The sequence below is a fragment of the Rhinolophus sinicus genome, chromosome 14, assembly GCF_057876585.1.
Source record: "Rhinolophus sinicus isolate RSI-liver-muscle chromosome 14, RSI-T2T, whole genome shotgun sequence".
Taxonomy (NCBI): Eukaryota; Metazoa; Chordata; class Mammalia; order Chiroptera; family Rhinolophidae; genus Rhinolophus; species Rhinolophus sinicus.
Genome location: NC_142514.1, coordinates 82,029,736 through 82,161,305, shown reverse-complemented (window position 1 = coordinate 82,161,305; position 131,570 = coordinate 82,029,736). Strand labels below are relative to the sequence as shown.

At 39.7% G+C, this 131,570-nt stretch overlaps 1 protein-coding gene across 3 annotated transcripts; it reads left to right on the top strand.

The window, feature by feature from the left end:
* The first annotated feature begins 11,209 nt into the window (after nucleotides 1-11,209).
* Nucleotides 11,210-75,429, top strand: RNF182 (ring finger protein 182). 3 transcript variants are annotated; one of them, XM_074335203.2, is made up of 3 exons: nucleotides 11,210-11,749; nucleotides 64,464-64,622; nucleotides 72,265-75,429. In XM_074335203.2, the coding sequence occupies exon 3, from the start codon at nucleotides 72,472-72,474 to the stop codon at nucleotides 73,210-73,212; it is 741 nt and encodes a 246-aa protein (XP_074191304.1). In that variant the 5' UTR covers nucleotides 11,210-11,749; nucleotides 64,464-64,622; nucleotides 72,265-72,471; the 3' UTR covers nucleotides 73,213-75,429. The 3 variants fall into 3 exon arrangements, with proteins under 3 accessions (XP_074191304.1, XP_074191305.1, XP_019598516.1); XM_019742957.3 differs by lacking the exon at nucleotides 11,210-11,749 and adding an exon at nucleotides 11,809-12,108; XM_074335204.2 differs by lacking the exon at nucleotides 64,464-64,622.
* The last annotated feature ends 56,141 nt before the right edge of the window (nucleotides 75,430-131,570 follow it).

Genomic DNA, 131,570 nt, shown 5'->3' with positions numbered 1-131,570 from the left:
ACGACCTGTACTGCCTTCACTGTCACCCTTATCTACCCTCTGAAGACTTCCTTCCTTCAGGGGTGGGGCCGCCCCTTCATCTCTAGATCTGTGGCCTAGCCCACAGATTGCACATGAAAGAGAGGCAATGCAAAGGAATAAAATCTTTGCATTGGCTAATGTTCTTTAACAGGTAGTAGGCTAGTATCTTACTTAGTGCATTTTCCTTCTCTTGATATATCTGTTCTAATTTTTAAAAATCTGTGGCTCTTCCCCTGATGAAGGGTTGACATATCCTCTAGACTTCATCAAGCCCCTCTGTTTATTTAGATTCCTAAGTATGTTCTGGGATAGCCCTGTTGCTGGTAAGGAAGAGAAGCCATTTAAATGAGATCAAGGAAAAGAAAGGGTTATTATAAGGACATGACTATTTTACAGTACGCAAGGGCGGAAAACAAGCTATGGTCAGAACCTGGAACTGGGAAACCATCTGCCAGAACCCCATTCACCAGGTGTTTACTGAGGGATCACCGCACCCTGTTCTGAGGGCGCTGTTCTAGGGGCTGGGGAGTCAGCATGGAAAGGACAGACAAGTCCCTGCAGCCTGCGAGCTTGCATTCTAGAGGGTGGGGTGCTGGACAGGACACTTGTAAACCTATGTCAATTTCAGAAGATGGTGTTTTGAAAACAATAGAAGAGAGTAATGTGATAATAAAAAACTGGGTGCTATTTCAGATTGGGTGGTGGGGGAAAGTTCTTTTTGAGTGGGTGGCATTTGAGTGGGTAGATGAAACACACAAAGGAGATAAATGGGGGGGGGGGGAGCATTCCAAGTTAGGAAACAGAAGGGCAGGGGACTCAGATAGAAATGCACTTGATGTGTTCAAAGTACAGAAAGAAAGCCTGCAAGGCCAGCCTTTACGCCTCTGAGGGGCCATGGAATTCTTGTCTCTGTTTTCTTCTTTGCTGTTGCTTATCTCCCTCCTGCTCTGAGATCAGTACGGCAGTTACCTCCAGCCGTGTATTATGACATCTCAACTATATCCACTTCCACCATCTGGTCTCAGTTTCTTCTTTCAGGAGAGATAATCTAATTGGCCCAGCTCCTCTCCCCTAACACAGAATCCTTCATGGCTGGCCAGAAACCTAGGAGGCATTCTTGGCACTTTCACTTATGTCCTGGAGGAAACCCCTTACTGACACTTCTCCATTCTTCCTCCAAAAGGCCTCTTTAATCTTTTCACATCTCTCAGTCTCTACTGCCACCACCCACCCTGTCCAACTCAAATCATCTCTCACCTGATCTACTGAATTAGTGTATTCATGGGTCTCCTTGCTTTCATCTTACTCACCTCAAATCCGTTCTTGGTAAAAAAGAATGATCTTCAGAAAATTGCTAATTGGAGGGATAAACTCATTTGTGGTGGTGATGTATGGTAGAAGCTTTGGGGTGGATTTTTCAGACCTTACCTCTTTGTTGAGAGAAATGCCTCTGGGGAGACATAAAGTAAGGCATTACTGATTCAAGTGTTTGGTTTTGGGGATGGTGTGGATACAGAAACATTGAGAACCACCACTCCAGCGAAGTGTTTTAGAACTCAGCATCGGCTCGGTCAAGCTAGTGTGGCTTTCATCTTGTGCCCAGTTCTAATAAATAATTGTGCTCTTCTCCCCGAGCTTCCCCACATCTGCCCTCACTGCCTTTATTCACCACTCACCTGCACTACCATTACTAGCCATTGATTCGGGTCGTGTTGACTACAGATATTGTTCTGCCCACTAGAATGCGTTCCTCCTAGGAGTCTCTCATCTGCACTGTTGAAATCCTCCCTTGCTCTCGGCCTAGGGTTGCCTGACAGCAAATAAAAATAGAGGATGCTGAGTTAAATTTGAATTTCAAATAGACACAAAGGATAGTAAGTTTTGTATCTGTCTGTCCCAAATAGTGCACCTCCTGTACTGTATCTGGCAACTCTACCCTGCCCTTTGCCTAGTGTCCTCCCCACCCCATTGAACAGAACTCGTTCCAGATCTCCACTCCTGCCTAAATCTGCCATATCTGGTGACAGTGAATAAGCCCATCTCTGGGTATTTCCTGTGGCCTGTGTCTATCTATCAAGCAAGGTGTGCTCTCAAAGTGATGGGGAGGCCTCAGTGGACATGCTGCCATGCATCTTTCCTTTGACACATTGTGTACCTCATCTGTGAGGAAGAGCCTGCTGGTCACGGCACCCTTGGCTTGCTTTGATGGTGTAGAAGTCTTCATTTGTAACGTTCAAAAGATCTAGTCACAAAGAGAACCTTTAAAATAGTTTTACTATTATAATGAAGTGTAGAGCACCATACTTTCCCTTTGATACCTCTTCTGGTCTCTCGCTCCCGTAATATTATGGCATTAGAGTCACACAGAACCTTTGATCAATGAGCTTTACTGAACAATCTAATTCAAACTTATGAAATACTTTCCTAGGGATATGAGAAGTCTTCAATAACTTCATTTTATAGATGAAGAAACTAGAAACAAATTATTTCTAGTCGGCAAAGAGCTCATTTGCAGCTGTGTCAGGAATCAATCAGTCAATAATCTATGAATTTAAAACCAATAATATTGGAACTAATTCATATTCTGCATATTTTTGCCACTGAAATGAGATAAGCTATGAGTGTGGAGACGTTCTGATGCCAGAAACCCTAGAAAGAGGTGTGAGCCTCTACTTAATGGCCCAAGAATAGGAAGCAACATATTTACACTCACTCTCTGAATACAACTCTTCTGAACACAGCCAAAAGTTAATTTATTTAAAACAAAGCTTACTTAAATCAGATTAAAGCACATCAAAAGTTTAAGCTGCGATCTGATCAATATCAAATTATACTTTTGGCTGAGATATCATGTTGGATCTCTCCATAAGGAGCTTTTGGCAAACAGCTGTGATGTATTTGTTTCTTTAACTCTCTGTTTCTCTTACGTTTTCCCCATTGGTAAATAATATGTATATATTTTTAAATGGGCTGTACAATAAACGCAAGAGAATAAGAAATGATGCATAAGACAGACCTTCTGAATCACATCGACTTATGCTGTGTTCTCCAGGATTCCTAGAAGATACATTCCTCTAATTAGCACATGTTTTCTCACACAGAAACCGACTGATAGATAGCTAGGTGGTGAAATATATCACCGCTACCAATTATTAACAACATTTTTCATAATACTTGGTTAAGTAGCAAGGTCATTTCAAAATTCATCTTATCTTTCTGGACTGGATTGCAGTGAGAAGTTAGTTTCCTTCAGTTCTACAAGCAATTATGAAACTGTTTGGCATTGATAAGAAAGCTGGATGTCTTTTTATTTCTTTACTGCTAAGGCCATTAGAGCAGTCCACAGCCTAACACATTATACACAGAGCTCATTTCAGGTTAGGTAACATTCTTGTCATTTGGCTGCATCTTTTACTTCTGTAAGAGATTAACCATGATGAAGGAATTGAGCTTGTGAATTGGGCATCTCCTGGAGTTTTGAAACAAATATGACTTAAACTCTCCTGCATGGCCAGTTTTTTAGTCCAAAGGACAAATATACCTTCTTTGAGCCAGGATGTCCACACCACTATGAAGAGTGTCTAAAGGAGGGCATTTTCTCTACTTTCAGGGATGTGGTTGGTAGTCAATATTTACCTACTGCCCTAGGGGAGCTATTGGGAGAAGAAGAATTTGTGAGTTCTCAATTTTCAGCTTCTATAGACTCAGCAGGGTGTTTATTTTTCTTTTTCCAAGCCTTCTGAATGTCTGGAGCTGGGTTTTCCAATCAAATTTTAAAACTATCCACAAGGAGAACTAACTTTAAGACAAAGACAACAGAAGTATTTCTTTTCACGGGTTTTGAGTGTGTTGAAACTATCTCATTCAACAATGTCAGAACATGACTAGAAGGAGTTGTTGCTTAATGAGGTTGTAATGAGAGAACATGGAAGTTTGCTTTTTTTCTCTGCCTGTTTCAAAACTCATAGCTTACTGGGATAAAACATATTTGAACTCAAGCTCTCAAATAATTTAAAGGTATTTCTTAGTGCGTAGTGGTTAAGAGCCCAGTAATTCTGCTACTAAGTAACTGTGTGAATTTTGTCACAGTGGGCAATAAATATTAGCTATTATTATGACTTATAATCGAGCAAAAAATGAGGATTTGGGTAAGAAAATTCCAATTATAGAATGAGAAAATTTTTATACAAATAATTCGGTAAGGATAACTTATTTATTTTACACATTAGGGATTTGACAATAATAAACAGAATAGAAACCATTTTAGATATTTGTTACACTTTATTAAACCTGGAAATTTTAGTATTTATCAAAATGAAATTATTATGAATGCTGATCTGGTGATTGGAATTTTTCATTTATTTTGCTAACTTAAAATGTATCAAATGTCTCTTTGATTTAGATAATAATTTTATAATCAGTTCAGGGGTGAGGAGAATTAAATTTTGATGGCTCACTCACAGTTCCAATTAGCTTATTTAAAGGCAGATGAAAGATTTATTATATAGACTAACCTGACTTGAAGGTTAATAGAATAAGTGACAGATCTGACAAAATGAAATAATAATAGTAATACCTACAATTTATTCAGCATTGTGTAAAATCAGGCATTGTGGTTAGAGTTTTTCATTCACTCATTGCTCTCATTCTCACAACTCAATGAGGTAAGCACCATTACGATCCTCATTTTACAGATGTGGAAACAGAGGACCAGATGTTATTAAACTGCTTGCCCAGGTCATGTTGCTGATAAATAGCAGAGCTGGGACTTAGGAACAGATAATCTAACTTTAACATCTTTAGTAAAATCTTTCTAAAACATAACCAAATGAGCTGTATATAAAATTTTTCTAATAGGTTGAAATTATTTAACATAAATTGCTATATTATGGCATATCTATGAATTAGGAAGCTATATTTTGTTTTATATATGAGGTAACTATATTTTGTTTTAATGAAAAGCTAATAAGAATAGCTAACTTTGGATTTCTTAATGATAGTTTAACATAAACACCAATTAAAACAGTGCTGTCCAATACGCCACATATGTAATTTAAAATTTTCTAGTAATCATGTTAAAGTGAAAAGAAACAAGTATCATAATTTTAATAACATATTTTATTTAACCCAATACCATATATATATATTTTTTTTCATTTTTTTAATATATTTTTTTATTTTTCAATTACAGTTGGCATACAATATTATGTTTGCTTCAGGTGTACAATATAATGATTAGATATTTACATTACTTATGAAGTGATCACTCTGATAAATCTAATACCCATCGGACACCATACATAATTATTACAATATTATTATGCTGTACTTGACATCCCTATGACTATTTTGAAAATACCAATTTGTACTTCTTAATCTCTTCCCCTTTATAATCCACCCCCAACCCTCTCCCATCTGGCAACAGTCAAAATGTTCTGTGTATCTATGAGTTTGTTTCTGTTTTGTTTGTTCATTTATTTTGTATTTTAGATTCCACGTACAAGGTTGGACAATTTAGTTCACGAACTCATCCTAGAAAAAGTGCTACATACCTCATTGCTGAATATCACTACAGTCACCTTCGAAGTACTCCCCTTGGGAAGCTATGCACCGATGCCAGCGTCTAGTCCACCCTTCAAAGCAATTTTGGAACTTTTTCTGGAATGGCCATCAGAGCTGTCGTCTTATTACCCTTGATGTCCTGAATGTCATCAAAATGTTTTCCTTTCAATATTTCCTTTGTCTTTGGGTAAACAAATAAGTCATTGGGGGCCAGAACAGGTGAGTAGGGAGGGTGTTCCAACACAGTGATTTGTTTACTGGCTAAAAACTCCCTCACAGACAGTGCTGTGTGAGCTGGTGCAATTGTCGTGATGCAAGAGCCATGAATTGTTGGCGAAAAGTTCAGGTGATTTAACTTTTTCATGTAGACTTTTCAGCACTTTCAAATAGTAAACTTGGTTAACTGTTTGTCCAGTTAGTACAAATTCATAATGAATAGTCCTTTTGATGTCAAAAAAGGTTAGAAACATCGTTGCAACAAGTTCGTGAACTTAATCATCAGTCCTTTGTATAAGTGAAATCGTATGGTGTTTGTCTTTCTCTGACTTATTTCGCTTGGCATAATACACTCTAGGTCAATCCATGTTGTTGCAGATGGCAATAATAGTAAGATTTCATTCTTTTATATGTCTGAATAATATTCCATTGTGTATATGTACCATTTCTTCTTTATCCATTTATCCATTGATGGATATTCAAATTGCCTCCATATCTTGGCTATTGTAAATAATGCCACAATAAACATGTTCGCACATGTCTCTTTGAAGTAGTGTCTTGGGTTTCTTTAGATAAATACCCAGAAGTCGGATTACTGTGTCCTTCTTTGTCTCCTGTTATAGGCTTTGTTTTAAAGTCTAATTTTCTGGCATACCTATTGCTACCCCAGTTTTTTTTTTGTTTGTTTCCATTTTCATGAAATATCTTTTCCATCCCTTAACTTTAAGTCTGTGTGTGTTTTTTGATCTAAAGTGAGTCTCTTGTCAGCAGCATGTTAGGGTCCTGTTTTCTTATCCATTCAGCCATCCTATATCTTTTAATTGGAGCATTTAATCCATTTACATTTAAAGTGATTGTTGATAGATATGTAGTTATTGCCATTTTATTACTCATTTTTTTATTTTTATTTTTATTCTTTTGTCTTAAAGAAGACCCTTTAACATTCCTTGTAATATGGGTTTGGTGATGATGAACTCCTTTAGCTTTTTCTTGTCTGGGAAGCTCGATATTTGTCCTTCAATTCTAAATGATAGCTTTGCTGGGTAGAGTAATCTTGGTTGTAGATCCTTGCTTTTCATCACTTTGAATATTTCCTGCCAATCCCTTCTGGCCTGCAAAGTTTCTGTTGAGAAATCAGCTGACAGTCTTATGGGGACTCTTGTAGGTAACTAACTGCTTTTCTCTTGCTGCTTTTAAGATTCTTTTTTTTGTGTGTCTTTAACATTTGGCATTTTAATTATGATGTGTGTTGGTATGGGCCTCTTTGGGTTCATCTTATTCGAGACACTATGTACTTTCTGGGTTTGTATGTCTGTTTCCTTCACCATATTAGAGTCATTATTTCTTAAAATAGGTTTTCAGTTCCTTGCTCTCTCTCTTCTCCTTTTGGTATCCCTATCATGTGAATATTGTTATGCTTGATGTTGTCCCAGAGGCCCCTTAAACTCTCCTCATTATTATTATTATTATTTTTTGGATTCTTTTTTCTTTTTGCTGCTCTGATTGAGTGTTTTCTGCCACTATATCTTCCAAATCGCTGACTCGATCCTCTGTTTCATCTAATCTACTGTTGATTCCCTGGAATGTATTCTTCATTTCAGTTATTGTATTCTTCATTTCTGGCTGGTTCTTTTTCATGTTTTCTTTCTCCCTTTTTATGTTTTCTATCTCGTGGTTGAAGTTCTCCCTGAGATGATTGAGCATCCTTATATCTAGTGTTCTGAACGCTGCATCTGGCCGATTGCTTGTCTCTGTTTTGTTTAGTTCTTTTTCTAGAGCTTTGTTCTTCCTTTCATTTGGGACATGTTTCTTTGTATCCCCATTTTGGCTGCCTCCCTGTGTTTATTTGTATGTATTAGGTAGAGCTGCTATGTTTTCCAGTCTTAGAATGGCATTGTGTAGTAGGTGTGCTGTGGGTCCCAGTGGCACAGTCTCCCTGGCCACCTGAGCCGGTTGGTCCAGTATATCCCTTGTGTGGGTTGTGTGTGCCCTCCTATTGTAGTTGAGCCTTGGTTGCTGTTTACATGTCAGTGGGAAGGATTGACCCTCAGGCTGGTAGTGAGGACTGGCCATGACAGCAATGAAGGAGCTGTTATACAGGGGCTGACCCTATGGAGTAGGATTTATTTCAGCAGGGCTCTGGTGCCCGCCAAGTTTGCCCTTTGTGTGTGTTGTCCTTGGAGGTGGTCAGGTAATGCTCTGTCTCAGTCTAAAGCTAGTCACTGGGAATGTCAGTCCCAGGGACTCCTGGAAAAGGCCCTGTCACAGGTCAAGTTCAGCCATAGCCAGTGCCCAGCCTGGGGCCATCTGGCATGACCCACAAAGCAATCCACAGATGGCCACCGCTTGTGCTGAGATTGGAGGTGCCTCGAGAGGCCAAGCCACAAACTGAGGCCAGCTGCCACTAGTGCCAGGCTTGGAGCTGCTTAGCTAGAGGTATGGGACATGCCAAAGCCAGATGTTGCTTGTTTGGGTTTTGTGAACCTTTGAGAGATTGTAAGAAAGTCTACAGCATGAGCCAAGACAGGACATTTGTATGGAAAAGCCACTGGAAGCAGCTTGGATGGGCCGGCAAGTCAGGTGGGAATCACCAAGGTGGGTGAATGGTGTTGGCCAGGTAGATGGAGACTCAGATATGGCAGTCACCTACATCTGCATGCTGGTTGGGGGGAGAGCTCAACAAAATAACAATGGCCTCTGCCTGCACTTCTGTCTGAGGGAAAGCTGCCCCTCCAAGCCTCCCCTGTAGCCAGATAATTCAGTTTCTCCTCCACATGTCCCTGGAGGCTTTTGAGCTGTTGTCCTAATGCTAGAGCTCAGAGACAGTAAGTCCATCAGTGAGTAAGTCCATGCATGGGCTCTTTAAGAGGAACATCTGGGACTTTAGCCACAGTCTGTCTCACTGAGCCACAATCTCCACTGGTTTTCACAGCCAGAAGTTATGGGAACTTCTCTTTCTAGCATTGGAACCCTGTGCTGGGAATTCTGGTGTGGGGTTAAGACCCCTTGCTCCTCAGCGGTACATCTGCAGCTGAGATATCCCTCCCAGTTTTTAACCACCACACATGGGTGTGGGACTAGCCTGATCCACATCTCTGCCCCTCCTACCAATCTCCACGTGGCTTCTTCTGTATATCCTTAGTTATTGGACTTCTGTTCAGCTAGACCTCAGGTGGTTCTCAATGATGGTTGTTTTGTAGTTTAGTTGTAATTTTGATGTGGTCATGGGAAGAGGTGAGCACAGCATTTAACCCAATATATTAAAATATTATTTCAACATGTAATCAATATAAACATTATTGATGAGATATACTTTTGGGGGGCTATTGTTCCAAATCTTCAAAATCTGATGTGTATTTTTCACTTACTGAACATGTCACTTTGGAGTGACCCTATTCTAAGTACTCAATAGATACATGTGGCTAGTGGTTACTGAATTGGACAGTGCAACTATAGAAGATCTTTTTAGGAAGTAAAATTCACTATTTTACATATTTAAAAATGGTAAGACTAGGAAAGGATAGTTATGCATCCATATAATAATTTCTCAGCTTTAGTTCCTTCATTTCCAACTCAACTAATTGGATTAACAGCTGCCACTTAACCTGTTTAAATAATATCCCCACCAGGTAAGGTTACAAATTTTAGAAGGATGGTTTCCTTATAATCTTGTAATTTTGTCTAAGAGCGAGAATGGAGCAGACCCTAAGGTAAAACTAAATATCCTTGGGCAAAATGAATGTCTGCAAGAATACCCACCTCACAGAATAATGTAGAACCAGGTCACTAGGAAAATCACTGAGTGTGGACCCAGTGTGGATTCTGCAATCATTCAGCATCTGAGGGCAGAGATGGACAACTCAATAGCTCCTTATTGTTCTGTATTCAGTTCCCAACCAGGCACTAATATATAAATCAACAAACATTTATTAAGGATCTTTGTTTTGGGTTCTTCATTGAAAAATTACTAAAATATGCTAATTGAAAAGAAAAACCATACAAACCAAACAATACTGAACTGTTTATAGTAACAAGTAATAATAATCCTTTCAATTCCTACTCTAGTTTCAGACATAATCACTGTTAACAATTAGGTATGCATTCTCGGAGAATACATACCTGATTTATCAATGTGTCTATATCTATGTTTCTATCTATCTAGAACTTTATTTGTACAGAAATGAAATCACTCCATGTATATTGTTGTGCATCCCCTCTTTTTAGTTAATAACAAATCAATATCTTTATATGTGTTTTATATACTTTATTCTTTTTAATGGCTGCATAGTATATGGTCTGAATATACTAAATTTATTTAACTACATCACTGTTGATGAACATACAAGATGTTTCACAATATTGTTGTTATAAAAACTGCAGCAACACACATCCTTGTACATCTATCATTGCACGCTTGTATATTCCTGCTTGAAAGATTTCTAAGAATCGAGTTAGCTGAGTGAAAGGTATATACATTTTAAATTTTGAAACACTGCCAAACTGCTTATCAGCCTGTGGGAAAGACCTTGTCTCTTGACTTCAACTGGAAATACCAATGTTCCTGTTACAGGAAAATGGCCACTCTTTCTGAGGAACAAACTTTCTGTTCTCCACCATAAAATGGATCTTATATTTCCATTAATTAATATGTGTGGTTTCAATCGGTAATAACATTGTTCTGCTTTACGGCTTCTCAGGTAGGCAGCAAACACAGAAAACACCAGCTACCCTGGGGTTTTATTATGTTTTTGACATTCTTTTGGTGATTCACAAATGCCAGAAAATAAATGCCATGCTCCCTGGGGTCTAAATGAAGACACTGTGGGTTTTGGACTCAGTAACCCATCTTTCAAGAAGACATAGTATAGGTTGATGACTCATTCACCCTTGGTAGCTATCTTCTAGCTCTGTCCTTTAGAGGAAGCCTCGCTGTAGGTTTGCTAGTACTTTTCCTTCCCTCTCCAAGAATTTCCATAGCAGAGGATGCCTAGCGTGTGCCAAGGTTAGCGTCTGCCTCTCTTCTGCGGAGCGCCATGGCCTGCAGTACATAGAGGGTCCTTGGCAGAGAGTAAGTCAGTGCTCATGGTAAATGCTAGCAGTCACAGCCAGCAGCTGAGCAGTGGCAGCAGCTGAGATTCACAATGCACCAGGAAAGTTGTGTTTTAGCCTATTGAGGTTGTAAGTGTATCCTGTGTTTACAATAAAAAATTAAAGCCCCCTCTCCCCCTCTCCTCCTGGAGCTTTCCACAAGACAGATACAGGATTTGGGTGAAGAGAGACCAGATCCACTTGAGGAGAACCCTGGTGAAAGGAGGAGGAGGTACGTTGTCCCTTGGCAGCTCCGTGCACGCTGCGGCAGTGGCAACAGGAGCGCCAAATACCAGTTGCTCAACACTTTATCAGTTTGCACTGCTCTTTCTTCTCTCTTCTGTGTATTTCCATTTTGAGGGTTCAGCTCCATAGAAGAAAGGTGTGCTGGGGGCTTTTGGAATGTCCCATGTGGGAAGCCAAAGGGGGTGCCTACTAGGAAGGAAATAAGATTGACCCTGGGCCTCCTCTTTCTCCCTCTCCCCTCTTGCTGGGGCAAGACATACGATTTGGTGAGGAAGACTGAGAGAGGGGTGTATTTGTAGTGGTGGCGGCGCCTTGGGGGTCCTTGTCCCCTCGGAGCTCTCAGACTGCTGAGGAGAAGGGCGGGAGTCCCGGCGGCGATGGCTCGGTGGGTCCCGGACCTTGGGTGCCCAAGGGTCCCCATTAGGCCACGGGCCCCGCGCGGTTGCCATGGTGACGCAGGGTCGGCGGTTCCGCACAGTGGAAACAAAGCCGCCCGCCAGCCCGCTCGCTTCTCGCCCGAGCTCCTCCTCCGTGGGCACCTCCCTCCCTCCCAGGCGCCGCCGCCGGAGCGGCTCTCGGCCCGGTGCCCGCCGCTACCGCCGCCGCGGTGGGCCAGGTAAGGCTAGCGTGCCCGCGGCCGGGGAGGGGTCGGGAGCGCGCCCGGGGTGGGGGTCCGCCCGCCGCAGGGAGCGGGCGCCGGGCCCGGCTGCATCAGAGTCCCGGAGGGGCGCGTCCCAGCTGGGAGACGGCCTCCCCCGCGTCGGGGAGCCTCCCGCCGGGCCGCCGGGGCGCTGAGGCCGGGGGACCGCGGCAGCGACCGGGCGGCAAACTTCGCGCCAGGGGCCGCGGGCGGGCTGAGCCTCCTCCCGGGCACGACGGCCGGGGCCACGGTCCTGGCGCCACTCGACGGTCCTCGCCCCGCTGGGCTCGGAGCTTCGGCCGTGTGCTCCTTGGATGTGATTTTACAGAGAGGCGGTGGGTGGTACCTACCTACATTCATATTCATTTTCTCTCTCTCTCTCATTCTCTCTCTCTCTCTCTCTCTCTCTCTCTCTCTCTCTCTCGTTATCGAGGCTTTTAGAAAAAAAATGAAAGTCTTATCTTTGGAGTTTCATGTTTTATAGTTTCTTCTCTTTGAGGATGGGATGGGAGGGTTGTAAGGGGTACACTTAAGACCTTTTTTACAGTCTCTGAAAGCAGAGCTCGTTTTTCTATGCCTGCGACTGAAACATTTTGAGGTGCTTCTGAAGTTCGTTTGGATTTTAAACATAACGACCTTTATCTCTGGAGGGTGTAGTTGCACCTGGAACTAAATGGGAAAGGTAGCCCAGGTTTCCAATCCAGCAGTACCAGAGTTAATAGCAGGACCAGTACTTTGTAGATTAGGTCCTTGGCACCTGTGTCATTGCTATTGTTTCTGGCAGGTATTGTGTTCATGCTTTAAGAACTGGAAAATGCTGTGCGTTTTTATATGTAAGGAAGCAATCTAAAGCACCTCTGAAGGCAAGTGGCTAGGTGGTGTTTGCATGTGTTTATGAGTGTGATAAGGGTTATGATGCCGTTGCCAAGGGCATAGGGGTACCGGCTGGGGAATTGCTCAAGTTATGTACCCTCGCTTTTCTGAGAGCCCCAAGCCTTGCCATCATTTCGTGATATTTAGTTTGTTGCAGATGCAAAGAATGCATTAAAATATAATTGTGAAGACTGTTTTGTGGCTACTTAAATATCATCTTACGTGTAGTAATGTGAAAGACAGAACACTACTCATTTTCAGAAATATGGCTGATCAATTCAGAAGGAAATAATATATTTGTGAATATTATTTGTTTTAATTGGTGAGAGATGTCACACTGATAACTGGAAAATGAGTCAACTGAATTGTATACCCAATTTAGTAAAATAATTTGTAAATTGGAATCAGTCAGTTAGCGAACATTACATGGAATACAAGAAATTACATCTTTGCTAAAAGGTAGTTAATGAAAAGAAACCAATGATCCAAATGGCACGGATCATTTTGAATTGCAGTTAAGTTAATTAGAATTATGGATATTAAAGCTACTTGAGGTGTCAGGCATAAAGTGATTATCTAATATTCCTCTTCTCTCCTTTGGGATTTCAACATCTGTTACCTGCTGATTACTAGGTTTCTAAGCCTGTTCCTATTTGCTAGCAATTTTAAGTAATGTCACTTCATTAGACGACTGTATTGGAAATTAAAAGGATGAAGTTGCAACAACAGTTTGGAGATTATTTCACAATTGGGTTTGTTTTTAACTGAATTTTACTTGTAGAGTGAGTCACAGACGCTCTGCTAAATACTCTTTGGTGATGGTAATGAAATGATACATTGACTAAAATGAGGTAGATCTGTTTTGAGAAGATAACCGGGTGAGAAAATAAGGATTTTCTCATTTAAGCATAAAAGACAATCAGAATATTGAAGCCTAGGCTTATTATTTAGGCACAGAATGCTATTTCATGTTTTGTGTTGTTTCTGAGATACTAAGAGTATATAGCTTTATTCAGATCTTTGTTAGCAGATCCAACATTCAAGTGCAATGACTCCGGACCTACTTTTCTAGCCAGATGGAACTCTCACTGTGAGTTCTAGCCTGAACATTTATGCTGTGGCCCCAAGTTTGTATTCTGAAGAATGGAAATATCTAATGTTAATTCAGCACAATAAAGACTTACGTTTTGCCTTTGCTGCTAGCTCACACAAGACCCAGGATTCAATATAGTTTGGCATCTTTAAAACTGTGTCGTTTTCTGCCAAAAAATAAAGTCAGTAAACATCAGAAACAATCTTGTATTGCAAGCACTGCTTTGTTGTAGTGGTTTTATTTACACAAGCTCTGAAGCATGAAATGAAGCTTTGTCAGTGCAGTGAAAAACAATAATTTGGTGTGTTTATATATGTTACTAGTGTTCAGAGATGTATGCATAACTTGGTAATGAAAGGAAAAAATACTGTGATATCCACAATATCTAGCTCCTTAGGAAATACAAATGGAAAGTGTGCTTTATGTCCGTGGTTTAGATTAGCCACCTGGTGGAAGTAGGGAACAGCACAGCACATCCTCAGGTGTATAATACCATTCGTCACTCTCACTGATTCACAGTGCTATGACATGTTTGCATTTCTAGACTTAAAAGAGTCTTAATTTTATGAAGTAAAACCGGTCCCCATTTTTGGTATAAGTTGTAAAATATGGTCTATAATTGTAACCACAGCCATTGTTTTACCTGAAGAATTCTATTAACTTAGCTTTATCAAGCGTGCCCAAAGATATAAAACGAGCCAAGAAATGTTCACGTTTAAGTTAGGATTAACATTATACTTCTGCCATTGAAAGTCTGTTGTTTGTAACCATATGAGCCCGCATGGGGAGCATAAGGCCACTGAAGCCTTTATTGCCTGTTTCTGGGTCAACATTCTCTTGTAATTTCTCTTTGCACTGTGTTAACATGATGACTGGGTGGTAATTTAGCATCTAGAACAATGTGCTGTAGCATTTATAAAAGCGCATTTGGGAAAGATGATAGTTTTTTTAATGATTTATTCATTATCAAAACACTTAGGTTTGGATTTGTGGCTGGGGAGGATAACGTAGCCAGCCCTGAGACCTCGCAGAAAAAGGGCAATAAATGTAAGGTATTGTTAACCTGACCTGCTGTGCATGGTGGGTATTGATCACAATTACTGTGCTGAAGAAAAGCAGGGAAGACACTGGAAGTGGTGGCTTGTGACATGGATTATTAATAGTGATTGATGGTGGTTGAAAAACTTTTGTGGTATGTGTTTCATTTTTTTTATGCTCTCAGTTAAAACGAAGATAAACTGTCTTAAGCCATTGCAGAAACCACAGTGCAGGGGAAAATGCATGCGTTTATACTGTCTGGCACATAATTGGAGTGTTGTAAATATAGTTTGAAGTCAATGATTGATTTTCTTACATGTCACTTATTTGTAGCAATTATATACTATAGTTTTGGACATCAGCAAACAAATATTTATCAAGTGTTTCCTTCTATGTACTCCATATTGCTTGATATAAGTCATCTGAGCTCTTATGGATGAGAAATTACTTGTTTTCCAACTATTATGAGTATTTGTTTTATCTTATGTATAACTCATTATGTACAATACCCAAATAGTCTCTTCTGGCCTAGTTTTCAGCTTTCCTTTTCTTAGGGGAAAACTTACCAGTTCAATCCATAATGCTTTTAAAATGATTTTATATTCCCAGGGCTTTTAAAAAATATGGTTTGGTTAATTTGTTATTCAACCAGAAGAATATTGGAACCTTAGTTTATAATGGTGTGCATTTAGAAAAACACATATTATAATCCTTAATTTCACATTTTCGACATTTATAGAGGTTGTATGATGGGTAGGAAAATTTGGGATCCTGTTAGGTGTTTGATTGCTCATTGCCCGGAGTGTCTTGAACTAGATCCCTACTTCTTTACCTTATAATCAGTGGAAGTGAAAGCCAAAGGATCTTGACGTAGAGGCTTCAGTGCGTTAAAAAATGTTAGTTAAAAAGAAAGATTAATATACACTGAGAGCCTGCAGGGCTTGGTGGTAAAGGGGAGGGGAGGAAAAAAGACTGATGGCACTAATAATCTCTTCAACACCTTAAGGTCCAGAATCCTGAAGCAATTACCCAAGGGCTATTTACATGGTTTCCAGAGGCTGGCCACTCCTACAACAGAGATGCTGGTTCTGGATGCTTACTCCCACCTTTACTGACTAAAAAGTGATTCCTTGGAATTGTGGTGTAGTGCACTTTGAATATTATAAACCACAAATTAGGGCAAAAAAAGAAAGGTTTTCCACATGGGTGTATTGTATAATCTAATCAGTCAAGTAGGCCAGTTAGATAATCAGGACAGTAAGGGAACTATGAAATAAAACTATGTGTTTACCGAACATACTTGATATATTTAAATGAGAAATTGTGTTTCTGAGTAACAGTACATTATAAATCGTCTTCCCTCTCTTATAACCATAGTCATTCAAGGGAGCCATGACATTTTACACAGTTGTATCACTATGTCATGTGTCAGGCATAGTTGTATTGAAGAACAGATGTTAACCAAACTCTTGAATTGTAAATCTGCGATCAAATGTTTCTATATGGTCTTATCTGGCATTTCCTCTTGTTATATATGGTTTCTTCAGACCCTGTTTAATATGGTTGCAGTTCCATCTTTTCTTCTATCCATCAATCAGACCTTTCCAGTGCTTCCTCTGGGCCAGGCACTGTTCTGAGCACTTCACAAATATTAATTTATTTCATCTTATGAATTAGGTACTATAATACTCCCCAGACTTAAGAATGAGGAAACTGATGTGCTTTCTCTGTCATATTAACCCAAAGGTACACAAAATGTGCCAGAATCCTGACTCCTTTATGTCAAGGAATACAGCAAGCTTTACTTTTCAATTCACTGACATGTTTTAAGTATAGAAATTAAAGGCACTAATTGTTATGGCACTTGGGCTTTTTTTCTTATTTTAATAAAAAGAAACAAAACCTAAAGTCATAAAACAAGAAGCCTTTCTTTATGGCATATTGTGACATGTACCAGTATTTTCTGTACAAAGACACTAGAATAGACTAAGAGAAGATACTTTCTGAAGATAGTTCTTTCACTTATTATTTGTATTGATACATTAAAAATACATGTTTTCTATGGTGTTAGCCTTGCTATATACATGGAAATATATCTTTTAAACGTTTCTCTATTTTTCATTACCTTATGTGGGCTACCATCATTCTAGGTCTCCTATTCTTAGCTAACTCTAACCTGTCCTAAGGACTAAGTGATATTCCTCTGTCACTCTCTCTCGTCCAAGAGAACTCTGTGTATACCTTTTTTTTTTTTTTGAAGCAATTTAGCATGTTGTTTGAAAATACATCTGTGTTTTTTTATGCTGGACTTTCAAGCTTCTTAAGAAAAAGTACTATGTCCTACTCATTTCCAAAGACAAAGTAGGTACACGTATGCTTTGCTTAATTGAATACTTTTTTATGAGATATAAAATTATTATGTTTTAAATCTAGTTCCAAAGTCAGTATTGAGGGCCTTAAGAAAGTCAATTTTAGGGGCATAGGAAACTGACTCAATTTTCTTGTAGTAGTGGTACTTCAGTTATCTAAGTTTCAAAATGTATAATTAGGGCACTATAAATTTAATTTGAGCATTTAGGTATTTGAAATACAGCATTAGAAATCAAATATCACAATTCCATTTTCAATTATTTGGATTCCTGATGTTCATGTCATAAAAGGATATATATAAAAAGCATAAAGAACACTATCTAGCTTAATTTTTATACTAGCAATTATGGATGATAAACTTCTGATTATTCTAGTTAAAGACAGCAAAAAATGGATCTTCGGAAATCATTTACATTTGTCTTTATAATACTTTTAGTTTTTTACCTCCCCTCCCCACTTTTCATCCCCCCTGTAAACACATATTTACACTGTCTCCATAGAAGGGTCATTTAACATTTTCATTTCAGGGAGTCTTTCTCATTTATATGAAAAGTAAGATTAAATAAATAAGAGACAGGTGTCCATAAAAACAAGTAATGAAGCATAGTTCTGTAAGTTCTTTAAATCATAAATATTGTAATTTGTTGAGCACTTATTTGGTGCCAGGTACTCTATTAAGTATGCTACACAAACTATCTTTTGATCTTCACAATAACTCTTGTTTCCTTATCTATAAAATGCTAATAAATACCTTATCCAAGATCACACAGAGTCGGTAAATTTAAAAACATGATTTGTGTGGATAAATCACAATCTGAAGTTGACTGTGATTGCTTTGTTAATTACCAGCAGACAACTACTTCCTGCTTCAGTGAAGATGCTGTCTGGTTTGTATGCTTTGGAAAAAGTGGCAGTTGCAGACTGCCTGGTGGGGCAGATTCAGAATGGTAGGTGTGGTCAGTTTAAAGAGGGGAGATGGTTCTTAGGAGGTAACCAAGAAAAGTAAGTTTTTGTTTATGCTTATTGCTGCAGACTCCAGGTGGGTTTTGGGGGTAGAAGGAGGGGGAGAACGCTTCCCGTCAAATCTATTTTTAGAATTAAATACAAAATTAAATGAAATTGTCTTCTCTTTCCTGAATTTCATTTAATTTTATACTGTGACCTGGATTGGGAATTAACACAGAAAAGGGCCATAGAGGTGAATAGGATGAAAAGAAATGAAATGAGAAGTAATGCAATAAATGTCGTGTACCTTAGGCTGGACTTCTCTGAGGCTCTATGTTACTGCAGGGGATCCTTCCCTTCGGGTGCTAGAGGTCTGGAGTATAGGGTCAGGATGAAGTTAGAAGGCTTGAAAACTCTTCTCATTTGGGTCATTCTCCTGTACATCTTAGTTTTCCCTGGAATTCCTAGTACAAACCTTTTTTGATAACTACTGAGAAAAAAGAGGAACAAGGGACTTTTAGTTATAGTCTCAACAGCATGCAAAAGCTCTCTTTTATGAACAACTAGTTACTCTTTTTGTCAATGTGAGCTTTTTTTCACATTCAAGGACAGGATGAAAGTAAAGGTCCACCCATATTGTTGCAAATACTAAGATTTCCTTCTTTATGTCTGCGTAATACTCCGTTGTATAACTGTACCACAGTTTCTTAATCCAGTCGTCTATCGATGGGCATTTTGGTTGTTTCCATGCCTTGGCTATTGTGTATAGTGCTGCAGTAAACATAGGGGTGCATACATTTTTTCGAATTAGAGTTTTGGATTTCTCCGGATAGATACCTAGGAGTGGAATTGCTGGGTCATAAGGTAGTTCCATTTTCAGATTTTTGAGATACCTCCATACTGTTTTCCATAGTGGCTGCACCAATCTGCAATCCCATCAACAGTGCATGAGGGTTCCCTTGTCTCTGGTAAGTGAAATAAGTCAGACAGAGAAAGATGCATACCATATGATCTCACTTATATGTGGAATCTAAAGAAAAGAATAAATGAATGAACTAATCAGAAACAGTCTCAGAGACATAGAGGAAAAACTGAGGGTTGCTAGATGGGGGCGGGATAAAGGGGAAGGTGAGGGGATTAGAAAGCACAGTCGGTAACCAGAAAATCGCCATGGGGAACGAAAGTCAATTTGTGGAATGTAATCAGTAATGTTGTAAAGATTTTGTAGGGTATCTGATGGACACTTGTCTCATTAGGGAGACAACCTCAGGGAAGATGTAGATACCTGATTACTGCACTGTACACCTGAAGCTGAAGCTGAAGAATAATGAATGTCAACTACAATTTTATATGTATATATAAAGTATGTATATATATATATATATATAAAGTATGTTTATATATATGTATATATATATACATATATATATAGTTAAAAGAAGTAGAGTACAGCATTAGGAATAGAGACAGTGGAAATGTAATGGCTATATGCGATGTCAGAGGGGTAGTAGATGGGGAGAGGGGGGTTATCACTGTGTGGGATATAAATGATAAATGTCTAACTATTATACATTGTTTTGTACACCTGAAACTAATTAAAAAAAGAAAGAAAAGAAAGAAAGTCAGTAAAGCTTTGTGGTTTATAGCATGAATTTTGAAGCCAGACAACCTGGAGTTGAATCCTGGCTCGGCTACCTTCTAACTGTATGACCTTGGGGCAGCTACTTAATCGTGCTGTGCCTTCATTTCATTACCTGTAAAATGGGGAGAAAAACATTACTTACTTTTCTGGGTTGTGAAGATTAAACAAATTAATATTTGTAAGCTACTTAATTATTAGCTATCACAAGTAAGCTTTTTGTACAGAAAGACAACTAATATTTTATTTTTTCACAGGTACAAATAAAAATCTAGATTTCTTTAGGCCTTCATGTTCAATATATTTGTCTTATTCTGTTTATAAATCTGGTAAATGTGAGCAATCACCTTTACGTTTTCTTTGATGAAACGTTAGTTCAGATGGAACAGATTCAGTTCCTTTAACTATCAGCCCCATTTATAAACTTAGCTAGATTTAACCCTTAAATATTTTCAATTGCATATATAAATTTAATGAATTTGGTTTTCTGTTTACACAAATCAGGTGCTTATTGGGCAAATTTATGACCCATATGAATAAAACCTTTCCAAATACTTACCCTAAGTTTCTTTGACTGTTCCATCACTTACAAATTAATATTTTATAGACATAGCCAAATCCTCTTAAACATTTCAATCTAAATAAATCATGTGTCTAAATTTATCACACATTTTAGTTTAGAATTATAAGGCTAATCTGTGTGTTTATATCAGATTGTTTTAAACATTAAAAACAAAACAATTGTTCACAAACTGTTCCAATTAATGTAAAACATATTTCTAAGCTTTTCTGAAAAGTATTAATATGAGTCTGGTTTTCGTCATCATGTCTGAATTTAATTCTAGACCTTCTCTAGATTGGAAAGTTACTTACCTACTAGGAGGAAGTTCATTATCTCAGATAAGCTGGAGGTACCATTTCAGATGAGCTTTAGTTATCATACCATTCCATTCTGATTTCAAGTTACGGCTTGACCATTTTTCATGAAAACATCCTTATTGATTACAGATTAAAGGCTTAGATACTTGCACCCGGGCTGCATAGATCCTGGATAATTCTTCTTGTGACATCAGTGGATAGGCTTGGCCTTCATTTATAGTCACCATGACAACAGGTGACTCCAAACCATGCTTTTCAGATAGAATTGGTATTTTAATTCTTAGACCAGGGCTGTCCAATAAAATATGTAATGTTAAGTTTCAGGTAGCCATAGTATAAAAAAGCAAAAAGTAATTAATTTTAATTTTAATTTAACTTTATTAAACCCAACATATCCAAAATATCATCATGATTTCAACAGGTAATCAATATAAGCATTGCTAATGAGATATTTGACATTCTTTTTATTGTTTTGCATGAAGTCTTTGAAATGTAGTCTGTATTTTACACTTACAGAGTAATCTCAATTCGGATGCTAAATTTCCAGCAGTTACAATGAATGATAGTCCTTGCAAAATGGTAAAGTTGTATCAGATAGAAAAATATTTTACATTGCTTCAGTTTCTAAATTAAAATGAATAAAAATTAAATTAAATTAAAATTTTAGTTTCTTAGTTGCACTCGCTGCGTTTCAAGCGCTCAGTAGCCAAAGGTGGCTAGTGGCTCCCAGAGTGGATAGTGCAACCCTGATTCAGACCTGTTCTTCAGCTAATTCTTTGATCTGCTTTGGGTTGTGTCCCACTACTGTTTCAGATGGCTTCCTTCACTCAGCTGGATTCCTCATTTCTCTAGCTCACAGTCATTTTAATGATGTCTGATTGGCTCGACAGGCATTTTAATGTCATTTCATTAAGTTCAACTGTTCCAACTTTTGTCTATCTTCTGAGTGGCTTCTAACACAATTAAAAACATTCGCTTACGACAGCAGTAGTAGTTTTGAAGGAGGTACCGTGGGGTGAGCTTATGACATCTCTGTTTCATCCAAGGTAGTTTGCCGTTTAGATGGAAATGCTAAGACTTTAATGTAATCCAGGTGTGAACTCAAATGCTGCCTGGCAACCCTCCTCCTTTTTCCTGGTCTGCTCATTATCCTGCTTTTCTAGACAATCATTTATTCTCTTCTTTTCTCCCTTCAAACCTGTACCCCCTCCTCCTTCCTGACCCCTCTAGAAGCAGATGACCTTGCTTCTAGAGAACTTCCACAGACTTTCCACCATTGCATCTGTGGCCTCACCTCCTTCTGAACCCATACACACTGCCACCTCCAACGGGACCCTAAGTGACTGGGCGCCTCTCAGCAGCCACCTCCTCTGTTGTGCATTGTGTATCATCCCTTCTTGCCCACTCACGGATAATGGTCTTTCTCTATCATCTGTTTCCCCCACTATTGGATCGTTTTAATCAGTTCACATACTGTAATATTATAAACTGAAGTCATTTAAGCTCGTCTAAAAACAAAAAAAAACCCACAAAACAAACACAATACAATACTTACTGAACCCCTACATTTTTCTTCAGCTTCTACAGCATTTCTCTGTTCTTCGTCTTAGCAAAACTTTCTGAAAGTTGTTTACACTGTTCTTCCCTATTTCTGTCCTCTCATTCTTTTTTTTTTTTTTTTTTAAGTTTCAGGTATACAAAGCAATGTAATAGACATTTAAACCCCTCATAAAGTGATAACCCACCCCCCCAAGCTACTACCCATCTGACACCATATATAGCTATTACAATACCATCGACTATCTTCCCTATGTTGTACTCACATCCTGTGACCATATATATATATATATATATATATATATATATATATATATATATATATATAGTTATAGTTGACATTCAATATTATTCTACTTCAGCTTTTCAGGTGTGTAGCTCATTGGTCAGGCATCTACACAGTCTATGACGTGATCCCCCTGATAAGTCCAGTGCCCATCTGTGACCTTACATGATCTTTACAACATTATTGATCATAGTCCCCATTCTGTATTAACTATCAATTTGTATTTCTTAATGCCTTCACCTTTTTTTACCCTGACCCCAACCCCATTCCCTTCTATCACCCTGACAGATCTAGTACCTATCTGGTACCATACCTCGTTATTACAATATTGTTGACTATATTCCTTATGCTATAACCTACATCCCCATGACTACTGTGTAACAACCAATTTGTACTTCTTAATCCCTTCCCTTTTCACCCATCCTTACCCCCGCTCCCATATTAAAGAAGTCTCTCTGAATCCTTGTAATACTGGTTTGGTGGTGATGAACTCCTTCAGCTTTTTCTTGTCTGGGAAGCTCCTTATCTGTCTGTCCTTCAATTCTAAATGACAGCCTTGCTGGATAGAGCAATCTTGTTTGTATGTCATTGCTTTTCATCACTTGGAATATTTCCTGCCATTCCCTTCTTGCCTGCAAAGTTTCTGTTGAGAAATCAGCTGACAGTCTTATGGGGGCTCCCTTATAGGTAACTAACTGCTTTTCTCTTGCTGCTTTTAAGATTCTCTCTTTGTATTTAACCTTTGGCATTTTAATTATGATGTGTCTTGCTGTGAACCTCTTTGGGTTTATGTTGTTTGGGACTCTCTGTGCTTCCTGGGCTTGTATGCCCATTTCCTTCACCAGGTTAAGGAAATTTTCTGTCATTATTTCTTCAAATAGGTTTTCGATTCCTTGCTCTCTCTCTTTTCCTGGTACCCCTATAATGCAAATATTGGTATGCTTGATATTGTCCTGGAGGCCCCTTAAACTCTCCTCAATTTTTTGGATTCTTTTTTCTTTTTTCTGTTCTGGTTAGGTGTTTTCTGCTACCTTATCTTCTACATCACTGGTTGGATCCTCAAATGCTTCATCTAATCTGTTGATTCCCTGTAATATATTCTTTGTCTCCATTATTGTATCCTTTATTTCTGACTGGTTCTTTTTCATGGTCTCCATCTCCATTTTTAAGAGATCATTGAGCATTCTTATAACCAGTGTTTGGAACTCTGCATCTGATACATTGTTTATCTCTGTTTCACTTAGTTCTTTTTCTGGATCTTTGTTCTATTCTTTTCATTTGGGACATGTTTCTTTGTCTTCCCATTTTGGCTCCCTCCCTGTGTTTGTTTCTGTGTATTAGGTAGGGCTGTCTTCTGGTCTTAGTAGAGTGGCCTTATATAGTAGGTGTGCTGTGGGGTTCAGTGGCACAGTCTTTCTGGTCACTGAGCCATGTACTCCAGGTGTGTCCCTGGTGTGGGTTGTGTGTGCCCTCCTCTTGTAGTTGAGCCTTGGTTGATAATTGCACATCAGTGTGAGGGACTGACCCTTGGGCTCACTGGTTGTGAGGACTGGCCTTGACCACAGTGGAAGTGTTGTTGTGCATGGGCTGATCCTACAGAGCAGGATCTGCCTCAGCAGGACTCTGGTGCCTGCCCAATCCACCCCTTGGGTGTGTCCTACTTGGAGATGGCTAGGTGATGCTCCAGCTCATTTTGAAGCTAGCCACTGGGGGCACTAGACCCAGGACCACCTTGGAGGGGATCCACTGTAGGTCTACTTCAGCCACAGCCTGTGCCCCACCTGGGGCCACCTAGAGGGAGCCAGAAAGAAATCCGCTGATGTCTCCCGTCCATGCTATGCTTGGAAGTGCCTTTGAGAGACCAAGCCATGAACCAAGGCCGGCTGCCACTAGTGCTGGCTTACGGTTGCTCAGCCAGAGGTACAGGACATGCTCAAGCCAGATGCTGTTTGTCTGGGTTCTGCGAACTTTCGAGAGACCCTAGGAAAGTGCAGCTTGAGCCAAGGCAGGCGGTCTGCATGAGAAAGACATTGATAGTGCCTGGGTGTGCCCAAAAGTTGGGCTGGGCCAGGTCTCAAATTGCCAGGGCATGGCGAATGAACAGCGGAGATTCAGAAATGGCGGCTGCCTGTGTTCTTGCGTCAGGGAGGGTGAGGGCTCAACAAAGAAACAATGGCCTTTGCCAGCTCCCCAGTACAGGAGAAAGCCACCTCTCCAGCCCCCATCCCAAGCTGGACAAGTCAATTCCCACCATTTGTCCCTGCTGCCTTTCCAGCTGCTGCCCCAGCGCTGGAGCTCAGAGTGAGTGATTCCACTGGTAGGTAAGTCCATGCACAGTCCCTTTAAGAGGAGCACCTGTGAGTGCAGCCACACTGCCTCCCTCAGTCACAATCTCCGCTGTTTTTCACAACCAAAAATTATGGGAACTTCTCTCCCCAGCACTGGAACCCTGGGCTTGGGTGGGGCTGGTATCTCTCGCTCCTTTAGGGGATGAGGGGACCCCCACAGCTGAAATAGCCCTCCTGATCTTTAATGGTCACACACAGGTGTGGGACCAGTCCGTTCCACGTCTCTGCCCTTCCTACCAGTCCAGAGGTGGCTTCTTCTGCATGTCCTCAGTTGAAAGTCTTCAGTTCAGCTTGATTTTAGGTGATTCTCAATGATGGTTGTTTTGTAGATTAGTTGTAATTTTGATGTGGTTGTAAGAGAAGGTAAGCACAGCATTTACCTACTGCACCATCTTGATTGTCCTCTCTGTCCTCTTATTCTTGAATCTATCTCAGTTAGGGGTTCATACCCATTACTCTGCTGAAAGTGCTTCAGAATGACCTTGCCAAATCCAAGATCAGTTCCCAATCTTCCTCTTACCCAGCCTATCAGTGAGATTTGACAGTCCATCCATCCCTTCTTCTTGAAAGACTTTCTTCACTTGGTATATATGTTAGCTGTTGCTTTAGTAATGCTGCATTACAAACCACCCTAAAACTCATTAGCTCACATCCAATTTTTTGTTCATGGGTCTCCTAGGTTGGTTGCTTTTGAGCTGATCTAGGATCGGCTGAGTTGGGTGGCCCTGGTCCTGGCTGTGGAGTGGATTTAGATCTACTCCTCATGTATTTATTCTGGGATTTATACGAAGGGACTATCCAGGGTATGCTCTTGTTGTGGCATATTATTGGGGTCCAAGAGCAAAATCAAGCTACAGAAGCTCACTGAAGGCCTTTTCTTTCCTCTTGCCCACTAACACTCCCATTGGCCAAAGAAATTCACATAGTGGGCAGCGCAGCGTATGGCAACCACCATTGGAAAGGGAAGGGAGTGAGTATTTGCCGAATAATAATCCAGCACATCACATGTGGCCTCCAGGACACCTTTCTTTCTTGATGCTCTGTCCATCACTGGCTTTACCGCTCAGTGTCCTTGGATGGCTTCTGCAGATATCTCTAAACCTTGCAGTGCCTTCAAGTCCAGACTGTGGATTCTTTCCTTTTTTTTGTCTTCCCTCATTTCCTAGGTAGTTGATCTCATCTCATGACTAAATAGGCATCTTAAACTCAACATGTCCAAAAACGAACTCCTGATTCCCTGTACCAATCCCCTCCTGACCTGCTGTTTCCGTTTTCCCAGTTTAATAAATAGCATCTTCAGGTACCTTAGCTATAACTTGGGACTTGACTTCTTCATAAGTTGATTTTTCCTTTTTTGCCTTAATATTTTAAATTCAGTCCTTTAGTAGATTTGTTGACTCTGCCTTTAAACTTGTTCATTTCTCCCACTGTAGTACAATCTACTGCCATTTCCCTTTTGTTTTACTTCAGGTATCTTCTAATGGGTCTCCCAACCTCTGCCCTTATAAGGCAGAATACAGTCTATTTCCTATGTAGCAGTGAGAACAATCCTTTTGAACTTGAAATCAGATCCTATCACTTCCCTGCTCAAAAGACTCTGATGCCAAAAGAAAACAAAATAGCCCCCTGCACTGGTTCCCTCCTGACTCAGAATCAATGGCAGAGCCACTTCAGGGGCCTACGAGGCCTCCACGCTCTGGCCCCTGCTAGCCCCCACTGCATCTCCCCCTTGCTCATTGCACTCCAGCCTTGCTGTTTTCTAAACACACCAAGTCTGCTCTGGCCGCCGGACCTTAGTGCTGCTGTTCCCTTTGCTGGGACTGCTCTTTCTCCAAATATTTGTAAGCTCACCCCCTCTTTTCTTTCAGGTTTGTACTCTAATGTTATCAGAATGGCCTTTCCTGAGCACTCTGTAAAAAATTATAATCTTTTTGTCTCCTGTACTTTCTATCCCTCTTACCTGTTCTTTCTATAGCACTATTACCACCTGGCACATCACATACACAAACAAAAAGTGTATATCTGTTTGTCTTCCTCTTCTATTGTATAAAATCCATAAAGACAGTGGCTCTATTTATTTATTCTCAGCTTTTAGAACAACACCAGGAATATAGTAAGTGCTCAATAAATATTTCTTTAATGAATAAAATAATTTTATATGATACCTGTTTCTAGCACAGGGGTTCAGTCTTAGAAAACTCTAGAACATTATAGAAGAGCTGTAGATTTCTGTAGTCAATCCTCTATCTGGTTGGTGTTGTCAAATGGTTGTCTCTGTAGCTCATTAAATGATTCCAGAAAATAGCACAGAAAATGCCATCCTCTGTTCTGATAAACAGATCAGAATTATTTATTTGGTAAAACTTGAGACATCTATAATTACTGAGACATGAGCATTTTATGGCAGAGACTTTTTCAGTTGGGTGAGGGCTTTTAATAATATTTTAACTGTTTTGTTGAAGTCTTAAAAAAAGGTACTGCATAGTTTCCTCCGCTTCTCAAGTCTTTATAAAAATAGATATAGACCATTTGAAATAATTTTGAACCCCTACTAATGCTAATATGAGTTAGAATTTCTTATGTGCAATTTTAGAGCTAAGAAATAAAAGGAAAACACTGAAACTTCTGCTTGAATTAGCAGTTTGAAGATATTCAAATGGTAATGATAATAACAAGCACTTAAAAAAACATGGTGTCTCAAGAGCTAGAAGGTCCAAAATCAAGAAAGTCCAATAGTTTGCTGCTTTATCTATTTTTAATCTGAAGTAAATGTTTTTTCAGGGGGAAGGGTTGGAAATTTGTGCTTTAGCAAAGCTTTTAATGATCTCTTAATCACTGAAATATGAACAGGACTATAGAAAAAACAAAATACATTCCCCCTCCCAGCCTAGGAATTAAAATAAAGAAATTGCTATTGTATCTGATGTGTATGTGTCATACGAACTTTTTCTTTTTGAGTTTGTGTCCATGTCCCCTGCGAAAGTGAACAAACTCACTGAAGATTATTAAATCAGCTCTTAGGTACTGAAAGATGGAAATGAAATAAAGAGTTTTTCATGGGTGTGTAGCCTGCCTTGCTGGTTCACTGTGCCCACATTGCATGGATGTGAGGGGTGTGGGCTTCCTAGTAGTTAGATCTGGGTCCAAATCCTGCCTTTGCCACATAGAAGCCCTGTAGACACCTTACTCCCGGGACACCATTCACTCGGACACCGACACGACAATAGTATGTTTTTATTATCAGCTCATTTATTGTTTCTTATTGGTTATACAGTATTATTAGCTTGGGGAGATTATAATAGAAGTGGATAGTAGTTTACATTGTTACATGGAAAAATGGTATAACCAACCACCTTGGATATAAACTTTTCTAGCAGTGGGGATTGATTTGTGTTGATTTAAAGATGTTTTTGTCATTTAGCTCCCTTGTAAGTGATGGCAGGTTCACTGAAGTGTACATGCACCAGAATTGGAGTGCATGTTCTTGCAACTGGTATCGTCTGTAGGTGGGAAGTAATTAGATTTAGTTCAACATCTGGAGAGAGGGCTGAGATTCAATAATTTGGAGAATGTTGGAAACAAATCTGTTAGGATAAAGTAGCAAGTTCTTCCTAATGACAAATGATGATGGTATGAAGTTTTAAAGAGCAGGGTAAGTAACTCTTTCTCTTAAAACTCTTATATGTACAGTTTTGAAGGTGTGAATCCTGTACTTTGCTTAGGACTTTGTTGGTTTTATAAGAGACTATATTCATTTACAGAGTACATTTGCACAGATAAAACGAATGGCACATGTACAAGGAAGAAACCAGGAGTCAGTGGACACTGAACTGTAAAATGGGTACAATGCCATCCCCTGGTAGGGTCGTTGTGAGGATGAATGACAGACGGACGGACAGACGGATGGATGGATGGATGTAAAATGTACAATACGTGATGGATAAAATGCACTTAATAATTGGTAGCTCTTTGCTATTTGGTGTCTTTTCCCTCTATCACATGACCTCTCATTTCTGCCTTTTTCCCCTAGGAGGTGAAGACTTATCCTTAAAGATCATTTTTAATCATTACTTAAAAAAGTAATTCTGGCATTTTATCTTTTTTTTTTTTTCAAGGTCTCTGTTTATTTTCCATTCACAAAGTTCTTTACACTGCTCTTCAAATGTGAGTCCTATATAATTTAAAAACTACATGGTAGTCTATTTAAAAAAATTAATAGTATAACATTAAAATGTCAGACATACTCAGTATAGTGTCAGTAATATCTCAATGAGTAGAATCAGGTTTTCTTATTAGACCAAATCTACAAATAAGTTTTCATCAACTGATATTCAGTTGATGTGTTTTATAAAACAATTTTCATGTGGCAGGGTTTTCTCTTTTTCTTTTTTTTAGATGGAGCAATCTATTGAAATCAGGTCAGAAAAATAAGAATAGATATGATTAAATTGTGGGATTTAGGTTAAATACGTTATAGTAGATCCTTTTCTTCCCCCTCTCCCCCTTTTCTCCCGCCTCCCCCCCACTCTGGTTCAAGCTGTTGTTTCTCAGTCTACTTGTGTAGGACACAGCTCCCAGGCCCGCGCTGGTATTATGAGCCTTGCGCTCCCCCGGCTGAGGCAGTGGGTCATTGTCGGTCAGTCGGCCACTCACGGCAGCCCAGCTCCAGGGAGAGCTGTTGTTCACAATCTTAGCTATAGAGGGTGCAGCTCACTGGCCCATGTGGGAATCAGACCCGACCTCAGGCGGCGCTCCAACCACCTGAGCCACCAGGCCCACCCAGTAGATCCTGTTCTAAAAGTATTACTAATTGAATACATTTTGTCTTGTCATCTATGTCTAATTTGGTTTTATTATTATGAAATAATTCTGTAGTGATTTTTTAAGCAGAGTGCTTGTTTTGTTCAAACCTGACAAGGGTATTAGTTTCATTGTATAATACTTACCTTTGTATTCTTCAAATAGGTAACAGATCTCTCCTAACATCTTTCTTAGCTATACTTTTTTGGTACTCTGAACTCATCTCATGGTTCTTCTTTTAATCCCCCATTTGTGCAAGTCTTCCTCCTGCTCCTGGGGCTTTGAACTGGCTATTCCTTCTGCATGAATGTTCTTACCTTCTCTCTTCACTCAGTAATTCCTAATTATTTTTCAGGTTTCAGCTTAGTTGTTACTTCCTTATGGAAATCTTCCCTTACATTCTGACCAGATCAAACTCCATTGCTCATTCCACAGATAATTACTGAGTGGCTACAGTGGGCTAGGCAGAGTTCTAAGATCTGGAGATATAAACAGACAAGGTTCCTTTTCTGTGGTGCTTGAATTCTAGTGAAGAGATTCTTGCATGTGTGTGCACACATACACCCCCCGCCAAAGAAAACCCAAATAAGTAAGAAAATTAGCAGAGACAAATAAAATGCAATAATTAAAATAAGGCAAGTGATTGGATGCTACATGAGCAGGTAGCATTTAAGCTGAGATGTGAGTGACAAGGGGAGCCTTGATCAGGAGCGGAGCATTTCAGACTAAAGAATAGTGCAAAGGCCGTGAGGCAGGGAGGAGGCAGGAGAGTGGTATGAGACGAGGTTAGAGAGGGAAGGAGTGGTCAGATTGCTCAAGGCTTTGTAATTCAGGGTAAGGGCTTGGGTTTTAGTTTATATGCGATGGGAAGCGATTGGAGGGCTTTTTGTAGAGTTGGTGGTTAGGGGAAATGAGGATAATTTGGTTTACATTTTAGAAATATTCTTCTATATGTAGATCGGATCATGAGAGAATGGGTGGCAGCAGGGAGCACTGTTAGGAGTCTACTGAGTAGTCCAGGTGAGAGATGGTGTACTTATTAAAATTGTAATTTTGCATTTATTTATATGATTATTTGATTGATATTGTCCTCACTGCACTGTAAGCTCTTTAAGGGCAGAGACAATCAGAGACAATGTCTTTTTTTTTGCTTAAAGTTGTGTTCCCAGTATTTAGTCCAGAGTCTGGCACCATATGGGCACTCGGTTATCTACCGTGTTTCCCTGAAAATACAACCTAGTCGGACCATCAGCTCTAAAGCGTCTTTTGGAGTAAAAATTAATATAAGACCTAGTCTTATATTATATTATATTATACCCGGTCTTATTATATTAAAATAAGACCAGGTCTTATATTAATTTTTGTTCCAAAAGATGCATTAGAGCTGATGGTCCAGCTAGGTCTTATTTTCAGGGAAACATGGCAGTACTTGAGTGACTAGATGAGGACTGTGGGAAATAATGACTAAGATATAACTCCATCTATATTGATTTAACTATCAATTCAGTGTTTTCTTTACATCACACATAGAAGATAGATACATGTATCATGGCTAAAGAAATTATTTTGGCTAGCGGGAAATAATTCATAAAGTCATAATATCAAGGTCTTTATTCAGATATCCAGAGTAGAGTTGCAAGTCCTTCACACTTATTTTGACAATGGAACTACTATAAGCTACATATTAAAAGGTGGAGGTTATTTTCATGGGGACTCTGTGAGAACATTTGATAGTAAAAAAGATAGCGTGTTGGTTAAAACCATATGATGTCACTGAAAGTGTTGAGGTTATGATCACTTAATCATGGTAATGTATGAGCAGAAGAGTTACTCAGTGTATCTTACATTGAATATATACAAAAGATGTTTTAAAATATTGAATTACAAAATAAGACATTTGTGGTTCATTTAAGATCGACCTCACTTATTATAATGGGACATTTGAAATGGATCGTGATATTGATTTAGATGGTTTGGGTATGGAACTAGCAACATAACCAATTTAGTATTTTCCTTTTCCCTATCTTTATAGATAATGATGGAAGCGTTTGAAACCTTTAAACAGTTTTACTCCAACAGTGGGACACATAATTAGGAGGAGCGTAAAGCATTTTAGAACTCAAAATTATACCTGGACTTGAGATTCAATTATTCTTTGATCTGGAATAAACTTAAATGGCTTGATTGTTAACCTCTAGGTCATGGTTGATTGGTCTGTAAATGATAGCTTTTTCTGCCAGAGAAAGTCGGCTTAAAAAAAGAGAAAATTTAGACAGCGCATGTGAAAATCTTGCATTGTAGAAAGGAGGAAAGTCTTTAGGTAAATGCATTTTCAGGATTCTGCTTTCCTAATTACTTTATTCAGTGTGTACATATTGAATACCCACCGTATGCAAGGCACTGATGACCCAAAGATGAACACCCCCCTGGAGCAAACAGCCTTGTGACTGGTTGTTACACTGGAGTGTGATGTGAGGGGCATGTGACGCCTGTGGAAGCACGTAGTGTTGCCTGAGGCTCGAGGGATGTCCAAGAGAGGACTCAGCCCCCAGTAGCAGAGACCAGGTCCGTGTTTCCGCACAAGAAAGAATTTAGGAGCGAGATAGATGCAGGGAAGCACAGGGAGTTTATTGAAACGGAAGTACACACTTGAGAGGAAGTGTGGGTGAACTCAGCGAATTGTGCCAAGGAAGTCCTGACCGGGGCATTTGCACCTCCTCGGGGCAGGACTTGGTGACATCCCATGGACGTGGTTTGTCAGTTTCCTCCCATTAGGTGGGTTCCTCAGCTTCCTGCTCTTTCGTCCTTATTTGGCTCCTCGACAGTCATGGCATCAGATGCATGCTGGGAGTCGTACTAACCGCAATGTAAATGAGATTATAATGACATTATAATTAGCTATACTAGGTCAGGTCCTGGTCAAGGGGATCAGCCTCGCTGGATGAAACTGGTTCTTGTTCTCTAGCTGCAGGTGCTGGATACAGTCACTTGTTACTTGTGTCACCAGTGAGGAGTTGTGCCCTGGAGGGGGCTGTCAATTTCCTAGGCCACCTATCCTGCCTCAGTAGGAGAGGTGTCCAAACCAGATTTGGGCATGGTTAATATCTACACTGAAGAAAGGTGTTCCAGGCAAGGGGGCAGGTATGTGGCTGGTTTGAATGGTGCAAGCAGGTAAAAGTGCTAGTAAGAGGGAATTTGCAGACTAAAAGCCCAGAGGCTATTCTAGAGACAGTGTGGCTTCTGTTGGAGAGTAGGTAGAGTTGGGGAGGGAATGGAGTGAGGTGGGGGAGGAGGAGGGAGTGGTAAGGGGTGAGATGTGGCTGCTCAGGAAGGCAGAGGTAGGATTAGGAAGACATTAAAATATTTTCAGCAGGGGAGGAGTAAATGATCAGATTTGAATTCTAGAAAATCCTTCTGGGTGCTTCGTGTAGACTTTTAACAAAACCGTAACATCCTTCTACCTGTTTTGTGTTGTATATATCATGAATAGACATAAGGAAGCATTGTTTTGTTTTTATTGTTACTGAAGGTTAACATGCATACAGAAAAGTGCACAACTCATGAGGTTATAGATCTATGCATTTTCACACCCTTGTAACAACTGTGTAAGCCACCTGTGTAACTACTACCCACATAAAAAAAGAAAATATTAGCATTACCCCAGAATCTATCTGTTGCATTCTTTTAGTCATTATCTGCACCAAAACGTGATCACTAGTCTGAACTCTATCACTATTGATTAGTTTTGTCTATTTTAAAACATTAAATAAAGGGAATTATACAATATGTACTTTTTGGTCACTAACCATTTCTTTGTCACTAACCATATTCATCCATGCTGCTAGGTATAGTAATAGTTTGGTTTTTCTTCCCCCACATCTTGATATTTCATTATTGTATGTACCACATTTCTTAAAACCCATTTACAATTCATAGACATTTGGGTCATTTCTACTTATTCTCTGTTACAAATAGTGCTGCCATGAACATTCTTATATAAGTACATATGTGGGCATTTCTGTTTAGTGTATACCGAGCACTGGAATGGGTGGTAGGTTAGCTCTATGGTTTACCTTTGATACTGTCAGACAGTTGCCCAAAGTGTATGTTACCAGTTTATATTCTCAACATCAGTGTATGAAAGTTCTAGTTGCTTCTCATTCTTGCTCACATTTGGTACTGGCAATCATAGTGGTGGATGAAAAGTGATATCTCATTGTGGTTTTATTTTTTCTTTTCTAATAAATGATGCTGAACACTTTTTGTATATTTTATTGTCCGTTTGAATAGCCTCTTCTGTGAGAGGCTGGTTCAAGTTTTTTGCCCATTAAAAAAAGGTTTGTCTGTCTTTTTCTTACTGATTTTTATGGAGTTCTTCGTATTTTTCCAGTTGCAAGTCCTTTGTCAGATATACGCATTGCAGATTACACTGTGGCTTGCTTTTCAATCTTGTAATGTTGTTTCTTTGATGACCAGGAATTCTTAATTTGAATGAATTTCAATTTATAAATCTTTGCTTTAGGTTAGTGCTTTTTGTGTCTTGTTTAAGAAAATATTGCTTGCCTCAGTGTCATGAAGGTATTCTGTGCTAACAAGAAGTCTTGTTTTACCTTTTACATTTAGGTCTACAACCATCTTGCAATTAAATTTTGTGTATGATGTGAGATAGAGGTCAAGATGATTTTCATCTTTGTAAATATCCTGTTGACCCAGCATTATTTATTGTAAAGATCATCCTTTCTCCACTGAATTGCGATGGCACCTTTTTCATAAATTAAATAATTGTATGTTTGTGAATTTGTTTCTGGACTCTACATTTTGTTGCTATTGGGCTATTTGTCTTATGAAATGCCTTAAATTATTGTAGTGTATGTAAGTCTTTCAATTTTGTTTTTCTTGATTTTCTTTTGGCATTTTCTTATTGTTTATTTAGTATTTACATATAAATTCTAGAATCACCCTATCAATTTGCACACACAAAAAACTGGCTGAGATTTTTATTGGTATTGCATTGAATCTGTAGATCAGTTTGGGAGAGTTGACATCTTTACAATATTGAGTCTTCTAACCAATGAACACAATGTAGCGCTCCCTTTAATTAGGTTGTCTTTAATTTCTCTGAGCAACGTTTTCAAGTTCTCTCTGTAGCATTCTTATATATCTTTCATTAGGCTGATTCTTTTTGTTATTGTAAATTACATCTTTTAAAGTTTCACTTTCTAATTTTTTGTTGCCTGTATATATAAATGCAATAGATTTTGGTGTATTGACCTTGATTGGACATTTACTTCTTAGTCTGAATAGTTTGTAGAATCATTTGGATTTTTTATGTGCATAATCATTTTATGTGATAGAGTTTTATTTTTTCTCGTTCAATTCTTATAACTTTCACATTTTTTTTATTGCCTCATTACACTAACTAGGACCTTGGTTATGAATTTGAATAGTAATGATGATAGCATGTGTTTATCTCATTGTCATTCCTAGTTTCAGGGGGAAAGCTTTCAATATTTAAAGTATGGCAGTTACTTACTGAGGAGTATTGTTGAAAACTTTTTGTCAGATTAAGAAAATTCTCTTATTTATAATTTGATAGGCATTTTAATCATGAACATGTGTTGAGTTCTATCAAATGCTTTTCTGAATCTGTTGCGATTATCATATGAGTTATTTGTCCTTTATTTTGTCAATGTGGTAATCACATTAAAAAAAATTATTCAAACAATCTTGTAGTCTTATAAACCCAACAGATATGGTATCATTTTTGTGTTTTGTTGGGCTCAATTTGCTAATATTTTGTTTAAGAATTCTGTGTTTATGTTTAGGGGAGAGAGTAGCTTGTAATTTCGTTTTTGGGTAATGAATTTGCCTTGTTTTGGTATCATGGATATGCTGGTCTTATAAAAGGGGAAGTGTTCCTCCTTTTTGTCCAACTCTCAAAGAGATTGGTGTTAGTTCTTCCTTAAATGCTTGATAGAAAATTCATCAGTGAAGCTATTTAAGATTGGAGTTTTCTTTGTAGGAAAGTTTTAAATTATGGATACAATTATATTAACTATAGACCTACTGAGATTTTCCATTTCTTCTTGAGTCAATTTTGGTAGGTCGTGTTTTTGAAGGAATTTGGTTATTTCATCTAAATTTTCAAATTTACAGGTAAAAGTTGATAGTAAAATCCTCTTAATTTCTTTTTAAAGTTTGTGGGATCTGAGTAGTTCCCCTTTTTCACTCCTGATGTTGACAGTTTGTGCTTTCTTTTTCTTTTCTTGATCAGTCTTGCCTGGGGTTTATCAAATTTATGATTCTGTCAGTGAGCCTATGTTGACTTGGTTTTTCTTTCTTTCTTTTTTTGCTATTATATGTTTATTTAATAGCATCCTCAAGTTTTGATGTCATATCTTAGTTTCTCTGCTAAAGTATTTTAAAATGGACTTTGTACCTTTTGCTTTGACCTATAGGTTATTTAAACAATTATTGCTTAATTTCCAATTATTTGGGATATTCTAATTATTTTTAAAATTGATTTCTAGCTTAATCCCATTATTATCAAATAACTTGTTAAGATTTTAGTCTTTTGATATTATTAAGACTTGTTTTATGGCCTGAATATTGTCACTTTTGGTAAATGATATGTGTAAACTTGAATAAACTATACATTATATGCTGTAGTTATTGGTGTGGTGTTTTATACAGATAGATTGGATAAAATTTATTAATTGTATTGATCAAACTATCGGTTTTTTGTCTACTTATTCTGTCAGTTACTGAGAAAAATAAGCTAAATCATTGTGTTGATGAATTTTTATCTTTTTAATTCAATCAGTTTTTTCAAACATATTTTGAGGATATATTATTAGATACATACAAATTTATATTTTCTTATTATGTTGGACCCTTTTATCGCTATTAAATGCCTCTCTTTAGTGCTAGTAGTGGTTCTTATAATCTTCTTGTCTGATATTAGACTGTATATACAAGCTTTCTTCTGGTTAGTGTTTGCATGGTGTATCTTTTCCTATACTTTAACTTCTTGGACTCTTATTTTTGAGTTGTTTCTTTTATAAGCGGTATATGGTTGGGTTTTGCTTCTTTAGCTCACCTGAAAATTTTGGGAGCTCTGATAGTTCATTTACAGTTAAAGTAATTGATAATATACTTGGATTTAAATTTACTATTTTACTATTTGTTTTCTAATTATCCCATCTGTTCTTCCCCTTTTCTCGCCTTTTTTTTTTTTGATGAGTCAAGTATTTAACATTCAGTTTTCTTCTCTATTGGCTTGTTAATTATATATCCTGTTGTTATTCTTTTGCCATTTTCCTACATCATCTATCCTTCTCTTATGCATTTACTCTAAATTAGTACTTTAATCATTTTCCTCACAATACATGATTCTGAGAGTACTTTAACTCTGTAAAAGCCCCTGCTCCCTTTTGTACTGCTGCTGTCATTTGTTTAATTTCACATATGAGTAAACCACATGATATATTATTATTGCTGTTTTATGCAGTTAGTATTTATTTATATTTGCCATTTCTCTTCATTCCTTTATGCAACTCTGTGTTTCCCTCTGGGATTATTTTCCTTATGCTGGAAAAACTCCCTTTAGCGTTCCTTTGTATTTCTGTTTGTTTGAAATTTTCTTTATTTTTTTCTTAATTCTTGAAGTGTGTTTTCACTGCATGTAGAGTTCTAGGTTGTCAGTGTCTTTCAGTGCTTTAAAGTTGTAATTTAATTACATCATTCTCTGTGTAATTTATTTTTGTTTAAAATATCAGCTCAATCTCATTGTTGGGCCTTTGAAGATGATGTGCTGTTTTTCTCTGCTTTCAAATTTTTTTTCTTTGTCTTTGATATTGAGGAATTTTATTATAACGTGCTTAGGAATATTTTTCTTACAGTTTATCCTGCTTGGGGATAATAGAGATTCTTCAATCAGTTTTAAAATATTCTTGGCAATTATTGCATCAGATATTACTTCTGGTTTAGTTTCTCTCCTCTGCTCCCAAAAGTATAATTTTACATATATGTTAGACCCTTTCACTATGTCCTATTTGACTCTTCAACTCTTTTCTGTATTTCCCATTGTCTTTTATCCCCTTTGCTTTAGTTTGGAAATTTTGCTAATGGTTTATTTTACAGTGCATTATTGCTCACTTCTTGATGTTTAATCTGCTTTTAAAAGCATCTATTGAGTTTCTATTTTGTTACAGCTTTATTGAGGTATAATTTACATGCGATAAGATTCAACCATTGTAAGTATACATTTCAATGATGACAGTTAAATTTATAGAGTTCTGTAACCATTAACACAATCCAGTTTTAGAACATTTATCTACCCCCAAGGTTCTCTTGAGCCTATTTGCAATCTGTGCTTCCATCCCTAACCCCAGATGGCCACTGTTTTCATAAATTTGCCTTTTCTACTCATTTAATATTAATTGAATCATACAATATGCAGTCTTATGTATGTGGCTTCTTTCACCCAGCATAATGTTTTTGAAGCTTACATGGCTTGTCTATATTGTAGCATGCATTTGTATTTTATTTTTTTGTTGCTGAATAGTATGATAGTATATAGATATACTTCAGTCTGTTCATCCATTCATCAGTTAATGAAGATTTGGATTGTTTCCAGTTATTGGCTACTATGGATAATGCTGCCATGACAATTCATGTAAGTCTTGGTGTAGACATATGTTTTCATTTCTTTTAGGTAAGAGAAGTGGAGGCCAATTTCTGGGTCATGTGGTGGATGTGTGTTTAACGTTTTAAGTAACCATGGAACTATCTTCTGAAGTGGCTGTAACATTTTATAGACCCACCAGCAATGTATGAAGGTTTCAGTTCACATCCTGGTCAACGATTATTGATTACAGCAATTCTAGTGGGTATATAGAGTTTAATTTGTGATTTAATTTGCATTCTTTTAATGCTTAATAATGTTGAGTACCTTATAAGTGCTTATTAGCCACTTGTATGTTTTTCTTGGTGAACTGTATTTGGTTTTTCTTGCCCATTTCCAGAATAAGGAGTTGGTTTCCTAGCATCATCCAAAGGTGATCAGATGTTAAAATAAAGATATATTATCCAATTTGAAGAATAAAGAGAAAAACATTAAAAAAATAAACAGAGCAGACTTGAAAATGAAGTGATTGTTTTTGCCAGAATTGACCAACTCTATAGTTGTTTTGTGGGGAGAGGATTTGCCAGTCTCCTCCCTCCATCATGCTGAAGTAAATCTGTTCTAGTTATTGTATTTTTGAGATTTATAATCTTTATTTGATTCTTACCTTTTTTTTCTTTTTAAAACAGATTCCAGTTCTCTGGTAATACTCTTCCCTTGTCATCTGTTTTCTTGAACATATTAATCATAGTACTTTTAACGTCCATGTCTGATAACTTCAGTATTTGGATCACCAGTGGTTCACTTTCTCTCTAGTCCATTCCTCTCTCCTCTGCCCTGGATTTTACTCATTTGTTCTCGTCCCCTAGTATGTGTGTTTCTTCTTCTTCTTCTTCTTCTTCTTCTTCTTCTTCTTCTTCTTCTTCTTCTTCTTCTTCTTCTTCTTCTTCTTCTTCTCCTCCTCCTCCTCCTCCTCCTCCTCCTCCTCCTCCTCCTCCTCCTCCTCCTTCTTCTTTCTTCTTCTTCTGATAGAATGTCAGACAGTGTATTTGAGAAATTGTAGAAGCTCTGGACAATCTTATCCTTCTTCAGAGTACACTTAATTATCCTCTAGAAGACAAAGTAAAGGTGGCCTATTTTGATTCAGTCAAGATGGAAAACATTTGATTCTGACTTTCATTCTTTTTGAGGAATCCATATATTTTACTTTTGTTTTTTCTTTATTCTTAGGGCACAGCCTTTTGAGATCCCAAACTGAGATGTTTACTGGGGCCTTCTTCCTTGCTGAACCTGAACTCCACTTTCTTTTTTTCTGAACTCTACCAAAAGCTCTGTGTAGTATTTTAACCTAACACATGCCACTTTCTCTTTGGTTTCCTGGCTTCTCGTGTTATGCCACTTAGGAATCTTGATGAGAAAAGTTACACAGAATGTTGGTCTGTCTTCTTTGCTCGCCTCTTATTTTTGGGATCTTGGCTCCTCCAGTCCTTCCTGGAGGTAAACGGAACTCTAATTTCTGAGCACATGGTGCAGTAAGCCAAAAATTTGAGCTGCTGCTTTCTTCTTGGTTTCTTGGCTCTCGAGTATGCATAGAAATTGGCAAATGCCTTGACGAACAAAGTAGCCGAGAATGTCAGGCTCACTTCAGTGCGTTTCCCTTCTCTCCAGGGTCTTGGTCTCTCAAGTCCCGATTGCTTTGGTTGCTAAGGCCTTTAACAGTTTTTTGCTTCTGTAAATTTTATCCAACTGTTCTTCAAGGGAGAGTTGGTATGATACAAATTATTTCACTCTTTATGGAAGTGGAACTCCAAAAGCATTCTTTCTCCCCCCAACCAGGCCCTTTGTTTTTTGTTTTTTGTCTCCAGCAATACCAAGCCATCCATTTACAATGTTTCTGGTCTGCTATTAGCTGGAATGAACTAGGTATGTCTTTGGGATCATGTCGTTGTGCCCACTTTGGTGAATACAAGAAAGGAACAACCAACCGCTGGAACACAAGGGTAGCACAGTGCTCCAGCTGGACTCCAGCAGGGTCACCTGAGCATGCCACACCTGAACACTGAGTGGAGGAAAGGAGGAGAGCTGCTCTTCATTTGTTTCCAAAGCAAATTCATTTGAAAGAGTGAACAAACCATCATCATCAAGTCAAATGTTTTAATCACTTAGCTCTTCAGCCTAAGACACGAAGTTTTTCTTTTTCTAACACCCTACCCTGAAGTAAGTTTACCACTAAAACCCAATGATTTAACAGAAATAGTACAATTTGTATTTGCTTTCCTCTTTCCTTTCTTTAGACAAACACCAAATAAATGCAGGTAAAGGAGATGAAACAACTGGGAGCTGACTTAGAAACTACATTAACCCTAAAGAATCTAAAAGTGTTTGGGTACTACTACTTTTCAAGTAAGGTAACAGTCATACTGCTAGAAAGTCCCTGCGTGGAAAAAAAAAAAAAGATTAATAATAACCTTTTCAAAAAAGATTAAGGCATGTAGTTTATGCTTTATTTATTTAGCTGTGGTCGTGGAGACTATCCCAATTTTCCGTAAAATCCTGTAGGCACTGCTGCAATACTACTATATAAACGATTCAAAGTACCACTAGACATAAGGACCAAAGTTTTTGATAATAAACCGTGATTTTGGATAATGTTTAGATGGGAACATTTGATATGGACGGTCAGATGAAAAATACCAAAATGTCACAAAAGCATTCTTTAGTGTCATTATTTTACCTAAATTGACAAAGAGATGTGTGATCATACAATTTTTTTGTCTAGATTAGGGTCTTGTCTTAGAACAATCAAGGACTCTCTTCAAGATGCAATGACCAGACAGAAAAGGTTAAAAAAAATTGTCCTGTAAAATTTGGACTAGGGAAATTCTACTTGGTTTATAACTAAGAGACTGTTTTGTATAAAAGGATAAACTGACCTGCAGTGTTACTATATTATAGGTCTTTTGAATAGTTAGTTTCTTTGAGCCACTTAGTTCTTTATTATTTCTTACAATAAAATCAACTAATTATATAAGGCAATTTTATAAAAATTTGATAATGACTTGTAGAGTAGATCTTTATTAATTTGTAGAATATTAAGACCAACATTATTTGCATTTATTATTAGAAAAACACAAATGTTTAACTCATTAACGTGAAATGATTTTCTTAGTTTTTTAGTGAAATGACACAATGGTTAATTTTTTTATGCTAGTTTCTTTAAGATTTAATTCTTTTCATTATAATATAGAAAGCAAAAATCAGTCTTGAAAATAGCTTTTAACAATTATTCATCAATTGTAACAAATGTACCACTCTGGTGAGTGATGACGTGAGGGGCTATGAATGTGTAGGAGAGTATGTGGGAAATCTCTGTACCTTCCTCTCAACTTTTCTGTGAATCTTAAACTGCTTTAAAAAAATGAAGTCTTCAAAAAAATTATTAGATCCACAGAAATTACATTGACCTACTCTGATATACCAGTGTTATCCTGATATATTGTTTGAGAAACTTTTAAATTATTATCTCTAAATTGTTTACCTAAATATGTTCGGAGCTGTTTTTCTATATATCACTGCAGTGAACCACCAATATTATGATGAACTATAATGACTTTGTGTGTGTGTTTGATAGGCATTGATTTTGAATTAGTATAAGCTTAAAAGTTGAACCTATAGTATTCTAAAATAAAGATTTTGTTGTTCAAAGTATTAAGTTTATGAATACAGTACACTGAAGGATGAAAAAGGAAAATCAATGATTTTCTGAGAATGTATGAGAGGAAACCATTTTCTGTTCTTTGTCTTTTTCTGAAATTCTTATTTGGTAGGTTAGTAGATATAAAGTAAGCCTTTAATAGAATTACACATATTTAATTACACATAGGGGACACTAATGGCTACCTTATAGATGTCTAAATAGTGAAATTTGTTTTTATATTATAAAGTGCTATATAATTGCATTCATCTAAATCAGAGCATATATCCAATAAAAGATGTATATCACAACCCTTGATAAAATTACAAAATGCCATACAGTGTAAGGCAGCACTATTAGGCCCATGGAGCTGGTTTGTGCTTTGCAGTCCATGGTTTTTTGATGGAGCTAGAGAAATAGGATTTTTTACAGTATAAGTTATACTACTGGACAAATGAATATTGAGATACCAGTAGAACTGTGTACCACCAGCACTTACCTCACTGCCTTTTAACTGCTTTATTTTGCATATTTGACTGTCCCTGTTGCTAGGTATGAGCTCTGTGAGGAAGGTGACAGCATCTTGCTCATTGTTAGAGATATGGTACCTGGCACATGGGAGGTATTCAGTAAATGTTGGCTAAGTGAATAATGTTAAAGGAAAATTTTGCACCACTTTAAGAAAATGACAAGTCAGATTTTCTTTAGTACTGCTGCGGTAGGGGAGAGAGACTTATTGTAAACTGAGCTCAATGCCACTGAAACAAAAGGCAGGAAGCCTTCTAGAGCCTGTGGTAGGTGTGCTACAGGAGAGATACTGATGGTCCTTCCAGCAATTTGGTCTGTGTGGTTCGGCAATCTGGGTTTGTTCTTTGGCACTCACCTGGATGAGAAACAAACTTCTCATATCTTTAGGACAGGAAGTAGTTTTGCATATTGGAGCAAGGTGCCCACTGGAATCACGCTCTTACTCTCTCACAAGAACTGGGAGATAGGACAGATAGCTCCCTAGATGTCTACATTTTAAAGAGACATTTCTGGTTGGTAGATGATTTATATCTTAAAGGAGCAGGGAAAGTCTTTATCATTGCAAGTGTTTTAAAGTGAATGCTCTAAGAAAAGGGAGGTCAGTGGCCTATAGTTAGGTTTTGGCTGGAACAAACAGTGAATTCTTTTGGCAGCATTGAGCTTTTTCAGGCAGGCTTTTCAGGAAGCTAGGTCATCATTCTAGGAACATGGCCTTGAGCTAATAGAAACTATGCTAGTGTTTGTTTAATTCTCTTAGTGTGGGAGGTGGATGAAATCGATTGTGCTAAACGTTGTTCTTATAGGCCAAGGTTGAGAAGCCTAGGTGAGCAGGGAGCTCAAAGGACCCTGACTAAAGTTTGGTCAAGGAGAGAGTCTTTGTCATTAACACAGGGCAAGCAAGGGTGTTTTATGAATGGAAATCGAGGATGAAACCAGAAATGAGTGGAGATCAGGGATAACTAGAAGAGTTTAATGTCCATGGATAGCGGAGAAGGAACTAATTAATATTTGTTTAACCAGACACATTACATCTGTTATTTTTTATCCGTCTAATAACCCTGTGAGGTTAGTACTATATCCATATTAAATCAAGAGACAGAGGCTCAGACAGTTTAAATAACATGATCTAGGTCATATAATTCGTGATTGGTGGAGTTGGGATTTAAACCCAGATTTTTTTTACTTCAAAGTGCCATCCTCTGATCATCAGTCTGCATTTTAATATTGTTGTGTAGCAATTTGATTTTCTTAGAAGTGATTTACATTAGTAACAGTTAATGTAGATAAGCTGCTTACCCTGTGGCGAGTCCTAAGAAGAAAATTTAGCAAGGCTTAATCAACATTAAGTAGGAGAAAATGAGAGTCTTACTAATACTTTACTTTGTTAGGATATAAATGCTCCCAGTTGTTATTTGAGTTACTGCAAACATCACAATGCATATAGGAAGTCTGCTCCTAATCGTGGGTCCCCGTAATGTTGGAACAGGGAGTCCAGAATCAAGTCCACCATCAAGTCCAGAATCTTAATTGAAAAAAGCCATGACCAGAAAGGTTAAGTGATTTCCCCAAGTGATTTACTTAAGGTCTCACAGCCTGCTCATTAGAGAAAGCTGGGATTGGTTTAACCTAACATGATTGTCACCCAATTTGGGGGTTTACCTTCAGATGTTGTTATTGCAGAATATATTTATCAAAAGTCAAACTGCCACGGTGTTGCCATTACATTTTTTTAAAGAAATAACTTTAAAAGGTAAAATTGCAAAGGTGGCGATGACAGTGACTCAAGATTGTCCCTGCTAGGCCCATCAGGTGATTTAGCAGAGCTCTCTGTTGTCCAACGCATCATTCTTAATCTGCCGAGTCTCTTTTGAGTTACTCCCATACTACAGTTTAAGCAAAAATAAAGTAATAGCAACACGACAACAACAACAAAACAACCAACACAAATCTAAAAAAACAAGCCTTTAAAATTTTTTTGATTAAATGTGATCACTACAGTGTTTTAAAAATTTCAAAGATTGAAGTATACCACTTCTCTTTCTTATGCTGTTTTGGAAGTGTTAAACCGCAAGCAGAGTTTTTTTTCCACTTGTTGTTTCCCTCTATTTTTGCTATAGCTGAATTTCATGTTGACAGTTTTTCTCTGCCTTTTTTTTTTTTTTAGTAATAAAATAACCCATTTAAAACATTGTAGTAAAAACACTTAACATGAACTTTACCCTCCTAACAAAGTTTTAAGTGTGTAGTACCATATTGTTGACTATAGATTCAATGTTGTTAAGCAGATCTCTAGAATTTATTCATCTTGCTTGATGGAAACTTCATGCCTGTTGATTAGTAACTCCTCATTCCCCTCCAACCTCCCCCTAGCAACCACCATTCCACTCTGATTCTATGAATTTAACCTCTTTAGATACCTCACATTAGTGGAATAATCCTGCAGTGTCTTTCTGTGACTGGCTTATTTCATTTAGCATAATGTCCTCAAGGTTTATTCATATTGTTGAAAATGGCAGGATTTCCTTCTTTTTATGGCTGAGTAATGTTCCATTGTGTGTATGAGATGTGATAAAAAAAATATGGCGAATGTTTAAATTAAAAAAATTTATTACAGTAAAAGACACATTGCCATTAGTCCCCTTCAAAATATTCCTGCTTGCTTTGAATGCACTTATCCCATCATTTTTGCCACTTTTTGAAGCAGTTCTGGAAGTCCTCTTTGCTGAGTGTCTTTATTTGCGCTGTCGTAGCTGCCTCAATGTCTTGAATTGATTCAAAACATTTTCCTTTCATAGTCATTTTGACTTTGGGGAAGAGCCAGAAGTTGCACAGTGAATAAGGTGGATAATGACACACCATAATGTTTTTATTTGACAAAAATTGCCATATACCAGAAGTGATGTGTGACATGGATTGTTGTCGTGATGGAGGATGAAGTAAAGATACTCACGAAAGAGGACTTCCAGAACTGCTTCAGAAAGTGGCAAGAATGATGGGATAAGTGTGTTCAAAGCGAGGGGGAGTAGTTTGAGGGGGATTAATGGCAATGTGTCTTCTACTGTAATAATTTTTTTTAAATTGAAACATTCATCACATTTTGTGATCACACCTCATATATACCACATTTTCCTTTTTTATTATTATTATTAGTTTTAGGTGTACAAAACAATGTAATAGTTAGACATTTATACCCCTCACAAAGTGATAACCCCCTCCCCCGATCTACTACCCCTCTGACATCGTATATAGCTGTTACAGTTCCACTGATTCTATTCCCTATGCTGTACTCCACATCCTGTGACTATATATGTATTAAATTATAGTTGACATTCATTATTATTTAGCTTCAGCTTCAGGTGTACATTGCGGTGTATACCACATTTTCTTTATCCATTCATCCACTGACGGCCATTTAGGTTGTTTCACATCTTGGTCATTATAAGTAGTGCTGCAGTGAACACAGGAGTGCTAATATTGCTTCGAGATCTTGATTGCCATTCTTTTGGCTAAATACCCAGAAGTAGTATTGCTGGATCACATGGTAGTTCTATTCTTAATTCTCTGAGGAACTTCCATGTTTTCCATAGCAGCTGTACCATTTTGCATTCCCACCAACAGTGTGCAGTGATTTCAGTTTTTCCACTTCCTTGCCAACGCTTGATATTTTCTGCGTGTTTTTCTTTTTTTTTTTTAATAGTAGCTATCCTAACAGGTTGTGAGGTAATATCTCATTGTGGTTTTGATTTCCCTGATGATTTGTGACACTGGACATTTTGTCATGTACCTGTTGGCCATCTGTATGTCTTTAGTGAAATGTCTTTTCAAATCCCTAGCCCATTTTTGTAATGGGATTATTAATTTTACTCCTAATGGGATAATTAATTTTACTATTGCATTGTAGGAGTTTGGGGCTGTCAGAGAAAGTCACCATAGAAGTAAAGGACCTGTGTGGAACAGAGTGGAAGCAGAATTCAATGTCTCACTTTCATCAAGTCACAGAATAGGCAATAGATAGGGTATTGCCTATCTAAGATAGGGTAAGTCAGGGTCACTTAGAGAAAGGAACTCTATTGCTTGAGAGATAAAAAATAGAAAATATACTGCAAAAGAACATTAAGGGGTGGGAATGAGGATCACAAGAACATGTATCTCCCCTTCACAGCATTCCCTTAGCATCCTTCTCTTGCAGCATTTATCATCAGGTGCTGTAATAGCTGAGTTACCTGTGGGGCTCCACTTCTGGGTTGTACATTCCTTGAAGGTAAGATTATTGCTAGCACCAGTAAGTGTTCAATAGATATTTGGTTAATAAACGGATATACATGGTCGATGGGCAGGGGAGAAACAAAACATCCATGAACACAATTGTTGGAAAGTTGAGACAGAAAGCTTTGCCAATGGTTTTCATTTTTATGTTTTTATTATGGAAAAACTTTAAACATATTCAAAAGTAGAGAAAATGATAGAATGAATCCCGTTTTACCAATCGCTCAGCCTTAACAATGATCAACATCTGGCCAATCTTGCTTCATGTATCTCCCCCTTCTCCCCACTGGATTATTTTAAACTAAGCCCAGATGTCATTTTATTTCAGCTATGAATACGTCAGTATGTATCTTTAAAACAATAAAGAGACTTGCCTTTTAAAAAAATATAACCGCAACACTATTAGCACTCCAGAAAATAGCACAGTAATTCTTTACTGTCATCAAATATCTGATCAGTATTCAAATTTCCCTGATTGTCTTGTAAATTTTTTGTCTGGTTGGTGTATCAGAATCAGAATCCAAATAAGGACCACACATGTATTTAGTTGATAAATCGCTTAGGCCTCTTTTAATCTATAGGTTCACCATTTTGTTTGTTTGTTTTGCAACTTTTGTATTGAAGAAACCAGAACCTTTGCCTATAGAATTTCCCACGTATAAATTTTTACCAGTTGTGTCCCCATGGTGTAGTTTAATTTGGTTTTCTGTCGCCTGCATTTCCTGTAAACTGGTAATTAGAGCCAGAGCTTTTATCAGATTTTCCACTTTTTGGCAAGAAGACTTCAGAGGTGGGGTATGTACTTTCTATTCCAAGGCATCAGGGGGCACATAATACCTTGCCTCCCCCTCCTCGTGAGGTTAAACTTGAGCAGCGAGCACAGGTGTTGTCAGCCTGATCCATTCGTTATAAACTTCCCCATCTGCTTTTGGCTTCATGGTTGTAGCCCCATTGGTATTGTCTAGATCAGGGGTTGGCAAACTTTTTCTGCAAAGGGCTGGATGGTGAATGTATTTTTGGCTTTGCTGGCCATTTGGTCTCTCTCACTGTGGTGTGGCAGCGTCCTTAGGCAATGTGTAAATGAGTGGGCATGGCTGTTTTCCCATAAAACTTTATTTACCAGATCAGATTTGACGCTCTGGCCATTATTTGCCAACTCCTGACCTACATCAGTTATTTCCTTGGGGTTTGCAAAATATTGTAATTCTGTCACCCTTTGTTTATTAATCGAAATGTGTCTATAAAGAAGAATTTTGCCTTATCAATTGTTTGGTTACTTTAATACTCTGTTTGTAAAAGAACAGTAGGATAAATGTTCAAGTCTTTCCCTTTATTTATTAGTACCCATTTCCAGAATAAGGAGTTGGTTTCCTAGCATCTTCCAAAGGTGATCAGTTTCTTTCTAAAGTATCATCATGAAATTATGGATTTTTAACATATTTGATGTTTCAGTTTTCCTAGACGACCTGCAGGCACACAGGAGGGGCCATGGCTGGTGTGCTAACAGTCACACTGCAGCTTGTGGCCCTCCTGAGGCATTGTCAGCTCCGTGGCAGAATGGCTCGGTGTAGTTATAAAATAAATCAGTGGTCTCTGTCTGCAGCTCTAAAATACATGATGCTGCAGTATTCATTTTATTAGGTGAGAAAAACACTTAATGTTCTTCAAATTCAGAAATTAGATTCTTTCTCACAGTTGTACATATTTTTAAATCTGTGTTAACATACTTGTTTTTATCATGACTAGGTCATTGTTGTTAAACAAAATGGACATTAAAATGCTCGTAATGCAATATTATTTAGTTAGCCTACAATCTGAAATTTGTTTTAATAGCCTTGGTTTTTCATTAGTGCCAAGTGGAAAAAAGATGGACATATTTAAAGAGCTCAAATTTAACATTATTGTACATATCAAAATGCTCTCTCCTGACTTGTCCATAGTTCACTTTAATTAGTTGACTATTCTAATGTACCTCCTTGCTGCTTTTCTCTATTATTTTAGCTGTTCAGATTCATCATCTGTGTTTTCTCTCTGCCGTAGCCAAACTTTCACCCTAAACCCACTGTGGTCCGCTTGCCCCTTAGGTATTTGTGGTTACCTGGAGTTTCTTCCAAGTGTTCCTGTCATTGACCTACTTGCTGGTTTTGACGCCTCCTTTTCACACTTTCCTTAGGCTTTTTTTCTCTTTCTCATTCTCTTGATTCCTTTTCTCTCTTCTCTTTCCCCAACCCTGAACAATGTTCCTGAGTCTTGTTTTGTGTATCCTCAGCATTTCTCACTTTCTCTTTAAGTTTCTCTAACATCCTTGGGAAGCTTATAGTTTGCCAGTGTTATTTTCACGATTTCAGTTATTCCCCACATGCAGGTGACATTTAGAACTCTGTCTCTAATTCTGAGATCTGATGTTTCTATATTTACTGCCAAGTATAAGATGTTTAAACTTTGATTATTTTTCCTAACAACTGAAAATAAAATCTAAGAGAGGAGAGTACGTCATGTTCCTGAGGTACCTTTTAAATGTATTCATGTCACTCATGGCCCCCCTGGTTGCTAGCTGAATAATGAAAAGATTTTGAAGATGGGTTTAAAGCCTTTAAAAGTTGTCTTCTATTTTTATCTCCTGCTGTACCCTGTCTCTGCTTTGACCCAATGTCTGCTGGCGGTCCTTTGTGTTAGACTCCTCTGTGACATTCTTTCTCTATTTAATATACCTTGTCCCACTCACTGCAAGTCTCCCTTCTTCACATGCAGCTTTTCCAGACGAATTCTGACCATCTTCAGGGATACCAGCAATTGAGCTGTTTTTCTCTCAATGATAAAATGAGGAGCAATTTTTGTCATAACTTCAAAGCTTTTCCAGACCCAATGTTTTCTGGGCTGATAAGAAAGGAAGCAGAGCCCTTCTAGGTTTGCCTTTTGAGGATGGAGTGTTTAGTATGTCTGTTGCACAACAAAATCACTTAACCTTAATATGTAGTAAATATAGAATTATCTTTTCTAAAAGTGTGCTTCGTTTCTTATACAAAGATAATTTTTATTTATTAAAAAATATTACAGCTTTGTACTTTCTCCTAATCTTCACAGCTGAGTGTATGTCAATCAATACTGCCACCTTATGTAGCTGTGTTGCAACGTGGCACTTTAAGATTGAGTCTGAAAGCCCTTTTGAGAAAAGCCATTCAGGGCAAATAAATTTAATAAAATTTAATCTGTGTTTCTGTTTCTCATTGCCAAGCTTGGATTAAGACATTTAGTAAATGTGGTAGCATTTAGAAAGTGATTTTTTTTCCTTTAAAAAAACTTTTCGTCCATTATTAATTGAAACATTTCATTAATTGGATTGGTCATATTTTGCTAAGTCAGTGTACAGTTGGACTTTGGTAAGTATAAATATATTCCACTTCCAGAGATGTTATAGCCATTTTTATTAATGCTGGAGAAGAAATGATATGTTTTTGAGAATTATGGGAGGTGAACAAAACACTTTTGGGAGAGATGAAAATGAAAAATATTTTAGAATAATATTATAAAATAACATCTTTCTAGCTCTTACTGTATTTATAATTTTGAGAAAGCTGTGAGTATTTAGATTTAGTAGTGGTGACTGTTTTGCTCAATATATAAGGGAACATTCAGAAAAAATTTAAAAGCCTTAAGCACAAAATATACCTCTTCATGTTGATGTCTAGACATTTACAGAGAAACAATCCTATAGGGATTGTATTCTGTGAATTGTATTAATGGATATGTTTGATGAGTCTAAACCTGAAGCTGATGTGGACAAGTATTTATGAAAATTGGGATTTTCAATGATGAAGGTAGAGAAAGGAATTCATTTATTTGTTCAACATATATCCAGGGCTTTCCAGATGCTATGATTTATGAATCTTTTTACAGTTTTTATTTTATGGTTAAAGGTTTCTTGGGAAGTTTAGCTGATCAGAGTAAATATTTATTTATGGAAATTATAGGGTATTAGATTTATAATTTTAAAATCTAGATTAAAAATTCATAGCATTCAAGAATATTTATCAAGACAAAGTGCCGACTTCCCCACACTTACCATCAAAAACTGATGGAGACAGGAGGAACCTTGGGGACAGTTCACTATAGTTATCCACATGGCAAGTGTTTAATGATTACTTACTCTGTGCTGACTTCTGATAGGTGCCTGTGCTACCTTGGTAAACAACATACCAATGGCTCTTGTATTCTTAGAAGTTGTATTCTAGTATTGGAAATTGAGAGCAAACAAACAAATACATTAGTGAAATTGGGTGGGTGGAAGTTTGTTGAAGAAAGTAAACAGGGTCATAGAAAATAAAAGGTCAGGGATTTTTAAAATAAGGTATTTCAGGAGGACAGTCTTGAGGATTTTATATTGCAGTTGATGTCTATGAGAAGGGATGAGCTCAGTAAGGACATTTCTAGTAAGGACATCTTTCATCAAGGAAACAGCCTAAAGCAGGCAAGAGTTTGGACTGTTTATGGAACTTAACAAGGGTCTCTGTGACAGGAAGGCGACATGGGCAGTGGTTCAAGATGGGACTATAGGGACAGCAGCAGCCAGAATGTATAACACCTTGCTCTATGGAATTTGGATTTTAATCTCTGTGGAAAATGATTGAACAGACAGTAAGTATCATCTAATTTATATTTTTAGAAGGTCACCTTGGGCTGTTACAAAGAAAATAGTTTGTAGTGGGGCAAGATGAGAAGCAAGAAGATCATTTGGGAGGCAGTATTATAAAGGGCAAGGTCAAAGATTGGATGAAGTTGGAAGGTTGGAGCCACACTTTGGAGGTAGAATTGACTTGACTTGCCAATGGATTGGATGCGAGCAGTGAGGTACAATGTAGAATCAAAGATGACTCCTACTTTTTGACCTTAAAAACTGAGAAAATGGGGGTGCCCTTAGTTATGATGGGGAAACTGTGTGGGGTGGGGATTAGAGGAGAGGATTAAGACTTGACTTAGACTTAAGTTAAATTTGAAATGTTTGTAAGAATACAATTGGAGGTGTCCAGTAAGCAGTCTGGAAATGAGAGGAAAGGGATGAGCTGCAGACACAATACTGGGGGAGTAGTAAGGTGGTATTTAAAGCTGTTGGAGTAAATGAGATAATCCAAAGGAAAGAGTGCAGCTAGAGAAGGAACAATGGCTTAAGACCAAGTACAAGGGTGTTCCAACATTTAGAAAGTTGATGTAAGAGGAGCTGGCAGAGAACACTGAGAAAGAGTGGTCAGGAACAGAACTGGAAAAGTATGACATCACGGAACTAAGGAGAAGAGAGGGTTTCAGGAGGAAAGGCATGGCCATTGGGTAGAAAATCTTTGAGAGGTGAAACAAGGTAATGGCAGAAAAGGATCCATTTACCTTTATAATCAGCTTCTGCTTTCAGAAATCCAATGTTATTTGTCTTTGCATGCCCGACAATCTAGCCCATTGCCTGACACATAATAGACATTGAGTAAATACTTGTTGAATGGTTAAATGAGAGATAGTATCAAAATAAGGCTACATCATGAGCTATCAAGAGTTAAAATCCAACTGTTGCTCTTTTAAGTGAGTTTCTTTAGCAGTTGAAGATGACTTTCCTATCAATTACTAATATATTGATAAAAATGTATTGAAAGTCTGTGATTTTCAGTCATGGCTCCAGGTGTATAATTGTGTACTTTTTTGATCAGTAGGTATATTACTTCTGTCTCCCAAAAGAAAGGTGGTTCCAAATTGGTTTGGAAGAAGAATATGGTGGGGGGGAGGGGAGATAGAGAGTTAGTTTTATTTAAAGAAATCGGCATCAAAATAACCTACTTCTACCTAAGTTTGAAATTGTAGAAATGGTGCAAAGCACCTATGTTAATTTCTTTAGACATTTTATTCTTTCTTAATATGGTTAGAGAGTTTTATTAAAATTTGGCCAAGGGAAATTAGGGAAGAAGGAGTTAATAACAAAGAGATTTGTCTAGTGAGAAAGGACTCAGTAACTTTTAATAATGTAATTTGCAGCCTGTATTTTTATTAATTCTTGATCGTCTTAAGTTATATTTTCTTCTCTTCCAAGTAAAGTGTAAGGTATGAAGCAAACAATCTAAACTTACAAGACTTATACATTATCTGTTAGTGCCCCATAGACATAGTAAAAGCAAAGAATAAGCAAGGAAAAAATAATGAATTCATCAAATAGTGGAGATTATCACTATTTGCAAAACTGGTAGATTATACTCACTTGGCCTGTGCTCTCTCTATGGACAGAAAACCTATGTACCTTTTGATACTGTGTTCAATGCATATTCTTATATCTAGTACCAGTATATTCTTATATCTAGTACCAGTTTAGAACGCTGAAGTACTGTAAAAATATCAGTGGGTACCTTATTTCTAAATTTCTAATAGCATCCATATAGTGCTTATTTCTGAAAAATATTTATACCTATATGATTTCATTGAATCCTCACAATAAGCTTGTGAGGCAGATGTTATTCAGAGTCCAAGATCACATAACCTTCAATGTTAGCTCCAGGCTCCAAGTCTAGGTCTCCTGATTCCAGATGGTATGTTCTTCCATTTCAGACCGCCTGCAAGTGTGGTCATGCTCCTGGCTGCACAGCCAGGTCCTGAGGTTGCACATGTGGATAACTGTACGTAGGGTGAGGAGTACCTGTTTTTCCTCCCTTGTTGGTGGACATTTATTGGTTTAAAACCGCGGGGAAACACTGCATGATAGATCCCTCCTTCATACGTATCAGTAGTGGCCTCTCATTCAAAATTAATAGCCTAGAATTCTAGATCATTAACTTGACTGTATTCTAATACGTCGATTATGATTCCCCATCAAATTAAGTTGTTTGGTCTTGGAGGAGTGGTAAAGTAAGAGTTTTCATCTTTAAGGGAAGTGTTCTGGAAGGCGCTCAGTACGCTGCTAAGCAACCATTAAGGGTTATTGGTGTTATAGGTTAAATTCATTTAGAGTCAGCTGTTGATCCTTCAGTAATGAGTGCTTGGTACCAGTTGAGCCTATTCTTTTAGTGTTTTCTAAATTAGAGCCTTTTATTATAGCAAGAAGGATTGTTTTCAATGAAAAGACATAGCAAAAACCTTAATTCTGAGATTATCACACTATACAAAACTACAAATGTTGTTAATGTTCCCTAAGGGACAGCTATGGTAATTGGGACTGAGACCAGCATATTATTGATTAGTGATTATTATTATTTTAAATTAAAGTTTATTGGGGTGACAATTGTTAGTAAAGTTACATAGGTTTCAGGTGTACTTATTAAAACAGTAATGTGAGTCTTTCACACTCTAACTGGAAGCCAACTTACAAATCTCCAGATGGAAAAACTGGGCTTTCTTGAGGGTAGATGCCACATGTATGGTTTAAACTTCATTTGCGATGGAAATGCCATAAATTCTAAGGTTTGGAGCATAGGGTTTTGTGAATGAGAGGCTTGACCTTAGAGCGACAACAAATGTATATCATTAATCAGTAGCCGAGCTTAAAAACCAATGTTCTGCCTCAGTTATTCACAAAGAGGAATGTTGCTACAAGTGCTAGAATCTCTCATGTATTTTGGGGCAGAGTTCTTAGTCAAAGAATTTAGGATGTCATAAAAACTGAAGATCAAGAAATGAAAATGTTTGAAGAGTGATGTTCCATTTTGCACACACAAAAAATCAAACACAGAAGCAATTTAACACCATCTCTTAAAAACAGGAACCATAGATAATGAAAATGACAATTCCTTAATTTGTATCAATTTTTTGTTAGAGAGCCCTTTGAAATATGTTGTCGCATCATGTAGAGAGCAATGTTAATAATGTTTATTTTCGAGAATGGGAAGAGGATCCAGGAAATGAGAATTGAAACTTGGCAGTTGTTGCTGTTTCATAAGGAAAAATATAACCTGTCTCGTTAATGCCAAATTAAAATGGTTGATGGACCCTGCAAACATGAGTCAGGCTAAATGAAACCTGTATGAGAACTACTTGGAAGAAACTAAACTCATTCTGAGACATATAAAAGTAATTTATATGGACAGTGGAGTGATACACAGGATAGAGCCCTGGACAAGCATAAAATAGGATTTCAGTGACAGCTTAGTTTTTGGGCTCCCTTTGTCCTGACTTCTTATGTAATCTTGGAAAAAATGCTTACCTTCTATGGGCATTTATACATCTATTAAATGGGAATTTTATTGTCCTTCACTATTGTGAAGGTTATGCAATGTTTCTAAAAATTTTAGAGAAACCCTAAAATTTAGAGCTCCTTAGAGAAACTGTCCTTAATTAACAGACACTATTATAATAGAAATGATACAAGTTTATATACATAAGAATATATAGAAACTGTATTCTGACCAAGAATTTTCTAACACAAACAAAAATTGTAAGAACTATAGGGTCAGGCAGCTTCAAAGTACATAAGAAAGTCTTCTGGGTAGGAATGATAGCCATTGATGAATGAAGAAAATAATTTCTCTTGACAGTGATGAGCTTTGGAATTGTTTGGAAAGGGATAGTTGAACTTGATGTGTTGGTTATCTATTGTTACAACACAAACCACCTCAAAATGTAGTGGCTTAAAACAACAGCCATTTTATTTGCTCGTGATTCTGCGGATCAGCATTTTCAGCTGGGCTCAGCAGGGATGATTCTTTTGCTGGTCTCTCTTGGGGTCACCCATTCCAATGGTCGTAATCACGGTGGTTCACCGAAGCTGGTTGGTCTATGATAGTGTTTGGCTGCTCTCTCTGTCTCTGTCTCTGTCTCTGTCTCTGTCTCTCTCTCTCTCTGTCCCTGTCTCTCTCTGTCCCTGTCTCTCTCTGTCTCTCTGTCTCTCTCTCTGACTCTCTCTCTGTCTCTCTCTCTGTCTCTCTGTCTCTGTCTCTGTCTCTCTCTCTCTCTCTGTCTCTCTCTCTGTCTCTCTCTCTCTCTCATTTCTCATCTTCAGGGAGACAATCCTGGACTTCTTCACACAACTTCTATGACAGCAGGAGCAAAAGCTGCAAGGCACCCTGAAGTGAGGGTTCAGCACTCTCAGAGTCACTTCAGCTTTATTTTATTAGTCACAACAAGTCATAAGGCCAGCCTTGACTTAAGGGGTGGGCAAGGGAAGCAGATTCCTCCACCTGTGGGTGGGATGAATGGAAAGTCACATTTCACAGGCTGTACACACTGTGGAGAATTATTATAGCCATTTACAAACAATCTGCTACCCATGATAAGGGAAGGGCAAAGGATATTTAGGTAAATGGTCTACTAATAAATTTAAAATTGAAATAGAAGTCTCAGCCTGAACCGTGGTATTTTGTTGGGTTGTGTTCTGTTTTTATAGCAGGGTAGGAGTGGGTGGGTGGGGAGGCAGGTGTCTAACAGCACTGTGGCCTTGGTCCCCAACTTTCGTGTAAAATAATAAACTACATTGCCTAATAGTAAAAAAAAAAAAAAAAAAAAAAAAAAAAGAATTGAAATAGAAGAGTTATATCGTGAAAAGCTGAGGTAGAAGACCCAAAACAGCCTAAGACGAAAACAGTGGAGAGACCCAAAACAGTTTTACGAAGTATATATGAATGTTTTGAAATAGAAACATGAAAAATTCTTATCTAATGGCTTTTTTATATAACTGGTATGCACTAATACCAACTCACTGAATTAAAATGTACAGTTTGTATGGTATTATTTAGGAAGGGTAGCCAAGGGAAAAGTAAAGAGATTCTTGTCTCCTTGTGTGTCAAATTTATGGATTCTTGGGGTCATTTTGCTATAGAAGGAAAACAAAAGTATGTGCAGAAGGGAAAATTTGTAAAAAGATTTTCAAAAATAGTTACGAAGTTAGGGATGAGTATCAGTTTGATATGTATCTTTTTGTAATAGTCACTGAACATGATTAGAACTGCCAGTATTGTCCCCAAATTACAACTTTAATCACAAATTCTCAGATTTCCCATCTGGATAAATATTTGTGGGAAAAATCCAGGAATTATAGTTGGTAAGGATTCTGGGATATAGCAGGGTAATGTGGCAGGTTATTCTGCCTTTCTCAATTCTGCTGTCTGCCTCTGCTGACCCAGAGCATTCCTGGAGCCTGTAGAACCCTGTGTACAGGTGAAGCCCTGAGCTCCGTGGGAGTTGAGGAGGAAGGGAGCAGCTGGGGGCATTTTTCCTGGGCTGGGCTGGCACTGAAGACTGGCATCTGATGCCCTGGGGGAGGGTCAGAATGCACTGGATACTATAAAGAGCTTGACCTACTGGAAAGAAAATTGAAAATCGCCCTCACTCCATTGTATGTACATGAGTGTGTGTGTGTGTGTGTGTGTGTGTGTGTGTGTGTGTGTCTCCTACAGGAGACACAGGTGAAGATGAACTCCTGGGCTGAGTCCTCACTGTCTTGGAGGCTGGGAGAGTGTGAGGAGGTGGAGCAGAAAGTCTTCCCTTGGCAGGACCCTGGCACCTTCCTGGTGTTGCACAGCTGGATCGCAGCCGGAGAGACCACTGTGCTCCCACCACTCGTAGAATGGCACTCACTTCACCCCAGTGATAAAACAAAAGGAGATGATGGCACCACAGCCAAAGAGAAGACAGCTATGAGGACAGATAGAACACATGGTTAATGTGATAGAGTGACAGCTGGAGACAGAAGACAGCCTGACAAAAAACAGTAAGGCACATAAGGGGATTGAAATGCAGTACAAAAAGACTTCCTAGAGATGAAATGCATGATTTTCCAAATCGAACATTTCAGTAAATGAATTGAAGGAGATGATGATCATTCCTGAGACTTGAGTTAGTGGTTTGGTTGGTCAAGTGGAAGAATCTTAGCGCACAGAACAAAAATATAAAGGAATGGAGTTCACAAGAGAAAATAGATCTAGGAAATACAATATGTGAATAATAGAAGAGCCAGAAGGAGAAAAAAGAACAGATGGAGGAAAGACAATAATTCAATTAATATAAGATATTAATTTTTTGAGCTTAAATAATATTTTCTGAGCTTAAGAATCAAGACTTGAGTCTATGTATTCAAATGCTCATCAAGTTCCAGGCAAGATTTATGAAAATAGACATCTCTGTATATATTGGAAAAGAATAAAAAGCAAAATCTTAGAAGCTTACTGGCAGAGAGAACAAATTAACTACCATTAAGAAGTATCAGACTAACAGCAGATTTCTCATCTGTGCACAGGAAGCTAGAGATTATGGAGAAACTTCTGTAGATTGTGGAGACAAAAAGCCAGCAGCCCGGAAATCACACACATAGCTAAGATGTCATTTCCCTGTCAGAGTAAATGACATTGACTGTTATATAAGAAACCAGAGATGTCCATCACCCATTTTTAACAAAAATACTCAGGCAAAGAGTATCAAACAAAAAAGCATCCAAACAAAAAATTAATCAGAAACACCTCAAGATGAGGGGAGACAGTAGCAGAGGAAATTTTTCTAAATTAATCGACTTAAGAAGGAAAGAATAAGTTCAAATATAAGTCTTTACGTTGAATGTGAATGAACTGAATTTTCCCATTAAAAATTTGATGCTGTTAGACGGAGTTAAAAAAGCAAAACTCAGACATATCGTCTTTATAAGAAACACTTCAAACAAAGTGATGGAAGTTGAAAATAAAAGAGCGGAGAAGGATCCCAGGCAAATACAGAAAGTCAGAGCTAGCAATAATAGGTTTAGAGAGATAGTATTTAAATTAAAGGCATAAATACAATAAGGAAAGACATTATATAATGATTTTTAAAAGGCACAGTATGAAGGAGATAAATAAACTTGCATATATAAAATAACATAGCCACTAAGTCTGTAAAGCAAAAGTATTAGAAATGCAAATATAGTTATGGTGAGACACTTTAATAAGCCTCTCTCACTGTATCAACCTGCCTGAACTTTATGTAGACCCCTAAGATAGAGAAATTGAATAAATAAAGAAGTTATATTTAATAGATATGCTAGAACCTTACGTCCCTTCAATACAGAATGCGCTTTTTTGCATTTCTACAAAACTTAATCATATACTGGACCACAAAGAAGACCTTAACAAATTCAAAGGAAAAGAGATTTTTATAGACCTTGTTCTCTGATCATAATCTCGTAATGTTAGAAATAAATAATAGAAAGTAAATAGAAGAGAAACTTTATTATTTGGAAATTTCAAAACATGTTTTATAACTTTTGTATCAAAAGTGAAAATGAGTTAATTTACAAGGTATCTAGAAATCAACAGAAGGAGCACAGTTTATTCCAAAAGGTGTGGGATGGAGTGAACATAATGGCCAGTGGAAATTTTGCAGCCTTTAGATGTTTCCATTATTTAAGAATAAAGACAAAGTGCACCCTTATTATGAAATGAGAGAAGAGAATGACAAAAACAAAACAAAACCTAAACTACATTAGAAAGAGGGAATAATTAAAGATAAAAGCTGAAGTTAATGAAACAAAAAATTACAGAAAGGATAACTATAATAGCTGGTTCTTTGAAACTATAAAATAGATACAAGATTTATGTGTCTGATTGGAAACTTCATAAAGAGTAAAATATTTACAAGACTAGAAATGAGAAGAAGGACATAATCAGAGATGTAGGACTGATTCAAAGAAGATAATAAAGATAAGAATTCAATTCTATGGCAAAGAATTTGAAATACCAGAAGAAATGGATTATTTCCTTGCCAATATAAATGTCCGAATTTGACTAAGGAAGAAGTGGAAAATTTGAATGAGACAGTACCATTAAAAAGATTGGAAAAGTGATTAAAGGCCTACCATTTATAAAGACAGTGGGATCCTACGGAGTTATAGCTGAGTTTTATGTAATCTTTCAAAACCTAATAGTTTTACCATGATTTAAACTGTTCCGGAAGATTATGAAAAGCTCCTAATTCATTTGTAAAGTAAGCATACATTTTAACTACAAAACTCAGTAGAGTATAAAGCAAGTCTGGAGACCTATTTAATGGTGAATATAGATGCAGAAATTCTAAATAAAATATTAGCAGATAAAACCCATCAGCTTATTTGAAGATGCAGCTATGACCAGGTAAGGTTTATTCCAAGAATGTAAGAGTGGAAATCAGTGCAATCCCTCACATGATCAAATTAAAGGTAAAAAACCATATGGTCACATCAATAGATACTGGAAACGCATTTAACAAAATATGTAGACACTAATAAAATGTATAAATTAACAAAAAGAATGGAAAAAACTACTTTAATATAATCCACCGTTTACCAACAGTACCGGTAGGTGTCATCCTAAACAGCAAAACACAATAAAATTACAATTAGTATCAGGAATTAAGCAGTCTGGCTATTACTATGCACCCATTCATTTAACAAATATTTTTTAGCACCTGTTTTGGGCCAGGCTATTATTGTATGTTCTGAGAACTGAATAAAGAAGACAAAAAACTATGACTCGTGGAGCTTATGTTTTTGTGGGAATTATTATTTAACATTGTCTCAGATTTTCTAGTGAATTCATTACAACAAGAAAAATGAAATAAGTGGAATAAATATTAGAAAAGACAAGCTTAAACTCTCTCCTTTTCCTAATGATATGATTGTATGACTTTCGAATCCAAGAGACTCCCAGTAGAACTTATTAGAATGAATAAGAGAATTTGGTAAGTGGCTGGATTCAAAATACATAAACAAAATCCCTCCACCTGCCATCATAGCAATAGGTCCTTAGAAATGAGGACTGGGAAATAATCACAATAGGGAAAAAACATACAAATATTAAAGAATAAGTTTAAAAGAAAGGCATGAAACATGGAGAAAATGAAAATGTCTTAATGAAGAACATAAAGCAAGATTTGAACAAATGAGAGACATACCATGTTCTTGGCTTGAAGGATACATTTGATGCAATTCCAATTCCAGTCCCAACAGTTTTTGTTTTTCCAATTTGATAAAATGATCTGAAAGTTTGTAACAGAAGGTTAAGTGCCACTAGTAATAGCTGAGGAAAGAATCCTTCCACCACCTCCCTCCAAACCACTGGAATGTAAACTCCATGACGGAAGAGATTTTGCTCCCTGTTGAATCCTCAGTCGCTATAACTGTGTTTGGAACACAGTTGACAGTAAATAGTTGAATGAGTTAATAAAAAAAGACTACTGAGGAGAGATTTACCAGGTATCAGACTATACTAAAAAGCCATGGTATTCAAATTGTTACAGTCGAGACCCATGGCTAGACGAATAAATCAGTGGAATATAATAGACAGTCTGAAATGGATCTCAGAATGTATGAGAATTTAATACATGACAAAGATTGTATTTTAGTTAATCAGCAAATAATGGATTATTCGACAAATGGGATTGATACAGACAGCTGCTGACCTGGAAGAAAATAAAATTAGAATCCTATGTTATACCACATATGAAAATGAAAAAAAAAAAGTTAAAAATAAAGCAAGACAAATTTTGTAAGAAAATAACTAGTACATGTACAATACTAGGAGCAGTATTAACTAAGATTAGAGACTCAGAGCTACAAGAGAAAAGATAAACATGACTGCATGAAAAGTTAAGAATTTTGTATTTCAAAGGATATTAAGCAAAGCCAATAAATCGTAAATTTGGATAAGTGTTTGCAATACAGAGGACAGAGTTTAATATCTATAATGACAAAAAGCATTTACAAATTGACTACAAAGGCCCAACAACCCAACAGAAAAATCAGCCAAAAATGTGAAGGCGTAGTTCAGAGAAGAGCAGATGCAGAAGGCCAACAAATAAGACACTCAAACTCAAATGATGATATATCACCCTTCAAATTGGCAAAATTTAAAAGTTCAGAAACATTTTTTGCTGTTAGGGGGAAAGAATACTCATATTTCTAGTTGCTGTAGGTGTTACAGTCTTAGAAAGTAATCTGGTAGCATATGGTAGAAGTAATATCTGTATGACCCAGGATCTCTTTTTATTCTACTTACTTATTTTTTATTATTAGTTTCAGGTGTACAAAACAACATAGTGATTAGACATTTACACCCCTCACAAAGTGATAACCCCCACTAGTCTACTACCCTTCTGACACCATGCATAGCTATGACAGTACCACTGGCTATATTCCCTGGGTTGTACTTTATACCCCATGACTAACATCTGTATGTAAGGCTATGTATTACAAGGTTGTGTTCTGCAGTAATGTTGGGGAAAAAAATAGAGATAAATGAATGCTTAATAGGAAAGGCATGGTTGGCTCCATAACAATACATCCAAATGGTGAAATACTTTGCGGCTGTTTAGATAGGAATTTAGAGATCTATCAGTTGAATTGAGAGATTTTCATGAGCCATTATTGAATGGGAAAAGCAAGATGCAGGAAACTGGTTATAATATAGTAGTTAGAAAAAAGTGTTGGAAAAAGTGTGCATATGTGTGCCGTTAAAATATGTACATGGATAAATATATGTACATGGAAATAGATATGGAAGAAAATACACCAGGTAGTTAATATGGGTTACTGGGGATAAGGGGGTGAAATTCCGGTTGATATGGATGGAGGGAAGTGAAGAGAAGAAATTGACCAAGTGAAAAAGAACATAAACACACGCAGAGACCACTAATAAATAACAATATGTATGACTTTTTATATTTATGTATATAAATTTGTATATGCGTGGGCACATGCATGTGTGTACATGTGCAAATGAAAATTTAAAAATAAAGAATTCCTATTGGCTCTGGGTTTTATTCAATTATTTATTTATAATTTCTGGAATACTATACTAAGTAGGAACCTAGATCTGAAAACAATAAATTCTCAGTCAGAGATGGCATGGTAATTGTATCATGGTTCTTTTTGTCATAAGTAGCAGAAATCAAACAACAAAACTAGCATAAGCAAAAAAAGGGGATTTATGGGTCACGGGAGCCTTCCCATGCAATTAGAGCCAAAAACTCAGTGTAGCTGTCATCCGGTGTCTGTCTTCTGCTGCAGTCTGTAGCTCGGCCTCCTGCTTTCCTTCTCTTTTTATTTTTGACTTTATTCTCCGTCTGGATGGCATGGCAGTTCCTTCATACATCTTTTTTCCTGGTTCTGTGCTCCCTCCCCTGGCTTCTAGCATATTCCCTCTTCCCCTAGCTTCAAATAGAAAAAGTCCTAGGAAAGAGCTTTGACAGGCCTGGTTTGAGTCACATGCCCACACAGACTGGTCCCGCCAGCAGGAGGGTAATGGACTGCTGCCATTAGCCAGGCTTGGCTCACAAGTCCACACCATTGGAGAGAAGGGAGGTGCAGTATTGTGGTTAGTGTGCACAGCCCAACCACACTCACATAGTAGGAGTGAGTGGGGAACTTCCCCAAAGAAGCAGTGGCAGGTGAGATGGGAGCAGTGTGGTCTGAAGGTAGACAAAAGGACTCTAGGTAAACAAAGCAACAGATGACTACTGGGGCCCTTTGCTTCAAAGTGCTGTACAAGCCAAGTTTGCATCTTCAGTATCAAAGGAATTGAACAGTGGGAGAAGTAGATTTGAGTCAGATAACACTATATATACATTTAGGGCAGGGAAAATTGTCATTCGTCCAAGAGCTTACGTTGACTTACGAGAATTAGAGTTGGTAATTATCTATTTGTGTATTCTTATCCCAGGTGATTTATAAAAGGATTAAAGACTTAAGTGATTAATAAGGAATACTAGCTTCATATATTGAATATGTGATGTATTTTTCTAGGAAAAGAAAACCTTATGTATTTATTTTTTCCAGCTTTATTGAGATATAATTGACATAATATTTGGTAAGTTTAAGGTGTACAATGTGATGATTTGATACACATGTATACTGCAAAATGTTACCACCATAAGGTTAGTTAACACATTCATCACCTCACATAATTACATGTATTTATTTTTAAGGCAGTTTTCGTATGCCAGATTCTTTCCTGTGTACCTGGTGAGACATACTTTTAACAGTTGTTCTCATCAAGGAATGCTCCACACTTGCTCATCCTAAAGATTTCATCCATCTTAACATTGATTTACAATAATGCCTGGATATTTAGATGATAAATAAATGACTGATATTTCAATTTTTGTGAAAAAAATTAATGAGCTTGCAACTCGCAGAGGCAAAAAGGATAAGTGGATCCAAAATACCCATTGACAGAACAATCTGGTCTATTAAAATAGCTAAAGTATTTAGCCAAAAAATTTTTTTTAAACACTAGTACAGAAAAATGTACTGCCCGGTGGTGTAACACAAAGTAAACACATGTAAGTACTACCAAGGTTGAGAAACAAGGTCAGCCTCCGGGCAGCTGGGCCCGTGCTCTCCCCCAACGCTTGGTCCCCTGAAAGGCATGTGTTGTTTGGACTTTTATACTGATTACTCCCTGCCTTTTCTTTTTTAGTTTTACCACCCAAACTTGCATGCCTACTACAGCTTAGCGTTGCCTGTGTTTTTGAGCTTTCTTGAAATAGAACCATACAGTATGTGCTCGCTAGGGTCTGGCTTCCTTCACTGAACATCATCATGGTTACCCACAATTACGCAGTGAAGGCAGAGGAGGAACGGGCTGGAATGCATATCATTTCAAGAACCAAATAGCAACTCACACTAATTGTAACCCTATGAAGTTACAGATTTTAGGTTATTATATGTTCGAGTTCTTGGAGGGACCTTAGAGTCATAATGAAGCAGATGAAGTATTTATTGAGCAGTCTGGCAGTTGGTACCCCAACTTCCCAAGAGAAAAACAATCACCATGCTGTCTTATGCCATTGCAGGAAGAAACGCTTGGGCTGGCTGCGTTTCCAGCGGTGCTACCAGAGCTCAAGGCTGTCAGCCAGTCCTTCCCAGAAGTGCCACGCTCACAGGCAGGACATGATGCAGTATTTCAAGGTGGTGGCGTGGATTTGCTAAAATCGGCCTTACAATTAAAGCAGGTATCTTTTTCATCATCTATTAGAATATTTAGTATTTTCTTTGCATTTTACTAAGCCCCCATATGAATTTTTATAAATATGAACAGTATGCTCACATGACATTATATCTTAACATAGTGAAAGATCTGATTGAGTGTTTCTATGAAAAAAGAAAGCTTTGTTTCAAATAATAACCCAATAATTCATCTAAGCAAATAATGTACATTCACTGAATTATGAACTAGAAGTTGTGACAGGCCTGATATAGAACATTCCTATTACTCTTCCAATGGGGAGAAGTTTATTACAGAAAGTACTAATGTGACCAGTTGATTGTGAATGCTGACAATATAATGTGTTCTCATATACACGAGCCGTTCTTAGTTTTCATTTTTTCCAGTTTTATTGAAATATAATTGACATACAGCACTGTGTAAATTTAAGGTGCACAGCGTAATGCCTTACATATATTGTGCTGTACCACAGTAAGTTTAGTTAACATCGACCATCCCATATAGATACAAGAAAAGGAAAAGAAATGATTTTCCTCATGATGAGAACTTGCAGGGTTTACTCTTTTAACTTGGAAATATACCGTAGAGCCGTGTTAACTATAGCCATCATGTTTTACATTATATGCCTGGTACTTATTTATCTTATAACTGGAAATTTGTAGTTTTTGACCACCTTCATGACTCCCCCTGCTGCCCCACCTCTGTTAACCAGAAATCTCATCTTTAGATCTCTTTTTCTATGTGTGTTTTCTTTAGATTCCACATATGAGATCAAACAGTACTTGCCTGACTTATTTCACTTGAGCATAATGCCTTCAAAGTCCATCCATGTTGTCCATTTTATGGCTGAATCATATTCCGTTGTGTGTGTATATGTGTATCTATATCACAAGTTCTTTATCCATTCATCGATTGATGGACACCAACGTTGTTTTCATGTCTTGGTTATTATAAAGAATGCTGCTATGAACCTTGGGGTGCAGATATCTAGTTGACGTTATGTTTTCATTTTCTTTGGATGTATACTATATCCAGAAGTGGGATTGCTGGGTCATATGGTCATTCTATTTTTAATATTTTGAGGAACCTCCATACTGTTTTCTATAGTGGCTGCACTATTTAGATTCCCACCAATAGTGCATAATGGTTCTCTTTTCTCCACATCCTCGCCAACAATCGTTGTTTCTTGTCTGTTTGATAATAACCATTCTAACAGGTATGAGGTGATATCTCACTGTGGTTTTGATTTGCATTTCCCTGATGATTAGTGATGTTGAGCCCCTTTTCATGTACCTGTTGCCCATTCATATATCTTCTTTGAAAAATGTCTATTCAGGTCCTTTGCTCATTTTAAAGTTGGATTATTTGTGGGGTTTTTTGGTATTGAGTTGTATGAGTTCATTATACATTTTGGATATTAACCCTGATCATATGTGTAGGGAAGATGTTGAAGAAAATTTGTCTTCATTGGTTGATGTGAGGTTTTGTCTATTAGCTTTGATCTGTTCCTGTATGTGAGGTGATTTCTGTGCTGTGATCAGGGCTTGAGTGAATTCCCCCTTTGGTCTCATTCTCCCGAGCAGGGGAGATACGGGATGAGGTTGCTTTTCTGTCCCCCTTTGGTCTCATTTTCCCTGAGCAGGGGAGATATGAGATGATGTTTGTTGTTCAGTCCATGTTGTGAGGTGATGTTTAGCTTAGGGTTCAAGAAATTCTTGATCAAGAATTGGGAGAATTCCCTCTTTGTTCTGTCTGTTTCGCCCTCATCAGCAGATGAAGTGAAGAAGTAGCTGTTATATCAGGATGATGTGACAGGCACGTTGCCAGGCTTTAGAAGACCTTGGGCTGTTGATCCCAAGCAAGAACAGTAGATATTGCTTGTCCGGATGAATTGGCCCTTCAGCCGGATGGACAATATTCATATCAGTAACTTCGGACCCTCCCGGAACTGGCCATTCCCGGAGGGGGAGGCAGGAACAAGAAACTTGGCTCCAAGGTACATCTGAGAAAAATATATGACAGACCTCAGTTGACAGTATAATAATTCTTATTTCATCATTTGGTCATTTGTCATTGGTGATTTGTCATCATTCTAACATTTTGAGGACCTCCAGCAACATGTAGCTTACACCACCAGGGATGTCCTGACTTCCAGCCGCGAACCTGGTGAGGTCTGGCTGGTTCCTACCTCTCCAGTGTTGTTCCCCACGGTTAGCCTTCTTGAGAACTTGTTAGCATCTAGAGAACTTGTGTGCAGTTTGCAGCTTACAGCATCAGAAGACGTCCTAACTTCTAACAACGACAACAGCAGCAACATTCTTCAGATCGTTAACACCTTGAAAACTTATGTGCAGCTTGCAGCTTATAGCATCAGAAGACGCCTTGACTTCTAACAACAACAACGCCAGCAGCAGCAGCAGCAGCATTCTTGGGAACTAGCAAGCAGCTGTGTGGGAGATGCCTGAGTTTCTCTCAGCTGCAGATCTGGCAAGGTTTTGATTTATGACTTTTTCAGTGCTGTTTTCCCCCAGTTTGGGGAGCTTTTGACATCTACTGTAATAGTTACTATCATCTAGAGCTTATGGCTGTTTTTGGATACTCCTAACTGGTGTTATTTGTGTATTTAGCCAAGTGATTTTTGATCAATAGTAAACATATGCTGGGATCTCTTAAACTTATATGTATGTATATGTACTCCTTTGAAATGACATTGTTAACAATGTATATAGTTTAGTCTTAATCACCTTTACTTTCTGTCATTATAACACATTCTATTAATTGCCTGTCTTTTGCTATTGCATGTTGCTAAATAACTTAATTAGATATTACTAAATAAATTCATTAGCCCCACTCTAGCCTGTGTCCCTTCTCCTTCCCCCCCCCCTCGTCATTACATAATTGGCGCAGTGAGCAGGGTGGCCTTATTTCGAAAGTCCTGGGGGCCTGGGGTCTCCTCCCACATCCTGAGATGGGAGGACACCCGCTTCGTGCTGTTAGCGAAGCAATGGTCTCATGGGACAGGCTTCTACAAAAACTGGGATGCTTTTGCATCATGCCGAACCAAAAGATTTCCGGCAGGCATTAATGACAGTCGTGGAAAGGGGGGAACGAAACTTCTTGACTAGGTGTGGATGGTGTTTGTTAACTGCTTATCAGGTTTTTGGAGCAAAAAGGCTGCCAGAGGCCGCCAAGGCCTATACCCCTTTGAAAAACAATTACTAGCTTGTTGCTGGACTTTGTTGGATACTGAAACTTTGACCTTAAGCTATAAATTATACAGGTTGTTTACAGTTTTATCATGTGTACTAAAATGCCACTAGTACACGGGTGACAATAATGACTTATTACCAATAAATACAAATTTTGAGGCTGAATTGTAGGAAAGATGTTGAGGAAAATTTGTCTTCATTAGTTAATGTGAGTTTTTGTCATTGGTTTGCTTTTTGTTCCCTCACATGAGAGACTACATGTGAGGTGATGGTTAGCTTTTGTCTGTTTCTTTGTTCCCTTACATGAGAGACTGCATACGAGGTGATGGTTAAGTTATGTCTGTTGACTCTTTGTTCTCTCACATAAGAGACTACATGTGATTACCAATGAATACAAATTTTGAGGCCTAATTGTAGGGAAGATGTTGAAGAAAACTTGTCTTCATTGGTTGATGTGAACTTTTGTCTATTAGCTTTGATCTGTTCCTGTACGTGAGGTGATTTCTGTGCTGTGACCAGATGTTGAGTAAAGTCCCCCTTTGGTCTCATTCTCCCGAGCAGGGGAGACATGAGATGAGGTTTTCTGTTTGGTCTCATTCTCTCAAGTAGGGGAGATATGAGATGATGTTTGTTGTTCAGTCCGTGTTGTGAGGTGATGTTTAGCTTAGGGTTAAAGAAATTCTTGATGAGGGGTTGAGAAAATTCCCTTTTTGTTCTGTCTGTTTTGCCCTCATCAGCAGATGAAATGAAGAAGTAGCAAAGTTATATCAGGACGACGTGACAGGCACGTTGCCAGGCTTTGGAAGGCCTTGGGCTGATGGTCTCATGCAAGAACAGCAGATATTGCTTGTCCGGATGAATTGGCCCTTTGGCCGGATAGGCAACATTCATTATCAGTAACTGCCGGACCCTCCCAGAACTGGCCATTCCCGGAGGGGGAGGCAGGAACAAGAAACTTGGCTCCAAGGTACATCTGAGAAAAATATATAAGACAGACCTCAGTTGACAGTATAATAATTCTTATTTCATCATTTGGTCATTTGTCATTGGTGATTTTTCATCATTCTAACATTTTGAGGACCTCCAGCAACATGCAGCTTACGACACTAGGTGATGTCCTGACTTCCAGCCGCAAACCTGGTGAGGTCTGGCTGGTTCCTACCTCTCCAGTGTTGTTCCCCATGGTTAGCCTTCTTGAGAACTTGTTAGCACCTGAAAACATATGCAGCTTGCAGCTTACAACATCAGAAGACACCTTCACTTCTAACAACAACGCCAACAACAGCAGCATCTTGGGAACTAGCAAGCAGCTGTGTGGGAGACGCCTGAGTTTCTCTCAGCTGCAGATCTGGCAAGGTTTTGATTTATGACTTTTTCAGTGCTGTTGTCCCCCAGCTTGGTGAGCTTTTGACATCTACTGTAATAGTTACTATCATCTAGAGCTTATGACTGTTTTTGGATACTCCTGACTGATGTTATTTGTGTATTTAGCCAAGTGATTTTTGATCAATAGTAAACATATGCTGGGATCTCTTAAACTTATATGTATGTATATGTACTCCTTTGAAGCGACATTGTTAACAATGTATATAGTTTAGCCTTAACCACCTTTACTTCCTGTCATTAACACATTCTATTGCCTGTCTTTTGCTATTGCATGTTGCTACATAACTTAATTAGATATTACTAAATAAATTCATTAGCCCCACTCTAGCCTGTGTCCCTCTTTCTTTTCCCTACTCGTCATTACCATATATATGGTTTGCAAATATTTCTTCCCACCCCTAGGTTATCTTTTTATTTTGCTGATCATTTCCTTTGCTGTACAGGAGCTTTTTAGTTTGATGTAGGTCCACTTGTTTATTTTTGGTTTTGTTGCTTGTATTTTAGGTGTTATATCCAAAAAATCATTGCTAAGAACTATGTCAAGGAGCTTTTTTCCTACATTTTCTTCTAGGAGTTTATGGTTTCCAGTCTTACATTTAAGTCTTTAATCCATTTCGAGTTAAGTTTTGTGAGTGGTGTAAGATAGTTGTCTAATTTCATTACACATACATCGTAGGCCATTTGTTGGTGTTTCTATATGTGTGCTCTTTTTTTTTTTTTTATTAGTTTCAGGTGTACAAAACAATGTAATAGTTAGACATTTATCATTTATATCCCTCACAGTGACAATCCCCTTCCCTCCATCCACTACCCCTCTGACATCGCACACAGCCATTACATTTCACTGTCTCTATTCCCAATGCTGTACTCCACTTCTTTTAACTATATACGTATATATCTATATGTATGCTCTTGCTTTCTGTGCTTTTAGATGTAATTTTGCTTATTTATCCTCACTAAATATTTTACTCTCTGTTTTCTTCTTTATGTACATGGTTACATACTTTGTTTTTCTTTTTCACACGACTTCACATACATCAGTCCTTTTGATGGTGATAGGGGAATCAGTGTGCAAATTCTACCATTACTTCAGCATGCCTGGAGTTTCGAGGGCAGTCAGACTGAGTGGGAAGGCAGCTGCAAGGAGACTGTAACGCGTTCGTTTCTGATGGGCCTTTGTCTGTGTGTGGCTACCAGAGGGCTGACTGAATGGGAAATGTCCAGTAAGTGGATCACAAATGACATGCCCAGGACTAGGGACCGTTCTGTCAAAGCAGCTAGGACTGGGTGTGGTGACAGCGACAGAACACCTTCTTGTTCCTTGGCTATCATCCTAAGGATGTTCATCCCGCAGGAGAATCAAAAGCCAGCTTCGTAGAGTTAAGGGCCAGGTAAAGTCATGTTTTGCGGTGATGTGGGCACATGTATGCTGAACAGGAGCAGGAGCAGGAATGAGAAAGTATTTAGGGCACGTGGAAGGAAAATGAGAGAAGAGTTGATGTTTGTGTCTGTGTAAGAGGAGAGATACAGAAATTGGCTTATGGTGGCAATTTTGAAATACATGCTTTCATGTAGAGTAAACTGTATTTTTGTTGTTGTTGTTAAATCCCACCTACATGTTTTGGCTGATGTCAGAGATTTGATTTATTGACTTCCTTTTCCCACCAAGAATACCTTGCCACTGATATACACTATATTATGCATTCTTGTATTACATGAAGTCAGTTAAAAATTAAAGTCATAAACAAAAAGGAAGGTAATATGTATTCATTTACCAATTATTCATGAGTTCAGAAATTATCCAAGTTTAGCTACCCACTGCCTCTTTTCTGTGAAGGCAGTGTGATCCATAGGGAAATTTCAGATTCTAGCATAGTTGCATTCTCCTTCTCACCACTGTCATGGCAGCCTTCTACTATTATTGCTTGGGGGTGTGCTCAAAAATTCAAGCACATTTTGATATTTTTCCAAGAAAAACATAATTTAAGGCAAATTACTACCCAAAAAAACCACATATATTAAAGCAAAATAAAATTTATTTGGTGATTTCCCATATTGTTTCTCCCTTCCATTAGTACTAATAATTAAGAACTAACATGAGCACATGAAATCAACCTTCAGCCATTTGTCCAAAGCCAGTAATAGCAGCTAAAGGTCAGCATTAGGGACTATTGATTGTATTACGTTTTCTGTTCACTATAGAAAGAGAGTTTATATGAAATAAAGTAGGCAAGTAGGTGAACGCTGAGTATTTCTTGATAGCTATGCATGCACGATTCTTCATGTTTGCAGATATAACTGTGCATGTGTTATCTGTGTTTACTTCTCTTGCTTGGGAATTGAACTTGACTTGTTTATAATGCTTATGTCAGGTGTCATAGGCTTCACGCTTCCTTGAGCAAATGTATTTGTACAACTATGGTTTTCAAGACTAGTATTGAAACAAAAAGTTTGAAATTGAATAGTCAAATAATAAAGGCATTTATAACAGATTCCTTTACACTGGGAAGGTGAGAGCAGTCTGCTGTATTTAAATATGCTTTCATCTCTATCAAAGTACTTTCTGAAAACACAATGTAAGCATTTATCCTTAAGATTTCCCTTCTTTTGTGTGTTCCTAAGCACTAATGAGGGTATTTAGACAACTGGTATTTACACCAATGACACCCTTCATTAGCCTATATTGAATGGAATTTGATTACAAATGTATCTATTTCTGATTTGTGTGCCATTCTATTTTCAAAGAAGCCAGAATTTGTTACAAGTTTCAAAGAGACAAATCTCTGTATCTAGCCATGCTTACAGTGCTCTGGAGTGTATTTTACACCATTAAGAAAGATTCTTAAGTCCTTCTTTACTATCATATATGTGGACTGAAAAGGCTAAGCATGAAGATAACACTTTCCTGTTCTGGGGCAGGAATGTGTGAAAAGATGAAAGGGATTTAACCTTTTAAATCTATTGCTTCTTTTTGGTAAAGCTCAGAAAATTCCATAAAGCACTTTTCATTAGAACTCTTCACTATATTAGAATCTTTTTTTTTTTCCTTTGCAGACCCATATGGCCTTTTTAAATATGCATTGGAGACAGAGATTTATACCTAGAAGCTGAAAATGCCTGGAAGGTTTCTGGTTTCTGTCACTACCTTTCCTGCCTTTTTGCATCTGTGCCTGATTTGGATGATGTGATACTCAGAGGCACACCTTAATCGAAGTTCTTCAATGAGACACATCCGGCCAAAGATTGTATGCATAATTCAAGATGGCTAGTCAACCGCCGGAAGACACTGCTGAGTCTCAGGTCTCCGACGAGCTGGAGTGTAAGATCTGTTATAATCGGTACAATCTGAAACAGAGGAAACCCAAAGTGCTGGAGTGTTGTCACAGGGTTTGTGCCAAATGCCTCTATAAGATCATAGACTTTGGCGACTCCACCCAAGGTGTCATCGTCTGTCCTTTCTGCAGATTTGAGACATGCCTGCCAGATGACGAAGTCAGCAGCCTGCCCGATGACAACAACATCCTTGTGAACTTGACTTGTGGAGGCAAAGGCAAAAAGTGCCTGCCCGAGAACCCCACCGAGCTGCTGCTGACCCCCAAGAGGTTGGCCTCTCTCGTCAGTCCTTCTCACACTTCCTCCAACTGTCTGGTTATAACCATCATGGAGGTGCAGAGAGAGAGCTCCCCATCTCTGAGCTCTACTCCTGTGGTAGAATTTTATAGGCCTGCAAGTTTCGACTCTGTCACCACTGTGTCACACAACTGGACTGTGTGGAACTGTACCTCCCTGCTGTTTCAGACATCCATCCGGGTGTTGGTTTGGTTGCTCGGTTTGCTGTACTTCAGCTCTTTACCCCTAGGGATCTACTTGCTGGTCTCAAAGAAGGTCACCCTTGGGGTTATCTTTGTCAGCCTCGTCCCTTCGAGCCTTGTTATTCTGATGGTGTATGGTTTTTGCCAGTGCGTGTGTCATGAATTTCTAGATTGTATGGCACCTTCTTAATTGATAAGCAAACTAAGAAATGGGGCACACATTGCCATGTTTCAAGTTAGGTAATTCATCATTTATTTCCCTTTATATTCTCAATGATTAGCGTTCATGACCTCAACAGAGCCATTGGCCCTATGGCTGAGGCCCGTGTTCCATCACATGTTGACACAGTTGGTTTTCCTGTATGCTGGAAGTACAAATGTTCATATCTATTTAGTGTTAGCAAAGAAGCAAAACTGTGTAAACTAAGGATTTCACTCGGGCCTGCTAGGCAGACAGTGGCGGGGGCAGGGTTAGGCTGCAGGAGAGGTCTTTGTGGAAGGTTCGGAATGAACTGATTCCTCTTCTCATCGTCATCAATAATCTACAATGGAGGGCGGACACCAGAGGAGGGCTGTTCCAAGACACATCTATTTGAAGAGTTCACTCCTTCCGCAGCTCAGCTCGTGGTGCTCCCCTGAACCCCCTTCAGCTGTTTTCTCTCTTAGGTTAGTGCTGCTCTCTGTGGGCGCTACCCCGGCTGAGGTGTTTGATCACTTTGCACATGCTCCCTTGCCAAGAGGAAACGCGGCCTCATTCCTTCATGTGGTTTCAATTAAATATCTGGTTTGCCATATTACTAAAGAGAATTAAAAACATTAAGCCATTTGCGACGAAGTGAACTTCATGACAGAATGTGGCCACTTGTGTTTGAGACACACCCTTTCCCCATGTTTATTTTCCAGTCTTCTCTATTTTCTTTGAAATTCTCACAGAACAGTTATTGTTCATGGAAATCTTCGTTTGTGTCTTTCCTTAAAACAGTTTAGTTTATTTTAAACCACATAGTTCAATAAACTCCACCCCTTATCCTGAATGAGGTTCTATTTAAATTAGTTACTAAAAATTTATGAGGACTTTTCATTTTACCCCCATTGTATTTTAAATTCTATTGTGGACTTATTTAACTTAATCCCATAAGAATTTGGGGGTAAATTGTGGCAGTGGAAACCCAGAAACAATGAATGAGGTGTTCTGGCTCACAGTTTGATGTGATGAGAACCTAAATATTTTGCTGTACTCTCCTGAGTTAACCAAAATATAATGGTTTAGATTTATGTGCGAGACTGTGTTGCAGCAGGCCAAGCAAAAGGTTGGGCAAGAAACACGCAAAGCTGACGCCCTGCTGGAAAAGACCCTTCCAGGAAGTAAAGTGGAGATGGAGATTGCAACTTCACAGAGTGCTATTCCTTGTGTTGAAGTCTATTTTAGAAGGGTTTCAAGATCTTACACAATTTATTTCAAATAAAAGTATAAGCTATGTGACTTGAGTTAATGAATTTGGTTTCACGATGTAGGAGCAGTTGAATGTATATATTTATGAGAAGAAATTGTTTAGCATATTTTAGGTTTGAGGGAATAGAGTGTCCACGGAAACTAGGCAACAAAAAGCTTTTTAGTCTCTAAAACCCATTGCTGGTGATGAACATTAAAATATTTATAACTCTTAGAAAGGGGCATTACTCAGACTACTCTAACTTGTTTGTGATGAAACATTTGTTGTGTGATATATACAGTGGACCAGTTCCAATCTCCTAATTCAGGAAAAATTGACACTTATTTCTAGAATAGCAGTTTGATTTTAATCGTATAACTATTAACTTTGAGAATATGGATGCCCAAGGTAAGTATGACAGGAAAGTATATGTAGGATGTGGTCCAATGAATTTAAGCCCAAGACACATCTAAATACATTTATGATTTCATAAAATCTAGTTTAGATAGCATTGTGAATACAATTTCCAAAAATCTATTTGTACTTAGAGTAAATACAAGGGTTAGGAGATGTTTTGTGGTTTGGGTTTATATATTTACAAGGCTGTGTTTTTTTTTTTTTTAATTCTCATTTTATCTACCGAAGATGATGTTAAATTTGATGTTAGAAATGTAACGGCAGACAAGTTGGTGAGTTATCATATGATGAGATTTATAGAAAGCTTTGGACATGGTTACTAAGCATTTTGCTTATTTGTATGTCTGCAGTTTTAAACTTGTATCTGTTTGTGTACTGTGATGGTCTTTTTTTTTTTTTTTTGGTTGCTAGTAAGTTGATTTGATTGTAAAGACTTTAAATGTATGACAACAAAAAAAGCTTTTCATGCTGTTGAATGAAAAAAGGACATGCTTCAATATGTTGTTCATTGTAGTGTTTTGTTTGTCCATTAAATTGTTATTATTTCCAAACTAGAATTTTGATTTCTCTGACTCGCTGTTAAGATTTAATGATTACTTTAGATCTTTGTTTACCTTAGATAATTGCAAACCTGAATTTCTATAAACCTTGATTCAGCTAATGCCTTTATCATATGCCTGAAGATTTTCAGACCCTTCCAAGTCTAATCTAACCCATTCCACCTCTAAAAGCCTTCATGCTTGGAAAAAAAAAAAAAAAAAAAGACAGACAGAAAGAAAAAAGACAGGGAAGAAAAATTAGAGAAAATGAAACAAAAATATTGTTTTTATCTTTTAATACAATTTTCAATTTTAATTTGTTTTATTCATTTTCCAGATTTTTCCAAAGTGCTTAAAAAAATAGAATCCATTTGGGCTGGGGAATCTAACCTATGTGGATGGAGAAAATTTTTTAAATTACCTGATATCTAAATATGACCATTGTTAAGCAAAATAGGAATAATTTAGGAATATATAGCAGTTAGATGCTTATGCTAATTAGTGAACTGGTACCATGTGTTAATCCAGAGATATGGTTTCATTCACTCCAAAATCTCTACATAAACGAGCAAAGAATCGGGTTAAGGAAAGCAGTTACCTGTGCTAGTCATGGCATGAGTGTGAACTGAGCTAATCTGCTGAGAGACCCTTGAGTGATGAGCGTTTGCCTGGTAGTAAAACAGATACGAGGCCTCAAACACACCCTGGTTTTGAAGAAATTTTCAACCATGTCGACATGGAAGGCAACGGGACCCTGTGTTGATAGGCAAACTGCTTTAACAGTTATATATATGAGCTCTGTGACTATTGAGGTACAGAACAAGTTGAAACAAGTTCACTTGAGACAGTGCAATGAGGTAAACTACAATTCTACATATTTCTACTTTTTTTTGAGACTTTTTCTTTTTGCATACTCTTCTTGATAAAAAAACAAATACTTGCCTTGATTCTTGATTCTTTTGATAACATCACAAAAACACTACATATTCTAGAGCTTTCCTCAAAGCCTTAATGGTCCCTGAAAAAGTTGAACCAATTGCTCTTAAAGCTTCAGTCTTATGTTTTCCACGTCTCTGCCCTTTTCTTAGATGTTTACTACTCTTCGCTACAAACACTTTATGAATTTTTACTCCCCAAAGAAACTAGAGACTTAGTATTGAGTCTTCCCTTGTAAGTTTACTTTTGTGTAAAAAGATTAAAAAAAGAAGAATATGAATAAAACCTTGAAATTTCAGTAAATTTCAAGTGAATCCTTAGGCAATATAGATTCAGCTCAATTGCTCATATATATCATTTAAATCTTGGTATCATATAAATCTAAATATATTCAGTGTACAGATATTTGTGGTTTTGACATAAACGTGCTTTAAATTTAGGAATAAAAAAATCAAAAATTAAATTTTATCCTAAATATTGTGTATACTAAGTAGGGATATGTACTAATGTATTTTTAAAAGTGACGGAAACTTGATTTAATTAAAACATTCAATTACCTGGAACAGTTATTCTGCAAACATTTTAATTAATCAGGAGTTCATTAGATTTGCAACATACTAATTTTTCCCCTTTAAATGATATGGTTGGGATTTCATAAGAGAAAAGAATGAGCTCTGATTTAGTAGGTCATTTTCGATCTTGGTTTGCCCATGAAATGCGATGATTTAGGTAAGAAAGTTTCTATGTTCAGACCCATAAATGGTCTGGCTTGAAGACTTACATTTGAGTATCTCTGGCATTTCAATAGCCCCTGAAGCTAAGGGAGTCAAGAAGTGGAGAGTGGGAGAAAGCGGATGACCACAGCTGAGCTCTCTGAGGCTGTAACGTGGAAGCAGAGGAGAGGGCGAAGGGATTGCGTTGGGTCAGCAGAGCCAGAGGAAAGTGAGGAATGGAAACTGGAGAATGTGGTCACCAGAACCAAGAGAACAGGGGTGGTATTAGGATGATTCAGTGAATACAAATGGAAGCAGATTTCAGATTAGTTTACTTAAAACTAGGTTTTTCAAGATTTTTTGTGAAGGTTTTCAAATACACAGAAAGTTGAGAGAATTGTATAATTATCATTGGTACAGTTACCATTTAGAGTCAGCTGTTAACGTTTCGCTATATTTGCTTTTTCTCTCCCCTAAAAATAAGAGATATCCTCTAATTTGAGTACAGTATTATATCTAAGACAATAAAAACATTCCCCAATGTCATTTAATGTGCAATCTATTCAAAATTTTCTACTTGTTTCCAAAATATCTTTTATAGTTTAAAACCCAAAACACAAACCAGTATCTAGTCAAGCTTCATATATTGTACTTGGTCGTTATGTACTTTATTCTTTTTTATTTTAGAATAGGCACTACACCTTGTTTTCCCATGACATTAATTTTTAAAAAAAGCAGACTAGTTATTTTGTACAATGTCCCACATTCTGGATTTGTCCAACTGTTTCCTCAAGTTGGTGTTTAACTCCTTCCATCACTTGTATTTCCTGTAAACTAAAAGGTAGTTCTAAAAGCATGACTGGATTCAGATTTGGGGCAAGACCTTTTCTTAGATGATGCTATGTACTTGGTGTTGCATCACATCAGGAGACATAAATGAAAGGTTGCCCATCATTTGAAATACTGTCTCATCACTCGGGATGATGACTTCCAGGTCTCGCCATCTCCCCCGTGCAATTAGCAAGTAATCTGTGGGGTGATACTTTGGCGTCATGCAAGTATCATCTTCCCTAGCAATTTTTACTTGATGGTCTTAACATCCAAGGATGATCCTTGCCTGCATTAATTGTTTAATTTTCCAAAGATTTGGAATGTGTTACTCTGTGAGAACTAACTTCCCCCTCACTGAAGGTTTTCAAGAGAGGTGGTCCGGTTGTATGGTCCAGATAGTATGTTGTGAAGGAGGACAGAGTCGTGGAAGCCAACACCTGTCTAAAGCTTCAGTAAATCTTAATATTGGAATGCATCTTTTATTGAAGGAATAAAATTAAATGGAGAACAACCTTTTATCTCATGAGATAATTTCTATAATCTCAGAATCCCAAATCTTCTGTGAAATAACATTATTTCAAACCTGTAAATAATGCACTTGACTCTAGCCTCAAACTTTCCAAATGCCAGTTGGGTTTCTTAACCACCCACCTGAAACACATTTTTACTCTCTTGCTTAAATTGCTTAATGAGCTCTCTGATTATATTCCAAATCGTGTTTGGACTACTTGTCATTTCTCTTACGACTTCATATTCTTTGCTTCAATCTTTCTTAGATCTTCTTCTTGAACTCTTCACTTTAGGCAGTTCCATTTTCTTCTTATTCTAGTAATTAGTTCACTCCTCAGTTTATTCTTCAGAGTGATCCTGTTTGGCCAGAATAATTTCTTGTTCATTGTCTGACTATTCCCTCCTTTCTTAAAATCCCTTCCAGGCAGTGGATTCTTCCATACAGTTCCCTGTATGTTCCCCAGTCTTCATACTATTGCGGAACTTTCTCTATGTACACTCCCATTTTTAAGTTTTTCAATCCCTTGAGTGGCAAATAGAATGTATGCAGAGCTTCAATCAGCTCACGTAATAAAATCGATAGTTTACATTTTTTTAAATTATCAATAAGCATTATTCTTAAGTAAAATATATGCTGTATAATTCTAAACTTAATGTCTCCCCCTAATTCTTGCCAATACAGTTCCATTTTGGTTAAGCCAATCATCAGTTATCTCTTGGTTAATAAATGTATGGGAGGCTAAGTCAGATAATTCTAAGAGCTGGCTTAACGTTTCAAATTTCTTCTCAATAGGTTAGAATATAAATAAGAAACATTATCTTCTAACATGGAATTTTAAATGAATAAAAACACTTTAGCTACGAAATATTATTATGCTAAATAACATCATTAGTCAATAAATGAACATTTGTTTTTGTTATATGCTGAGCCCAAACCTCTTACACTCTTCCTTTTTTCCCATTTTCTGATTTAATAACATTTATAGAAGACCCCAGTGCTTTTCACTGCCATCCTCCTCCATACCTCCTGCACACACACACACATACACACACACACACACACACACACACACACACACACACCAAGTCTTTACATTTTATGAAACACAGATTTATGAAACAGAACCATATTTGTCTTCTGCAAATTGGTAATTATCCATTTAAAAATATTTTTTGTGTCCTCTACCATCTACATTCATGACTTCTCATGAAGTCAAGCTACTTGTCTTAGAGGTAATTATTCCTGTTTTACAGGATTCACCATTACTGAGCAATGGAGATTATCCCTAGTCATGTGATGAATTAGTTGTTGACTAAATTTGATGTGATTTTTCAAGATATTTCAGCTAGAACTATGTATTTCTATGTTTAAGTTTATTGTCATTACAAATTCATTTCTGGTTAGAGTTTTAAAAATTGTAAAATTATTTCCAGACTGTAATTTGACTAACTCTGATCGCCAGTTGAAAGAGAGCAAACTGTACCATAACTTTGTGAGACTTTTCTGCTGCTAGAGTGGAGGACGGAGGGAAATGGTACCAGGAGACCAAAGAATACTAAATTCTGTTCTGGAACAGGGGAGGAAGATTGTACGGCTGATTACTTAATCCTCTTTGGTACTTACACTTTTATATACCAAGTATAAAAGTATATGGAAAACTTGTCAGATGTTTTTAAAAAGATTTTTATTAAAAATATAGCTAACATACAGTATTATATTGGTTTCAGAAGTACACCATAGTTATTCAACATTTATATACCTAAAGAAGTGATCACCATAAGTCCAACAACCGTGTGACACCGTGCCACTCTATCACAATATTATTGATGATATTTCCTATACTGTGCATTACATCCCAATGACTTACTTGTTTTATACCAAGAACTTTGAACCTCTTATTCCCTTTTATCTCCCTGCCCCTTTAAAATTTTTCAATTACATTTGATATTCGATATTATTTTATATTAATTTCAGGTGTACAGAAAAGTGGTTAGACATTTATATAATTTAAGAAGGGATTGTCCCTAACTAGCCTAGTACCCACCTGGCACTATACATAGTTATTACCATATTATTGACTACATTCCCGGTGCTTTACTTTACATCCCAATGACTATTTTGTAATTACCAATTTGTACTTCTTAATCCCTTTACCTTTTTTCACCCTCCCCTTCAAGCCCCTCTTTTCTATCACCCCAACAAATCTAGTACCCATATGACACCATACATTGTTATTACAATGTTATTGACTATATTCCTTTTGTTATACGCTATATCCCCAGAACTACTTTTTGACAACCAATTTGTATTCCTTAATCCCTTCCCCTTTTTCCATTCACACTCCCAACCCCACTCCCATCTGTCAACCATCAAAATGTTTTCTGTATCTATGAGTTTGTTTCTGTTTTGGTTGTTAATTTTGTTCTTTAGATTCTACATATAAGCAAAATCACATTGCGTCTATCTTTCTCTGTCTGACATATTATATTCAGCACAGTATCCTCCAGGTCCATCCATGTCACTGCAGATGGCAAGAACCCATTTCCTTCCATGGCCGAGCAATATCCCATTGTATGTATGTACCACCTACTCTTTGTTCATTCTTCCATTGACGGACACCCAGGCTGCCTCTACATCTTGACCATTGTGAACAATGCTGCAATAAACATAGGGATCCAGACATCCCTTTGAAGTAGTGTTTTGGGTTTCTTTGGATAAATATCCTAAAGTGGGATTTCTGGGTCCTTCATTGTCTCTTATTATAGCCTTTGTTTTAAAGTCTATATTGTCTGGCATAAGTATTGCTACCCCATTTTTTTTTGCTTTCTTCATTTCCATTTTCATGAAATGTTTCTTTCCATCCCTTTACTTTCTGTCTGTGTGTGTCTTTTGATCTGAAGTGAGTCTCTTGTAGGCAGCATATGTAAGGGTTTTATTTTCTTATCCATTCAACCCTCCTATGCCTTTTCATTGGAGCATTTAATCAATTTACATTGAAAGTAATTGTTGATAGATATGTAGCTTTTGCTATTTTATTATTCATAATTCTGATTTTTTTTTTCCATCTTAAAGAAGTCCCTCTAACATTCCTTGTAGTACTGGTTTGGTGGTGATGCACTCCTTAACTTTTTCTTGTCTGGGAAACTATCTGTCCTTCAATTTTAAATGCTAGTCTTGCTATGTAAAGAAATCTTGGTTGTAGGTCTTTGATTTTCATCACATTGGGTATTTCGTGCCAATCCCTTTGGCCTGCAAAGTTTCTGTTGAGAAATTGGTTGACAGTCTTTTGGGACCTCCTTTATAATTTACCAGTTGCTTTTCTCTTGCTGCTTTTAGGATTTTCTTTGTCTTTAACCTTTGCCGTTTTAATTATAATGTATAAAACAAATATTATCTTGGTGTGGGCCTGTTTGGGTTCATCCTGTTTGGGACTCTCTGTGCTTTCTGAACTTGTATGTCTTTTTCCTTCGCCAGGGTAGGAAATTTTTCAGTCATTATTTCTTCAAATAGGTTCTCAATCCTTTGCTTTCTCTCTTCTCCTTCTGGTACCCTATGACGCGAATGTTGTTATGCTTGATGTTGTCTCCTAAGTCTCTTAAACTCTCCACACTTTTTGGTGCATTCTTTTCTCTTTTTGCTGTCCCAATTGAGTGCTTTCTGCTATCTTGTCTTCCAAATTACTAATTCGATCCTCTGCTTCATCTAGCCTGCTGGTGTTTCCTTCTAATGCGCTCTTCATTTCAGTTATTGTATTCTTCACTTCTGACTTTTTTTTATGTTTTCTATGTCCTTTTTATGGTTTCTATGTCTCTTTGTTGAAGTTCTCACTAAGTTCTTCGAGCATCCTTATAACCATTGTTTTGAACTCTGTCTCTGGTAGGTTACTTGCCTCCATTTCATTTAGTTCTTTTTTCTGGAGTTTTCTCCTGTTCTTTCATTTGGGATGCATTTCTTTGTTTCCTCATTTTGGCTGCCTCTCTGTGTTTGTTTCTATGTATTAAATAGATCTGCTATGTCTCCCAGTCTTGGCCGGGTGGGCTTATGTAGTAGGTGTCCTGTGGGGCCCTGGTAGTCTGCATGGTCACCTGCTCTGGGTGCTCCAGAAGTGTCCCTTGTGTGTGTTGTGTGTGCCCTCCTGTTATAGTTGAGGCTTGATTGCTATTGGAGCATGAGTGAGTAGGATTGACCCTCAGGCTGATTGGCTGTGGGGTTTGGTCATGTCGACAGCTTATAGGCTGCTGTGCGGGGTCTTGCACAGTAAGTGACATTTGCCCCATTGGGCTCTGGAACCTGTTGAGACCAGCTTTTGGGTGTTCCACTTGTGGGGCTAATTGGGCAGTGCTCTGCTGTGTTCTGAAGCCAATCTCCAAGTATGTTGGTTTTGGGGCCTCTTGGAAGGGGCTCCGGTTCAGGTCCAGGTCCCTCTGACTCTTTGGGGACTACCTGGTAGGAGCTACAAAGTGATCTGCAGTTGTCTCTGCTTATGCTACACTTGAAGGTGCATGGAAGAGGCCATGCTGCTAACCAAGGATGTCTGCCACCAGCACTGGGCCTGGGGTAGCTCTGCAAAAAGCCACGACACCCCCGAGGCCTGGTGCTACCTGCCAGCTCCCTTAAGGTTCAGCTGCTGATAGAGCCTCATTTGGTATGAAAGTTGAGTGAAGCCTTGCTTCAGGGAATCACTAGAGTGCGAAGAGTTGTGGTCAACAGGTTAATGTAAATTCTGGTTTGGTGCCACTGCTGAGCCTGGAGCTACTTAGCAAAAGTCTCAGACCACACCAAGGCCAGTCACTGCCTGCTGGGGATCTGCCAGACTCCAATAGTTTTCCAAGAAAGAATGCAATTCACCTAGGGTTGGTTGCTTGTGGAGAAAGTATCTCAGCATTGGGGGAGTTGGGTGGAGCAGTGTCCCAGTGAGTCAGCAGGGTGGCTCATCAGGCCAGTCATATTCAGATTTGGTCATGGTGGGGGTGGGCTCAACAAAGGAAAGATGGTGCCCACTGCCAGCTGCATGGAAGGAGGACCTCACACAGGGAAAATGCTATGTCCTTCAGTCCTCCGCCTGAAGCTATACTCCCAGTCTTCCCCCGCCACGTGCCCCTCCCCGTATGTCTCCGATGCCTCCTGAGTCACCATCTCTTCTCTGGAGCCCAAGGTGAATGCCTGCGAGCGAGTGAATCTGTGTGTGGGCAGTTTAAGGGGACAATTGTGTTTCCCAAAGCCTTCTGACCCACCTGAGCAGGGGAATCACCACTGTTTTTCACAGCCAGATGTTGTGTGGGCTCCTCTTCCTGGCACCAGTACAGGCTGGGGAGCTTGGTTTAGGGAGCTGGGGTCCCTCGGTCCTCCAGGGGGAGCCTCCGCAGCCAAGATATCCCTCCTGATTTTCAACTGACACACATAGATTTGGGGCCTGTTCCGTGTCTTGTCCCTCCTACCAATCTCGATGTGGCTTCTTTATATTTTCAGTCATAGGACTTGTGTATGGCTAGATTTCAGATGGTTCTCTAGGTTGATTGTTTCATAATTTAGTTGTAATTTTAATGTGTTCATAGAAGGATGCAGGTACAGTCTACTCTGCATTCTTGGATCTCTCTACATTTCCTTAAAAAAACTTTATTGAGGTATAAATGATATACAAACTGGACATATTTAATGTACACAATACAATGAGTTTGGATATATATACATACTCCTATGACACCATCATCACAATCAAGGTAAGAGCACTTAGCATGAGTTCTACCCTCTTAACAAATTATTAAGTGTACAATATTGAATTGTTAACTGTGGCACTATATTGTACAGCAGATCTCTAGAAGTTATTCATTTTGTATAACTGAAACTTTATAACCATTGAACAACAACTCCCTACTTGTCCCACCTCTTAGCCCCTGTAACCACCAGTATCTTCTTATACAATTTTGAATTTTCCATGGAATTTATTACCTCATTAAAAAATTTACCTAGATTGCTCTGTACTTATACCTGAATCATTTCCAGAGTTTCTGACTACTCAGAAATCTCTCCTTCCTGTCAAACGTGACAGTTTACCTGCCATTTACCCTCCCGGAACCCTGCACTGTCCTGATCTGATCTAGATGAGTTGCTTTCTGCGTGACTGTCATCCAGGGACGTCCTGTCATCCTGGGAATTCTCTGTTCTTGAATCGCATGCCATCTTTTTTGTTTGTTTGTTCATTCATCTTTTTATGAAGCACATTCTCCAGTATCTTGCAGGGGGGAAAAAGAGGTGTAAGAGGTAAAAATTTGAAAATTGTATATGTCTGAAAATATCTTTATTCTAGCCTTAGGCTTAATTGACTAGAAATTATTCTCCCTCATTGCTTCTTTGCCTTGCAACCCCAAGTTTGTGTGTAATCTTTCTTTTTTTTCTATTTTGTAAACTGTTAGGGTCTTCATTTTGTTTATGTTTATTGAAATTTCACAGTGAAATACTGTTATGTGGCTTTTCCCCCATTTATAGTACTAGCTGTTCAGTATGTCCTCTCCATATGGAAATTCACATGCCTCAATTCAATTCTAGAAATGCTCTTGCATTTGTTTTCCTTTCTTTTTTCTTTTTCCCTTTCTTTCTTTCTTTCTTTCTTTCTTTCTTTCTTTCTTTCTTTCTTTCCTTTCTTTTTTTTTTTTTTTTTTTACAAACTATCCACCCCTCCATTTTTTCTCTTCTAGTTTCTAAAACTCCTGTTGATCAGCTTTTGAAGCTTCTTGATTGAGTTTCTGATTTTTCTTATCTTTCCTATTTCTCATCTTTTTCATTTTTCATCTAATTCCCGAGAAGTTTCCTCAATTTTATCTATTAACCTTTCTCTTTAATTTTGTCATTTTTAATTTCTCAGAGTGCTTCCCTGTTCTCTGAGTGTTTCTGTTCTTTTTTTAAATGGTATTATCTTCTTGTTTCATGAACATGGTATCCTTCTTTCACCTTAGTGAGAATATTAATTCTAGAGTTTTTATGTGTTCTTTTGCTCCCTGCATTTTCTGTTTCCTCTGAGTTAATTTTGTCTGTTTATTTTGGTCTTTGTGTTTTATAGAGAACCATCCCTGAACTCGCTGATTCTTAGCTGTCTTTTCAGTTCAGTGAGGAGCTAAACAAGCCGGTTGGAAGCTAAGTATGGCTGGGGCTTCTCAATAGTGGGCCTCTGGGGAAGGCTCTCCTGTTTTACTGGCACACGCTCAATTTTCACTCTCTCTAGGTCTTTCAAGTCGATGAGTTTCTCCACAGAGGAAATTCCAGTGTTTTGGAAGCCGAGCAAGGAGAGGAAGGTATTGGATTCCTTTTTCAATATAGAGCCTGCCATTCAATACCTCTGTTTTCAGGAGGACTCCTCACCTCCACCCTCAGGTGCTCCTGCTCTCTGTGGGGACAGGCCTTCTTGGATGCAACCCCGTTAGAAAGAAAGCTTTGATCTTTGTTGGGCCAGCGGAGGAGGCAAGAAGATCTGGGAGGCTAATTCCCTGTATGCCAACTCTCAACCACTCCGTACCCACATCTGCAGAGGTAGCTGGTGCCTCTAATTCTCTAGCTTTTCCAAGGTTCTGTGCGTGAATCAGCTAGCTTCTTTTTGACATCCCTTCCTCTCCTCGCCGCCTCTGCCACTCACTCCTACTGCAGGCTTAGGGGCAGCTTTCAGTAAAATGTATGCTCACAGTATTTATTCGCGCTGGTGATTCCCAACGAGCTCCCACAGGTTCCAGAAATTTGAGGACTTTTCTTATAATACGGTTGAGGTATACACACAATACAATGAAGGTTTAAAATGTTCAAAAAGCCCATGAAATGTCATGTACTGATTCTACCTGAAACATGGTAGGGCTTCCTTGGAGTTCAGAATTCCAAGAGAGACACCCATTTTCAGTAGCAATGTCACCCAAGAGAAAGATTCTTTATCAGTGGGTGTGAGTATCATCTCACTTCATCAAGCTGTCGAAAATGTGCAAGGCAGCCTGGTAGATTATTTTTAAAGCCTACTTTCCTATATTTAATGAAGAGATGGAAACATGATTGCTGGTTTGAAATTATTTTTAATAGAATTTGAATAGCCATGAGCAGAAATGATTTTCTTTTTTAACTTAAGTTTAATAAACATACCACGGTCCTAGGGGTATAAAATAACTCCCCAGCACAAATGAGACACACAACACTTGCAATGATTAATGATCTCATAAACTGAAAATCTCAGATCATCAAAGCCAGTATTTTTCTTGGAAAAAGTTTACCATGGCCCAGTTATTCATCAAAACCTATTTTGTAAGATGCTGACATTGTTCTAATATAAAATTCAGAAATAATTAAGCATTTGTCAGGCATCATTTGTTTTCAATTATGCAGGTAAATGTGAGACTGGAGTCTGTTGTCTAAAAGTATCTGACATTAGTACATCAGCCAATTACTGTTAAATATTGGGTTGCAAAATTATAACATGCGATATATATACTAAGCAGTAAAGGGAAGTACTCGGTTGAGTGATAAAGTCATTTCCTACACTTTTTAAGTTACATTTGCTTATGAATTAAGACCCCCTAAGAAATCTGAGCCTGTTCCCTCTTCCTGCAGCATACATTTATGGAAGCCCTGCAGTGCCTGGGCTGGGACTTACTCCTGTCTGGGACTCACTGAGCACTTACTTACCAAGTGCCCCACTTGGGCTGAACTGTCTTATGTGCAGTAGCTCAGTCCCTTATCACAGCAATCCTATTGTCCTCATTCAGGAGCTAAATTCAGGATACTACCGGATGAAAAATAAGAGTTTTCCTTCCCCAAACCCAGCTCTACTCCCTGGAAGTATTTCCTTTTAATTAGTGAAAAAAAAAAAAAAATGAACATGTCTACTTTACACAGTACTTCTGGATTCCTCTCTCTAAGAGTGGTAGTATTTAAATCACATGACCTCCCACTTACTCTTTTCTCCAGTTTTGTTAGTTAATGCTATTTATAATCTTTCCATGGATTGTGTTTATAATTTAAATAATATACTTCATCTCCTCGGCTTATTTCTTTATGACTGGCTGCCTCTCCCTGTTCCCTAAACTCTGGTTCCCAAGATCCCAGATTTTTGTTGATTTGGGATGGAGACTCTGAGAATGGTTTAATGTCATGCTTCCCAGCAGCGTTAAATAAACATTTCTAAAACTTTACATGAAAACATTTCTTTAGATTTACAGAAAAATTTAGATGATAGTAGAAAGAGTTCCCATACACCCCAGACCCAGATTCCTCTTTTAATATCTAATATTAATATGGTACACTTGTTACAATTAATGAACCAATGGTGATATATTGTTGTTAACTCAAGTTCATACTTTATTTAAATTTCCTTAGTTTTGCCCTAATTTTATTTCTGTTCCAGGATCCCATCCAGGATACCACATGTATTATCTGCTTAGCTGTCTGCCGCCTGAGGCAGTTTCTCTGACTTGTCTTGTTTTCGATGATCTTGACAGTTTGAAGGAGCCTGGCAAGTCATTTTAAGGAAACCTTGACAGTTTTAAGAGTTTGAGGTATTTTGTATAATGTCCCTCCACTGGGATTTGTCTGATGCTTCTCTCATGATCAGACTGGGTTTGGGAAGGAAGACCACGGAGATAAGCTCCATTTTCAACACATCTTATAGTACGTACTGTCAACATGACATCATGGTCGGTATTGGCCTTCATCACATGCTGAGGTCATGTTTGTCAGATTTCTCTGCTGCAAGGTTACTCTTTTCCCCCTTTTCCACATTGTCTTATTTGGAAAGAAACCACTGTGGGCAGCCCACACTTAAAGAGAGGGAGTTGCATTCCATTTCTTTGAGGGTAGAGTATCTACCCCAATTATTTGGAATTTTTCTCTGTGGAAGATTTGTCTCTTCTCCCTCATTTATTTATTTATTCAATAATTTGCTTATTTCAGTATGGACTCATGGATATGTATTTTATACTTCCAGTTATAACCTACTGTTACTTTATTTATTTTGTTGCTCAAATTGCTCCATGTCTGGCCACTGGGCTCATTTCCCTCTGACATAGCCCCTTCATGGTGGATTTTTGGTTTGGTTTGGTTTTTGAGCACATTCTTACTTTCTGGCACTGCAAGATGTTCCAGGCTCATCTTGTATATTTCCTGTCCCTACCCTAAAATCAGCCACTTCCCAAAGGGCCCTGCTTCTTTTCATTGGAGACTGGTATTAGAAACCAAGCTGCAGGCACTAAGGATGCTGTTGTGACGGGATGTTGTCCCCTCAGCTGGCAGAGCAAGGACACACATGTGGGTACGCTAACTTGGATATACACAAATCTATCAATATTTCTGTATATGACCATCTGTTTGTTAAATGAAACCTGAGTTCTTAGTATGGTGTCCAACTCTCTTCCATTAGGACATGGATCATTCTAGCCTCCTCCCTTTGCTTATCTATAAAATCCCACTCACAGTGAGACATTTGGCTGCCAGCATTCACCACCTGTGTACTTAATTGTTCATTTCCAGTATACATGTACATCCATTTCCGAATTGTTAACCCATATCTTCATGGGATACAACTTTATCAATTAAAGTACAGTGTTTTTGTATAGTTCCTTTTGCTTTTGTTCTTATAGACTCCATTCATTTCCTAATTACTTATATAAGTCACCTTTTCCCCCTGCCTTTTTCAGTGAGGTTGTTTCAGGCATTTATAATACACTTATATTATTTAGTGACATTCTGCATTCCATCCTGGGATCCCACAATGCCCTAAGTGATTTTTTGATATGCATACATTAAGGTCCACTGTCTGTGCTGTAAAGTTCTATGAGATTTGACAAATACATAATGTTATGTATCCACCATTACTGTGTCGTACAGAATAATTTTACTGCCCTAACATGTCCCTGTTGTTTCACCTATTCCATCCTCCCTTCTCCCCACAAACTCCTGGTAACCATTGATCTTTTTTACCATCTCTGTAGTTTTGCCTTTTCCAGATTGCCATATAATTACAGTCATACAGTATGTACTCTTTTCAGACTGGTTTATTTCACTCAGCAATAGGCATTTAAAATTCATCCATGCCTCGATAGCTCATTTCTTCTTGCAGAATAGTATACCATTGCATGAGTGCAGCATATTTTGTTTATTCATTCACCTACTGAAGGGCATCTTGGTTGCTTCCAATTGTTGGTGATTATGAAAAAGTTGCTGTAAAGAGTCACATGCAAGTTTTTTGTGTAGGCATAAGTTTTCAAATCAGTTATGTAAGTATCTAGGAGTATGATTGCTGGATCTTATGGTAAGATGATGTTTGGCTTTGTAAGAAACTGTTAAACTGTTTTTCAAAGTGGCTGTACCTTTTGCATTCCCACCAACAATGAATGAGAGTTCCTATTTCTCTGCATCCTCACTCGCAATTGGCTTTATTAGTTTTTTTTATTTTGGCTATTCTAATAGGTGGGCAGTGGTATCTCATTGTTTTAAGTTGTAATTCCCTAATGACAAATGATATTGGACATCTTTTTATATGCTTACTTGCATTTTACATCTCCTTTGGTGAGTTGTCTGTTCATATCTTTTGTCCATTTTAAAATTAGACTGTTTTCTTATTGTTGATTTTTAAGTGTTCTTTGTATAGTTTAGATACATGCACTTTATCAGACATGTATTTTGCAAATATTTTCTCTCAGACTGTGACTTGTCTTTTCGTTTTCTTAACAGTGTCTCTTTCAGAGCAGAAGTTTTTAATTTTAATGAAGTCCAATTTATTGATTTTTTTCTTTCATGGATTGTGATTTTGGAGTTGTGTATAAAAGTTCATTGCCAAATCCAAGATCACCTAGATTTTCTCCATTGTTTTCTCCTAAAAATAAAAATACAAAAGTTTTATAGTTTTGTGTTTTCTATTTGGGTCTATGATCGATTTTACGTTAATTTTTGTGAAAAGTTTAATGTCTATATATAAGATCTTTTTTTTTTTTTTTTAATGTGGGTGTCCAGTTATTCCAGAACCATTTGTTCTTGACTTTCCTTTTCCCATTGAATTGTCTTTGCTCCTTTGCCAAAGATCAGTTGACTATATTTGTGGTTCTTCACTTCTGGGAGAAAGCATTCAGTCTTTCAACATTAGTTATGATGCTACATAGTGTTTTATAGATTCTCTCCATCAAGTTGAGGTAATTTCCCTCTTTCCTAGTTTGCTGAAAAAAATTTTTTTTATCATAAATGGGTATTGGATTTTGTCAAATGCTTTTTCTGAATCAATTATTATGATCATATAATTTTTCTTCTTCAACCAATCAATATGGTAGATTACATTGATAGATTTTTTTCAAATGTTGAACTAGACTGGCATAGTCAGAATACATTCCACTTGGTCTTGGTGTATAATATTTATACATTGTTGGATTTGACCTGCTAATATTTTGTTGAGGGTTTTTGCTTCTATGTTTCATGAGAAAGATTGGTCAGCAAAATCACCTGATAAACTACATACTTATTGTCTTGGGTATCTAGACTCCTCATCTCCCCTCTTCTCAGATAATAAAAGAAGGATTTGAGAAAAGAGGTTTTGAAAATGACAAATACATAAATTTGTTTTTGTGATACATAATATGCAGAATGAGTAGCAGTAGACTTTGAAAATATAGGTAATCTTCTGAAGTCAAGAGAAATCTCATTCATGAGCAAAGTAGTTTAACAGACTGTGGCTTTTTAATATGACATCTTTCACTCTATTGTAACAACCTTTTATGAGAAGCATTTTGTGGGGACAGAGCCAGGAGTGCAGTTTCCAGGCTCTCGGCCTCACATGGAAAGGTGCTCACTTGGGTAGTAAATGGCCATCAACTGTGATTGGATGGCCATCAGCTGTGGCTAGTTGGCCGTCAGCTGTAACCAGTGAACCATTGGCCAATAATATAACTGCGTGGCTATGCTAGCAGAAAATGGGGCTAGCAAGAAGATGGTGGCTCAGCGAGCAAGCTAGTAAGGGGAGTCAGTCAGTCGGCAGAAAAGTCGTGTGAATCCAGCCTCCAGTGACCAGAATAGTAACTAATTTTTACTTCCATAAAATAAGATACTGGGTAATAGTGGTGTGACTCCCCTACCTATGGCTCCGTGGGTGCTCCTTTTTGGCCTCACCATGTCCTGTGTTCTTATGTGGGGAGCAGGAGCTGAGACCCCGCATGACACCCCGCGTGACACATTTCCATTCATCATTTTGATGGTGCTATTTGACACACTGAGATAATATACCCATTAAGAAGAAATATTGAGTATGCAACAGACTAAGTTGTTGGCTGAAGGGCTGTCTTTTGGGTGTACACATGCAATTGTGGCTTTTCAAAATTCCAAACACACATTTAAATAAGATAGGCTGCTACAGCAGCAGGATTAGAGGCCATTTCCCAGTGTAGGCAGTGGGATGGAAGAGTACAGAGAAGGAAGACTGGGGCACGCATGGGGATGGTGTTAAGAAGCTCAGCTCACTCCTTGGATCTGAGCAATCTGGTTCGTATTTATTTCTTGTAAGATTGTCCAGAATAGTAACTAATTTTTACTTCCATAAAATAAGATACTGGGTAATTTAAACACATCATTCTTATTTAATTCTTTTAGCAATCCAACGCAATAGATGTTATTATCCTGATTGTACCAAGAGAGAAATTGATAGTGCAGTCTCCCAACGTTACAAAGCAGTGACAGACCTGAGGTTCTTTCCCACAGTGGGTGGATTTTCAAACCTGAGTTCTTGCCCTACATTTCTTCTAAAGCAGTGGTTTTCCACTTTGGCTGCACATTAGAATCACCTGGAAGCTTTAAACACTTTTATCACCCAGCACTTCCCAGACCAATTTAATCAGCATCGCTGGGGTTGGGAGCCAGGGACCCCACTGATTCTCACTTGTAGCCAAATTTAAGAATCAATGTCTTAAGATGCTGGAGTTTGCAGAAAGAGGTACAGAAATGTTAGGATGCATTCATTTTAAACTTATTCACCTAAGTGTGGGGTGGTGAATAAAATACTGATCTGGGTTCATCTGCCATTTGCTCAGTATGAGGCTTTGGGAAGTCATATTAAAAAAAAGAGAGAAGTATTTCATCAATGGAAAAGTACGGAGAACAGCGTAATGAGCATCTGTATCCCAGATATATCCAATCTCAGTCCAATTTGAAGTTGTGCTGTATTAGTTTCTGTTTTTCTTAATACGTAAAGTGATACATTTGCATTAGAAACCTCCTGTGTTCCTGACTCCATGACCCCCTCTCTCCAATTGTGTTGGTCATTTCTGTGCGAGCTTTCACACTCTTACTGTATATATAGTCATGTGCTGCATAACGGGATTTTGATCAATGATGGACCACATATATGATGGTGGTCCCATAAGATTATAATGGAACTGAAAAATTCCTATTGCCTAGTAACATTGTACTGTTGTAATGCTGTAGCACAATGCATTATTCAGGTGTTTGTGGTGATGCTGGTGTACAGTATTTATAAAATCTACCGCAGTGTGCAGTCATGTCCTAGACTTCACATTTCAATCCCCACTCACTCACTGACTCACCCAGAGCAACTTCCAGTCCTGCAGGCTCCATTCAGAGTAAGTGCCCTGCACAGGGGTATCATTTTTTTTATCCTTTATACTGTATTTTTACTGTACCTTTTATGTTTAGATGTGTTTAGATACACAAATGTGCACTATTGTGTTACACTTGCCTACAGTATTCCGTACAGTAACATGCTGTTCAGGTTTGCAGCCTGGGAACAATGGGCTACCCCACAGAGCCTGTGTGGAGTGGGCTGTCCCACCTGGGTTTGTATCAGTGCCTCTGTGATGTTTGCCCAATGATGAAATTGCCTAAATGCATTTCTCAGAATGTATCCCCATCATTAAGTATTACGTGACTGTACTATGTATGTATGTATCTATTGAAGGGTACATGTTTTCAAACTTTGTGTAAATGGAACACATACCACACAACTTTCTGCAAAACCACAAAGATTGTGTTTTTGTCATTTTTCAGTGTTATGTTTTTGAGACTTATCCATGTTGACACAAGTGGTTATTACTAATCTACTGTGATGGTGATAGATATTTGAATTGTTTCTGATTGTTTTCCATTAAAAACAAGCCTGCAAAGAATGTTCCTGATTACATATCTCCTTGTGCAAATGCACAGGGTTCCTTTAGGAAATACAGTGGGAAGAAGAATTATTATTGGGTTGAAAGATATGAATGTCCTCAACTTCACTAGATTTGGCCAAATTGCTCTTCAATGTAGTTTTCCTTTATGTCCCTGACAATACTACATATTATCAAATTGAACATTTTTACCAAATTGATTAGTGTGAAATGGTTTCAATTGCTTTAATGTTTGTTTCGCCAATTGTTAAATGATTTCAACAGTTCTTCCATCTATTTTTTATCTTTTCATATCTTTTTTCCATTTTTCTTTTGGCTTATGTGTTTTTTCTTTATTGATCTTCAGGATGTTTTATGGATCCTCGACACTAATCTTTTGTCACTTATACACACTACAAGTATCTTTTCTCATTTGTGGCTTATGTGTTTAATTTATGATGTTCATTGGTGAACAGAAGACTTTAACTGCATGCAGTCAAATACATTTATCTTCACCTTTACGGTTCATAATTTTTAAAAACTTTTCAAAGAAGTCCTACTATACTCTGAGGTCATAAAGATATTTATCTGTATCCTTTTCTAAAAAGTTTAAAGTTTCCATGTCTAGGTCTTTAATCACCTGCAGTTTAACTTTGAGTTTATTTCTGTGTTAATTAGGAGAAGCTAGGTTACATTATAGAAACAACCCCAAATCTCTGAAGTTTAACCCAAATTTATGTCTTGTTTGTACTGTTGTCCACAGTGGATATGTAGGATCTCTGCTTATCACAGTCTCTCAGGGACCCTGGTTAATGGGCACTTATCTAGACAGAAGCACCCAAGGGCCCTGCAGCAAGGAAGGGAATATGGCAAGTCACACACTGGCTGCTAGAGCTGTGCTTGGAGGTGACACACACCTTCTGAGCACATCTTCAGTGGCCAAAGTGAGTCATGTGACCATGTCTCGCTTCAGAAGGGACAGGGAAGTGCAGCCCCATCCTGGGCCCAGAAGGAGGAGTATTTGGTAAATGAAAATAATTTTTTTATTGGATTAATTCTTGCAACACCGTTTTTGGAAGAGGCCTTGCTTTCCTGATTGATTTATAATGCCACCTCTCTCGTACCAAGTTTTCACATTATATAGATTTTGATGTGAGCAAATGGACTGTCATCTTTGTAAACCCCCCACTTTCTCTATTCTCGCTTTAACTTTGGTTAGCCTAACTGGTCCTGGCCAGCGTACATGGCCTTGTAGTTAATGATTAGCTGTGTTCTATAAACCTACACAATGTAATCATAAAGATTCCTGTCAGTAACAGCCAGAAAGACGTAACAACCGAGATAAATATCGCACTGATGTTAGCATCAGTGCTAAGTAAGCAATCATTCACAATGATCCCTAGGAGGTGAGGTGCCTGGCACGGATTACATGCTTTGTTTCTTTGTCTTGTCAGTCAGTAGGACTTTGGCCATACATTTGACGGAAACATTTGATGTAATCACTGTTTAGTAGGGAAGAATAATCTATGCAGACTGCTGGGTTGTCTTATCCACTCCGACCCAATCTTCCCTGTAAGTAAATTACCCTACAATAAATTCTGTATACCCAATGAATTTGCTTGCTCCATTTTTTTGGTCTGAAGACACTCTACGGTTCCATGGTCACTGTCCCTCCACTCCACCTTCAGACACACATTGATGTGAGTGTGTTTCTGGCTTTCTCTTGGGCATTATTGTTCTACTTTGTCAGTTCCACCATGATATTCCACCAGTGTTAATCACAATTGCTCTCCACAGCTCTTACTCTGATATCTTGCAGTGAATGACCCCTAACCGTGGTCTTCACCTTCAAAATTGTTTCGGCTAGTCCCAATCCTTTGTTTTTCTTATGAATTTCTAAATTGGTTTGTCAAATTTTATGAAATTCCTCCTAGGATTTTGTCTAGTGTTCCACAGCAAGTAAATACTGGTGCCAGAATATAAACTTAGGTCTCTCTGATTCCCACATGAAAAAGAAATAGAAATGTTAGCCTACGAACTGATGCCAGCAAGTGAAGACAGAGTAATTGTCTTGCTTTCTCCCCAAGCTCCTCAAGACCCAAGCAAGGACTTTGGGCCTTATTTTTGTAGCTACTATAGCACCTGTCACAGGGCTCGCCCAGAGTAAATACCATTCAGGGAGTATTTGTTAAATTTATCTGAATGTGAATGTTAAATTGTGACTGAAACACGAAGTCTGGATGTACCCAGTAGAAAGAGGCTTGAACATTCTGTGAAAATACAGAATCTGCTTCCCATAGTGAAATGGCTTGATCTCATCACTGGAGATTGGAGGGAGATCTCCAATTACAGAGTAGGGACAGAATTTCTCCTTAATCCAGAGCCAAGCATTCTGGAAATGAAAGCCGTTTCCCGTATCTTCCTAAAGCATTGATCTCTGATCATGAGTCATTTAGCTCCCAGGCACCTCCTTGTAGCTAGTTCATAAGAATTAATTAGCCTCATCACTCTAGTTATTTCTCCCTGGGGCAAATGGTCAGTGTTCATTCAACAAATACTTATTGAACGGGATTGAAGGGGAGATGGCGGCAATCTACCTCTCAATCAAGTCTGAAATGTGACCAGCTGGAAAACAGAATGCAATGGACTGTATCAAAGAAGATGTTTCTCACCTCCCAGTGGTATTTTCCCATTACCAGTATTACCCTATGACTCACAGCTCTGTTTCCTTCTCTGCCCTTTTGTAGCAGGAAAGAAAGACACTATGCTTGGCTCATGAATTGTGCTTTTTATGACTCAGTCGTCCAGCCTGTTAACATTGATTTGTTCTTGGTGGGCACTGTTGTGCAGAAGACTCTGCAAGCTACAAAGGAGAGTGTAAAGTGTGTTCTTGCTTTTCAGTTTGTCAGTGAGGCCAGAACGCAGGGCCTGGTATTCCCTCCAACTATCTTGTACTTTTGCTACCTCTGAGTGAATGACGGTGATGTGGCTTAGTTATGTGGCTAAGCCGTAGATGCACACATAGTTTTCTATGCAGCATCCATTTATTGAATGTGAAATACAGCATTATATTTTTTAAAAAACAAAGCTTAACCTTTGCTTGTATTGCTAATAATTGTATTACAAAAACACGATACCCCACAGAAGAAATAATGGGAGTTACTAAGTGCCTGACTGCATTGCCCCTAGTGAAGTAGGAATATTTTTCCTGTGAGTTCCCAAATGATGTAGGTGATGTGGGATCTGCCGGCAGTCTCTGGGTGTGGGCCGGGATCGTGTCTCGTGAAGCCGAAGAATGGACACACGGACCAGAGAGAGGCAAAGAGTTGTAAAGGAAGATAGTTTATTAGAGGCAGGAGAAAAGGTTGCCGCTCCCAAGTGGGAGGGGGTCCCGAATCGGGGGTGTCCAGTGACTGAGGCAAAAGCTCTTACTTTTATACCTTCCCCTGCCTGCTTGGGGAAGGGGGCTGGCGCCTTCTAATTGAATTCATCTATTAGGTTTTTTCCTGTTTGCTCATCCTGAAGGGATTAACAAATAACCCATCCCTACCTATCAGCTCTGCTCCTTTGTCCGGCCAGAAGGGATTTGAGATTATTTATTAACTTTAAGGCGTATTCTCTTGTCTCTGTCCTGGAGTGAAGGAGACATTCCAGGACCTCGAGTTTCAGGATATGGCTGTTTGTTTTGTTTATTCCACCAGGGACCCCTCTGTCTACCTAGCAATATATTAACCAACCTGTCTCACTAGGACAATGGCCATATTCCTGGGAGTTTCCCCCAGAGGCTGACTGAGGCGAACACCTATCCAACCCGGAAGGAGCTCTGCATTAAATAGGAAGTTGGACAAAATAGCTTCTCGGATTTCCTCTGCATTAGTTTCCTGGGGCTGTCATAGCAAAGTACCAAAAACTGAATGACTTAAACAACAGAACAGTATTGCCTCACAGTTCTGGAAGCTGGAAGTCTAAGATCAAGGTGTCAGCAGGGCTATGCTCCCTGTAAAGGCACGAGGGAAGGGGCCATTTGTTTCCAGGCCTCTTTTCAAGTTTTTAGCAGTTCCTTGACTTGTGGCTGCATAACTCCAACCTTCACATTGTGTTCTCCCTGTGCCTCTGGGTCCAGATTTTCCCTTTTCGTAAGGATACCAGTCATATTGAATTAGGGCCCATCCTACTCCGGTAGAACTTCCCCTTAACTAGTCACATATGCAACAACCCTGTTTCCAAAGAAAGTCACATTTTTAGGTACTAGGGGCCAGTATGTCAACATATGAATTTTGAGGGGACACAATTCAACCCAACACTTTCCAATTCTGCAATTAATATAAAACTGAAGAAATATAAAAGTCTAATTAAAATGAATAGTCATTTACACTCTTCCTTAACCCTTTTTAGGTATTGCTCATCTAACCTTGGTATTCCCTATGCCTGGGCTTAAAGAGAACACATCTATCTTTTCACCCTGAATTCCTCTTAGAAATCCATTAGCTTTCCCATGTTTCTTTAGCTCCGCAGGAGGACTAACTGCCAACCACCTTTGCTTCCCTCTATCAAAAGATGCTTGAACCTGATTGTACTTAATGGAAGTATAATCTGGGATTTAGATCAGCAATTAATTTGATTTTCTCAGTAATCCCTCTGCTCTCTCTTTGTCTCTGTTTTTGTCAGCCCGACATTCTGGCACTGTCTCTTTCCAATTGGAGGGGAAGATCTTCACATCAACATTAGCAGTTTTCCCTTTAAACCTTGAGTGTGTGTGTGGATGGTCCCCTAGACCCCAGCTCATACTCAGGATTTCAAACAAACTCCCACAAAACTCAGCAACACCAGATCCTCCCATTACCAACCCCCACTTAATCAGAATCCAGTGAAACTGAAGTAAGAGTATTTGAGTCCCCAAATGATGTAGGTGATGTGGGATCTGCCGGCAGTTTGGTGTGGGCTGGGATCGTGTCTCGTGAAGCCGAAGAATGGACACACGGACCAGGGAGAGGCAAAGAGTTGTAAAGAAAGACAGTTTATTAGAGGCAGGAGAAGAGGTTGCAGCTCCCAAGTGGGAGGAGGTCCCGAATCGGGGGTGTCCAGTGACTGAGGCAAAAGCTCTTACTTTTATATCTTCCCCTGCCTGCTGGGGGAAGAGGGCTGAAGCCTTCTAATTGAATTCATCTATCAGGTTTGTCCTGTTTGTCCATCCCGAAGGGATTAACGAAATAACCCATCCCTATCTCTCAGATCTGCTCCTTTGGCGAGAAGCGACTTGAAATTATTTATTAACCTTTCATGTCTCTGTCCTGGAGTGAAGGAGACATTCCAGGACCTGGAGTTTCAGGACATGGCTGCTTTTTTGTGTATTCCACCAGGGACCTTCCAGTGTACCTAACGACATGCTCACTAACCTGTCTCAAAACTTTGAAATAAAAGCATTTAAAATATGATGAATGATTCTGTCATAGGAAGACAAAGGCAAAACAACTTATTGGAAAAAAAATCTTGTTCAATGGGTTTCTCTGGTAATTGTGGGAATATTCTTCTTATATGTTCAAATAAAAATAATCAGGAAAGAAATTGATATATTCAGTACAATTTCAACTGCAGGGCAGAAAAGCAGAAAAAGCTGGAATGACTGAAGGCAACAGGTTCACAGCATCAATAGATCAGAGTGCAGGGAATTTTCCTTTTTTCTTTATACTTACTAGTATTTTCTAAATGTAATTCAACTAGCCTGTGTTTCTTTAATCCCTTATCTTTCTTTTGTTAAATAAGGCACAAGGATATAAGTTCCTGTTCCTCAATGGCTGTGCTGTGTGTCATATTGTAAGGGTGAAACTCAGGAGATCAATGTAATTAAACTTAGTCAATTTACGGTTTGATTTATCCTGACATGCAGCTGTTTTCTCTTTGTTTCTCCCCTCACTGATGAACTAATTCCATTCCCTTTCTCAAGGCTACCCACACCTTACTAATCAACATTCTAATCTTCAGTCACCCAGGTATCAGGACTCAACTTCCCAACAGTTGTTGTGATACCTTTCCACTGTAGACAGTAAGATTTAACGTCGTAACACTGAGACAGACCTGAGGCCTCAGAAGACCCAGGTGACGACTTCTCAGCTACCAGCCCTGAGGCCTGCTGTGCTTTGTTCTTTCCCATTTACCTGCCTATAAAACCCCTTGATCATTTTGGCTCAGGGAAGGTGGTTTTTTAGACACGAGTCTGCCATCTTCCCTAGCTGTCGGCATCTAGAATAAAGGACACTTTTTCTCCTCACCAGCCCTTGTCACTCTCATGTTTTGGATTCTTCGGGCACCAAGTGGCACTGAACCTGAGTTCGGTAACAGTATAACCTACTTAGCTCTCTTCCAGTTGAAGACGTTCACACAGTGTTGTTGAATAACTAACTATAAACGCAAGATGGTTTGGGCTGTGGAGTTTTGTATGAGAAACAGTGCAGAGTGGCCATTTTTCTCATCTTCGTCCCCCATTATACTTCCAGTGCGTATCATATGCTATAGTCATCCTAAAGGGACGTTTGGGAGCCCAAGTTTAGATGAAAATAGAAGTTTAGATTGAAGGCCAGAAATGATCCCATAGGCTGCGTGTGGTAGAGGCCAATTCTGCAAGCTGCTATCTGCACAAGTATCTTGATAAAAGAAACTTGTTATTTTGTTGCTGGAAATCAACGAGCTGGGGGAACATGGATGGAGAGAGATTTGAGAAGTAAACCTAGATGTCTGACTTACTGGCTCTCTTACTTAGTATATATATGGTGGATAACTGAGGCCTAGATCAGAATGCATATTCTTATTTCACATTCCAGGGTGAAAACAAAAGTCAACACATTTCCTCCATCCATGCAAATCTCCATAGCAATGACATAGATGGGCCTCCCAGGTATGAATGATGAGGAGCCATGACAGCTGTAAGAAACATACTACCCAGCTGCCATGACTTTTCCCAGCAACACTTCCTGTTCTTGCCGCAATGACTAACTCCGTGGTAAACTGATCTGCACACGAGTGAAATGGAAAATCTTCTTATTAAAATTCTTGTTTTATGACCTAAACAGAGGGTTTCAGGCTGCTTCCACAATGAGGGTAGAAGAATAGCCCAGAACTCTCTAGTGGTAAATTCTCAGGGCAGCGCTGAGAGAAGTACTCAGGTGTTTCCATTAAAGCTCTTGGGCACAGAGCCACGCTTCCTGCTCCAGCTGACGCTTCCTTTTAGGCAGCATAACAAGGAACACAAACATCGACATCTCTAAATTCGAGGGGAGCATTTCCAATAGAAAGTCGAGTTCATCTCTTGCATTGCTCCAATAAGGACTCATCTGTGGGACTTCAAGACTCCTTTAACACAACGTTACAGGAATTGTTCTTTGTCCCCAAGAAGTGGCCTATCCCACTGAGACGCCACAGAGCCAAGGAACAAACTTACACCTCAGAGTTGGGACTCTTTATACCTCCTGAAGCATTGCATTTCTTAGAGATTTTACTCAGAAATATTTTCTTTTCCAGACAGGAAAATATCCCTTTTTATCTTCCAATTGACATGAAAAATTACAAATGGTTTTACAAGAGACCCCTCCTGTGCCTGTTCTCCCTTTGGTAGCACACCTCCATTTGTCATATTATTGGATTTGTCCTGCTGTCAACTTGACATCAGCAGTTTGACAGCCAAGTCTGCCTTTTGTGCTCTTTTGAAAGTGAGCGTGTCATGCTGCCTACAGAAACAAAGCTTAAGACGTACACCCTGATTACAGTTTCTCAGAATTCATTTTGCTTGTCTATTGTTTTTCTTACAATACAATAAGATTTACTGATTTGTTCAGAGAAACTGTACCACATTTTCTCTGTGCCTAACTCGTGCCTGGCAGGCAAAACAGGTGAAGCGGGTACGTTGGGAAGGTGTTTCCACACAGTGTTGAGTGCATGGCCTTTATTGTTTGGGGTCCCCTTCCCTCCTCTTCCTTTTCCTCCCTTCCAGCCTCCTCTTCATCCGTCTCTTCCCAGATATGAATGATTCATATGCTTCCCTCCCTCCTTCCCTTCTTTACTCTCTTTCTTCCAAGGAATAAATGCTTCTTAGAATTCATGGCTTCCTTAGGGTGGAAGGAATGACATCCTATAAGGAGAGTTAGTTTTATCTTGTCCTACACCTTTATTGGAATTTTCCCAATATATAAGTTTCATTTCATGGACTCGCCCTCTCTCCACCTCCTCTACAAATATTTTCCAGAGCCTATCACTGGTAACTTTCTTCATGGAATGCTTTTGTGAAGGTTGGAAAGCCAGACAAGGCATTTTCAGGGTGGCTGCCTCGATCTTGTCACTGAAAACAGGGCACTGCCAACTATGATTCCCGCTGTGATGTGAGAAAGACGAAGTGGTTTTTTTTTTCGTTTCTTTTATTCTGTCTTTTTTTTATACCTGACAATTTTCTCCAACTCACCTGAGATTTAATTGTAACTTCATGATTCTTTACATGTTTTGACATTTGAGAAATCAAAATGTCAGTGAGATTACCTCCTTGCAGCGTTTGATCAGATCTCACACAGACTTTACCAAAACAGTGATTAGTTCTGCCTGTCTGTTTTCTGTTGAATGGGGACTTAAAAGATGGGTTCAGCTTTGAGTCTGTCAACCTGGGAACAGGATGGGGGGAGAATCAGAAGGTCTGCATTCTCATCTGCTCTGCCACTACTACTGCTGTGTTCAGAGGAAGCCATATGCTTTCTCTGTCTCCGTCTCCCTCTCTGTAAAATAATCATAAAGGTCCCTTTCAAAGTGGATGTTGGCTCCATGCCCATTTTTTACATACCAGAAAGTCCTTTCTTGTACTTTCAAGCATCTCTCTGACATAAAGTCAGATAAAGTCTAGAGAGTCAGTAAAAGTTAGAGGCGTCAACAAGTTTCTCAGCCTTGGGTGAGAGGTTAATTTCCTGTCATCACCAGAAAACATTTGTTAGGTGCTCATCTGCATGGGTCCTGGGTGACCTGCCACCCCATTTGTCTGCACAGTATGCCACTAGACTTTGAGCAACTCTTTCCTCGGTTTCTTTTCCTCTATTTGTGAAATGGGCACATTGATTTCTATCTCCCCTATTTCAGAAAGCAGTTATTAGATTACGAGGAATGCCTTAAAATGTTCTGACTTCATTAGGAAAACAAGAATCTTTTTCTGTTTTCCTGTTGTATAAGTTCTTGTGGGCGGGATAAGAACCAAAATGTATCCCCCCAGACATTAGTATGTGGTACAGGCATACCTCGGAGATATTGCGGGCTTCCTCCCAAACCACTGCAATAAAGACAGTATTGCAATGAAGGGAGCCATAATCTTTTTGCTGGTGGAGGCGCTTGCCTTCAATTTTTTTAAAAAAACAAACATTTGTGAAATGCAATAAAGTGAATCGCAATAAAATGAGGTATGTTTGTATTAATTATATAAAGGCTGGCATTGTCATAGTGTTTGAAATAGCCATTAGCCTCAAATAGCACGCTAAAGATACTTCTGGTTGGATGAACTCGACCACATTGCAAGCTAGAGAAATAAATGATGCAATCAAGTTTGTTTGTTTTTTTGTTTTTGTTTTTTTAAGGAGAGAAAAATCTATCATTGTATGCTGGAAATGGACGTGTCCATATCACGAAAAGTAAGTTACTTCAATGAAATTACTGTTACCCCCATTACCTTTCTATAATATGGCACCTGAGGTTAAGTATCATAGGAGATGAATTAGTACCATAGGCTAATTTTGAGTGGAACAGCCTCAGGTCTTTTTCTGCATCTGCTGTCAGAGCTAGCGTCACTCCTCCTGGCTGCGTCTAGGAAACACAGCCCCATCCAGCAGCATGCCCAGCTCCTCCTGCCACAACGGTCACAGACCCCAGATGGCTCCCACTATGGCTGCCCTTTCTGTAATCCGCCTCCTGCCCGCCCCAGTGCTCTCGTGGGTTTGCTGCCTCCGCTGACAGATGTCATCAGCTGTATTTCCAAAGCCCTCACTGTGCCTGTCCTGTTAAGCTTGTGCATGTGTTTGAAACACGCAGGGAATTCAGAGACACGGGTCTGCTTAAACACAAGCACTGCTGTTGCCCTCTGACACATGAAGGCTGTCTATGAATATCCTCTACAGAATGGGGCTCATCGGGGCAAGGTTTACAGGCTTCCCCAAATTTAGGATAGAAAAGGCATCTTCATTTTTCATTAGAGTTGACCTTAGTGCTAGGTGGGCACTGTTGAATAACTATGATATACACCTGAAACTAACATAATATTGTATGTTACCTATATGTTAATAAAAATCTTTAAAAAAAAAACGAAAAGAAAAGGCATCTTATGAGAGTGGGTTCCGCTCAGTACACTCTTCTGTCTTTACTCTGAAGCCCTTGACTCCATCTTTATTTCCTTCTGCTCACAATCAGTTTTCGATAGGTGAAATCTCTCTATATGCTCTTTCACGGTGTTTTGCTGCTTACAACAACTAGAGTTGTTGTCAGGAATTAGCACGTTCTGTACTACAGATCAATCTGACTTTCACCAAGGTGACAGGTGTCACAATAGAATCACATTGAACTATAGTAACCAGTATGAAAAATCAGGATTGCGTGTGTAGGACTGATGCACAGCGTATGATATGAATGTCTACAGAGGTGGAAATAGACAGGACATGTTGGATGTGTGTGTGTGTGTGTGTATATGTGTGTTGCATTTTATTTCAATCTTTCCCAAGGAATAATGAATTCACTAATAAACCTATTATGCAAACAATTTGAATTAGCAATGACAACTTTTTTACCTGTGTCTAAAGCTTTACAGATTACAAAACGTCCCAACATTCCTATAAACCAAATAAGTAGGCAAGAATCGATTAGCAATGATTTTTAACAGTGACCTGCTGTTAGTCACTCAGCCTTAGATACTCAAAAACATGCTCTAGGACTTTATCTCTGTTGACTCGCTGTTCTCCAACCCTTCCAGAAGCAAATTGGGCTGGCTTTCCAAGTTTCCGGTTGTCTTGTGGTTGTAGAGTTTCCATTCCTAACCATACTGGGGTCAGTTCAGAATTAAATCCCATTTGGTGTGCTTCTTTTCTGAAACAGGTTGCGGAACGCCATCTGGCCACAGCTCCCAGAATTTCTACTTGCTTGTTTGAGTATGCTTGAGTATGCCACATGGTTTCCAGCTGGGGATGAGGTGTTTCAAGACAGGGGAGGTATGAATGATTGTCCTAGGGAACTAAGGTAGAGCTTAGCTGGTTGATTACCAACTAACCTGTTTTCTCTTCTTCCTGGACATTGACTAAACTACCTTCCCCAACTCCCTTGCAGTTTTAAACCTTTATTTTTTTAAGTCACTGAGATTGCTGTGTTTATTTGTTTTGGCAACTATCAGTTATCTTACCTCATACAATAACCTTTAAGGTTCCATCCAGTCCTGACATTCTAGGATTCTAAATCTTGAAACAACATTCAGTTGTGATTACTTGTGACTTTCTCACCACTGGTAGTTGATTCTTTTTATGTTTTTTGTTGTTGTTGTTGTTGTTCTCATTCTGGTTTTCCACAGGATTTCCATCATCCTCTTGTTATTTTTATAGAGTTTTTGATTCACTCATGGACAAGGAAATGGCTAATGTGGGTTTAACCTATCCAGCTATCTGGCTCAAAAGCAAGCATGCTTTGTGGACCGGCATTCAGCTTGCTGTGGTTGCCACATGGGTCAAGGGCATAGGCTGAGTATATGGAGCAAAGCCTAGCAGGAAATAACTGATACAGCCTGAGTGTGGTGATAACATGGTGCTTGACAGAGCAGACTACAGGGCCCAAAGTGGAGATGGGGCAGGGTGATGGAATCAATAGGACCATGGTGCCTGCTGAGAGTTACCTGCAGGAGATGGCCAGGCTCTGATTTCCCCAATTCCACTAACTCTGAGTTCTATTTCCCCACATATTGACTCACTGCAGAAGCCAAGGATGCAAGTGCTAAATGGCTCTAACATTCTTTCTGGTGTTTCCAAGTGGGTCCCTAATACTCAGCATAATTGCTAAGTCATTAATAGAAGCACAGGGTTCAGATTTGAAGAAGGACTTAATGCAATGTGTTTTGAGTGGTAACTAATTATTGATAAACCAAGGGTACCAACCCTAATTAGCATAGCCTCTTCCTGAGAAATTAGCTGTTATAATAGCTTTAGAATATGTTTGAGTAGAGCTCTTTCAAAGGGAAAGTCACCATCATCATCTTTAGAATCTGAATAAAGGTTAGAATCCTGGTTCAAGAGGTTAAAAGTCTTGACCAATACCCTGACTCTTCATTTTAATGTATATAATAGATTGTGATGAATGAGTCTGCTCAGCTTCTCATCTGGGTGGTGGTTGTGTGTGTGAGTGTGTGTGTGTGTGTGTGAGTGTGTGTGTGAGTGTGTGTGAGTGTGTGTGTGAGTGTGTGTGTATGTGAGTATGCTTGAGAGAGACAGAGAGAGAAGAGAGAGACAGAGAGAAGTTTTCATCAAAGACTTTCAGATAAAATTATTTTTATGACATAATATTTGTCAGTTACTCTTGACCCCAATCAATGATCGATCATATTCTAATACACAAATATGAATACTGGAGTGCTTTATTTAATTTAAAAGTTTGCATTGTTTGAATATTCAAAGTCTTCAGGTAAATAAATATAAAGTGTTTATTATTTTAATAAACACTGGAGGTGAGAATTATTCAGCTGTGGCATAGAGTATCTGAGGGTTTTTTTTCTTTTCTTCTGCTCGCCTCTTTGATGTTGCATAAGCTATTAACAAATATCAGTTGCTGTTGACATCCAAACCAACAAACATATTTAGTACAATACACCAGAGGCTGAGAAGTAAAGCTTTTAATTAACCTTTGGGGAATTTTCTAAGATTATAGGTTTAAGAAAAAAAAATTAGAGGCAGGAAGTTCCCTGACAAAGGTAACACGTGCATTTATCTTCTGACATTTGGATGTGACCACAGAGCAGAAATGACCTCTCATGTGCCCATATAAGGCAGTACACTACCATGAAAAAAATGCATTCATGATCCTTCCCTGCTGAAAAGAACACTAACGTCCAAAACTATGTTACTGTGATTAGTCTGAAATTTCAAAAGCCCACCAGCTCTAGGCAAAGTTGTGAGAAGGTGTGCTCTGCTCCCTCCTTCATTTTGACGTCTCTCTTTACTCAGAGTACCTCCTTTCTCCAGGACCTATTTTTCCAGGATTCTAGGAGCCCTGTCCTTGCGAGTAGCCCCTTCCACCACCACCACCCCCTTACCTGGTTCCAAGCTTGCCCATCAGGACACCCATCCCTTGCTCTCTACTTTCCAGCATAATGAACATTTCTGCATTCCAGACAAGGCACTCAGTGCGTTGCATTTACTCCCTAAGACCACACTCTGCAGTAGACATTAGTGTTCCTACTGGGTAAGTAAGGAAGCTGAGGTAAGAGGGGCCAATGGCTCGCCCAAGCCTTGCTCACACCAAAGAGGCCAATCCTTTCTTTCCTCGTGTCTTATTTTCTTAAGGGAGTTTTCCTGGAAATAACTACTGCTTCCCTCCCTCACTCCTCCCCGTGAATCCTTCACTGTCGCTTAGACCTACTCAGCCATCATTCAGTCGGCTGTGCATTCTTCTTTTGGACGACCCACTCCCATAGCCAGTCAACTCAGGTTCTGCATTATTTTCCCCTCCACTCCCTTCAACATCCACTCCAATCCCTTCTCCAGTACTTCCAAGACTCATCGTTCTTAAACACATCCCTGTGTGACTCTCAGGCTGGGTCTGCAGGGCCAGGCCACTTACCTGGAGATAGTGGTGCATGGCCGGGCAGCCGAACAGCCTGAAGAGGAGCTCTCCAAGACTGTGCTGCTTTGCTCTCCCCACATACTCTGCTCGCTCTCCTCTGCTTCTCTCCTCTCTCCTCTTCACTTGCTGAGATTATCAGTTAGAACAGGAAGGAAGCAGCAGTAGTACCTGTTGCTCTCCGGGTCCAGGTCCCCCACTCCTGCTTTTAGAACACACATCCACCAGCCCTACCTGGCTGGCCCCCCAATCACATCGTCTAGACTCTTCTGCCTGCCTGTCAATCCGAGTCCAAGTGGGAAACAGAAACCACACAGTAGTTGGAACAAGGGAAGTTTCGTATAAAGATTTACGAACAATAACAAGGGAGTAACTATGAAGAGGTAAAGTAAACCCTGAAGAATACCCTAAAGCTGATGGACGGCACCCATGGAAAGACAAGGTTAAAAGGGGGTCACTCTTCTAGGCTGAGGTTCAGACAGCATTGGAGAAGGTGTGACCACAGCCTACGTTCTTTCTCTGTGTTGTCCAGGGATGTGGGACAAAGAGGAAACCGCCCTCTGGAGTAGAGGTGGGCTGAAGGTGGCCGGAGAGTGCAGAGGGCAGTAGGTGTCAAGGGCCTGCTCTCCAGCAGGGCAGTACAAGAACTGGGGCACTCAGGGTCTGCAGAAGGAGCTCCATGGCCAGGTGGTCACCATCGGTGAGGAGCTAGGTAGCAGGCTGGGGACAGCCACTGGGAGCCATGCAGCCCAAGGTGGGGAGAAGACACCAGCACACCAGAACCAGGGAGAGAAGCCCTTTCCTCTTGCATGGACCCACAGCTGTCTGCGTTTGCTGCAAAGAGGAAATGCTTAAAGCTCCCTTATCACAGAGCAGGTGAAGAAGCTTGGATTCGAGACTGAGAAGCTATAGATTGATAGCTGCACCTGGCCTTTGCCTGCTCCCCCTTCTGGCTCCCGCTGCCTCTCTGATTCTATTTTCCAGCACACACCTTCTCAATTTGGCTGCTTAATCATCTTCCTCTAGGTTCTGCTGGGTGGTGAGAGAGTGTTCTCTCTTGATCAAATTCTACACATTCTGTAGGCCTGGCTTTAAGCCCAAGGGGCACTTATGGACTGCCTCCTAACTACTCTCCCTTTGTAGTTCCGCCAGCATTGTCATATCTGATTCTTGTCATTTCATGGTGGTGTCCCTAAAAAGATTGTAAGTTTTTTGAAATCAGGTTCAGTAGCTCTTTCCCCCATGTTCTCTTATGGTGTCTGGAATAATGCCTTGCCCTCATTGACCCTAATAGATATTGTGACGTGATTGATTGGTGGCCTGGAAATGTCAGAGTTGGGGAAATATTTGGATGTCTCTGGAAAAAAATTCAGTGGAAAAAAAATTCTCCACTTAAACCCAAGATCCAGTCCAAGTTCTCACAAGAGATTGAGAGCCTCCTTAACAAGTGGGGCTATTTATTTCCCTCCTGGTATTAGAAAGCAGAGTTATTGCAATGGCACCAATTAATAGCATGTAACTCCCTCCCATAATTCCGTGTGCTGGGTGAAAGAGATGTAATAATGTCAGGAATAATGAAAATGATTTTACTTACTTTGATATGAGTCTGGTTGGGAAAGAATATCTTCCTCTCTTTGTTGCTTTTAAAAAACAGAGTTGCTTTCATAATAGAGACTTATTTTTCCAGATGAAATACTAGAGATCGTAAAGAAGTGGAGAAAGAAAATGACCAGAGTGCTTTACAAGGGACAGTTCGTTGGATCAATGCTGCTTTGTCTTATTACACTGAGTTTTCCCAAATGGCCTGTAAGTGATTCTTGAATCACTGTGATTTCAACCTCAATAGCCAGGACTACGATATATTAAAAGCCAGGGCCTGTGCAATGAGTCACTTTGGTATTTATCAAGCAAGACTCCTCTACCTGTTCTGGCGTTTCTAGACAGTCCTTTACAAGTTATCAGGTTTCTTTTTTATCTAAGTGAGGACTTCTCTGACTACCTCCACCTACCTTACAACTGCAGCTGTTCCTCCACTGCAGTAAGGAAAGCTGTGTGTGTGTGTGTGTGTGTGTGTGTGTGTGTGTGTGTGTGTGTGTGTAAATGACCTCATATCATTCTGTATTGTGATTGTTAGTTAATAATGCCTTGTCATTCTGGAATGTGCCATCTTTAACTATGGAGCCCCAGGATCTGAGCCAGTGACTGTCACATAGTAAGGGCTCAATAAATATTATTTGAATGGATGATTGAATGATGAAACAGGCATGGTTCTTTTGGTGGAAAAGATCAATAACCCAATTTAACCTCTTTTAAACATAGAAGAAAGTTTATTGGCTCATATAGCTGACAAGATCAAAGGGAACTGCTTCTAGGGTGGCTGGATGGCTCAGTTGGTTAGAGCCCGCGCTCTGAACAACACGGTGGCCGGTTCGATTCCCACATGGACAGTGAGCTGCACCCTCCACAACTAGATTGAAGACAACTGAGCTGCCGCTGAGCTTCCAGAGGGGCGGCCAGATGGCTCAGTTGGTTAGAGCACACGAGCTCTCAACAACTAGGTTGCTGGTTCAATTCCCTCCATGGGATGGTGGGTTGTGCCACCTGCAACTAAAGATTGAAAACAGTGACTGGACTTGGAGCTGAGCTGTGCCTTCCACAACTAGATTGAAGGACAACAACTTGGAGCTGATGGGCCCTGGAGAAACACACTGTTCCCCAATATTCCCCAACAAAAAAATTACAAAAGAAAAGTGACTGCTTCTATCTTCAGGCAAGAATGAATTCAAGGATTCAAATTCTATAATCAGGACTCTATCTTTCTCTCTTTCAATATATATTGGTTCTTTACTATCACCTAGATTTGCTTTATTCTCATAAAAGATCATTCCATATGGAAGGAAGGAAGGAAGGAAGGAAGGAAGGAAGGAAGGAAGGAAGGAAGGAAAGAAGGAAGGAAGGAAAGAAAAAAGGAAGGAAGGAAAGAAAGGAGGAAGGAAGGTTGTCGCCTAGGGTTTCTCAATGTGGGTGCTATCGACAATTTGGAATGAATAACTCTTTGTTGTGTGGGACTGCCCCATATATTACAGGAGTGTTAGCATCCCTGGCTTCTAGGCATCAAATGCCAATAGGGCTTCCATATATTGTGATTATTAAATATGTCCCCCAAACTTGCAAATGCCCCTTAGGGAGGCAGTATAGACTGTGGTTTAGAGCCAAAGCTCTAGGCTTACTTTAATCATAGCGAAAACAGCCAGACTTTCTGTCACCTATTCTCCATATCGATTGTTCAAAGGATTCTGATTGGCTGTGCCTTGATTGTGTTTCCACCCCTGGACCAATTACTGTGTCCCATGTGTTTGGGAGTTTGGCATAGTCTGACTGGCCAATGTATTAGTTATCTGTATTTGCATATCAAATTACTCTAAAATTTAACAGCTTAAAAACCTTTATTATCTCAAATAATTTTCATGGGGCAGGTACCTGGGAGTAGTTACGTTGAATGTTCTGGCTCAGGGTCTCTCACAAGGCTGCAGTCAAGCTCTGTCCAGGATGGCCATCTTCTCAAAGCTTCCTGGGGCTGGAGAATCCCCTTTAAAACTCATGGTTGCTTGCAGGCCTCAGTTTCTCTCTGGTTGTTGCATAAGTCACCATGTGGCCCCTCCATAGGCTTACCTGAGTGTCCCTTCAGTGTAGCAGCTGGCTTCTCCGAGAGTGACTAATCCATGAGTGAAAGAGGAGGGGAGAAAGGAGAAGAAGTGAACCCAATACAGAAGCCAACTTCTTTTATAACCTAATATTGGAAATGACATGCCATCAATTCTGTTGTATGCTATCAGTCACGAAGACCAACTCCGGTACACTGTGGGCAGGTGCTACACAGAGTGTGAGCACCAGAAGGCAGGGTGTTTGGGGGGCATCTTGGAAGCTGCCTCTCTTAGACAGCACGGATACAGACCGTGCTCGTTTCTGTGCATGGAAGGCAAGATTTACAGAAATGACAGGTCCAGGCAATCACAGGATTGGCAGGTGGGGGGAGGCATTTCCTAAAAGGAAGTTGGAGTATAACCAAAAAGTAAGTGTCTGCCACATGAATATTTAAATTATCTTGACACCAACTCGCTCAAGGAGGCACAGGAAGTCAGATCTAGTGAAAATAGTGCTATGAATTATTTATTTTTATTTGTAGATCATCATTTGACTCTTAAGAATCTTTTTCTACTGTGGAGCAACGTTCCTGGCCAGGGTTATCTATGGAAAGGCATTCACAAGCAATTCAACTGCTGATTTTATAAATAGGTTTTGTAGATTTTGGGAGTAGACCAATATTTGAGTGTGTGTGTCTCTTATGTAAATTGCTCTGACAGCTGCTTACTTTCTCTTCAAACAGTTAGACATTTGATGTTATTTTATTTATTTATTTATTTACTTACTTACTTATTTTGATTGCTAGCAGAGAGAAAGTATTAACTGTATCCTAGTATGTTTCCACTAGCAAGAGGAAGGATGCTAGAAGACTAGAGCAATCCCAGGAAAAGGGTATAGCTGAACCCATCGCAAGATGCGAGACGAGGTATTTTGATTCTGTGCATTTGAACAGATTTCCTGTAGTTGTATTCCCCAGAGACTTTGTGGAATAAGTAAGTACTATTTTCTCATTAGGGAGCAATGGCATACAGAGGCAGGGAGTTTTGAGACTTCGGTCTTTGGTTGAAATACTGCCAGCGACTGAGCCATCCTGACACCCCACTGCTCTCAGTAATGGGAAACCACTATTTGTCTTCCCACTGCCCTGCCAGTAAGAAGGCTGCCAGGCATCACATAACCACAACTCCAGACAGTTGATTCAAGATTAGGCTTCTTTGGAGCCTTCCTCCAAAGATTTTGGAAAGTAATAATAAAGATGTAGAAAACGAGTGACTCCTAAAATGGATTAAAAAGAAGTTTTGCTAGAGTTTAATCACACACACGGAGCAACTGCATTCGCTTACTCTCAACTAATGAAAACAAAGGTGCTGAGTGCGAGACCTCGTGTTCCTGAAGCCCGACTTCACAAATCCTGCCTTTCAAATTGGGCACCTGTCATATTTTGTGAATATTTTGTGCAAAGTGGGAGAAAATGTCTCTGACGTGGGGCAGCTCAGTAGATCACCACGCTGAGCCTGGGATTTGTCGGGTCTCTGGGTAGAGTTCCCAGGAACAGAGTGTACCATGCAGCCTGGCAAAGGGGACAGATTATGCACTGGCCTTTGCAACTGGTCTTCAAAAATGGTTAGACATTTGAAAATGACATTCCCCCATCTTTATTTCGCACCTGACAATCCCTACCCCTTTAACTTTCCAGGTAGCTGAACAGAGGAGAGTAGAAAAGGTGAAGAAAAACACCATCATTAACAAGTAAATATACTCTGTTCTCCTGCGTATTGCAACACTAACTAAAGGGGAGGGAAAGAAAAAGTTCTCATATATGATACCAGTTGTCTTATGCTGTGTCTCACTCGACTTGTTTTTGTTTTACATTTGTAATACCCAGAACATTTGGGCAAATGGAAATCTATGGCTAGCAGAAGTGGTCCTATGGATGCGTCATGGGCCTTCCCAGGGGCTCCTGGGAGAAGTGGGGTTAGAGTTGGGATCATCACTGGAGGAATGAATGGCTTATTGTTTGCCCATGTCTATGTCCCTCTTTTTTCCCCTTACACTTAGGTTCTGGTTGTTCTGTTCAACTATATTTCTTGTCCCATTCCCCTGCCCCTGAGTGGCCAATTGGCAGGACTTGTATAGAAAGGAGCTGATGGCAACTCTCAGGCCAGTCCATGAGGCAGATAGTTAAAAAAAAGGTTGGTGTGTCAGACTCTGGGCTCAGACAGTACTGGGTTCGAATACTGCCAGCTGTGTGAGGTTAAACAAGTTACTTAACCTCTCTGGGCCTCCGGGTTTTTTTATGGGAACAATGGAGATAATCATTGTAACCCTGGGGCTGCAGCGAGGATTAAGTTAGACAATGCGGAGAATGGCACAATTCAGGAAGAATCTACTCTTCTTGTTCCCAGTGTGAACTCTCCTCACAGACCTGTCACCCCCTTTCACAGTGCCAGGACCTCCCTCCGGAATACAAAATGGCAGAGCTGGAGGGACCTTACTACTTACAGGGTCCGCTTCCCTCCTGGCTCTTCGGGGTCAAAATCCAGTGTTGTTGTTTTTGTTGCTCAGTCTTCTTTTGGGGAGGAGTTTGTAACATTCCACATGTCTACCTTATGGAGTGGGGAGACCTCCAGCACAGCATTTGGAATTACCGGCCCCCTGCAGTTTTACTGAATGGAGTGGAGTTCCATGAAACTGCCACGTGATCTTTCTTGAGACGTTTGCCTCAGTAACGCTTTATGAGGCTGGTGGCAGACCATTTATCCTACCAAACACTTCTGTGCTTAACACGCCTTTCATTCATTTGCTTTGTCTCGGCTAGGTGGTTTTCCTTTTTTCTTTTTTTAAATGGAAAAATCACTTGGTCTAGTTTCCTCACTGAGAGACCTTAAATGAAGCACTATTCTGGGATATTTGGTCCTCTGCCCTTCTTTCTCCTCCCTAACGCTCTGCTTCAATCAGCAAAGTGGGGCAGCCAAGCTGCTAAAAACCAGGCAGGAATAACACAAGGCCGGATCGGAGCACCCGCCCTGCCATCTCGCTCTCCGGAGCTGCACACAACGGGGTAGCCTTTGTCCTGTACCCCCAAACATTGGCATTGAGCATTTTATGCACAGAGCTTTATGCCCAGTGCCAGCACACTCGTGCCTGAGTCCAGTCCTACCCCACCAAACGGGCCGCCAGTGGCTGAGGAGCTGGGGGCGCAGCGGTAGGCCAGGTTAGTCGGGGTGCGGAACGGAGAGCAGGCACAGCCGCTGCCACGCAGCACGCACAGCGCTTTCAGTCCCCCAGCGGAGGTGCAGGCCCGAAAGGCTGCTGGAAACGCATTCCTAACAGCTGTCAGGAGGGGGACAGGTGAAAGCAGGGGAGCAGTTGAGCAGTATGGTGGGGATTCACTCTTCCCTGGATGCTGAGAGGCAAGAGAAATCGCTTGCACAAAGTGTTTTGGGGAGCTCTTCCTTTATAATCATATCTGAGACTGAAGTAGGGGCAACAAAATGGAGGGTGGGGAAGTGGAGAAGTGGAGGAATTACAAAGTAGCCCACAGCCCATTTGGACAGGTGTAGGGACAGAAGGTGTAGGGACAGAGTCCAGGAGAGCAGTTTCCAGGCTCTGGGCCTCGCGTGGGGAGGTGCTGGATCGGGTGTGAATGACAGTTGACTGTGATTGGTTGGCCATCAGCTGTGACTGGTTGGCCAATTGGCTACTGATGTAACTGCGGGGCTACGGTGATTGGTTGGTTGGTTGGCAGGCAGAGAAGTGAAGGGCGGACTGCAGATCGTGTGGCTACTACTGCGTGTGTCTCTCCTGGCCGCCAGAGAGAATATAGTGGTGTGACTCCCTTGTCTATGGCTCCGTGGGTGTTCCTTTTTGGCCTCACCACATTCTGCGTTCTTATGTGGGGAGCGGGAGCAGAGACCCCGCAGGCCACCACGAACGACAAATGGCGCAGCAAGCAGGGTCTCCCGCTTGACAACAGGCCACCTCTCTGAATGCTCTAGGGTGGGAGCCCAGGTTTGGCCTCACCCAGAGCCCACTGCAGCCGCGCACCTGGAGCCGTGCAGACTCAGGCCGGGCTGTTGGAGAGACTGTGGTCATCCTGGGCCCATGGAAGGAGGCGCCCTTGAAGCCTAGCCCTCCAGACCCCTCTTAGGAGCAGACTCCAGCCCCCTACCACTGAGCCCAGCCTTTCCACCCACCCTAGGGACAGTCTTGATAATGTCATCCCACCCAGGCTTTTGTTTGCTTGCATTTGCAGCCAGGACTAAAGCCTAGCCATTGTTTTGGTCTTTTCAGCTTTTGAAACATTTTCCTTTACCTCTTCTTAAAGACAGTGTCTAAATTACACCACTCAATGAAACTGGAGCAGTCAGATCTACGGCCCTATCTAAGGTGTGCGAATGAGTGACAGCGAAGGTGGCTTCCCTCGCCAACCCACCTGTGGAGACAGAGCCAGGAGTGCAGTTTCCAGGCACTCGGCCTCACGTGGAAAGGTGCTGGCTCAGGTAGTAAATGGCCATCAACTGATTGATGGCCATCAGCTGTGGCTAGTTGGCCGTCAGCTGTAATCAGTGAGCCATTGGCCACTAATATAACTGCTGTGGCTACGCTAGCAGCAAAATGGGAGCTAGCAAGAAGATGGTGGCTGAGCTAGCAGGAGCGGATTGTGGTTAGCACGGCGGATTGCAGCTAGCAAGTGAGGTTGGTTGGCAGAGAGAAGTAGTTGTGGATAGTGTGGCTCCTGCCTCCTGTGTCTCCAACCCAGCCGCCAGCGAGAATATAGTGGTATGACTCCCCTACCTATGGCTCCGTGGGTGTTCCTGTTTGGCCTCACCATGTCCTGCATTCTTATGTGGGGAGCGGGAGCTGAGACCCCGCAGGCTGCCCCGCACGACACCGCCTGTTTAATTCCTTCAGGTATCAGTGAATTCACCCTTCAGGACTGGCACATTAGTGACCTCACTCCAATAACTTTCTGGGCGGAGGCAGAAGTGACAGCCAGGCTGGAACCATTATGTCACCCCCCAACCCTTGCTTGATAGGGACAGACAACCTTGATGGTATACCACTGAATCTGAATACACCCAGGGTGTTGAGCCTGGCATTGCAACCTGCAATAATCTGGTCCCACCTGCCTTTCCAGCCTCTTTCCCAACACCTCCTTCATGTAGCTTATGTTCTAGGAAACCTACACACGCTTTCCTGACCATTCCCTGCTTCTGTGCTTTAACTGAAGGCACTCCCTTCTCTGCGATGCCCTGCTGCATCTCAACCTGCTGAAGTCCCATGGGGCAGAATGCAAATGCCATTGCCCTGATAAAGCCTCCTGTGATTTCTGGGGTCAGAGTGATTCTGGGCTTCATTATGACTTTCTGAACTTTTATCTCCTTGTCAGTCTATGGTCCAGTCTGTGCTCAATACCCTCAGCCATCATCTCTCGTGTGAGTCTTCAGCTTTCTGGACCAATTTTTGTTCCACAAACATCTACTGAAGTTCTTTGATTTCCAAGTACTACTGTGTTTCCCCGAAAATAAGACCTAGCCAGGCAATCAGCTCTCATGAGTCTTTTGGAGAAAAAAATTAATATAAGACCCAGTCTATATTATATTATATTATATTATTATTATATTATATTGTATTGTATTATATTATATTATATTTATTATATTATACTATACTATACTATACTATATTATATTATATTATTATATTTATTATATATATTATATTATATTATATTATATTATATTATATTATATTATATTATATCATATCCGATCTTATATTAATTTTTTGCTCCAGAAGTCGCATTAGAGCTGATTGTCTGGTTAGGTCTTATTTTCCGGGAAACACGGTATGTCAGAAGCTGGCAGTGTGAGATGAATAGAGAGTAAATGGGCCTTTGAGGGGGTAAAACATCCAGTGGGAGACAGGCAGGTAAACAGCCAATGACAATGACACGTGGTAAGACACAGGAACACGGCTCTGGGAGTACACGGGGATGAACGAGGGCCCAGAGCTCCTGAAGGTTCTGCTGTGTCCGAGGAACTAGTCTCTGAGTGGCCAGAAGGAAGGCCCACGTAGGAGCATGTTTGAAAAAGATGAAAAACCATGTTTGTGATGATTAATTTTATGTGTCATTTTGGCTGCAAACAGAGTACCCAGATATTTGATCAAATATTAGTCTAGATTTTTTTTTTCCTGAAAGTTTATTTTGGATGAGATTAACATTTAAATCCATGGACATTTAAAGCAGATTACCCTCCATAATATGGGTGGGCTTCATCCAACCAGTTGAAGGTTTTAATAGAAAAAAGACTGACCTTCCCTGAGGAAGAGGGAGTTCTGCCAGCAGACAGACTGCTTTTGGACTCGAGCTGCAACGTCAGTTCTTCTCTGGGTCTCCAGCCTGCTGGCCCACTCTGCAGCTATTGAACTTGCCAATCTCCAAATCACATGAACCAATTCCTTAAAATAAATCTCTCTGTTTCTCCAGATATAGATATAGATACATATACTTGATGGATATATTGAGATAGATATACAGTAAGTCCTCAATGTTGTTGATAGGTTCTTAGAAACTGTGACTTTAAGTGAAATGATGTGTAACAAAAGCAATTTTACCACAGGCTAATTGATAGAAATAAGAGTTAAGTTCCTATGGCATATTTCTGGCCACAAAAACATCACCAAACTTCTATGTAAAGACTCAAAACCCTTCTACTCTTACACATTAAAATAAATGTGAGCTATTCATACACTGAAGAAAGATTAATAAAAACAAGTAAGATAATTATTTTCTAAGCCACTTATTCCAGATGGCAGATGGTTGGAGCCTCTCCCGGCAGCTCAGGGCACAAGGCAGGAGCCCACCTGGACAGGTGTACAGAAGCGACTGTGTCATGATATGACCAGTGTCTGTCCCATTAGCTGGACCCACGTCAGAATGGAGATTTCTTACCACAAATCTGTTCATTCTGACAAAAGTCAGTACCTTTCCCATGCTTTCCACTATGTGCTGGTTCCTGGAATAGGCCATTGTCCTGACCTGGTCAAGCATATAAATAATTTCCCATACCTGCTAGCATTCATGAACCAGTACCCATGACTACCCCCTGCCCCTGTGCCGCTTTTCACCCTATATAATTCTTTGGTGCCTGGCCAGAAGCATGGAGAATATCCACTTCGTCTTGTGGTCACCCACGATGGCCCTCCCATGTAAGTTTCCCTTAATAACATGTTAGCTGTCCCACTGGAGTGGCCTGCCTCTTTCTTGCGTCTTTCCCTGCCCTGGGCTTATGGAAGTAGAGGTCCAGCCGCGGGGCTTTTCCCTGGATCTGCATATAGTAACTAACTAACAACAGTAGGCCTTTCCATTGGAGGGCTGCTCACACCCACACCCACACCCACTCACACTGGAACCATTTAGACACACCAGTCCACCTAATGTGCACATCTTTGGGACGTGGGAGCAAACCCACACAGACATGGGGAGAAGTGCAAACTCCACACAGACAGTGGCCCTGGCCAGGAATCAATTTTTTTTTCTCATCACTATAATGAAACTATGTTGAACAAAATGACGTTATTTGAGGACCTGCTGTATATATATGCTCATGTGCGCACACACACGCACGCATGCATCCTATTGGTTCTGTTTCTCCGGAAAGCCCTGACTGATACAGTATTGATCCAGGAATGTGAAGGAAGTTGTGGATCAAGCTGTTTTACAGGCAATAGGAAACCATCAGAAGTCATTAAGTCGTGGTGTGATGGGTCAGAGCTATATTTAATAAAGACTCCTTTTTTAAAGGAGCAGGTTGTAGTCCTGGCCTAGTTACAGCTGTTGGTTTTGGGTTTCCAGCCCCTTCAGGGTGCCTGCCCCGCTTTGGCAGCAGAGGGGTCCTGTCACGTCAGCCATCAGTAAGGTGTTCTTGTTCCATTACCTGCAATGTTTGGAAAGCTGTTCCCTTCTTTCCATTTCCACAGGCTCAGATTGGCATTCATCATCAAAAACTGCGGAGCCAGGGTCCTGCCTCATTCTCCCGCCCCTCCCATCCAGCACACGGTTCTGCTCTGCCCTGCCTGCCCCAGGGGACTAGCTATGGCATTCTGGAAGCTAAGTGAAGGAAGTGGGTGTGTGGGTTAGGAGTGATCCAGGCAGAGATGCTGGCCTGGCTGGGGCCTGGAATCATAGGCAGGTCCACACAGGACCTGTGAGTGCTGCCTACTCACCGATAGGCGCTAAGAAACAAGCGGCTGTCCATGAGGTGAGGTGAGGTGGGGAGAGTCAGCACAGGGCTTAAGAACTGCTGGCTTTAGGACTTCCCTGCCTAGGGTGGGTGAGGGACTGGTACATGAGGAGGGTAAGCAGGGCCAAGGAGGAGCCCAGCTCTGTGGAGGGGATCCAAACTGCAAGGGCAGGCAGTGCTGACACTTGCCGGAGCCCAGACGGTCACCAGTTCCCCATCTGGGGCGTAGACCTTAGTTCCATACCACCCTGGTTCATGTGTGTGAGGAGGCTATGTTCTCCGGTTGCCATCTGATCACGCTTGGGTGCTGGAGGAGACCAGCAGTAGATGTGGCTGTGGGTGGCTGGAGAAGGTAAAGGCAGGGGAAATGAGGCAGGGCTGGCAGTTGTGCCTGTATCCTGTGGACTTTCTTAAATTAGCTGTGGGAGAGGAAATAGCAAAGAAAAACCAGAAAGTCAACAGTCAGGCTCGTCTATGCCATCTGTGATGGGAAGCAGAAAGCTGCCAAGAAAAACCATGTGCTAGAGCTAGCTAATTGGTAGAACTTGAAACCAGAAGTAACATGCCGCCCCACTAAACCAAGAGATTTTTCTTTTCCTTTCTTTATCCTTCCTTCCTTCCTTCCTTTCTTCCTTTCTTCCTTCCTTCCTTCCTTCCTTCCTTCCTTCCTTCCTTCCTTCCTTCCTTCCTTCCTCCTCTCTCTCTCTCTCTCTCTCTCCCCCCCCCCTCTCCTGACTCTGTGGAGCCCCAAAGTAATGGGACTACTAAGAAAACACAGATCTAATGATTTGGGATAATAAGAAAGGAAGCATGTAAGCTCCTGGGCCCAAATTAAGCTGAGTCACATTTGTTCGTTTAATGCAAGGAGGTGCTAACTGTGAGAGTAGGAGTTTGAGTTTTTAAAATCTTGCTACAAAATGGATTCTTAATTTGTCACACCATTGAAGGGATATGATTTTTCAGAGAAAATAATCACAATTGAGTCATTGCATGCCTTATCTTCTTTCTATTATTTGTGATGAAGGATAGTTTCCACCTGAGGCTTATGCCGCCATGTCAGGTACAACCAGCCCCCTGCTGTAGTGAACACTCCACGTCTTAGATGAATGAAGAAGTCTTTAGGTCAGTACCTGAGGCTTTTAACCTTATTCAGATACCTCAAAAGCCTCATGGGGGATTTGCCCTTCTCAGGGGTGGAATTTTCCATCTTTCCCAAAGCAGATGGAGGAAGTGGTGTTCTGAGGAGTTACACAACCTGAACTAAGTTGCCCGCCCATGGTTTGCAGAGTCAGGATCTCGCTAGGTTTGTGTGATTCTGAAACTTGTTCTCTTTTTGCCATGTCATCTTCATCCCACTGCCTCTTCACAAATATTAAGGGGTCAGTGGATTTTACAGTCGAGAGAGTAAAGAAGTGACCTAAATTGCCTGCTATGGGTACAGGGTGTGTGCGTGGTGGGAGGACAAGTGGGGGGCAGCACGGAGGTGGACAATATTGGCTCTGATTTGCTTTTAGCCCGTTTTTTTATTTCTCTAGCTGTCACCACTATGTATACAGAAATCTCCACACTAAGCCAACGCCCTGGTGACATTATGCACAGGTTCAGGAAACAGGTTGAGGGATGGCATCACCCGAGCACAGTGGTGTACCTTTCAGCCCAGAGCAGCCACATGTGCCCTTTGTCCCTTTCTCTCTTGGTGTCTGTCGCCCAGCAGCCAGCCCAGCACACTTCCCCACACCACCTCCAGGAGTCTCCTTCATCTTGCTCTTTCAATTGTGCACCCTTAACAGATTGACCCTCCCAAGCTTGGTCACATGAGCTTGTCACTGTGGACTGGGAGGAACCACAATGTGGTGGTCCCAGCCACCCGGTTCAGGGGGCTTTCCTTCTGCCAGCGTGACACTCAGAGGGCTATCTTCTAAGGGTCTCTCCAGGGTTGGCAGTACCAGTACACTCTGCTCTTTTTCCAGTTGAATGGATCACTTCTCAGCTCTCTGTTGGGTACTATTAAACACAGCTTAAGTAGAATTATTGCCCAGGGAGCAGGTGACAGCTTGTTCTCTTCCTATCAATGTATCAAATCAGTAATTGATGTCTGTTTTGGCAATATAGACTCTTGAGACTGTAGGTATTAACAAAGAACATTGTTTTCTATGACACTAAGACACAAACCAATAATGTGTTTCTACTTATGGAGAAATGGAATAAGTCCTACTCTGAGAGTCAGAAAACATATATTCAAGTTCCAGTTCCAGATGTTTGGATGGTTCCCATAACTTGGTTACTCTCAGTTTCTTCATGTGCAAAATAGAGATACCTGGTATAACCTCCTTGCAGGGCAGCTGTGAGAATCAAACTTAGATCATGTACATGAGAGAGCTCTATACTCCACAAAAGCTTAGCAGACGTCAAATCCTGAGGGTTAAAAAATAATCCACATGCTTTCTCCTCCGTGGGCTCGCAGCTCAGTCACTCATGCTGGTGGTGAGAATGCGTGGGTTGCAAACTACACAAAGGCCCTAAGTGCAACCTGGAAAGTTTTACACTCTGACCACACCTGACCTCCATGAGAATCACGAACAAGAGTGTAAAGGCTGAGAGAACTGTGTTGTACTTTCAGTGGTCAAAAGAAAGGGAAAAATGTTTGCATATCTTTTTTAATAATTTATTTTTTAAATTTATTGGGGTGACAATTGTTAGTAAAATTACATAGATTTCAGGTGTACAATTCTGTATTACATCATCTATAAATCCCATTGTGTGTTCACCACCCAGAGTCAGTTCTCCTTCCATCACCATATATTTGATCCCCCTTATCCTCATCTCCCACCCCCCACCCCCCTTACCCTCTGGTAACCACTAAACTATTGTCTCTGTCTATGAGTTTCTGTTTCTCATTTGTTTGCATATCTTAACACGTTATTTATCTTAACAAGTCGGAAGGGATTAAGTTGGGCCCTATATTAAGCACAGGTGATACACAATTTGTTAGGTCACAGTTATTGCCCTTTGGTTGCTTACTGTAGTGAAAGAGACAATTAAGTAAACAAAGAAGTAAAATATATGAGCAAGTGCTGTAAACTCATCAAGCAGCCTTTTCTCCCACCCGCCCTCCCTTCTTTTTTTCCCCATCCTTTCATTTTTTGCTTATAACAGGGTGCTCTGTTATAAGCAGTGTGGTCCCGTGCACGGCCCTGGGGAGAGCGCCCCCTGTGTCCTAATGCCTCCAACTGATGCAGAGATAGAGATTCCAAGAGAGGCAGTGGTGTGGGGCCTCCTGTGAGGGTGAGGCCTGGACTTATACCTCCAAAATGGAGGAACTTTCCCATGAACCCCAGTTCTGTATTCCTGGGCCCTAAATAGTTTATTATTTTGTTGCTATCTTTTTGCCTTCAGTGGGTTGAATGTGGTTTTCCCTCCTCCCTCCACAAAAAGACATCCATCACGGATCTGTGAATGTGAACTTATTTGGAAAAAAGAGTCTTTCAGAAGTAATTACGTTAAGAATCTCAGGATAAGATCATCCTGGATTATCCAGATTGCCCGTACATCCAATGACAAGTGTCCTTATAAAAGATAGGAGAAGATATGGACACAAAGAGGAGAGAAGGCCATGTGAAGACAGAGGCAGAGAATGCAGTGATACAGCCACAAGCCAGGAACACTTGGGGCCATTAGAGGCCGGAAAAGACAAGGAAGGATCCTCCACTCCAGCCTTCAGAAGGGTCATGGGCCCTGCTCACACCTTGATTTGGGACTTGCAGCCGCCAGAACTGTGAGTGAATACATTTCTGTTGTTTTAAGCCACCCAGTTTGTGGTAATTTGTTAGAGCAGTCCTAAGAAACTAGTACACTGACACGCACACACACACACACACACACACACACACACACATACACACACAACTTCTGAGCAAAAAAATATGTACAGAGGGAGGAATACTGAGGTACAGCTCTTCACCAGTTCTTGAGATTTAGATTTTGAAAAATTCATGTGCACAGAGAAGTCATGTCTCTACTACTTGAGGGAGAGACCAATGGGAGGTGAGCACTCTTTTATTTTTGTTTTCTGCTCACTCTAAACAGTCAGAGAAAGGCTGGTGGATTCTTTCAACTGCTTTAAGCAGTTGTCCCATTTGTATTCTCTCCAAACTCGTCCATTCCTCTCAATCACAGAAGGCACTTGCTGAGCAAAGCCTGACATTTCCCAGTTCTTGGGTCTGTGCCTGGAATCAACAACCTTCACCAGGCACACGGAACAAATCCCCAAGATGTCAGTGCAGAATTCCTTTGGCTGCCTGCATGTGACTTTTCCCTTCCCTGAAGACACAATGTGTCTCAGGGCTCTGTGCTAACAGCTGAATGGTCTCCAAACACAATCACCAGTTCTGCTTAACCAGCCCTAGTGGCTTCAGGAGAGTCGAGACCAGGGTGGTCCCCTTCGCTCAGGATGGCCAAACTTTAAAAAAGATTAGTTAAGGTTATGGAGCAGCTTTGTTTACTGGCTTACCTGAAACCCAAGGGAGTGGCAATCCAAGATGTCAGAAAGCGCCCTCATCCATGTAAACTCCAAGGTTTACATGGTCGGGGATATTGCCCCAGAGGAGCTCACGTAACTAGTTCATTGAATGAGCAGGACTTGGTGCAGGAGGAGCAGGAAGAACCTGATGCTTCCTCACCACCTGTCATCTTTCCTTCTCCAACTTTCTGACGTATCTGTCTGATCCCACAGCTTTCCTGGTCAGTCTTAGGTCTAATGAACAGACTCCCTTATAGATTCAAAAAGTCTAGCTACATCTATTGTCAAAGCTTTAGTGTCTCCAGTTTAGAGTTTCTGGCTTGGAAGCCCACAGCGGGGGGAATAGCAGTGGACCCTGCTTCTTCAGTATTTCCTCATCTTGCATCTTACACCCACCTCCCACTCCCTGGGCTGGCTCGGCCTCCAGGGGGAGGTAGAGGAAGAGAGGAGAGGCAGGGCGTAGAAGCCCTCATACTTGCCTGCCTCCGGGAGGGCCAGATACCCAAACGGGAGCTCTGATTTTTGTGAGTTTTTGAAAATGTCCCCCTGGGGGGCCCTCTGTGGGGGTCTTCTACCCACTGCATGGCTTACTGGTGCAGTGGTGCAGATGGTGGCCCCCTGACCGTTCGTTTGGATTTCCCCTGTCAGCTTCTGTTTCTGAAGGTTCACCCTTCATAGATTCTTCTTTTGTGGTCAGGTCCTATTCTAGGCAGACTTGTGGGGAGGGCTCCTTTCAAGACAGCTCAAGCCTCATGACCTTCTGCAGGGTCCCCGCTGGTCCACAGGAAACGCTCACTCACTCCTCTAAGCTCTATCTAAACAGGCTGCTCCACTGCCTACTTTTTTCCCTTGTTCTCACATCACGGGGGCCGCTGGGCAGACTTTAGTTTTCAGAGTGCTATTGGCAGGGGTCAGGCACCAGTCTCTGTTTGGGTCCTTCAGACTCTAGGGTCATATCAAGTTCTTTAAGCAGTATCCTTTAAAGTCCCTTTATCTGGTTTTAGGAAGGAAAAGAGCACCTCCTCCCATTTCCTGCTGAGGGAGAGGGAACACAGAGTCCCTTGGGCAACAGAAATCCTCCCCTCCTTCTTGTGCCTGATCATTGTCACCCCACTTGCATAGCCTGCAGCTGATGATAAGCTTGAGGTCACCAAAATGGTTCAGGGCACCCCTTAGAAAGTCCTGAACAGATGGTACAACTCCTTCCATTGAGTGTGGATGCACTTGTCAGCTTTTAGTCCCCTCCTTGAACCATCAGCAGGGGATTCACTGATTATGCCTTCAGATGTTCCTGTTTCCTCAGTCTCTTCTTGTGGTTGTTCACTGCTTGGCGTCCATGCCTTCTCCTTCAGGGCAGGCATGACGAGCTTCCCCCCATGGAATAACTGAGTTCCAGTCCTAAGTCTTTCTTGAGAGTTACAGCTGGATGTCAGTGGTGTCTGCATTTGCTCCAGCTCCTGAAGACTTCTAGAAGAGCGGGCGGGGAAAGGGTCAGAGCCCTGGGAAGGAGGACAAGGGCAGAAAGCCTGTGGGTATCTCCGGTTCAGTGAGACCTCTCTCACTGGGCCATCTGTGCTCCCCAAGTACGTAAAAGAAAACTTAGAAGGCTGTTCTGTGGAGTGCTGCTCTGGCAGAACCCGTTTAGTCTGCATGAAAGGAGGCATGTTTCTCTTGACAGCAACATTTTGACCTCAATCCTTGCCAAACAATGAGCTGGGGCTATGATTTAAGTCTCGTCATATTCTTGCTTCAGGATGAATGGCAGCACCTTGTTCAAATAAATTCTTGCTGTTTTGCCACAGAGGAACGTTACATTCGCCCTATCAAATACAAGTGGGAAGAAATGTGGGGGTGGGGAGGCGAGAGGGCAGGAGTTGGAGGCAGAAGAAGGAGATGAACCCCTCCTGTGAGAAGATGGCACCTGTGTTCCTCTGGGAACCTTGAGGGGTAATGCTTGGCTGGAGTGTAGTGCGCAAGTGAGGTGTTAGAAAGAAGGGGTGCTGTGAGGGGAAAGGCTGGAGGACCAAGCAAGAACCCAATTATATTAGGTCTGTTGGTCACAGCCACGATTCTGAATTTCTTTCTGAAGGCGATGGAAACTATTTCAAGATTTTAAGCAGGGGATTGACGCCGTCAGCTTTACGTTTTAGAAAGAGTGCTGTGATGGCAGCAGGGAGTATGGATGGGGGGGGATGAGGCAGGGAGACCAGGGAGTAGCGATGAGCCTGGACTGAGGCGGTGGTGGGATAAAGAAAGTGGGAGGAACTCCGGAAAGAGCCCGGAGGTGGAGTCAGCAGGGTGGGATTGACTGGTGCCATCCCCTAGGGTGGGGTACACAGGAGGGAGCTCATAGTGTGTGTGGGGGTACATAGTGTGATTTGCTTCCTGCTGGAGCCCCCCGCCCCCCGCCAAGGATGCTCCTGGACCTCCATATCCCTTGAGAGCTCTGTCTAATCTAATTGTCTCCCTAAAGCCCTGGCCTTGGTTTCACTAGAGAACAGGATGTTTGTGGAATAATTGTCAAGACTGTCTTTTGCCTTCATTCTCAGCCAAGGCCCTATGGATACGCTCCCCTCCAGGTCTGGTCATTACAACGTTGCAAAGGTGGCTTCATGACTTGGCGTGCTCCTTGGGTACCACAGTTTCCGTAGGCTGAGACTTCCATACATTTTGGAATCAAAAGTAACTTTTTAGGTCTCTATATTGGGTGTTTCCACCTTGGTTTAGCTCTCATTTGGTCTGCCACTTGGGGATATTGAGCCCAATCAAAGATCTGATTGTATCAGACCAACAAAAGGGTTTTTTTATTAGTTTAATTTTTTTCATTAGTTTCAGGTGTTTTTGTAAAAATTTATTTATTTATTTTACAAAAGTTCTTGTTTCGTTTTTTTCTTTCCTTTCTTTCTCATCTTTGCTTATGTAGCAAAGTTTCATGACTTAATAGACTGAAGAAAATATCTCCTGAGATGGAGATTGGCTGCACATCAACTCTTTTCTCTTCCAGGCGCACTGGGAGAAGGCGTGGCCTGATTCCCCTTGTCATTAGCTGGGGCTGCATGACTGGGTTCTGGCCGACGGAACGTGGCAAGAAGAGATGTAACTGCCTTAGGCCTGGCATGAAACTCTGTGTGTAGTGGTCCATGTTCTCTCTTCTCCTTCTGTGATGACTTGGAAGGCCACATGTTTAAGATGCTGGCAAAACAAGATGGAAAGAACTTAGATTCCTAAGTCAGCTTTTGGAAGACAGCCACCAATCTGCTTTGAATGTGACTCAAGCAAGGAATAAACCTATACTGTATCAAGCTGCTGAGTTTTGGGGGAGGGGTGTTTTTGTAGGGTTATTTATCCTGACTAATATGCGAATGCAGCATCAGATCAAGGTTTCCTAGCATGAGTAAACCTTCTCTTCTGCTGGTTTCTATATTGACGCTTACCTGCTAGGGCCTCATTTTATCAGACAGCACGGCCCCAGGGCTTTCTCTGGCAGAGTACATCAATCTCTCCTTGTAATACTTTGAAAATAGGACATATATACAGAGGGTGCCAATAAAATGTGTACACATTTTAAGAAAGGAAAAAACTGTATTAAAATTGTAACACTCAATATATACCAGTAACAAAAGATTAGTACAAGTCACGTGTATACATTTTTTTGGCACCTCAGGTAGATACTGGAGTTTTGTTTCTAAAGCTAATTCTTGAAGCACGCACTCACTGATAGGTGCAAGTCTTGGAGAATCATATGCACTGGGCCACAGGCAAGAAAAGTGAAATAGAAAAAAGCTCATCCTGCTTCTGGACAGTAATGATTTTTAAAATTGAAAGTATGACAGTAACACTTCGCGGGGCCATGCCCACAAGCCCCTCCCCCGTGTCAGTGCTTCCCTTTTGGGGGGAACAACTTTTTGTTATGCCTCATGCATTCACCACTGTCAGCAAGGGGACAGCTCAGCATATCTTTCCTCTCCATCTAAAGGGCCAACGTGTAGATAGTGGGCATTCAAAGTTAGGATGTTTTGAGATGAAAGGGAGCTCTGGAGAAATCAAAACCGTTGTGTATGTGAACAAAACGCTGATGTTTCGATACTTGATTATTTTCCTTTTCTTTATGGGAGGGATGTTTATTTCTTCCCCGTGCTAAGGGTTTCATGATGTAATCTCAGCAGAATGGGGGGTGGAGAACCAAATCTCTATGACGGGTTTCTGAAACCACAGGGAGACAAAAAGATCACGGAGTGTAAGATTCTTTTAAAATTTATCCAAATACAAAAATTATAGAAATTTCTTTTTCTTTCTTTTGTTTTCTATTTTATAGTGATCTAAGAGCAGTAGAAGTGGGCCTGGTGGTATAGGGGAGGGGAATGATGGCTGGCAGGGTGGACACAGAAACACAAAGTGATGAAAAGAGAAATGAGAAATGCTGGCAAGAGAAGCTGTCTCTCTCCCTCTCTCTCCCTCTCTCTGTCTCTCTCTCTGTCTGTCTGTCTCTCTCCCTTTCCAATACACACACACACACACACACACACACACACACACACACACACACACATATCCCCCTATAACTCATAGGGGTTATACAATAAGAAAATATCATCTGAAACTTCTCTAAAATATTTTACTTTAAGTTCTGGAAATTACATTTCTGCAAAGTTTTTTTCCCCCTCATTTTCTGAAAAAAATTACAGGTTAAAAATAACCAGCTACCTGCTTTCAGCTGACCCTTTTATCTATAAATGAGCCATGGCACTCCTCATTTCTAAGTATAAAGTATGCCCTCTTTTTGTCATTTCTAAAAACTTTTCAGGCTAAAATCATAAACTTGAGAATTAATTTATTTTCACCTATTGTTACTGACAAAGCCTCTTATTCACCTGGGTTTATGCTGTCTATGCTGGATGAAATTTAATTGGGGACTGAGCTAACTCATGATTTGGAAATTACCTATCCACGGTTTTATTTGTTTCTGTTTTGAAATCTGACGTCTTCCAGTAGAGTTTAAGGAGAGGAATTAGCTGCCCTGGATTCTAATCCATTAACCAGGTGAGTGATTTGCACACCCTGATTCTGCTGTCCTGCACTGAATCTCCAAGCGATTATCTAGTTTTCATGATCAAAGATTCTGGAACCCTGACTGGTCCTCAGCTGGGCATAGCTGCTTTAATTTGTGGGTAATCTCTGCCCTCTTGCTTTCTTTCACTTTCCTTTTTTAATTATTAAATTTATTGGGGTGACATTGGTTAATAAGATTAGATGATTTCACTCACTTTCCTTTTTAGGCAATGACCCCTTTGCTGCTTGACTCCTTGTGACCCCAAGGGTGCCATCCTGAGGCCGTGCAGGGAGAGGGGAAGGCTAAGGCCATCGCACGAGGATGATATCCTTTGGTAAAAGGTTTGGTGAAGGAAGTTAAATGCTCCGTACCTTTATGGCGTATGGATCCAAACCCAAGTTCTAGGTATTAGATTATTTATTCATGGGTTTAAATTCTAAGGGTAGTAATTCAGTCAAATGTCTGGTAAAAGTAATTAAAAATCCGCTATATTGGTATGATATCATCGAAAATGAACCACATTAACATAGTTTGAATGTATTTTCTCCTAACAGGTAATCATGCTGTCATTAGAGAATTTTTTGCCTTACACAGCAGGGAAGCTGGGAACATGTGTCATGCAACAAACATATCAACAAAAGCTAAACTTGAATCCCTCACCACCTTGAATTTTAATATAATGACTATATTAGGCATTATGTGGAAATAATATGTACTTGGTATATTTATACCTCTATAATATTTCAAAAAACAAGTATCCTTGTAAATAAGAAGTTGACTTTTTAGATGGGTTTACTATGAAAATGCATATTACAAACACATTTCCTTCATGATCTAATATTTGTAATTTTTCTGCTTCATATCATATGAATTGTATGACAAAAAAAGTAGAGGGTCAGGACAAAATAAGAAACCGCCCAAGATTACATGCTATAGCTAGACCATGAGTTCGGGGGCATTTATACTCTGCAAAGAATGATCCTCCTGTGCTGTGTGTATCTATATATCATATTTCAAATTCTGCACTGAATGAACTTCCCAGCAGCCTTTGCCCATAGCATGCCTTCCCTCTGACAGATCTATCCCCCAGCTGGTGTTGATTTCTCCCTGCAGTGTGGGGAATCATTAATCTTGTGTGTTCTCTGACTCTGTGGGTTTTTTTTTTTCTTTACTGAGATTTTAAAACAGATTGAGCCTGTTTCCACTGACCTTTGAGAGATTTGTCATGTGTCCTCTTTTAAACAGGTTGTATAAAAACCAATTACTTGAGTATAGCTGCAGTCATGGGCAGTAGCTCTGTTGCCAGGGTAGGAGCCTTGAGTTTTTCATCTTCCCTTGTGTCAAAATCAGGGGGGAGGGCACTGCCAACAGAGGCATTTAACAGTCAGCATCTGAAGACATGCTTGGGAACCATCCTGATTAGTGATTCTTCGCCAGGCCCTGTGAAGTCACTACATCCTGCCTCCTGAGTTGCATCGATATGGAGCTGGAAATACTCACCCAAACAAACTGCCAATAGCAAGAGAGAAGGACATTCCTCAAGGTCCAGCTGCCTCTGTAGTTGAAACTTGCAATGGGTTCTCTCTAAGGAGAGAGAAAGGATTGTGTCTGTATCAGGAGCACAGAGAAGAGGACAGAATTATCTAGTGAAGACAGGTGTTTAGAGAGACATCAGTACTTGCTGAATGAAAGAAGGGGTATTTAAAACCGGACAATACACTTGAGGCTTAGTCCGAGCTTCCTTTGCTGTGTGACTAGTTATTTCTTTGTTTCTTTCTGAACTATTTAGGGAATTATCTCAACTGCCCATTTTATGTAAAGTTTCCATTTTCTCTAGTAAAAAGGCTTTTTATTTTAGTATAATTATTTAAACATGGCAAAGACACACCATTTATGGAATGTTTTCACTGCTTCTCACCCCACATTAAAGTTCCTTGTGGGATTAAAAGCAAGTGGTGGCAAACCTTCAGAGAAAAGGACTGTGTTCCTGTCAGACTTAATCCCCTGTCAAAATGTGTCTCTTCCACGTTCATTCACTCAGGGCCTGGGAAATGGGAGGTGTGCCTCTCCTTAAGCTCCTTTAAGCTCCCATTCTCCCTACATTTGGCACAGGCACCAAATAAAAAACACATTTAGAAGTTCAGGCTGAACCCATCTCCTGCTCTCAATCACGACACCTTACCTGGACCCTCCTAATGAAGACACTGCTGCTCCTTTTCTGCTTCACATGCTTTCTTCTCCTTCTCCTTCTCCTCTCCCCTCCCTTCTCTTCTTCTGCCTCCTCCTCCTTCTCCTTCTCCTTCATCTTTTTGGATTTGATGTGAAGTGCTCTGTGGTTGCTGGCTGTGAACTTGGGTTCTCTCGGTAACAATCTTGGCGCTATCCTGGCTGTAACTTCAGGTCACCGGAACATACATCATTCTGGTGAAATTTGATCCCAAGACCTTCCCAACCCAGTGATGTCCTCTCTAGCATTGATTCTACCAAGTTCAGCCCAACCTTTTGGGACGAGACAAAAGGCCTAACTAATAAGGCAATTAACAATCGAATGTCCATGATTAAAAAGGAGTTTGATAATACATTGGAAAGAATCCAATAATGTATAGGAAAGCACCTAGTTTATTGTTGATTTCAGGCAACAATAAAAATAAGTAGCTGCTGTGTTTAACTGTATTTGTGCTTTAACTGTATTGGGGATTTCCACCTGAATAAGAGGCACCAAGGCTAAGAGGCAGAGGTGGCGTTTTTATCACGACCTCTGACTAGTGAGGGAGTGTTGG

Excerpts from the sequence above, each read along its gene's own strand:
- RNF182 (XM_074335204.2), top strand. The coding sequence starts at position 72,472 with ATGGCTAGTCAACCGCCGGAAGACACTGCTGAGTCTCAGGTCTCCGAC.